The 144,179-nt window shown below is 49.6% G+C and overlaps 1 protein-coding gene across 1 annotated transcript; it reads left to right on the top strand.

Moving 5' to 3' along the window:
* Positions 1-22,281: 22,281 nt before the first annotated feature.
* On the top strand, positions 22,282-96,274 carry LOC140208056 (uncharacterized). The gene is made up of 4 exons (XM_072276583.1): positions 22,282-22,378; positions 24,538-24,985; positions 70,444-70,619; positions 95,451-96,274. Exons 1-4 carry the CDS (start codon positions 22,282-22,284, stop codon positions 95,906-95,908), a joined length of 1,179 nt encoding a protein of 392 aa, XP_072132684.1. The 3' UTR covers positions 95,909-96,274.
* Positions 96,275-144,179: the final 47,905 nt, after the last annotated feature.

Genomic DNA, 144,179 nt, shown 5'->3' on the forward strand with positions numbered 1-144,179 from the left:
ACCATACCCAATCCCCGACTGGGTATATTCCGACACCTGGAGTGCGCGAATCCGGTCCCTATCCTCCAGAATTTCGTCTGGTTCCCTTCCCGGATTAAGTACCTTGCCAATTCCATTGTGAGCGCGTCCGTTCCCAGTCCCGATAACTTAGTCCCTACCTAACCCCGGAAAGAAACTGTTCCCAGTCCCAGAGTGAGTGAATCTGTTCCCAATCCCAAATGAATGAATCCATTCCCAATCCTGGAGTGAGTGAATGCGTCCTTATTCCTGCAAGGAATGAATGCAGTCCAGGATCCGGGAATGAGTATTTCTGTCGCCATTCCGGATACGAGTAAATTCCCATTCCCAGATTCAGCGAGTCCATTCTCAGTTCTGGGCTGACTGGGTCTGCCCATATCTGTGAATAAGCCTGGGGTGAGTTTCCATTCCCAAGATGAGAGCATTCCCGATCCCAGACTGAGCGAGTCCATTCCCAGTCCTGCAGTGAGTCAGTACTCTCCCCATTCTGGGACTGAACCGAACCCTTTCTTTCTCTCTCTCAGGTGTTAACCCATTCCTAACCCTGAACCAGCTAATCCTTTCCCTATCCCAGGGTGAGTGAGTCTGTTTCAAGCTTCTTCGTGTCACAATGTGTGCCGGAAACATCGGAACCAAAGCATTTTTATAATTATCTGGGTAGACAGGGTCTGATTAGGAACAGTCAAAATGGATTTGTGCGTGGAAGGTCATGTTTGACAAACCTTATTGAATTTTTTGATGAGGTTACTAGGAAAGTTGATGAGGGTAAAGCGGTGGATGTTGTCTATATGGACTTCAGTAAGGCCTGTGACAAGGTTCCACACGGAAGGTTGGTTACGAAAGTTCAATCGTTAGGCATTAATATCGAAGTAGTAAAATGGATTCAGCAGTGGCTGGATGGGAGACGCCAGAGAGTAGTGGTGGACAACTGTTTGTCAGATTGGAGGCCGGTGACTAGTGGTGTGCCTCAGAGATCTGTACTGGGTCCAATGTTGTTTGTCACCTATATTAATGATCTGGATGATGGGGTGTTAAATTGGATTAGTAAGTATGCAGATGATACTAAGATAGGTGGCGTTGTGGATAATGAGGTAGGTTTTCAAAGCTTGCAGAGAGGTTTAGGCCAGTTAGAAGAGCGGGCTGAAAGATGGCAGAAGGAGTTTAATGCTGAAAAATGTGAGGTGCTACATTTTGGTAGGACTAATCAAAATAGGACATATCATAGTAAATGGTAGGGCAGTGAAGAATGCAATAGAACAGAGGGATCTAGGAATAATGATGCATAGTTCCCTGAAGGTGGAATCCCTGTGGATAGGGTGGTGAAGAAAGCTTTTGGTATGCTGGTCTTTACAAATCAGAGCATTGAGTATAGGGATGTCATGTTGAAATTGTATAAGGCATTGCTGAGGCCAAATTCGGAGTATTGTGTTCAGTTCCGGTCACTGAATTATATGACAGATGTCAATAAAATTGAGAGAGTACAGAGGAGATTTACTAAAATGTTGCCCGAGTTTCATCTCCTAAGTTACAGAGAAAGGTTGAACAAGTTAGGTCTTTATTCTTTGCAGCGTAGAAGGTTGAGGGGGGACTTGACAGAGGTGTTTAAAATTATGAGGGGTATAGATAGAGATGACGTGGATTGTTTTTTTCTATTGAGAGTGGGGGAGATTCAAACAAGAGGACATGAGTTGAGAGTTAAAGGGCAAAAGTTTAGGGGTAACATGAGGGGGAACTTCTTTACTCAGAGAGTGGTATCTGTGTGGAACAAACTTCCAGCAGAAGTGGTTGAGGCAGGTTCGATGTTGTCGTTTAAAGTTAAATTGGATAGTTATGTGGGCAGGAAAGGAATGGAGGGTTATGGGCTGAGTGCAGGTCCTTGGGACTAGGTGAGAGTAAGAGTTCGGCATGGACTAGAAAGGCGGAGATGACCTGTTTCCGTGCTGTAATTGCTATATATTTATATATGGTTATATGGAGGAAAGGCAGACTCCAATGGAGAGAGTTCATTTATATTAATTCCAGAAGAGCATCGTTGGTCCAGATGAGCGACACCATAAGAAGCAACATTCTCAAAACTAGGACCCCGCAATTACCTCTTACCAGGCCTGCAGTTAAATAATACGAGTAACAAGGAATTCCCGAGCCTATCAAAATAGATTTAATAAGTTTAAACAGAGAGGAGCATTACAGAGAGTGAATCGCTCGAGAGAAACACAAGAAACTCTGATCGATTAAAAGTGATCATTAAACAATAACGAACTAATTCAGGTGCTCAAAACACCTCGGGAGCCCAAGGCTCCCTGGCGCCCCGCAGAGGCCCAAAGAACTCATTACAGGACTCCCCTCGTGATGGTAGGCAACTGACGGCCCAGGGAGGCCAGAAAACTCGAGATCTAGGGATGACTCAGGTAACCGAGGGACCTCAAGAAGGAGAGCCAGGGAACTCAAGAGGGAGACATGGAGTACTCAAGAGGCAGAGAGATTTTGATTCCCCGAGAGGCAGAGAGACTTGCGACCTCTGAAGGCAAAGACACGGGAAGCCCGAGAGGCGGAGACTTGGGAACCTCAAGGAATTGAGAAACTAGGGAACCTCGAGGGTAACCTCAAATGAAACCCTGATTTGAGGCATGTAAGTCCTCGAGATGGGAAAAACATTGGAAAAGAATATTGCGAGTACTGGAAAAACCTTGGAAACCTTGTAAAAGAAACTTAGCAGCATTGCAAATGTCCATGGGAAGCCTTGAAGAGCCCCAGAGAGACCTTGAAGAGCCACTGGGAAACCTTCAAGAACTCCTGGGAAACTTTGAAGAGCCCCTGGGAAAACTTGGAGCCCCTGTGAGGCCTTGGAGAGCACCTGGGAAACCTTGAAGATCCCCTGGGAAGCCTTGAGGAGCCCCTGGGAAGCCTTGAGGAACCCCTGGAAAACTTTGAAGAGCCCTTGGGAAGCATTGAGGAGCCCCAGGGAAACCTTGAAGAGCCCCTGGGAAGCCTTGAAGATTCTCTGGCAAACTTTGAAGAGCCCCTGGGAAACTTTGAAGAGCCCTTAGGAAACCTTGAAGAGCCCCTGGGAAAACTTGGAGCCCCTGTGAGACCTTGAAGAGCCCCTGGGAAACATTGAAGAGCCCCTGGGAAGCTGTGAAGAGCCCCTGGGAAACTTTGCAGAGCCCCTGGGAAACCTTTGAGCCCCTGTGAGGCCTTGAAGAGCCCTTGGGAAAACTTGGAGCCCCTGTGAGGCCTTGAAGATTCCCTGGGAAACTTTGAAGAGCCCCTGGGAAGCCTTGAAGAGCCCCTGGGAAGCCTTGAAGATTCCCTGGGAAACCTTGGAGCCCCTGGGAAGCCTTGAAGATTCCCTGGGAAACTGTGAAGAGCCCTCAGGAAGCCTTGAAGAGCCCCTGAGAAAACTTGGACTCCCTGTGAGACCTTGAAGAGACCCTGGGAAACCTTAGAGTCCCTGGGAAACCTTAGAGGCCCTGGGAGGCCTTGAAAAGCCCCGAGAAACTTTGGAGCCCTTGGGAAACCTCAAAGTCCTTGAAAATCCCCAACATCCTTGAGAAAGTCTTTCTGAAACCTTGCGGGCCTTGGGAAACCTTGAAGTCTGTAGGAAATATTGAAGTCCTTGTTAATCTTTGAAGGCTGAGAAATCTTGAAGTTTGTAGGAAATATTGAAGTTCTTGTGGAACCTCGACATCCTTGAAAATCCTTGGAGTCCCTGGAATGCCTTGATGACGTTGAGAATCTTGAAAACATTAAGGACCTTGAACACTGAGTTTGGGAACTTGAGACCTTCAAAGCATTGAAACTCAAAACCTTGGGAATGATGCTGGAAGGATTTTGCTCGCAATGTTCTACCCTTCCAAAATTTACACTATTGACTTCCAAGTCGATTTGTTGAACCAAACACATTTTATCGATAACTTGCTTGAGGTGCTCAGTTGTTATGGAAACCTGAGTCACGGGAGCCCGAAGCTGGGACCTCGGGTGACTTATGACATGAAAAGTTCAGAATGGCGATCGAGGAATCTCTGATCGTAGTGTAGAGGCACTCAGAACCTGAACTTGAGAAACTCAGAACGTGAGCTTGAATATAGCTGACATTCTCAACTAAAGCTGACCGATTTCAAAAGGCCACTGTTCAGTCTCTGCTGGATTCATTGTTTGGTGGGGTTCTTCTCTCACGATGTCCACTGGGCAATATCTGAACTCAAGTGCAGAGAAAAGACAGACTCTGATGTAGAGACGGCGAAGAGAGTATATTCACAATAATTCTGAAAGAACATCGGTGTCTCGGCTGAGCGAGGTCGTGAGAAGTAACGTTCTCAAAACTAGGACCCTGCGATTAGTGCTAATCAGGCATCCGCTTAAGTAAGGCAAGTGACATATACCCGAGCCTATCAAAATAAACTTAACAAGCTTAATCAAAAGGCACCAGCAGACCTCATTACAAAGAAAGAGTGAGTTACTCGAGAGGAACACAACAAATGATAAACGATGCTGTTAAACAAAATCATAACCAATTCTGGTACTCTAAAATCCTCAGCGCCCAACGCTCTCTGGCGCCCCGCACAGGTCAGGAGAACTCATTACTCTTAGTGAGCTAACCTGTTTTCGGTCCTGCATACGGAATCCATACTTCCTCCAGGAGAGGACCCTTTTCCCAGTCCCGTAGTGAGTGAATCCTGGATGAGTGAATCTCTTCCTGAACCCGGAGTGAGGGACTCCATTCTCATTTCAGGGCGGAGTGAGTTTCTCCCTTGCCCTCGAATTTCTTTCTACCCCATCCTGGAGTGAGTGGGTCTGTTCCCAAATCCAGAGAGAGTGAGTCCGTTTTCCAGTCCGGGAGCGAGAGGGAGTTCTCTCCTGGTCCTGCAGTAACTGGCTCACCTACCAATTCTGGAATGACTCCGTTCCTGATCCTGGAGTGAGTCCATTCGCATTCCCGGAGTGAGCGAATCCATTCTCGGTTCTGGAACGAGTGACTCTGCTTCCAGTGCTGGGAGAGAGTTAGTCCATCCTGGGAAGCAGTCAGGTGAGTGAGCCGGTTTCAGGTGTGAACCCATTTTGTGTCCTGTACTGAATCTAAGTCCATTCCCGGAGTGAGTGAATCCATTCCTGGGGAGAGAGAGAGAGAGAGAGAGAGAGATTCATTCATAGATACGCTAAGGGTCAGAGAGAGAATCGCAGAAACACACAGGGACAGAGAGAGAGAGAGAGGGAACGGAGCGAGAGGGAGGGAGAGAGAAGGGGTGACGGAGAGAGAGAGGGAGGGAGAGAAGGGGAGAGAGGGAAAGAGAGGGGAGAGAAACAGAGAAAGAGAGGGGAGAGTGAGGAAGAGGGAGAGAGGGAGAGAGGGAGAGAGGGAGAGAGAGATAGAGAGAGAGAGAGACCCCGTTTCCGGACCTATAATAAGTGAATTCATTCCTGATCGGGGTTAGAAGGATCTGCTCCTCGTCCCAAAATGATCTGGGTTAAAAGAATTCCTGTACCTGGAGGGAGTGATTCCATAACAAATCCTCCAGGGGTCGAGTCTGTTCCCCTTTCACGGAATGAGTACCCTGCCATTCCCAGAGTGAGTGCGCCCATTCCCGTTCCGTACCTAACCCAGGAGAGGATCTGTTCCATTTCCCAGCGTGAGCGAGTCTGCTCCCGATCCCATAATGAGTGGGTGAGTCTGTTTCCAATCCGGATGAGTGAATCCATTCCCAATCCTTGGAGTGAGTGAGTTCGTCCCTGGCCCTGCATTGAATGAATCCGTTCCCGATCCGGGAATGAGCAAGTCTGTTGCCTTTCTGGATTAGAGTACATTCCCATTCCCAGAGTGAGAGAGTCCATTCTCATTCTTGGACTGGTTGAGACCCCCTCCCCACCCTCTCGCCGGTCTCGGGTGAGTAAATCCATTCCCATTCCCAGAATGAGTACATTCCCAATCCCACAGTGAGCGAGTCCATTCGCCATCTCTCAGGAACTGATCTATTCCGAACCCTGACTGGGCGAATCCTTTTCCGATCCCAGAGCGAACGAGTCCATTTCTTTTCCCTCATTACAGGACTCCCCTCCTTTTGCCCGGCACTGGATGGCCCAGGAAAATCTAAAAACCCGAGAGCTAGGGATGACTCCGGAGACCTGGGGGAACTGAAGGGACATCTCCAGAGGCTGAGAGACTTGGGAACTTGAGATTCAGAGAGACCCCGAGACGGAGGGACGGGGGTCCTCGACACAGGGAAAACGTTGAATAAACTTTGGAAAATTGAAAACAAACCTTAAGAACATTGAAAATATCCTTGGGAACATTAAAATCCCTGGGAAACCATGAAATCCGTGGGAAACCATGAAGTCTTTCTGAACCCTTGAGAGTCCTTGGGAAACAATGAGAGTCCTTGGGAAGTCTTGAGAGTTCCTGGGAAACCTTGAAGTCTTTCTGAAACCTTGAAGACTTTGGGAAACTTTGATGATGTTCAGAACCTTGAGAATATTAAAAACCTGTTGCGCCCCACACAGGCCCAAAGACCTCACTACAGAAATCTCCTCCTTATGGGCGGCACCTGATGGCCCAGGAAAACCTAAAACCCAAATCTATGGATGACTCAGGAGACCTGGGGGAACATAAGCGACACTTCAAGAGGCAGGGCGACTTGGGAATTCCGAGGGTCTGAGAGACTTGGGACCTTGAGATGCAGAGATGTTGTAACCCGAGCGACAGAAACTTGGGAAACCTGAGGGACTGAGAGACCAGGGAAGCTCGAGGTCGACCCCGAATGTGACCCCGAGAAGGAGGCAATGGAGTCCTTGTTACGGGAAGAACATTGAAAAAACTACGGAAAATTGAATTTTAAAAACCCCTAGAAACATTGAACACGTCCTTGAGAAACATTGAAGTAATTGGGAAACATTGAATTGTTTGAGAAACCTTAAAGTCCATGAGAAACCTTGGTTTTTGAGAAACCTTAAGGTACATTAGAAACGTTGGTCTTTGGGAAACCTTGAAGACCTTCTGGAATCTTGAAGCCTTTCTGGAAGCTTGAAGTCTTTCTGGAACCTTGAAGTCTTTCTGGAACATTGAAGCCTTTCTGGAACCTTGAAGCCTTTCTGAGACCTTGAAGTCTTTCAGGAACCTGAAGTCTTTCTGGAACTTTGAAGCCTTTCTGGAACCCTGAAGTCTTTCTGGAACCTTGAAACCTTTCTGGAATCTTGAAGTCTTTCTGGAACCTTGAAGTCTTTCTAGAACCTTGAAGCCTTTCTGGGACCTTGTGGTCTTTCTGGAACCTTGAAGTCTTTCTGGAACCTTGAAACCTTTCTGGAACATTGAAGCCTTTCTGGAACCTTGAAGACTTTCAGGGACCTTGAAGTCTTTCTGGAACCACGACTGAAACCGTGACGTCCTTGGGAAACCTTGACGACATTGAGGATCTTGAGAATATTTAGAACCTTAGTGCAGTTTATTTAGATTGTGGAAAAAGCCTTGAGACCCGGAATTCTGAGACCTTCAAAACATGAAACTCGAAACCTAGGGAAGGATGTAGGAAGGATTTTGCTCACATTGTTCTACTCTTCCAAAATTTACATGATCGACGTCAATGCCAATTTGTTGACTCACTCCCAGTCCCACAGTGAGTGAATCTGGTCCCAATCCTGGATGAGCAAATCCTTTCCTGATCCTGGAGTGAGTGAGTTCATTCTCAATTCAGGGCCGAATGAGTTTCTCCCTAGACTGTGTTCCCGATCCTGGAGTGATTCTGCTCCCATTCCCAGAATATGTTTGCAGTTCTAGAGCGAGTGAGTCCGTTTCCAGTCCGAGAGCGAGAGGGAGTTCCCTCCTAATCCTGCAGTAAGTGGGTTTTCTCCCAATTTTGGATCCTGGAGTATGCGTTCCCATTCCTAGATTGAGTGCTTTTCCAATCCGGCAGTGAGTGACTGTGTTCCCAGTCCCAAGGAGAGAGTCGTAGCCAATCCACGAGGGAACCATTCCCGGAGCGAGTGAGTTCTTTCCTGATCACGCTGTCCTCAACCTTGGAATGAGTGAAGCTGCACCTGATCCCGGAGTGAGTCCGCCCCCAAACCTGGAGCGATCGAGACCACTCCCGGTTCAGGGGTAATCCAATCCCAGTCCTGGAGACAGCGTGTGTGCATTTCCGGAGTGAATAAGTCCATTCCCCAATCCCGGTGGTGAGCCCATTCCCATTCCCAGGGTGATTGAACCCTTTTCTGGTCCCGGGATGAGTTGGGCTGTTTCCAGTGCTGGAGAGAATTATTCTACGTTGGGAATCAGTCTGCACCCAGTTGTAAGGCGAGTGAGCCCGTTCCAGGAGTGAATCCATTCCCAGTCCAAGGTGGGGGTGGGGGGTGGGGGGTGAGAAATCCATTTCCAGTCACGGAGAGAGCCCTAAGTCCTGGGCTGGATCCGTTCCTGATTCTGGAGTAAGTGAGCCAAAGGGGTCGAGTCCATTTCCAGTCGTGGAACGAGTGAATTCGCTCCTGATCCGGGTTGAGAGAATCCGTTCCCCGTCCCAGAGTGAGAGCCCGGTTCCGCAGTGCGTTCATCTACTCCTGGTCCCGGAGTGAGTGAATCCATTCCCCTTCTTGGATTGAGCGAGTCCAGTTCCATCTCGGGAGTGAGTCTGTGCCCATCTCTGAGTGATTTCCTCCCCGGCCGAGGAGCGAATCCCTTTCCCGATGACCGGAGTGAGTGAATATGGTCCCAGAAGGAGTGGGTTCCTCGCTGATCCCGAAATCTCAGGTCACTCTCGGTGCATTCCCATTCCTGGAGTGCCTGAGTCTACTACTGGTCCGGAGTGAGTGAGTCGGAACCAATTCCCGTGGCGTTTGAGTCCGTCCCGGTTCCAAGACCGCCCCGTCCCCGGTGGTGGGAGTGAGTCTATTGCTGGCCCATGAAGTAAATGAGTGAACTCTTGTTCCCGGATTCAATTCCACTCTTCCAGAGTGAGTGGGCCCAATCCCCAGTCCTCCAGAGGTGAGTCTGTTCCCCTTCCTGGATCGAGTCCACCGCCATCCCTAGAGCGAGAGCGTCCGTTCCCAGTCCCGACAAGTGAGTCCGTGCCTAACCCAGGAGAGAATCTGTTCCCGTTCCCAGAGTGAACGAGTCCGTTCCCGATCCTGCAGTGAGGGCGACTGTCTCCACTATGGATGGGTGAATTCGTTCCCAATCCTGGAGTGAGCCCCCTAGTCCCGCAGTCAATGAATCAGTTACCGCACCCGACGAGAGTCCATTCACATTTTCGGAGTAGGTACACCTTCAAATTCCTGGCCGACTCTGAGCCCTTCCCCGACCTAATCCAGGAGGTCCCCGGTCCTGGTCCCCGGTCCCAGAGCGAGCGTGTCCCCTCCCGATCCCGCCGCGAGTGAGCCCGTATTCCCAGACTTGGAGTGAGCGAGCCCCCTGCTGGTCCTAGAGACAGTGAATCCATGCCCGGTCTCGGACGGAACGAGTCTACCCCGAGTCCTGGAGCGAATCCATTCCCCATCCCGAGCCTGTTGCTAGTCCTGGGGTGAGAGGATCCGCTTCCTCTTCCGGGTTGTGTATCCCCCCCCCCATTCCCAGAATGAATGTGGACCATTCCAGTCTCTGACCGAGTGGGTCTCTCCCTCGTCCCCCGAGTGCGTGAATCCGAACCTAATCCAGGACGGAATCCGTTTCTGGTTCCACGGAATGTGAGTCGCATGCTGGAGGTCACTTCCCGATCCCGGAGGGATGGGTCTGTTCTCGAACGAGTCCGCCCCCCCTTCCCACTGCGCATAGCGTGAGCAAGTCTGTCCCTAGCCCCGGAGCTGAGTCCAGACTCGATCCCAGACGCAGTGACTCCGTTCTCAGTCAAGAAGTGAATCCCTTCCTGATCCTGGCGAAAGTGAGAGCACTCCCATTCGTGGAGAGCGCGACCCCGTTCCTGGAGTGAGAACATCCTCTCCTACTCCCGGAGTCGGTGGGTCGGTTCCCAGTCGTCGAGTGAGCGAGAGCGGCTCCAGTTCCCGGAGCGAGAGAGTTCATTTCTGGAAGAGCGAGTTTGTCCCAGTTCTCGGAGTGGCCGAGTCCGCTCCCACTCCAGGAGCGAGCGCGTCTGCTCCCGCTCCCCGCGGCAAGTGAGCCCGTTCACGGTTCCAGGGCGAGTGACTCCATTCTCGATCCCGACAGCGACCGAGGCTCCTCCAGGAGTTATTTCTCGGATTGAGGGATTCCGTCTCTGGTCCGCGAGTGAGCGGATTCACTCCGTGTTCCGGACTTAGTGAGTCCGGCCCAGTTTCTGGTTTCAGTCAGAATCGGGTTTAACGTCACCGACTTACGTCGTGATTTTTTAAAAAAACTTTATGGCAGCTGTACAATGAAATACACAATAGGTAGATCAATCGATACTTTATTAATCCCAAAGGAAATGACCGTGTCACATCTAGAGGAATCAGCTTTCGGCCCCGCCAGACAGGGCATTCACGTTTGGGTGGATGCTGTGTAACGTACCCCAGTACAACCACCCCGCAACGCAAAATATCAGAAAGTACACAATAGGCGATTAAATGATTACACTTTATTTCTTACTTTGCTATGTGGTTAGTAGAGAAACAACATATAAAAGAAAAAGGCGCCAGTTTTATTAAATAGTTCGTGCACAACAATCGTTGGCGCTCACGCCCTTAGGTATTCCTCCGTGAATGACCTCCGAACCCTCAGACTCCCGTGTTCGCCGTCCGGTGATCGCCGAGCGTCCTCCGCACTCGTCCTTCCTCTTCACTCGCCTCGACGGAAAAATCCGCGAGAAAAACCCGGCTCCCAGACATACAAGAAAAAATAACATTTCTCCCATTGGTTACTCACCCGTTTACTATAGTCATAACCCAAACATCGCTGTCACAGAAAAAAAAACATGACATCAGCAGTTAACGTTACAGAGAAGCCATTACATTAGCCTTAGCATTTAGCCTCACTGAGAGACCCTACATTCTCCCCCACCCATAGAATTTAGTCATGCCCTCATGACGTTGAGATAATTCGCCAACTCTTCCTGCAAAACACAGAGCCCAACCCAAGTGCAGAAAGCAGTGACAAAACTCCCCAGAACAGGTGAGATCAAGCCCTGTTCCCCAGGCCAACCTATCCGAGGGTTCCTAATTCTCTGAGACCTCCATACCTCCTCTTCTAAGTCTTTCGGCTCAGACGCTACCGGGGACACTTCCGGTCTGCCTGGCGAAACCTCCTGCGATCTGTCACTCAACACCCCCTGCAAATCAGAGCCTCCTGTCTCGTTTTCAAGCCCCGCCTCCTCTCCCTCAGCGTTCTACTGTACCCCAGGCTGCCCACCAATAGCCCCCGCCCCCTCACCTCATCTGACTCAGTGGGAGTAGGGCCAGGAGTCTCGCCCTCCATCAAAGGGGAGTTAGCGAAAGGCAGCATGTACCGCATATCCAGATCATCATCCTCCGCATCGGTATCCTCCTCAGGGGCGGGGCCCGGCCCGGCCCCTTCGGCTGTGAGCCCTGCAGTAGCCCCGTGTTTCCGCAGAGTCCTCTCACTTGGTGTAGGCTCCAAGTCGGTCTCTGGGTCTTCCTGCACCTCTTGTCCCAGGGGCAACAGGTGGTTCCGATGGAGAATCTTGACAGGCCCATTCCCATCCTCTGGTTTCACCCGGAAAACCAGTAGGTTTGGCATCTGACTCTCCACCAGATAGGGTGTGGCTGCCCAGCGGTCAGCCAACTTGTGCTTTCCAGGTAGCCCCAAAATCCTTACGAGGACTCTGTCTCCCGGCAGGAGTTGGGCTAACTTCACTTTCTGATTATACCTCCCCTTATTTCCTCGATTCTGTTTGGCGGCCGCCACCCCAGCCAAATCGTAAGCCCCTTCTCAACTATCTCCTCATATCAGACACAGATTTCAGATGAGGTTTCGGCGGCACCTCACCCGCGTCAGTCCCGAAACAGAGGTCACTGGGCGACTAAACATCAGATAACAGGGCGAGTAGCCAGTAGCTTCATTTTGTGTACAGTTGTAACAGTGAACCAGATGCCCGGTACGTTGACTCCACCTGCTCTTCTTGCTGATCTCTGAGCATAGCAGCGCTAATTTAAACAGGATGATCACACAGCATCCAACGGCATCAAATCCCGGACGTAGCCGCCACAAACGGGTGTAGAAGAATGAAAGCTGGTGAACGGGGTGGTGGCGTATTCTGACTGAAACACATCGGATGTTGAAAGGACAAGATAGAGCAGGTGTGGAGAGGTGTTTTCTTGGGTGGGTGAGGGGTGGCGGGCGGAAGGGCTTGGACCATTGGACACAGCTTCAGAGTGGAGAGCAGTCCATTTGGACAATAGACAACAGGTGCAGGAGTAGGCCACTCAGCCCTTCGAACCAGCACCGCCATTCACGGTGATCATGGCTGGTCATCCACAATCAGTACCCCGTTCCTGCCTTCTCCCCATATTCCTTCACTTCGCTATCTTTAAGAGCTCTATCTAACTCTCTCTTGAAAGAATCCAGGGAATTGGCCTCCACTGCCTTCTTAGGCAGAGCATTCCACAGATCCACAACCCTCTGTGTGAAAAAGTTTTTCCTGAACTCCGTTCTAAATGGCCTACCCCTTATTCGTAAACTGTGGCCTCTGGCTCTGGACTCACCCATCAGCAGGAACATGCTTCCTGCCTGCAGCGTGTCCAATCCCTTAATAATCTTATATGTTTCAATATGATCCCCTCTCATCCTTCTAAATTCCAGACTATACAAGCCCAGTCGCTCCAATCTTTCAACATATCACAGTCCCGCCATCCCGGGAATTAACCTTGTGAACCTACACTGCACTCCCTCAGTAGCAAGAATGTCCTTCCTCAAATTTGGAGACCAAAACTGCACACAATACTCCAGGTGTTGTCTCACCAGGGCCCTGTACAGCTGCAGAAGGACCTCTTTGCTCCTATACTCAACTCCCCTTGTTATGAAGGGCCAACATGCCATTAGCTTTCTTCACTGCCTGCTGTACCTGCATGCTTACTTTCAGTGACGAGAACGGAGGCGAGGAAGGATTTCTTTCGCTAGAGGGTGATGAATCTGTGGGATTCGTTGCCACAGGTGGCTGTGAAGGCCGAGTCACCAGGGTGCATTTAAGGTGGATTAAGGTTGCTAAATTCTTGATTAGCCGGGGCGTGAAAGATCACGGGGAGAAGAGAGGAGAATGCACTGGACCGACCATGATTGAATGGCAGATCAGACTCGGTGGGGCGAATGGCCTAATTCTGTCTCCTCTGTCTCATGGCCTTATGGGCTCTAGTTCTCATCTCAACCTCAGTGGGAGAATCCTGCTTCTGTGTACCCTGCCTGTACCACTTTGCTCAGCCTGCAAGTGTGGTCACACGTTCTGGCGTCAGCATCGCATGTCCATCCTGTTCAGCAGAAGAAGCTCCGGTTGGCGCTCGATGCCCAAGGAGAATCTGTAGAGTGCCTCTGAGATGGCTCTTCAGAACAGCTCGTGGCCCACTGGGGCGAGGGTAAACTGGATTGGGCACTCTGTAATGAGCTGGGCTTGATTTGGAAGCTGAAGGTAAAGGAACCCTCAGGAGGCAGTAAGTCATAATATGACGGAATCCACCCTCCGATTTGACAGGGATATATCAGCTTGTCAATGGAGTAAAGGGAATGACAGAGGCTTGAGAGAGGAGCTGGGCAAGGTTGATTGAGAGGGGGACACTAGCAGGGATGATGGCAGAACAGCAATGGGTGGAGTTTCCGGGAGCAGTTCGGAAGGTGAAGGATAGATCCAGCCCAAAGAAGAAGGCAGGATGATGCGAGTCGTGATCGAACAGCGGAGCAGACCCGACGGGCCAAGTTGCTTAATTCTGCTCCTATGTCTGAAAGGTCTTATGGAACTGTGGCTGACAATGGAAGTCAAATCCAACGTAAGAGCCAAAGAGAGGCACATAATAGAGCAAAAATTAGTTTGAGGTTTGGGAAAGTTTGAGGTTTGGGAAGGTTTTAAAAACCAACAGAAAGCGACTAAAAAGGCATTAAGAAGGCTTTTTCGCTCGTGTCGCACCAGACAGTCAGCCATTCTTGTCTGAATTCTTGGCGTGGTGTCGGGATTGGTCTCCTTTCGGATTAACCGGGTCACGATATGAACGTTCTCGACTCGACCTTCTTTTTTGACGAGGCCGATTGGCTAGCTCGACGCTCAACCCGGCACGGACGGAAAGCGTGCTCGGGTGGGTGGCCCGACTTCGATTCGAGCTCGGGAGCCTTCGCTCCGGAGTCCGGCGCTGAAGCCATTGCGCCACCTGCCGGCCATTAAGAAGCCAAAGATGGAATACGAAGGGAAGCTAGCGAATAATATGAAAGAAGATACCAAAAGTTCTTTTTTTTTCCCGATTCAGTATATAAAGAGTAAAACACAGAAAGCAACGTGCGGCAAGTACCAACATCAAAACGGTCCCATTTCATTTCTCCCGGCCTCCCTCCTATCTACACACACATGAACAGATCTCCAACGTCCACAATAAGCCTCCAGTCTTCGACTTCTGGTCTTCTGATTGACCTTCAGTGCTTTGATCGTTGGTATGGGCTTCCTGGAGAGCCAACAAAGGGATCCCGTGGCTTGGGCCATGAGCCTGCAAATTGACTAGCACTCGTGACCTGCCCCCGCCCCCCGGTGTGCCTCCTGTTAGTACGGGCATACGCCGACCCAGGGCGGCTTTGACAACCTTCGTCTCCGTATCCGTATTGTTGGCCTTCGGGCGTGGAGCGGAGGGCTAGACTGTGGATGTCGTTCATTTCAGCGCCGGACTTTCGAGCGCGGAGCGCAGGCTTCGATTCTGGATATTCTTCGCCATCTGTGCAAGCCTCTGGCTTTCGAAAGCGGAGAAGAGGTCTGACCTCCAACTCAACCACATCTCTGTCCCTAAACATTAATCTGACCTCTAATCCCCCACCTCCCTGTCCCTAAACCCAAACGTAACCCTAATCTGACCTCAAACTCCCCCATATCCCTGTCCCTAATCGCGAATCTGACCTCTAATTCCCCCACATTCCTGTCCCTAAACTCTAATCTGACCTCTAATTCCCTACATCCCTGCCCGTAAACGCGAATCTGACCATTAACTTCGCTATATCCCTGTCCCTAAACCGCAATCTGACCTGTAACTCCCACACATCCGTCCCTAAACCTTAATCTGACCTCTAATTCCCCCATATCCGTGTCCTTAAACCATAATCTGACCTCTAACTCCCCTACGTCACTGTCCCCAAATCGCAATCTAACCTGTAACTCGTACACATCCGTCCCTAAACCCTAATCTGACCTCTAATTCCCCCATATCCCTGCCCATAAACACTATCTGACCTCTAATTCTCCCACATCCATGTCCCTAAACCCTAATCTGACCTCTAACTCCCCTACATCCCTGTTCCTAAACCGCAATCTGACCTGTAACTCCCACACATCCGTCCCTAAACCCTAATCTTACCACTAATTTCCCACATCGGTGTTCTTAAACGCTAATCTGACCTCTAACTCCCCCACATCACTGTCCCTAAACCGCAATCTGACCTGTAACTCGCACACATTCGTCCCCAAACCCGAATCTGACCTCTAATTCCCCCACATTCCTGTCCCCAAACCCTAATCTGACCTCTAATTCCCCCACATCCCTGTCCCTAACCCGCAATCTGACCTCTAACTCCCCACATCCCTGTCCCTGAACCATAATCTGACCTCTAACTCCCCCTAATCCCTATCATTAAACACTAATCTGACCTCTAACCCCCCACATCCCTGTCCCTAAACCCTGTCCCTAAACACTAATCTGACCTCTAACTCCCCCACATCCCAATCTCTAAACCCTAATCTGACCTCTAACTCCCCTACATCCCTGTCCCTAAACCGCAATCTGACCTGTAACTCGCACACATCCGTCCCTAAACCCTAATCTGACCCCTAATTCCCCCACATTCCTGTCCCTAAACCCTAATATGACCTCTAATTCCCCCACATCCCTGTCCCTAAACCGCAATCTGACCTGTAATTCCCCCACATTTTTGTCCCTAAACCCTAATCTGATCTCTAATTCCCCCCACATCCCTGTCCCTAAACACTAATCTGACCTTCAAATCCCCCACATCCCTGCCTCTATACCCAACCCTGACCCTAATCTGACCTCTACCTCCCCCACATCCCTTCGCGGGAGTGACCTTCGCGAGGACATGCGAAGTTGGCTCCCGCCTCGGATTCTGACAGCCCTGTCCTCTCAGTCGGTCTGGGCCGGCGTTGAAGTTGACCCCACAGTGGATCGGCGAAAGGCTCCGGCGCACTAGGAGAGAGGAGCGGGCGGAACCGGGCCTCGCCTCCGATCCGGTCTGGCGACTGAATTGTCTAAGCGGCGTAGCGTACCCCTCGCACTAGGACCCGGCTACTGCCAAGGGCTTGGGGCCCAGACAACGCCGCCCCCGCGACTCGCTCCGGGCCCAGGTTCCGAAGCTGCTCTCCAGATCTTGAAATCATCCCGGTGCCCAAAGCGATCCGACCTCACACTCGGGTTAGCTGTACAGTCACTGAACCTCCTCTGCACTGATTTATCCTCTCCGAATTGCCCTCTCCATGTGCGTCGATTCTGCATTGTTATCTAAGTGGGGAGAAGGTTCAAACATCAGAGGTGCAGAGGGACTTAGGAGTCCTCGTGCAAGACTCCCAGAAGGTTAATTTACAAGGTTGAGTCTGTGGTACAAAAGGCAAATGCAATGTTGGCATTTACTTCCAGGGAAATAGAATATAAAAGCAAGGAGATAATGTTGAGCTCTTGTAAGACACTAGTCAGGCCGCACCTGGAGTGTTGTCAATAGTTTTGGGCCCCATATCTCAGCAAGAATGTGTTGTCATCGGAGAGAGTCCAGAGGGGGTTCATGAGGATGATTCCAGGATTGAAGCGGTTAACATATGAGGAGCGTTTGGCAGCTTTGGGCCTGGACTCACTGGAGTTTAGAATGCGCAGGGAGGATCTCATTGAAACCTACCGAATGTTGAAAGGACTGGATAAGGTGGATGTGGAGAGGATGTTTCCTATGGTAAGGGTATCCAGAACTAAAGGGAACAGCCTCAGAATTGAGGGGCGACCCTTTAGAACGGCGGTCAGGATGAATTTTTTAGCCAGAGAGTAGTGAATCTGTGGAATGCTCTGCCACAGACTGCGGTGGAGGCCAAGACCACGAGTATATTTAAAGCGGACGTTGATGGTTTCCCGATGGGCCAGGGCATCAAAGGAAATGGCGAGAAGGCTGTGAAGATGTATTGGGGTTGAGTGGGATTTGGGATCCGCCATGATGGAATGCCGGATCAGACTCGATGGGCTGAATGGCCCAATTCTGCTTCTAAATTCTATGGTCTAACACACACTGTCTCGGCTCATCCCCTGTACTCGCTTTGCCTTCACTTGCCCCCTGTTTGTGGCGATAATTTAACACAATTGACCCCAGTGAAGGTGCGTTTAGCCGAATTTCCTGCTTTTATAACGACCAGCGAGCTATCGCCCGCCTTCAGTAGTGCCATCTTGATCGGAAGACTACACTCTTGCTCTGAATGAGGGGCAAGCTGAAAGAAGTGCAGGGCAAGTTGTTTTTTTTATTTACTGTACACGGAGCGTGGGGATTCCCTGGAATGTAGTGCCAGGGATAACGGTGGAGGCCGAGGCCGAGGCCGAGGCCCGCGGGCCTCTGCGACTTGCCGTGGAGCGACGGGCCTCCAAGTTTTCTCAGGCACCTGCCTTTGCTAATTGCCACCTGAATGACAGTCATACACCCCAAATCCTCGGTCCGAAGCGTCAACTCTTTCCGCAATTTAATCGCCGGCCCGGATCGGAGGCGAGGCCCGATTCTGCCCGCTCCTCTCTCCTAGTGCGCCGGAGCCTTTCGCCGATCCGCTGTTAGGTTAACTTCAGCGCCGGCCCCAGACCGACTGAGTAGGCAGGGGTGTCAGAATCCGAAACGAGGGCCGATTTTGCTTGTCCTCGCGATGGCCGCTGCTCCTCCCGTGGTGCTGAGGCAATGAAGACGACCCCGGCACGTATGATAAGCTGACAATCGAGACCTTGGGCCTACTTTGGCCGATTCTGGGGTTCGGATCGGAGGATTCAATTTGGTTCAAAATGTTGCCCGCTCCGGTTGTTTGCATGATTTGTGCTTTTTTTCCTACCTCTTGCGCATCAGATGTTGGTCTTTTTATTTGATTTTTGTTCTTCCCTTTAACTGAGTTCTTACTTAACAGTACGTTGACTGTACTGTTTTCCAGCACCCGTGTATTGCTCGGATTTCCAGCATCTGCAGATCTCCCCCAGTCAGTCCTTAATCTGTTTAATGTGGTCAGGTCAGTTGTGACTGGCGCGGGGTTGCCACTTCCCCCATTATCTGAAGGTTTACAGGTGGTGTCCTTGCCCGAGCAGAGTCCTCGCGGTGCCACTCGGCGGTGCCTCCGATGCCCTGTTGGCGTTCATAAGACCATAAGGTTTAGGAGCAGGGGTAGGCCATTCAGCCCATCGAGTCTGCTCCGCCATACAATCATGGGCGGATCCAATTCATCCAGTCTTCCCCACTCCCCGCTCCCCTGCTTTCACCACTTACCCATTGATGCCCTGGCTAATCAAAAACCTACCTATCTCCGCCTTAAATGCACCCAATGACTTGGACCTCCACAGCCGGCTCTTGGCAACAAATTCCACAGATTTACCACCTTCTGACTAAAGTAATTTTCTGTATCTCAGTTCTAAAAGGACGTCCTTCGATCCTGAAGTCGTGCCCTCTTGTCCTAGACTCCCCTACCATGGGAAATAACTTTGCCATATCTAGTCTGTTCAGGCCTTTTAACATTCAGAATGTTTCTGTGAGATCCACCCTCATTCTCCTGAACTCCAGGGAATACAGCCCAAGAGCTGCCAGACGTTCCTCATCCGGTAACCCTTTCATTCCTGGAATCATTCTTGTGAACCTTCTCTGAACTCTCTCCAATGTCCCGTGGTATCTTCATGGTGAGTCTGCCCTTTCTCCGCTCCCCAGGGTCCAGTCCTGCCAGCGACTCCCCCCCCCCCCACCCGGGCTGCACTGTTCTGTCTTCCCAAGGGAAGACAGGGGATTACCTGGAACCCTCCCCTCCGATGATATTTCGTCCCCACTTTAACCCCACCCCCCTCCTTTCTCGTTCGAGCCTGGCGGCAAGGCGGCGCGAATCTATGACAGCGCCAGTGAAACGCCGATCGGGTTTGAACTACCGCGGCCGGCTGGAAGGAATCTGTGCCTTCACTCCGTCACGGCGTCGGGTCCTCCCGGACCCCCTTCGGTTTCCACCCACATTCCGAAAAAGAGGATGCAAATGGGTTAGGGGTACCGATCGGCGGGAGCGCCGTGCTGGCGCTGGAAGCGCAAAGGCACTTGCGGGCTGCCCGGCCCAATCCTCGCTGATTTGATTTGATGTTGCCGTCTGCTTCGAGATACGTGCGACAAGTAAAGCCAAACTTCTTTTTTTTTAACCCCTCCCCTTCCCCCCCGGCAGCCTCTCCACTTCACAGGGGTCACGGCGCCCTCACAGCACAGAAACAGGCCCTTCAGCCCGTCGCCTTTCATTTGCCGTTCCTATCAGGATGCACAATTGACACGTCTTTGCCCGCCATCATCATCATCATTATGATATCATCTATGTCCTATGACGTGGGCGATCGTGGCCTTGGCAAATTTTTCTGCAGAAGTAGTTTTGCCGTTGACCTCTTCTTGGCGGTGACTTTATAAGATATTATCAATAAATACTCTTCGGAGGTTGTCTGCCTGGCCTCAGCGGTCGCATCACCGGGACTTGTGATCTGCACCGGCTGCTCAGCCGACCATCCACCACTGCGCCCACTGCTTCATGTAACCCTGATCCCGGGCTAAGCAGAGGCTACACCTTGCCCGAGGGTGACCTGCGGGCTAGCAGAGGGAAGGACCGCCTCACACTTCCTCTGGTAGAGACGCATCTCCCTCCACCCCGCCCGTATCTTGTCTACTTAAAGTGTCGGCGGCGACTTCTATACTGAACATCGATTTCTCCTCATTTCCAGAAATTTCTGCTCCCTCCCCACCTCTCTTTCTCCATTTCCCGTTCTGACTCCCCCCTGACCCCTTCTCCTCTGCTCACCTGCCTCCGGTGCCCCCCTCGCCCTTCCCTTTCACCCGCGGTCCACTCCCCTCTCCTGTCAGATTCCACTTTCTTCAGCCCTTCACCTCTCCCACTTGCCCACTCCGAGCTTCTCACTTCATCACACCCCCCCCCACTCCTCTGCTCACCCCCTTTCCTCCTCGCCTGGCCTCATCCATCCACCTGCCAGCTTGTAACTCCTCCCCTGCCACCCTGCCTCTCCCCCCTTCCTTTCCACTCCCGGCGACGAAGGGTCTCGGCCTGCAACTTTCATTTCCGTCGACGCGGCCCGACCCGCTGCGTTCCCCCAGCAGTTTGTGTGCGTGTGCTGAGTTGGACGGCCGGCCATTTCACCCCTTCCTCTGGCAGCGTTGCTCCGGACACCAGCCCCTCTCCAGGCGAGAAACAGCACCCGGCAGGCTCCCTGTGAAACTTCAGCTTAAACCCAGGTCTTCTCGCTTTTTTGTTTAACCCTTACATACTCTTCGGATCAAATTTGACCCGTTCTGACATTCGACAGCAGTAAAAAACACCCGAAATACCGAAATTCGATGACTTTTCCTAAAGTGACCCAAAATGCGCAAAAATGAAAATATTTAAAAATTGTATACTTTTGTACAGGTGCTACAAATTTTTTGTACATGGAGGCTGTTCCGGGTCAAATTTGACCTGTATCTATGGAAAAGGATTTTAGATCTCTGAAACATTAATTAAGGATTAATCACCCATTTATTAATGTCAGATAAGCTATTTATACATTCTAAATAGATGTGTGGTTTAAAATTTGGTATGGACACTTGTTATGAGGGGATTCTTGGGCCGGGTCAAAATTGACCTGGACCGTACTGTGAAGGTATAGAATATGAACTGCATGTAAGGGTAAAGTGAAAGGATGAGTATCTTCGCGTACGTGGGCCCCAGCACCTCGGGGGAACTAAACTAGAACATAAGAAATCGGAGCAGGAGTCGGCCATCCGGCCCGTCGAGCCTGCTCCACCATTCAATAAGATCACGGCTGATCTGACCATGGACTCATCGCCACCTACCCGCCTTTCCCCCATAACCCTTCCTGTGCAAAAATCTATCCAGACTCGTCTGAAATATATTTACTGAGGCAGCCTCCACTGCTTCATTGGGCAGAGAATTCCACAGATTCACCACTCTCTGGGAAAAGCAGCTCCTCCTCATCTCCTTCCTAAATCTACTCAATGAAATTTTGTGGCTGTGTCCCCCAGTTTAGACTCACCTACCAGTGGAAACGACTTTCCTGCCTCTATCTTATCTATCCCTTTTGTAATTGTATATGTTTCTATAAGATCCCCTCTCATCTACCCTGGGCCCCAGCATCTTGGAGAATCTATCCTAGGCCAAAGCATCTCTGGGATCGATCCTGGGCACCAGTGTCTCGGGAGATCATTCCTAGGTCCCAGTGTCTTGGAAGATCTATCCTGGGCCCCAGCGACTCGGGGATCTATCCTGGGCCCCAGTGTCTCGGGGGATCTATCCTGGGCCCCAGCGACTTGGGGATCTATCCTGGGCCCCAGTGTCTCGGGGGATCTATCCTGGGCCCCAGCGTCTCGGGGATCTATCCTGGCCCTAGTGCCTCAGACGAACTGTCGTGGGCCCCAGCGTCTCCGGGATCTATCCTGGGTCCCAGCGTCTCGGGTGATCTATCTTTGGCCCTAGCGTCTCCGACATTGATCTGGCGTCTCAGGGGATCTATCGTGGGCCCAGTGTCTCGGGGGACCTATCCTGGGCCCCAGCGTCTCCGGGATTGATCCTTGGCCCCGGCGTCTCGGGGAATCTATCCTAGGCCCCGGCGTCTCGGGGATTTATCCCGTGCGCCGGTGTCTCGGGGATCTATCCTGGGCCCCGGTGTCTCGGGGATCTATCCTGGGACCCACTGTCTCCGGGATCGATCCTGGGCCGCTGCGTCTCTGGGATCGATCTCAGGCCCCAGCGTCTCCGGGATCGATCCTGGGCTCCTCACGTGGATGCAGCCGTGAAAAAGAGCACCGCGGTGGCTCTGGCCCCTCGGGATTTGAAGAGATGTGGTACGTCACCGAAGACCCTTGCACATCTCTGCAGAGGCGCAGCGGCAGAGCATTCTGACCGGTCGCGATCACCGCCCGGGATGGAGGCTCCAGCGCGCAGGTTCGCCAGGGGCCACGAAGCGGGGAGGCACGGCAGCCGAGCGGTCAGCGCGACGCCTTACCGTTCCACCGACCCAGGTTCAATTCCCACAGCTGCCTGCAGGGAGTTTTCACTTTCTTCCCCCACGACCGCGTGGGTTTCCTCCGGGTGCTCCGGTGTCCTCCCGCAGTTGGCAGCTTAATTGGTCGTTCTAAATTGTCCGGTGATTAGACCAGGGTTAAATCCGAGGGGTTGCTGAATGGTGCAGCTCGAATGATCAGAAGGGACTGCTCCGCCCTGTGTCTCAACCAATCAATCAATCAATCAATCAATAATTAATAATTATGTCACGGGGACCCTGATCGCCCACGTCAATACGACTCGGCACATAATGATGCCGTCGCTTCGGTGTAGAGACAGGTAAAAGACAAGCAGCCTTTCTCCACGGAGGCGGGGTGAGGCGAGGCCGTGGGTGAAGGGTGAAAGGTGAAATATTTCAAACCAACTCCTTCATTCAGGGGGCGGCAGGAGTGCGGGGCAAGGTGCCAGCGGAAGTGGCGGACGCAGTTTACATTTCAAACACTTGGGAGAGATTCGGATAGGTGCTGGTCGGTGGTCCAGGTGCGGCTCGGTGGGGCGAGGCCAAGTGGTAGTTTAGCATGGACTGGACGGGCCGAAGGGCCTATTTCTGTGTTACAGTGTTCTGTGATCTCAGCCGTTCCTGTCGGCACTGTGTTTTGCACCTTGGCCCCGGACTAACGTCATTTCGTTTGTCTGCATTCATGGGTATTCACGTTATCAATCATCCATACATGAATACAGCCAAACGCAACAGCGTTAGGGCCAATTTATACTCAAATCGACGGCATAGCCGCGAACCCCACACCGTAGCCTGATGTACACCTCCCCAAAAATGTAACTACGCGTCGTCGCGATGCAGACCGCAACAACTGTGATTGATCCGCTCGGTAGCATCGCATTTCCTCCTACGCTGCAAATAGCTTCCCACTGGGCGACTGAAGGAACTCTGGCTGCAATACTTTCCGTAAAGCTTTACAGGCCCCCGAAATTATGGAGTACCCCGTGCTTGACGCCGGTTTTCTAGCTAGTTGCTACAGCCTGTTGACTTCTACCCGAAGCTAAAGCTCGAATGGTGATTGCTAGTCTCCGAGTATACAATGATGCAAAATAATTTGTTGGAGACGGTGAACCAGATCGTCAAATCTACCTGCCGACGCCCGAAAATATCTGAAGTGCAGTTCCTCGTCCATGTCTCTCAGTGGCCGGACGAGCACGGAAAATTTACCCTCCTTCAGTTTCAGTCGCCATTGTTTGAAGTTTGAGTTTCTTCGTGTTAACTTTCTTAGAACATAGAATAATACAGCACGGTACAGGCCCTTCGACCCACAATGTTGTGCCGACCCTCAAACGCTGCCTCCCATATAACCCCCCACCTTAAATTCCTCCATATACCTGTCGAGTAGTCTCTTAAATTTCACTAGAGTATCTGCCTCCACCACTGACTCAGACAGTGCATTCCACGCACCAACCACTCTCTGAGTAAAAAACCTTCCTCTAATATCCCCCTTGAACTTCGCACCCCTTACCTTAAAGCCATGTCCTCTTGTATTGAGCAGTGGTGCCCTGGGGAAGAGCCGCTGGCTATCCACTCTATCTATTCCTCTTATTATCTTGTATACCTCTATCATGTCTCCTCTCATCCTCCTTCTCTCCAAAGAGTAAAGCCCTAGCTCCCTTAATCTCTGATCATAATGCATACTTTCTAAACCAGCCAGCATCCTGGTAAATCTCCTCTGTACCCTTTCCAATGCTTCCACATCCTTCCTATAGTGAGGCGACCAGAAATGGACACGAAGAAACTCAACACAGTGGCATCGAAACCCTACCGCCAACTAGCATTTCGGCGGTGAATTGCAGCGCGACGCAGACACACCAACGCACAAGTATAAATGCCTACAACAGCGTAGCCCACACTGCGTAGGCTACGGTGCACGATGGTACGCACAAGTGTAAACCTGCCTTTACTCTGGGGCCAAAGTGCGAAACACGGTGCCAGTAGTCGTGCACAGCACAGGACACATGTAGCACATATCAGTAAAATGCAAAAAAATATATAGTCCAAGACTCTGTGTCCATGACTGTTGAAGCAGTCTGCAGTCGAACATACAGTACAGCTTGTCTTCTGTCGAGCGAGCACTAGGGGGCAGCATTGACCCCGGTTTGGACGCCGCTTCAGTGGAGCGCCCGTACGCGGCGGATCGAAACCCTCGCCCTCGCTCTGACCGGGGCTACCGCCTCCTCCGACGCAGGTGGCAGCCCAGCCCGTGCCATGGGGGGGGGGGGGGGGAGGGGAGTCGGGCTCCTCCAGTCTCCCCGCCGGCTGATGGGGGCGTGCGCCAGGATTTCAATGAACTCTCTTTCACCTCTCACATTCATAGCGGGATTAAGGGCTTGGTAACCGGAGAGGCAGCGAGGTTGTTGGGGTGGGCCAGTGAAATCCGAGAATCTGTCGGCCAAGGGAAAGGAGGCGGTGTCGGCCGTCCAAATAAGCTTCCCGGGGGTGGGGAGTCGCAGAGATTCCGCGGGTGCTGGAAACCCAGAGCAACGCCGCCCAGAATGCTTGCGCAACCCGGCGGGCCGTGGCGGCGTCTACGGAGAGGAAAGGAGAGTCGATGCGGCAGGCCGTGAGTCTCCGTCAGCTCGGGAAAGGAAGGGGGAAGTTGCATTGCGGGTTAAAAATAAAACAGGTAGGGGAGAGGGGAGCGCAGGCCGCGAGGTGGTAAGTGAAGCCAGGAGAGGGGAAGCGGGGGGTGGGTGGGGAAGGGTTGGAGCGAGAAGCTGGGAGGAGAGAGGTGGGGGGGGGGAGGGAACGAGTTGATGAAGGAGGAATCTGATGGGAGAGGACAGTTGACCTTGGCGGAGGCCCGAATAATCGGAATCGGGTTGAATCGTGCCGGCTGACGGCGTGAAATTGGTTGCTCTGCGGCAGCGGAACGCTGCAATACGAAATGATAAAAATATCAGTAAGTTACAGTAGGTATATATTTTGGTGTATGGTTAAAAAGTTAAATCGGTAGTGGGAAAGGAGAGGGGAAAAAAGGTAGTGAGGTGGCGTTGACGGGGTTGAGTGTCCGTTCGGGAATGGGTTGGCAGAGGGGAAGAAGCTGTTCCTGAATCGCTGAGTGTGTGCCTTCTGGCTTCTGTACCCCCTTCCTGATGGTAACAGTGAGAAAAGGACATGCCCTGGGTGCTGGAGGTCCTTAATAATGGATGCTGCCTTTCTGAGACACCGCTCCCTGAAGATGTCCCTGGTTCTGGGGAGGCCGGTGCCCGTGGTGGAGCTGGCTGAGTTTTCAGCTTTCTGCAACTTCTGTCGATTCCGCACCCACCACTCCCTGCGAAAAAAAAACTGACCCCTGACATCTCCTCTGTACCTGCCTCCAAGCACCTTAAAACTGTGCCCTCTTGTGCTAGCCATTTCAGCCCTGGGAAAAAGCCTCTGACTATCCACCCGATCAATGCCTCTCATCATCTTGTACACCTCTATCAGGTCACCTCTCATCCTCTGTCGCTCCAAGGAGAAAAGGCCGAGTTCACTCAACCTATTCTCACAAGGCATGCTCCCCAATCCAGGCAACATCTTTGTAAATCTCCTTTGCACCTTTTCTATGGTTCCCACATCCTTCCTGTAGTGAGGCGACCAGAACTGAGCACAGTAGTCCAAGTTTGATCCCCAGCCGAGGCAGCGTGTTGTGTCCTTGAGCAAGGCACTTAACCACACAGTGCTCTGCGACGACACCGGTGCCAAGCTGTATGGGTCCTAGTGCCCTTCCCTTGGACAACATCGGTGTCATGGAGAGAGGAGACTTGCAGCATGGGCAACTGCCGGTCTTCCATACAACCTTGCCCAGGCCTGTGCCCTGGAGAGTGAAGACTTCCCAGGCGCAGATCCATGGTCTCGCAAGACTAATGGATGCCTTTTTTTATGCCATCATATTTGACCTACCAAAATGAACCACCTCACACCTATCTGGGTTGAACTCCATCTGCCACTTTTCAGCCCAGTTTTGCCTCCCATCGATGTCCCGCTGTAACCTCTGACAGCCCTGTAAGAAGGTCGGAGGGGAGGGAGGGAGAGAGGGTGGTGTACAAATCAGTAGGTGATAGGTGAGACCGGGGGGAGGGGGCAGGGGGAAGGTGAGTGGGGACGAAATAAGGACGTGGGAGGGGAAGTCAGGAGAGGTAAAGGGTCGAGGAAGAAGGAATCTGATTGGACAGCACGTTGGGCTGTGGGAAGCCTGTAACTAGTAATGTGCCGCAGGGGTCAGTGCTGGGTCCTTTGTTGCCTGTCACCCATATCAAAGATCTGGGTGATAATGGGGTCAAGTGGACCAGCAAACCTGCGGATGACTGCACAGTTGGCGGTGGAGTGGACAGCAGGAAATGTTGTCACAGGTTGCAGCGGGATTTGGAGAAGCTGGAAAAATGGGCTGAAAAATGGCAGATGGAACTTAACGCAGACAAGTGTGAGCTATTGCACGTTGATAGGCCTTTTACTAATAGGCATCCGTTAGTCTCGTGAGACCACGGATGGATTTCCGCCTTGGAAGGTTTCCAGGGCGCAGGCCAGGCAAGGTTGTATGGAAGACCGGCAGTTGCCCATGCTGCAAGTCTCCCCTCCCCACACCACTGATGTTGTCCAAGGGAAGGGTACCATACAGTTTGGCACTGGTGCAATGTATGGTTAAGTGCCTTGCTCAAGGACACAACATGCTGCCTCAGCCGAGGCTCGAACTAGCAACCTTCGGATCGCTAGACCGACGCCTTAACCACTTGGCCTTGCGCCAAGTGATAGGCCTTAAGCATGATTTATACTTCTGTGTATGGGCTATGCCGTAGGCCTGATTTATACTTCGGCGTAGCTCTACGCCATAGCGAGCATGCGTAGTTGTGTCCGCGTCGCTCTGCAATTCATGACCAAAACACACAAACACACACTCTTTACTTTACTTTATTGTCACCAAACAATTGATACCAGAACATACAATCATCACAGCAATATTTGATTCTGCTCTGGTTTCCTCCCACAGTCCAAAGATGTACCGGTTGGTAGGTTAATCTGTCATTGTAAATTGTCATGTGATTAGGCGAGGGTGATATCGGGAGATTGCTCCGAGGTGCAGCTCGAAGGCCCGAGGGGCCTATTCCGCGCTGTGTCTCCATGAATAAACAGGATAAATAAATAAATACATAAACTGATGGATAACCCAATAGATAGACAGACAGATTGATAGATCGATAGACAGATAGACAAATACTTTATACTTTGTACTTTATTGTCGCCAAACAATTGCTACTAGAGCGTACAATCATCACAGTGATATTTGATTATGCGCTTCGCGCTCCCTGGAGTACAAATCAATAGTAAATATTAAAAGACGCTGGAGGAACTCAGACGGTCAGGCAGCATCTGCGGAAAAGAGTGCACAGTCGACGTCTGTGGCCGAAACGGTGACCGTGCTTTCTTTCCAGTCAATTCTGCCTGGCCTGCTGAGCTCTTCCAGCGTTGCCCGCAGAACCGTTCCTCACGGCGCTGCCTCTCTCATCACCGGTCACCAGTAGAACTTCCCCGTCTTGGACTCCTTCAACTCGCCAAGCACACCTTCCCGTCCGCTCGATTCCTGTGGCCGTCTCTCCCGGTCTTCCCCTCTCTCCGTCTCCCACCGAAAGGACCGCGCGGACCCCACCGGTGCCCGTCTCAAATCTCTCCCCAAGCAGCTTTCTCTAGAATGTTCTCCCAGTTCCTCCATCCCGGTCAGCTGGCATAGCCCCTTATCTTCAGCTGAAACCAAAATATCATCGGCAGGACTCATCGCTTCTGCAGAAAGCTACTCATCGAAGTACCCTGTTGCATTAGCAGTAAATATCTTAACCAGGGCATCACATTGGTTTACAGAGAATAGAGGGATCTGGACATTGTGTTGGCAGAAGGGATTAACTTAGAATTATGGGTTCAATTACCTCAGTAGAACATCGCAGACAGAGGGGCCAGTTCTCTCTGTTCCCTGTTCCCACTCTCTCAGACTCTCCCTCAATCCCTCCCTCCCTCCATAACCCAATCCTCCAGACTATACACCCTCACTCTCCCTCAGAACCTCCTTCACTCTCACACCCCATCCATCACTCAGACTCTTCCCCCATCCCGCACACCTGGAATATCCCTCCTTCTCTCAGATCTCCCTCACTCTCTCAAACACCCATTCCCCTCTTTTGGAATCCCCCTCCTTAACTCTGACCCTTCCCTAATCACTCTCTCCTTCCATTTCTTATGTCCTCAGACTCTCCCTCCCACACTCTTGCACTCTCTCCCTCACTTCCTCCCCCTCACTCTTTCCCTCACCCTCCCTCTCACTCTCTCTCAGACTCCCTCACTAGCTCTCCCTCTCCCACTCTCTCTTTCGTTCACTCCCTCCCTCTCCCTCATCCTAACCCTCAACCTCTCCCTCACTCTCAGACATCCCCACTCTCTCTCTCTCTGACTCTCTTTCCCACTCTCTCTATCCGACCCTTTCTCACTCTCTCTCAGACTCTCTTTCCTGCTGGTGGTTTGATGTTTATCTTTAGAAGCTTTCTGTATGACGCATGGCTCCGGGGTTGAACACCTAATGGGTTTTTTTTCCTCTTTTTTTTTTGTCACCAGAATGTTTTCAATCTTTAAAATAACGTTTATTTTTCTTGAGACATTGTAAGTGTTGCCTACTTCGATGTACTCTTGTTAATTTTGGATGATAATAGTAAAAAGGATTTGGAAAGAGAGTTTTCGTGCCTCACTTTGTAATAGTGGGCAGCCATCGATCCTGGGGGATCATGGGTTTGCGCCTCAGGTGGACTGTGTCATCTCCTAGGCCCAAGCCTGGGCCGGGAAGATTTGAAGGACCGACTGTTGCCCGTGTAGCGGGCTGCCCCTCTCCACGTCACCGATGTAGCCCAAGGGAAGGGCAAGTGCTGATCCAGAGTCGTCGCAGAGATTGCCAGAGTGAAGTTGTAAACAGCATCAATACGCCTCAGGCTCCGGATGTCCTCCTCGGGATTTCCTCCCGAAGCCGTCCCCGCGGGTGGGTAAGGCCGCCAGGTTTCAGATCAGAGTTCTCCCTCTCCCAGGCGGGCCGACGTCCACGGCCAACGGGCCCTGCCTGCCCGAAGTGACTGGTTCTGAGGAGCCGGTGGTCCGCATTTGCCCCCGCTCTTGTCAGTAGAAACAGTTCCACCGGGGCCAGTAGCTAAGCTCACACGTGGAGGCCGGGAGCTGGACTTGGTTGTCAGAGGCTGCGAGAGACGCACGCCATTTGGAACATTTTATAGGTAGTGGGAGGTTATCCTCACTACCTCCTCCCGGCTATGACAACCTTAGAAAGCCCCCACTTTATAGAGCACACAATTTACACACACACTCTCGCTCACTTACACAAACATTTACACTCTCACTGGCTTACACATGTTTAACACACAAACACACTCACTGACACTCCCTCCCTCTCACACGTTTTCACTCACACACTCTCTCACACGCACACCTTCACTCCCTGTCTTCCTCTCTCTCACATTCACGTTTTCAATCCGTCTCCAACACACATGCGCGCACACACATATCACACACTCTTTACTATTTCTCTCCCTCTCTCTCACAAACACATACATTTGCACACACGTTTTCAATTCCTCGTCCACGCACACACTCACATGCACAAATTTCCTCTTCTTCGCGCAGATGTAAATTTTCACACTCTCTTTCTCTCACACACACACACTATCATATCCTCTGTCACACACACACAGACACTCATTTATATGAACACCCTGCTCCATACGCACACTTTCTCACACTCCTGTCAAACACACACATTTTCACTATCACGGTCTCGCATACATCTGCTACACACATTCACACTCACACGTTTCCCTCCCTCTCTGCCTCACACTTTCATTCCCCCTTTCACACACTCAGTCACACATGGGTTTTCACTCTCTCGAACAAACATACACACACACACGATTCCCTCCTTCTCTGCTTCGCACACACACATTCATTCCCTCTCTCTGTCACACACATACATTTTCACTTCCCCCTCTCTCTATCAAACACACAAACACGTTTTGACCCTCTCACACATAAGTTTATCTTGCACACATCGACACACGCAACTTACCCTCCCTCTCTATCGCAGACACATGCATACGTGTACCCTTCCCCTCTCACTCATATAAACACATTTTACTCCCTCTCTCTTCCTCTCGAACACGTGTATTTTCACACCCTATTCATCTCTCACACATATTTTTTCACTTCCACTCTGATACACACACAAACACACACGCACACTCTTTACTTTATTGTCACCAAACAATTGATACCTGAGCGTACAATCATCACAGCGATATTTGATTCTGCTGTGGTTTCCTCCCACAGTCCAAAGATGTACCGGTTGGTAGGTTAATCTGTCATTGTAAATTGTCGTGTGATTAGGCGAGGGTGATATCAGGGGATTGCTCCGAGGTGCAGCTCGAAGGCCCGAGGGGCCTATTCCGCGCTGTGTCTCCATGAATAAACAGGATAAATAAATAAATACATAAACTGATGGATAACCCAATTGATAGACAGACAGATTGATAGATCGATAGATAGACAAATACTTTGTACTTTATTGTTACCAAACAATTCATACTAGAGCGTACAATCATCACAATGATATTTGATTCTGGGCTTCGCGCTCCCTGGAGTACAAATCAATAGTAAATATTTAAAAATTAAATTATAAATCATAAATAGAAAACAGAGAAGTTGAAAGTAAGGTAGTGCAAAAAAAAAAACCGAGAGGCAGGTCCGGATATTTGGAGGTAACGGCCCAGATCCGGGTCAGGATCCGTTTACCAGTCTTACCACATTTGGAAAAAAGCTGTTCCCAAATCTGGCCGTACGAGTCTTCAAACTCCTGAGCCGCACCCGATTTTTCACTCCCTCTTGCTGTCAGACACAGCATTCTCTCTGCCTCTCTCTCACACATGATTTTTCACTCCTGCTCTGTCGCACAACATCGTGACTCCTGTTTCTGTCTCCCTCTCTCACACACCGACGGACACATACATGTGTCAGTCAGGGTTTCTACGCCACAGTGTGGAGTTTCTTCGTGAGAGACACGGATGAGGAAATGCATCTCAAATATTTTAGGATGTCGGCAGGTAGATTTGACGATTTGGTTCATCGTCTCCAACTATTTATTTCGCATCAGTGTACACACATGGCAGAGAAAAGCAACCGGAAATGCGTAGGAGGAAATGCGATACTACCAAGCGGGCTAATCACAGTTGTTGCGGTCTGTGTCGCCGCGACACGTGAGTTACATTTTTGGAGAAGGTACATCACCCTCCGGCGTAGATTTGACGCAGAAGTATAAATCGGGCTTTACACAGTGCACGGTGGGGCACTGAGGAGTGCAGTAGAACAAAGGGATCTGGGAACACAGGTCCACAAAATTCGTTGAAAGTGACGTCACAGGCAGATAGGGTCACAAAGAGAGCTCTTGGCGCACTGGCCTTCATAAATGAAAGTATTGAGCACCGGAGATGGGTTATGTTGAAGTTGTATAAGACATTGGTGAGGCCTATTTTGGAGCACTACCTGCAGGAAAAATGTAAATGCAGTTGAAAGAATACACAGAAAATTTACAAGGATGTTGCCGGGACTTGAGGACCTAAGTTTGAGAGAACGATTTGAATAGGCTGGGACTTTATTTCCTGGAACGTAAAAAGATTGAGGGGAGAATTTAAAGAGGTATACAGAATGATAAGGGTGTAGATATGGTAAATGAGTGAGAGACAGGTAAATAGTGTGTTCTGTGTGTTGTGTGTGTTTGTCCGTCGTTGTCGATGATGGTGTCGAGACTAGCGCGTGATTTGGATTTAAGTGAGGGAGAGCTACGCAGCGTCAGCCTCACTCTCTCTTCCCAATTCCCATCTGGATCCAGTGGCAAGACAAGAGTCCAGACGGCTGGAGATGGGACTAGACGCAGTGGATGACCAGGACGTCTTCTGTGTCTTGTCCTGCTTGCAGAGACCGCTGGACCTTCCGTTGGTCTCGTCCGCTCAATCCGCCGGAGTCTGTCTTCACATGCTGGGATAGACAACTCCCTATCACACCGAGGGTTTGAGACCCGTCGGCTACCCTCACCTGGTTTAGCCGGCTTGTCGAAGCCGTTGCCCGGGGTGTGGCCGCTGTCGCATGCAAACAGCTGCGGGGAGCCACCGGTGAGAGCTGAGTACCAGGTGGGGACCAAAGGTGGGCTAACCGCCCTGAAAAGGACGCGACGTGTTCCCCCACCAGAGGTGTGCTCCTTCCCTAACATCCTATACACCCCTCTGTGTGTTCTACAGAGGGAAAGGGAATCGTGTGTGTGTGTAACGGTATGGAAACGTGTGTGTGTATGTTTGTTCGAGAGAGTGAAAATCCATGTGTGACTGGGTGTGTGAAAGGGGGATTGAAAGTGTGTGTCCGTGTGAGGCAGAGAGGGAGGGAAACGTGTGAGTGTGAATGTGTGTAGCAGATGTATGCGAGAACGTGATAGTGAAAATGTGTGTGTTTGACAGGAGTGTGAGAAAGTGTGCGTATGGAGCAGGGTGTTCATATAAATGAGTGTCTGTGTGTGTGTGACAGAGGATATGATAGTGTGTGTGTGTGAGAGAAAGAGAGTGTGAAAATTTACATCTGTGCGAAGAAGAGGAAATTTGTGCATGTGAGTGTGTGCGTGGACGAGGAATTGAAAACGTGTGTGCGAATGTATGTGTTTGTGAGAGAGAGGGAGAGAAATAGTAAAGAGTGTGTGATATGTGTGTGCGCGCATGTGTGTTGGAGACAGGGATTGAAAACGTGAATGTGAGAGAGAGGAAGACGGAGTGAAGGTGTGCGTGTGAGAGAGTGTGTGAGTGAAAACGTGTGAGAGGGAGGGAGTGTCAGTGAGTGTGTTTGTGTGTTAAACATGTGTAAGCCAGTGAGAGTGTAAATGTTTGTGTAAGTGAGCGAGAGTGTGTGTGTAAATTGTGTGCTCTATAAAGTGGGGGCTTTCTAAGGTTGTCATAGCCAGGGGGTGGTAGTGAGGATAACCTCCCACTACCTATAAAATGCTCCAAATGGCGTGCGTCTCTCACAGCCTCTGACAACCAAGTCCAGCTCCTGGCCTCCACGTGTGAGCTTAGCTACTGGCCCCGGTGGAACTGTTTCTACTGACAAGAGAGGGGGCAAATGCGGACCACCGGCTCCTCAGAACCAGTCACTTCGGGCAGGCAGGGCCCGTTGGCCGTGGACGTCGGCCCGCCTGGGAGAGGGAGAACTCTGATCTGAAACCTGGCGGCCTTACCCACCCGCGGGGACGGCTTCAGGAGGAAATCCCGAGGAGGACATCCGGAGCCTGAGGCGTATTGATGCTGTTTACAACTTCACTCTGGCAATCTCTGCGACGACTCTGGATCAGCACTTGCCCTTCCCTTGGGCTACATCGGTGACGTGGAGAGGGGCAGCCCGCTACATGGGCAACAGTCGGTCCTTCAAATCTTCCCGGCCCAGGCTTGGGCCTAGGAGATGACACAGTCCACCAGAGGCGCAAACCCATGATCCCCCAGGATCGACGGCTGCCCACTATTACAAAGTGAGGCACGAAAACTCTCTTTCCAAATCTTTTTTACTATTATCATCCAAAATTAACAAGAGTACATCGAAGTAGGCAACACTTACAATGTCTCAAGAAAAATAAACGTTATTTTAAAGATTGAAAACATTCTGGTGACAAAAAAAAAAGAGGAAAAAAAACCCATTAGGTGTTCAACCCCGGAGCCATGCGTCATACAGAAAGCTTCTAAAGATAAACATCAAACCACCAGCAGGAAAGAGAGTCTGAGAGAGAGTGAGAAAGGGTCTGATAGAGAGAGTGGGAAAGAGAGTCAGAGAGAGAGAGAGTGGGGATGTCTGAGAGTGAGGGAGAGGTTGAGGGTTAGGATGAGGGAGAGGGAGGGAGTGAACGAAAGAGAGAGTGGGAGAGGGAGAGCTAGTGAGGGAGTCTGAGAGAGAGTGAGAGGGAGGGTGAGGGAAAGAGTGAGGGGGAGGAAGTGAGGGAGAGAGTGTAAGAGTGTGGGAGGGAGAGTCTGAGGACATAAGAAATGGAAGGAGAGAGTGATTGAGGAAGGGTCAGAGTTAAGGAGGGGGATTCCAAAAGAGGGGAATGAGTGTTTGAGAGAGTGAGGGAGATCTGAGAGAAGGAGGGATATTCCAGGTGTGCGGGATGGGGGAAGAGTCTGAGTGATGGATGGGGTGTGAGAGTGAAGGAGGTTCTGAGGGAGAGTGAGGGTGTATAGTCTGGAGGATTGGGTTATGGAGGGAGGGAGGGATTGAGGGAGAGTCTGAGAGAGTGGGAACAGGGAACAGAGAGAACTGGCCCCTCTGTCTGCGATGTTCTACTGAGGTAATTGAACCCATAATTCTAAGTTAATCCCTTCTGCCAACACAATGTCCAGATCCCTCTATTCTCTGTAAACCAATGTGATGCCCTGGTTAAGATATTTACTGCTAATGCAACAGGGTACTTCGATGAGTAGCTTTCTGCAGAAGCGATGAGTCCTGCCGATGATATTTTGGTTTCAGCTGAAGATAAGGGGCTATGCCAGCTGACCGGGATGGAGGAACTGGGAGAACATTCTAGAGAAAGCTGCTTGGGGAGAGATTTGAGACGGGCACCGGTGGGGTCCGCGCGGTCCTTTCGGTGGGAGACGGAGAGAGGGGAAGACCGGGAGGGACGGCAACAGGAATTGAGCGGACGGGAAGGCGCGATTGCAAGGGGTGCTTGGCGAGTTGAAGGAGTCCAAGACGGGGAAGTTCTACCGGTGACCGGTGATGAGAGAGGCAGCGCCGTGAGGAACGGTTCTGCGGGCAACGCTGGAAGAGCTCAGCAGGCCAGGCAGAATTGACTGGAAAAAAAGCACGGTCACCGTTTCGGCCACAGACGTCGACTGTGCACTCTTTTCCGCAGATGCTGCCTGACCCTCTGAGTTCCTCCAGCGTTTTGTGCTCAGATTTCCAGTGCCTGCAGAGTTTCTCTTGTTTGTGGTGGTGATACCCGGCTTTCCAAGGTAGAACATACAGGGTAAATGTTCGGGCACTGATGTGTGCAGTAGAACAGAGGGATCTGGGAAAACAAATACAAAATTCCCTAAAAGTGGCATCACAGGTCGTAAAGAGGGCTTTTGGTACATTGGCCTTTATTAATCGAAGTATTGAGTATAAGAGCTGGAATGTTATGATGAGGTTGTATAAGGCATTGGTGAGGTTGAATCTGGAGTATTGTGTTCAGTTTTGGTCACCAAATTACAGGAAGGATATTATTAAGTTTGAAAGAGTGCAGAGAAGGTTTACAAGGATGTTGCCGGGACTTGAGAAACTCAGTTACAGAGGAAGGTTGAATAGGTTAGGACTTTATTCCCTGGAGCGTAGAAGAATGAGGGGAGGTTTGATAGAGGTATGTAAAATTATGATGGGTATAGATAGAGTGAATGCAAGCAGGCTTTTTCCACTGAGGCAAGGTGAGAAAAAAAACCAGAAGACATGGGTTAAGGGTGAGGGGGGCAAAGATTAAAGGGAACATTGGGGGGGCTTCTTCACACAGAGAGTGGTGGGAGTATGGAATGAGCTGCCAGACGAGGCGGTAAATGGGGGTTCTTTTTTAACATTTAAGAATAAATTGGACAGATACATGGATGGGAGGTGTATGGAGGGATATGGTCCGTGTGCAGGTCAGTGGGACTAGGCAGAAAATGGTTCAGCACAGCCAAGAAGGGCCAAAAGGACTGTTTCTGTGCTGTAGATTTTTAATGGTTTCTATGCTTTCATATGAAGCACCCACTCCACGTCCACTCTGTCGAAGCCTTTCACCATCTGGTAGGTTTCAATAAGATCCCCAACACACCCCCCCTCCCCGGCCCCCACAGTACAGGCCCAAGGCCATCAATTGCCCCTTTCCCGTTAACCCTTTCAATCCCGGGATCAATCCTTGCGACCCTCCCTCCGGATACCCCCCTCTCCCATGCCAACCCGCCCTTTCTTGCCCCACGGGGGCCCCCCAAAGCGGCTCGCAGGCAACACAGCGCCCAACCCGCATTGAAAGCTGGGCGGGCTCCCCGTAAAACTCACGACACACGCTGGAGGAACTCAGCAGGTCGGGCAGCACCTGTGGGAATGGTCGGTCAACGTTTCAGGCCGGAATCCTTTGTCAGGACTGAAACAGGCAACCTCCCACACCAGTGCCCCCCCCCCGCCCTTCAGAAGCAGGAGAGGTTTAGAGGCCAATGTGCTGGGGGTGGTAGAGTTGACCCAAAGGGCCGGCTTTCTGTCCGTATGGATCCCTGAGACCGTTGAAAGCACAAGCCCTCCTGCGGCAACACAGTAAAGCCCTCTGTACATTTGCAAACCCTCCCTGTTCGGACCAGGGCAACTCTTCTCCCCCCGCCCCCCACCGACCCTCCCACACACCGAGAAACAGGGCACGCAGGTGGAAAAGGGCAGGTGTGCCTTATCGGACAGGACCCCCACACCGTCAAACAGGGCACCCTCCTCCCAGAAAAATAGAACACCGCCCTTTAAAGCAGCGGGCTTTCCCTGCAAACCAGGACTCCCCCCCCAACACTAAAATACAGGAGACCACCCTGTTGAACAGGACACCCACTGTAAAGGAGGACAACCTCCCTGCAAGAAACACAGGACACCCCATCCCCCCCCCCGTAAAATTGGACACCCTCCTGTTTAAGGATCACCCTCCTCCCGTAACACCAGATACCCCAGCACTAAAATTGGACCCCCCCCCCCGATACAACAGAGCCCACTTCTTGTAACACAGGAGAGACCTACCCCCGAAATACCGGACACCCTCCCCTGTACAACAGCACCCTCTACTCCAGCAACACAGGAAATGCCCCTGTAATATTGGACCCCCCCCCGCCAGTAAAACAGAACCCTCCTCCTGTAACATAGGAGACACCTCCTGTATAACTGTGGACACCCTCTCTGTATTACAACACCTTCCTCCTGTAAGAGTAGTGACACTCCCCCATGTAAAATTGGACACCCCCCCCCCCAGCCGGTAAAACAGCAATCTCATCCTGTAACACTGGGGACTCCAGAGTAAAATTGGAAACCCACCCATCAAGGACACGACCCACCCAGCCAACACACTTTTCGTCCCTCTTCCCTCCGGGAGAAGGCTCAGGAGCTTGAAGACTCATACGGCCAGATTTGGGAACAGCTTCTTTCTGAGTGTGATATGACTGCTGAACGGATCCTGACCCAGATCTGGGCCGTACCCTCCAAATATCCGGACCTGCCTCTCGGTTTTTTTGCACTACCTTACTTCACATTTTCTATTTTCTATTTATGATTTATAACTTAAATTTTTACAATTTACAATCAATTTGTACTCCAGGGAGTGTGAAGCGCAGAATCAAATATCGCTGTGATGATTGTACGCTCTAGTATCAGTTGTTTGGTGACGATAAAGTATAAAGCATAAAGTGTAAAGTATAACAAAATTCTCCTCCTGTAAAATTGGATACCCTCTCCGCAGACAGCACCCTCTTCTCCTGTGCCAGATGTGCTTCAACCCTATAACCCCATTTACTACAAAGTTAATGGCAGGATACTTGGTAGTGTGGAGGAGCAGAGGGATCTCGGTCCACAGATCCCTGAAAGTTGCCTCACAGGTAGAAAGGGTAGTTAAGAAAGCTTATGGGGTGTTAGCTTTCATAAGACAAGTTTAAGAGTCACGGGGCAATGTTGCAGCTCTATAAAACTCTGGTTAGGCCACACTTGGAGTACTGTGTCCAGTTCTGGTCTCCTCACTATAGGAAGGATGTGGAAGCATTGGAAAGGGTACAGAGGAGATTTACCAGGATGCTGCCCGGTTTAGAGAATATGCATTATGATCAGAGATTAAGGGAGCTAGGGCTTTACTCTTTGGAGAGAAGGAGGATGAGAGGAGACATGATAGAGGTATACAAGATATTAAGAAGAATAGATAGAGTGGATAGCCAGCGCCTCTTCCCCAGAGCACCACTGCTCAATACAAGAGGAACAATCTATGTTCCAAGCCTGTACTCGTATCTGTCCCCCTCTCTTCCTTCGCTACATCGACAACTGCATTGGCGCTGCTTCCTGCATGAATGCTGAGCTCGTTGACTTCATTAACTTTGCCTCCAACTTTCACCCTGCCCTCAAGTTTACCTGGTCCATTTCCAACACCTCCCTCCTCTTTCTGGATCTTTCTCTCTATCTCTGGAGACAGCTTATCCACTGATGTCTACTATAAGCCTACCGACTCTCACACCTATCTGGACTATTCCTCTTCTCACCCTGTCTCTTGCAAAAATGCCATCCCCTTCTTGCAATTCCTCCATCTCCGCTGCATCTGCTCTCAGGATGAGGCTTTTCATTCCAGGACGAGGGACATGTCCTCCTTTTTTAAAGAAAGGGGCTTCTCTTCCTCCACCATCAACTCTGCTCTCAAACGCGTCTCCCCCATTTCAAGCACATCTGCTCTCACTCCATCCTCCCGCCACCCCACTAGGAATAGGGTTCCCCTTGTCCTCTCCTACCACCCCACCAGCCTCTGGGTCCAACATATAATTCTCCATAACTTCCGCCACCTCCAACGGGATCCCACCACGAAGCACATCTTTCTCTCTCCACCTCTCTCTGCTTTACACAGGAATCGCTCCCTACGCGACTCCCTTGTCCATTCATCCCCCCCATCCTTCCTCACCAATCTCCCTCCTAGCACTTATCCTTGTAAGCGGAACAAGTGCTACACATGCCCTTACACTTCCTCCCTTACCACCATTCAGGGCCCCAGACAGTCCTTCCAGGTGAGGCGACACTTCACCTGTGAGTCGGCTGGCGTGATATACTGCGTCCGGTGCTCCTGATGTGGCCTTTTATATATTGGCGAGACCCGACGCAGACTGGGAGACCGCTTTGCTGAACATCTACGCTCTGTCCGCCAGAGAAAGCAGGATCTCCCAGTGGCCACACATTTTAATTCCATGTCCCATTTCCATTCTGACATGTCTATCCATGGCCTCCTCTACTGTAAAGATGAAGCCACAATCAGGTTGGAGGAACAACACCTTATATTCCGTCTGGGTAGCCTCCAACCTGATGGCATGAACATTGACTTCTCTAACTTCCGCTAATGCCCCACCTCCCCCTCGCACCCCATCCGTTATTTATTTTTATACACACATTCTTTCTCTCACTCTCCTTTTTCTCCCTCTGTCCCTCTGGCTATACCCCTTGCCCATCCTCTGGGCTTCCCTCCTCCCCCTTATCTTTCTCCCTAGGCCTCCTGTCCCCTGATTCTCTCATATCCCTTTTGCCAATCACCAGTCTAGCTCTTGGCTCCATCCCTCCCCCTCCTGTCTTCCCCTATCATTTTGGATCTCCCCCTCCCCCTCCCACTTTCCAATCTCTTACTGTCTCTTCTATCAGTTAGTCCTGATGAAGGGTCTTGGCCCGAAACGTCGACTGTACCTCTTCCTATAGAATCTGCAGACACTGGAAATCCAGAGCAACACACACACACACACACACACACACACACACACAAAATGCTGGAGGAACTCAGTAGGCCAGGCAGCTTCTATGGAAAACAGTAAACAGTCGATGTTTCGGGCCGAGACCCTTCATCGGGACGCACTCCTGGCAAAACAGCACCCTCCTTCTGTAAAACAGAGACCCCCCCCCCCCCGTAATATTGGACAGCAACGTAATCGGGTAACACAGGTGACCACGGTGTAGTATTGGGCACCCCCCCACCCCCTGTAAAACAGCACCCTCCTCCTGTAACACAGGAGACATCCTCCTGTGATATCGGACACCCTCCAGCAAGAACAGCACCCTTCTGTGACTCAGGAGACCCCCCCCCCCGGAAAACTGGACGCCCTCCCTGTACAACAGCACCCTCTACTCCAGCAACTCCGGAGATGCCCCTGTAATATTGGAAACCCCCCCCCCCAGTAAAACAGCACCCTCCTCCTGTAACAGATGTGCCCCCCCAACCGTATAAAATTGGACATTCACCCAGTAAAAGAGCAGCCTCCTCCTGTGACACCCTCCCCCTGTAACATTGGACGCCCACCCAGAAGAAAACAGCAGCCCAGCACTGTAAACGAGGGGACCCCCCCTGTAAAGCTGGACACCACCCTCTCTTTAAAACGGTTCCCAACCTCTGTAACAGCGGCAACCCCCCCGCCCCCCCCCCAGTAAAACAGGACACTCTCCCGATAAATCGGTACTCTTCTACTGTAAAAGAGGACCCCCCGTAAAATTGGACACACTCCTGTTAAAACAGCTCCCGGGGAGCCCCCACCCTGTAAAATAGGACCCCCTCCAAGTAAAACAGCACCCTCCTCCCGTACAAACAAGAGTGAATCTGCAGACACTGGAAATCCAAAGCGACACACACACACACACACACACACACACACACACACACACACACAAAATGCTGGAGGAACTCAGCAGGCCAGGCAGCATCGATGGAAAAGAGTAAACAGTCGACGTTTCGGGCCGGGACCCTTCATCGGGACGCGCTCCCGGTAAAACAGCACCCTCCTCCTGTGAAACAGAGAACCCCCCCCCCCGTAAAATTGGACAGCAATGTAATCGGGTAACACAGGTGACCACAGTGTAATATTGGGCACCCCCCCCCCGTAAAACATCACCCTCCTCCTGTAAAACAGGAGACACCCTTCAGACACCCTGCAGCAAGAACAGCACCCTTCTGTGACACAGAAGACCGCCACCCCCTTAAAACTGGACACCCTCCCTGTACAACAGCACCCCCTGCTCCAGCAACATAGGAGACCCCCTGTAATTTTGGACCACCCCTGGTAAACCAGCACCCTAGTCCTGTAACGCGGTGACACCCAGCACCCAGGTAAAATTAGAGGCCCACCCAGTACAACAGCACCCTGCTCCATTAACGCAGGAGATGCCCTCCCCCCCCCTTTAATATTGGACACCTTCTCTCTAAATCAGCACCTTCCCCCTGTAACAGTGACCCTCAACACCACCCCCATGTAAAATCGGACACCTCCCCAGTAAAACAACAACCTACTCCTAGAAACAGAGGAGACACCCCCCCCCCCCCGAAAAATTCGACACCATCCTGGGGAAACAGCATCCTCCTCCTGTAACACAGGAGAAGCCCCACCCCGCCCGGTGTAACATTTCTGAAGCCAAACCAAGTTATCAGACGATTGATGCTAATGAGAGAGATAAGACAGACAATGGAGAAACATTCAAAATGCTAATAAGAGAGAAGAGAGGGATTAACGGAAAAGAAACACAATTCAGAATATTGGCAGATCGGTGACTTTGAACCTGAACTGTTTGAAGTTTGATGAACAGGTGATACCCCAGCAGGGGGATAAAAAGAGCAGGTTCGCTAAGGCACGGGACACACCATGACACCACGAGACAACGAGACCCTGGAAAGAGCGGTGTGCCCCCACATGTGGTGGGAGTTTGGATGTCTGGTTCAGAGGCTCACAGGGTGAAAAGGGTACGATCGGTGGGAACCTGGTGTGTGTGTCCGCCCTTGCCTGGGTGCCGGGTTCACCGCGGAAGAACGATCGTATCTGGAATGGAGGGGACACAGTCGGTGACCACAGCGGGATGGAAGACATAAAATGGTCAACCCGAAACCAACTGCGAAGACATCAAAGGTCTGCCTGATCCAAATTGCATGCATCTCTCTCTCTCTCTCTCTCTCTCTCTCTCTCCCTCCCTCCAGTGGTACCACAACAGCGATTACTGTGAACTGCACTAAACTGAACTGAACTCTGTGTCACTTAAGAATGATCATTTTACCCCTAGATTGCGATAGAGCTTGGTTGATTCCTATTATCCTAGTTCTGTGTATATGTGTGTATTATCATTGCTAACCTGTCACATTTATATCCTTACGATTGGAGTACTGTGTTACTTATTTCTTTAATAAAACTTTCTCAGTTCCAGTAATCCAGATTCCAACGAGTGTTCCATTTCTGCTGGTTTGGCAACCCAGTTACAGGGTACGTAACACATTGGATACCCTCCCCCGTAAAACAGCACCTTCCTCTTGTGACAGATGTGCCCCCCACCATAGAAAATTGGCCACCCCTCCCACCCCCAGGTAAAACAGCACCCTCCTCCTGTCATATTGACCACCTTGCAGAAAAAAACAGGAGACCCGCCGTGTAAAATTGGACACTCTCCCCCCAATCTCTCTCTCTCTCACACACACACACACCCTAAAACAGCACCCTACGCCTTTTATACAGGAGACCCCCCCCCATGTAAAATTGGCCACCCTCCTTGTAAAAGCAGACCCTGCTCTAACACAGGAGACAAACCAGTTAAAATTGGGCACCCTCCCTTAAAAAAACAGCACTCTCCCCCTGTAACATAGGAGACCACCCCACCCCCCGTCATATTGGACGTCCTTCCCTGTACAACAGCACCCCACTCCTGTAACACAGGAGACCCCTCCCCTGTGAAACTGGGCACCCCCCCACTTCACATCACAGTGACATCTTCCTGTAACGCAGGAGGCACCCCCCCCCCCCGTAAAATTGGACACTCTCCTGGTAAAACTGGACCCTTCCTCTTCTTCTTGTTTTACGGCGGTTGGCACCCAGCTACCGCCACCTTCTGCTCCGGAGTGTGCAATACACTTGCATTCTAAACCCCTTCATCCAACCACACCCACACACACACGCACACGTCCCCTAACCTACACTTTATCCTCCCATCTTTGGCCATCCTGGTACCCTATTCCTGCTTATCCGTCATATCCTTATATAAAAAAAAACCTGTACCCTTTAAGAAAGCCAAAAATACCCTGACCTGTGCCCTCTCACCCATGCCTAGCAACCCTTTTAATGTGAATTCCTGCACCCCCAGTTCTCTTAGTTTAATTCTCATCATCTCTCTCTGTATCCCATACTTGCTGCAACTCAAAACACATGTTCTACTGACTCCTCTTCCTGACATTCCTCACACAATCCTGTCTGGTGTTTCCCGATCATTTTCAATGTTTTGTTTTAATGCACAGTGTCACAGCCTTAACCTAGTCCTCTCTTCTGTTTCCATTACCTACCCTAGTACCTGCAAAACTTGTTTGTATTTGATATAAATGCCCCCCTGTCCCCTCCCTGTCCCATCTTTCTTGCCACATTTGGTTGATTTTTTCCCCCCCAGATTACACACTTAACCTCTGCTTTACTGATACTAATGTGCATTTCTATATTTTCTTTCTTTAACTCCCTCTTTGCCAACTCATCCACCCTCTCGTTCCCCTTCACGCCTACACGTGCTGGGACCCCTAGAAATTTCACCTGGCCCCCCTGATTTGCAATTCTTGTGACGGACTGTAAGGACTTGGTAAAGTGCAGCTTGCTGGCTGTTGTACATCCTACCCTCTTCCTGTAACCCGAGAGAGCCCCTCGGTCATATTGGAGCCCCTCCTGTTCAAACAGCACCCTCCTCCTGTAACGCAGGAGACCCCACTCCTGTGAAACTGGACACCATCCTGGGAAAACAGCACCCTCCTCCTGTAACAGGAGACCCTACTCCCCTGTGAAACTGGACGTCCCCTCTGTACAACAGCAACCCTCCTCCTTTAATGCAGGGGACACCCCTCCCCGCCCCCGCCCGGTGAAAGAGCACCCTCCTGGTGTAACACCGGGAAAGTAGCCCCTCCACACCCCCACCCATAAAACTGTCAGGCTGGCCTCTGCCAGTCCGGGCTCTGAGTCGCAGAGTCGAGAGGTTGTGCTGCTGTCGTATGAGACGTTGGCGGGGCCTCCCTTGGGCGCTGTCTTTGTCACCCTGTCCACGGGGAAAATATGGGCTGAAACTGGAAAGGGTGCCTTTCAAGGAGGTAAGGTTAAACTGCGGGCCTGAGCTACGGGCTACAGGTCGACCGGGGGGTGGGGGGGCTTTATTTTCTGGAACGTAGGAGATGGAGGGGTCTGCAGGGGACAATGAGAGTCAGAGAGAGTGGGAGGGCGAAAGAGCCTCTTCTCAGGGACGTGGGCTGGGGCTAAAATCGAGAGGGCGCAGGTCTAAGGTCAGAGGCGGGACCTTTGACCTCAGCAGGCACACCAGGGGACAGCCTCTTCAGGCACGGCGTGCTGCGCTGTTGGAAGGAGCTGCTGGGAAGAGTGGCTGAGGCAGGCACGTGGGTAACGTTGAGGCGTTGTCTAGATGGAAAGGACGGGGTTCAGAATCAGAATCAGGTTTATTATCACCGGCAACATGACGTGAAATTTGTTCATTTAGCAGCAGCAGTTCAATAGATTAGATTCAACTTTATTGTCATTGTGCCAAGTACAGACACAAAGCCAATGAAACGCAGTTAGCATCTGACCAGAAATGCAAAGAGTAGTGTTATTCACAAAATAACTGTGAGTAAAAAGTAAGTGCTACGGCACACAAATCTAAAAGTACTGAGACAGTACAATACGGATGCAATACTGCTTAGTGCTGTGATGTGAGGTTCAGCAGGGTCACAGCCTCAGGGAAGAAGCTCTTCCTGTGCCTGCTGGTGCGGGAGCGGAGGCTCCTGTAGCACCTACCGGATGGGAGGAGAGTAAAAAGTCCATGGTTAGGGTTAGAAGGAAAATAAATAAATAAATAAGAAAATCAATTACAGGATACGTATATTGAATAGATTAAAAATTGTGCAAAAAACAGAGGATGAGAGGTGACCTGATAGAGCTGTATAAGAGGCATTGATCGTGTGAATAGTCAGAGGCTTTTTCCCAGGGCTGGAGTGGCTAGCACGAGAGGGCATAGCTTTAAGGTGCTTGGAAGTAGGTACAGAGGAGATGTCAGGGATAAGTTTTTTACGCAGAGCGTGGTGAGTGCGTGGAATGGGCTGCCGGCGGCGGTGGTGGAGGCGGAAACGACAGGGTCTTTTAAGAGACTCGTGGATGTGTACATGGAGATTAGAAAAATGGAGGGCTGTGCGTCAGGTAGATCTAAGCTAGGGACATGTTCGGCACAGCATTGTGGGCCGAAGGGCCTGTATTGTGCTGTAGGTTTTCCATGTTTCTATGTTTAAAAAATGGAAATAATATATACTGAAAAAAAGTGAGGCAGTGTCCAAGAATTCAGTGTCCATTTCGAGGACTATGGGTCAGACGTGTGCAGGTTGGCCTACCCCACTGGACTGATCAGACCACAAGGCACAGGAGCAGAATCAGGCTGTTTGGCCCATCGAGTCTGCTCCGCCATTCCATCAGTGCTGGCCCTTTCTCCCCCCTCTACTCCCTCCACAGCCCCAATCCCCGGCATTCCCTCCCCCCCGCCGGAAGGCCTCCTGCCTTAAATGCGCTCAAGGACGTGGCCTCCACGGCTGCCTGTGGTGACGAAATAAGGCCTTAAAATGGAGGAGCAGAATTAGGCCATTGGGTCGAGAGATGGGAGCAGAATTAGGCCATTTGGCCCGTCGAGTTCAGCAGGGATTAGCAGGGCAGAAGGGCCTGCTTCTGTGCTGTATGACATGGGGGACTCTGTCCAAACCACCCTGTCTGAACTGGACTCCTCGCTGTAAAAACCAACAGACCCCAGTCCTAAAACAGGAGAACCCCCCAGTAAAATTGGATATTGGGCCTCCTGTTTGCTGTAAAACAGGACGGCAGTCAGGACGGGGTTAATCCTCGGTTCCCACGCTCCGGCCCTGACGTCAGATCGTCCCGGGGGATCCCGGCCCGGACCGGGATTGGCTGATCCGCCTCCCTCCGTGGGACCTGCTCCCCGGCTCCCACTGGGAGCACCTCGGCTCTGACAAACATGTTTTTGACAGGAGAGAGAGAAAGAAAACAGCAGATGGGGCCTTCGAAGGAGCTGCTGAAAGCCCAGGTTTAAAAACCTGTGGCAACGTGGTCAGGGGAGGGGTGGGGTTTGAGGGGCAAGTCACTGGTGGTGATCTATCTACCCCGACCCCTGTGGTCGTGCTAGAGACGTCCCCGGCCCTCACACCCCAGGGTCGAGGACAGGGACACGGTCTCTGGGTGAGAACAGACACACACACATTGATCAGGCAGACAGGGCCCAGCATGTTGTCAAATGCAGTGAAGGTCAGGGAGACAGCATTACTGGGCAGCTGACCCTGTTCTGCCAAACAGCGCCTACGCAGGCCGAGGGCTCAGGGAAGGGGCTCAGCACGGGGTGAAATAAGAGAGAGAGGGGTCCACAGCACCAGGCAGAAGTGAACTACCAGCCCGAGCTGTTCCTGCGGTGGGAGCTGTACCCCTCTCTCCCCACAGAACAGAGTCTGAACCCACACTGATCCCATTGTCCCACACAAGACGGCGTCAGACCACACACTAATGGTAACACACAACCTCGGTTCTCAACCAGGTGACTGGCCCCAAACTAATCCCACTGTCCCACTATCTCCTCACCGCACTGTGTCAGACCTCATACTAATCCCACACACCACTCTCTCCCCACAGTCCTGTATCAATCCCCAAACTCATCCCACTGTCCCACTCTCTCCCCACAGTCCTGTATCAGTCTCCAAACTAATCCCACTGTCCCACTCTCTCTCCACAGTCCTGTATCGGTCCCCAAACTAATCCCACTGTCCCACTCTCTCTCCACAGTCCTGTATCGGTCCCCAAACTAATCCCACTGTCCCACTCTCTCCCCACAGTCCTGTATCAGTCCCCAAACGAATCCCACTGTCCCACTCTCTCCCACAGTCCTGTATCAGTCTCCAAACTAATCCCACTGTCCCACTCTCTCTCCACAGTCCTGTATCGGTCCCCAAACTAATCCCACTGTCCCACTCTCTCTCCACAGTCCTGTATCGGTCCCCAAACTAATCCCACTGTCCCACTCTCTCCCCACAGTCCTGTATCAGTCTCAAACTAATCCCACTGTCCCACTCTCTCCCCACAGTCCTGTATCAGTCTCCAAACTAATCCCACTGTCCCACTCTCTCCCCACAGTCCTGTATCAGTCTCAAACTAATCCCACTGTCCCACTCTCTCTCCACAGTCCTGTATCGGTTCCCAAACTAATCCCACTGTCCCACTCTCTCCCCACAGTCCTGTATCAGTCTCAAACTAATCCCACTGTCCCACTCTCTCTCCACAGTCCTGTATCAATTTCCATTCTAATCCCACTGTCCCATCCTCTCCCCACAGTCCTGTATCAATTTCCATTTAAATCCCACTGTCCCACCCTCTCCCCACAGTCCTGTATCAATTTCCATTCTAATCCCACTGTCCCACTCTCTACCCACAGTCCTGTATCAGTCTCCAAACTAATCCCACTGTCTCACTCTCTCCCCCAGTCCTGTATCAGTCTCCAAACTAATCCCACTGTCCCACTCTCTCCCCACAGTCCTGTATCAGTCTCCAAACTAATCCCACTGTCCCACTCTCTCCCCACAGTCCTGTATCATTCCCCAACCTAATCCCACTCTCTCCCCACAGAGCTGTATCATTTCCCAAGCTAATCTCACTGTGCCAGTCTTTCCCCACGTCCTTCACAGTTCTTCATCATTCTCCAAACTAATCCCTCTGTCCCGCTTTCTCCCCACAGTCTTGTATCAATCCTCAAAAATGACGGATTGCACTTTGTATCATCAGTGGGTATGGGAGAGGTTCTGGAGGATTAGAAGATTGCAGATGTTGTCCCTTCTTCAAGAAAAGGAGTAGAGATAGCCCAGGAAATTACAGAACAGAGAGTCTTACTTCAGTGGTTGGTAAGTTGATGGAGAAGATCCTGAGAGGCAGGATTTATGAACATTTGGAGAGGCATAATATGATGAGGAATAGTCAGCATGGCTTTGTCAAAGGTAGGTCATGCCTTACGAGTCTGATTGATTTTTTTTGAAGATGCGACTAAACACATTGATGAAGGTAGAGCAGTAGATGTAGTGTATATGGATTTCAGCAGGACATTTGATAAGGTACCCCATGCCAGACTTACTGAGAAAGGACGGAGGCATGGGATCCAAGGGGACATTGCTTTGTGGATCCAGAAATGATTTGCTCACAGAAGGTAAAGAGTTGTAGACGAGTCATATTCTGCATGCAGGTTGGTGACCAGTGGTGTGCCTGAGGGATTTATTCTGGTACCACTTACCTTCATGACCTGGATGAGGAAGTGGAGGGATGGGTTAGTAAATTTGCTGATGACACAAAGGTTGGGGGGTATTGTGGATAGTGTGGAGGCTTGTCAGAGGTTACAGTGGGATGTTGATAGGAGGCAAAACTGGGCTGAGAAGTGGCAGATGGAGTTCAAACCAGATAAGTGTGAGGTGGTTCATTCTGGTAGGTCAAATATGATGGCAGAATATAGCATTAATGGTAAGACTCTTGGCAGTGTGGAGGATCAGAAAGATCTTGGGGTCCGAGTCCATAGGATGCTCAAAGCTGCTGTGCAGGTTGACTCTGTGGTTAAGAAGGCATTCGGTTCATTGGCCTTCATCAACCGTGGGATTGAGTTTAGGAGCCGAGAGGTAATGTTACAGCTATATAGGACTCTGGTCAGACCCCAGTTGGAGTACTGTGCTCAGTTCTGGTCGCCTCTCTACAGGAAGGATGTGGAAACCATAGAAAGGGTGCAGAGGAGATTTACAAGGATGTTACCTGGATTGGGGAGCATGCCTTATGAGAATAGGTTGCGTGAACTCGGCCTTTTCTCCTTGGAGCGACGGAGGATGAGAGGTGACCTGATAGAGGTGTACAAGATGACGAGGGGCATTGATCACATGGATAGCCACATGGACCCCAGGGCTGAAATGGGCAACACAAGGGGGCAGAGTTTTAAGATGCTTGGAAGCGGGTACAGAGGAGATGTCAGGGGTAAGTTTCTTACGCAGAGAGTGGTGAGTGCGTGGAATGGGCTGCCAGCAACGGTGGTGGAGATGGATACGATGGGTCTTTTAAGGGACTCCTGGATAGGTACATGGAGCTTCGAAAAATGGAGGTCCATGGGTAACCCTAGGTAATTTCTGAAGAAAGTACATGTTCGGCACAGCATTGTGGGCCGATGGGTCTGTATTGTGCTGTAGGTTTTCTATGTTCTAAACTAATCCCACTGAACCACTCTCTCCCCACAGTCCTGTATCAGTCCCCAAACTAATCCCACTGTCCCACACTCTCCCCACAATCATGCATCTTTCCCCAAACTAATCCCACTGTCCCACTCTCTCTCCCCACAATCTTGTATCAATCCCCAAACTAGTTCCACTGTCCACTCTCTCCCAATAGACCTCTATCAATCCTCTAAATTATTTTCCCGGTCACACTCTGTCCCCACAGTTCGGGATCAATCCCCAAACTAATCCCATACTCTCCCCACTGTCCTGTATCAATCCCGAAACTAAACCCTCTGCCTCACTCTCTCCCCACAGTCCTGTAGCAATTCCCAAACTAATTCCATTGTCCCACTCTCTCCCCACAGTCCTGTATCATTCCCCAAACTAATCTCACTGCACCTGTCTCTCCCCACAGTCCTGCACAGTTCTGCACCACTCTCCAAAATACACCCACTGTCCCACTCTCTCCTCACAGTCCTGTATCAATTGTTCAAAAGGATGGGTTGCACTTGAATCCCAGGGGGACCAATATCCTGGCAGAGAGTTTTGCCAGGTCTACTGGGGAGAGTTTAAACTAGAATTGCTGGGGGGGAGGGGTGGGAACTGAACTGAAGAGACGGAGGAAAGGGTGGTTGGCACACAAATAGAAAAAGCTTGTAGATAGTGTGAGAGGGAGAATAGGCAAGTGATATAGAAGGAATGTGCTCAGATTGATGGATTGAGATGTGTCTATTTTAATGCAAGAGGTATCATAAACAGAGTGTGGATCAGCACTTGGAGCTATGATGTCTTGGCCATTACAGAGACTTGAATGGCTCAGGGGCAGGAATGGTTACTTAGAGTGCCAGGCTTTAGATGTTTCAGAAAGGATAGGGAGGGAGGCAAAAGAGGTGGGGCGTGGCACTGTTGATCAGAGATAGTGTCACGGTTGCAGAAAAGGAAGAATTCATTGAAGGGTTGTCTACGGAGTCTCTGTGGGTGGACGTTAGGAACAGGAAGGGGTAATAAATCTACTGGGTGTTTTTTTATAGACCACCCAATAGTAACAGGGATATCGAGAAGCAGATAGGGAGACAGATTCTGGAAAGGAGTAATAATAACAGGGTCATCATGGTGGGAGATTTTAATTTCCCAAATATTGATTGGCATCTTCCTAGATTAAGGAGTTTAGATGGGGTGGAGTTTTTTAGGTGTGTTCAGGAAGGTTCCTGACACAATATGTAGATAAGCCTACAAGAGAAGAGGCTGTACTTGATCTGGTATTGGGAAATGAACCTGGTCAGATGTCAGGTCTCTCAGTGGGAGAGCATTTTGGAGATAGTAATCACAACTCTATCTCCTTTACCATAGCGTTGGAAAGGGACAGAAACAGACAAGTTAGGAAAGCCTTTAATTGGAGTAAGGGGAATCATGAAGCTATCAGGCAGGAACATGGAAGCATAAATTGGGGAGAGGTGTCCTCAGGGAAATGTATGGAAGAAATGTGGCAAATGTTCAGGGGAACATTTTGGAGTGTTCAGGGGAGCGTTTTGCTTAGGTACGTTCTAATGAGACAGGGAAAGGATGGTAGACTGCAGGAACTGTGGTGTACAAAGGCTGTTGAAAATCTAGTCATAAAGAGAAGAAAAGCTTATGAAAGGTTCAAAAAACTAGGTAATGATAGAGATCTGGAAATTTTTAAGGCTAGCAGGAAGGAACTAAATAATGAAATTAGGAGAGCCAGAAGGGGCCATGAGGAAGCCTTGGCGGGCAGGATTAAAGGAAACCCCAAGGCATTCTACAAGTATGTGAAGAGCAAAAGGATAAGATGTGAGGGAATAGGACCAATCAAGTGTGACAGTGGAAAAGCATGTATGAAACCGGAGGAGATAGTAGAGATACTTAATGAATATTTTGCTTTAGTATTCACTACAGAAAAGGACCTTGGCGATTGTAAGGATTACTTACAGCAGGAAGTATCAGGTTGGATAAGTCACCAGGACCAGACGGGACGTACCCCAGGCTACTGTGGGAGGCGAGGGAGGAGATTGCTGAGCCTCTGGCAATGATCTTTGTATCATCAATGGGGACAGGAGACTTTCTTGAGGATTAGAAGGTTGCAGATGTTGTTCCCTTATTCAACAAAAGGAGCAGAGATAGCCCAGGAAATTATAGACCAGACAGTCTTACTTCAGTCAGCATCTCTAGGAAGAGGTACAGTCAACGTTTCAGGCCGAGACTCTTCGTCAGGACTAACTGAAGGAAGAGTTAGTAAGAGATTTGAAAGTGGGAGGGGGAGGGGGAGATCCAAAATGATAGGAGAAGACAGGAGGGGGAGGGATGGAGCCAAGAGCTGGACAGGTGATAGGCAAAAGGGGATATGAGAGGATCATGGGACAGGAGGCCCAGGGAGAAAGACAAAAGGGGGGGAGAACCCAAAGGATGGGCAAGGGGTATAGTCAGAGGGACAGAGGGAGAAAAAGGAGAGTGAGAGAAAGAATGTGTGTATAAAAATAAATAACGGATGGGGTACGAGGGGGAGGTGGGTCATTGGCGGAAGTTAGAGAAGTCGATGTTCATGTCATCAGGTTGGAGGCTACCCAGACGGAATATAAAGTGTTGTTCCTCCAACCTGAGTGTGGCTTCATCTTTACAGTAGAGGAGGCTGTGGATAGACATGTCAGAATGGGAATGGGATGTGGAATTAAAATGTGTGGCCACTGGGAGATCCTGCTTTCTCTGGCGGACCGAGCGTAGATGTTCAGCAAAGCGGTCTCCCAGTCTGCGTCGGGTCTCGCCAATATATAGAAGGTCAAATCCGGAGCACCGGACGCAGTATAGCAACCCAGCCGACTCACAGGTGAAGTGTCGCCTCACCTGGAAGGACTGTCTGGGGCCTTGAATGGTGGTAAGGGAGGAAGTGTAAGGGCATGTGTAGCACTTGTTCCGCTTACAAGGATAAGTGCCAGGAGGGAGATCAGTGGGGAGGGATGGGGGGTACGAATGGACAAGGGAGTCGCATAGGGAGCGATCCCTGTGGAAAGCAGAGAGAGGGGGGTAGGGAAAGATGTGCTTAGTGGTGGGATCTCATTGGAGGTGTGGCGGACAGAGCTTAGGTGTTCAGTAAAGCAGTCTCCCAGTCTGCGTTGGGTCTTGTCAATATATAGAAGGCCACATCGAGAGAACAACATTGGAGGAACAACACCTTATATTCCATTTAGGTAGCCTCCAACCTGATGGCATGAACATCGACTTCTCTAACTTCCGCTAATGCCCCACCTCCCCCTCGTACCCCATCCGTTATTTATTTTTATACACACATTCTTTCTCTTACTCTCCTTTTTCTCCCTTTGCCCCTCTGACCATACCCCTTGCCCATCCTCTGGGTTCCCCCCCCACTTGTCTTTCTCCCTGGGCCTCCTGTCCCATGATCCTCTCATATCCCCTTTGCCTATCACCTGTCCAGCTCTTGGCTCCATCCCTCCTCCTCCTGTCTTCTCCTATCGTTTTGGATCTCCCCCTCCCCCTCCCGCTTTCAAATCTCTTACTAACTCGTCCTTCAGTTAGTCCTGACGAAGTGTCTCGGCCTCAGACGTCGAATGTTCCTCTTCCTAGAGATGCTGCCTGGCCTGCTGCGTTCACCAGCAACTTTGACGTGTGTTGCTTGGATTTCCAGCATCTGCAGAATTCCTGTTGTTTGAGTCTTACTTCAGTGGTTGGTAAGTTGACGGAGAAGATTCTGAGAGACAGGATTTATGGACATTTGGAGAGGCATAATATGATTATAAATAGCCAGCATGGCTTTGTGAAAGGCAGGTCATTCTTTACAAGCCTGATTGAATTTTATGAGGTTGAGACTAAACACATCGATGATGGTAGAGCGGTAGATATAGTGTATATGGATTTCAGCAAGGCATTTGAAATGGTACCCCATGCAAGGTCTATTGAGAAAGTAAGGAGGCATGGGATCCAAGGGGACAGTACTTTGTGGATTGAGAATTGCCTTGCCCACAGAAGGCAAAGAGTGGTTGTAGATGGGTCATATTCTGCATGGAGGTTGGTGACCAGTGGTGTGTGCCTCAGGGATCTGTTCTGGGACCCCTTATCTTCATGATTTCTATAAGTGACCTGGCTGAGGAAGTGGAGGGATGGGTTAGTAAGTTTGCTGATGACACAAAGGTTGGAGGTAGTTTGGATAGTGTGGAGGGCTGTCAGAGGTTACAGCGGGGCATCAATAGGGTGCAAAAATGGGTTGGGAAGTGGCAGATGGAGTTCAACCCAGTTAAATGTGAGGTGGTTCATTTTGTTAGGTCAAATATGATGGCAGAATATAGTATTAATGGTAAGACATTTGACAGTGTGGATGATCAGAGCGATCTTGGGGTCCAAATCCATAGGACACTCAAAGCTGCCGCGCAGGTTGGCTCTATGGTTAAGAAGGCGTACAGTGCATTGGCCTTCATCAATCATGGGAACTATATAGGACCCTGGTCAGACCTTACTTGGAGTACTGTGCTCAGTTCTGGTCACCTCACCACAGGAAGGATGTGGAAACCATAGAAAGTGCAGAGGGGAGATTTACAAGGATGTTGCCTGGATTGGGGGAGCATGCCTTATGACAATAGGTTGAGTGAACTTGACCTCTTCTTCTTGGAGCGACGGAGGATGAGAGGTGACCTGATAGAGGTGTATAAGATGATGAGAGGCATTGATCCTGTGGATAGTGTTACGTACCCCATAACTGGGTTGCCAAACCAGCAGAAATGGACCACTTAGTTGGAGTCTGGATTACTGGAAACTAAGAAAGTTTTATTAAAGAAATAAGCAACACAGTACTCTAATCAAAAGGATATAAATGCAACAGTTTACCAAAGATAAAACACACATGTACACAGAACTAGGATAACAGGATCAATCAAGCTCTATCGCAGTCTAGGGGTAAATGACCAGTTTCAAGTGACGCAAAGTTCAGTTCAATTGAGTTCAGTTCAGTTCACAGTAATCGCTGTTGTGCCGTTGGGGTGGGGAAAAGAGAGAGAGTGAAAGCGAATGAATATTCAAAACGGATTCCACACAGACCTTCGATATTCCTCGCAGTTAGCTTTCGGGCGAGCCCTTTGTAATGTCTTCTGAGGTCACCGACGGTGACCCCTCCGTGCCAGATATGATCGTACTTCTGCAGTGAACCCGGAACCCAGGCAAGGGCGGAGACACACACCGGGTTCCCATCTGACCATATCTTTCTACCCTGTCCGTCTATGGCTGGTCCCGCAACCAGACCTCAAAAAAACTCCACCAACTTGTGGGGGTGCACCGCTTCCAGGGTCTCGTTACCTCGTGGAGTCGTGTGTCTGTTGCCTTAGCGAACCTGTCCCTTTTTATCCCTCTGCTGGGGTATCACCTGTCCATCAAACTTCAAACAGTTCAGGGTTTAAAGCCACCGGTCTCTGACAATACTCGGAACCGTGTCTCCTTTCGGTAATCTCTCTCGTCTCTCTCTTATTAGCACCTTGCATGTTCCCCCATTGTCCTCTTATCGGCATCAATCTTCTGATAACTGGTTCTTTTGTCACATCCCTACCCTTCAAAGGATTTTTACCAGGGTAAAATTTATAGGCATGAATACATTATTAGATACACACAAATATACATGTTTATCAGCTATTTGACTAATACGGAGACTTTTAAGTTGTCAACACCTGGACAGACAGTCAGCAATCACATTTTCCGTTCCTCTTATATGTGTTATTTTAATAATCCTCTAAAACCAGGCTCCAATTTAGCAAACTTCATAGTGGCCGAAAACACTAATGAATTGTGATCAGTGTAACTTCTCAGTGGTTTTCGCCCCGGACACAGATAACAAGGGTCGTCCCGTACCAACTTAGCATTCTTTGGCAAGGGCTTAGTAAGAGGGTGGGTACTATCCGCAAAGTTGTTGTTTTTTTTTTTTGCAAAACTTCCGATAGTACCCCACCATCTCCAAGAACCTTCTCAGGGCTCTCTTGTCTGTCGGGGTGGGGACTTCAGAGATAGCCCGCACCTTAGCCTGCATCAGAGCCAGCTGCCCCGTCCTACCACATACCCCAGATAAGTGACCTTCGCGCAGCCGAACTCACTTTTTGCGAGGTTTACCGTCAGGCTGGCTTCAGACAGCCATTTAAACAGTGCCACAATGTGCTTTTCCCACGTATCACTCCAGACCACTATATCGCCAATATACACTTCTGTGCTCTTTAGCCTGGTTGTCACTGAATTAATCATTCTATAGGGGTGTTGCTCACTCGGCTGGTCTGAGGTGACCACAACATCATGCACCGTCCCTCTGCATCGCCTCGGGACATCCGGATGTACATCTGCATGCCGGTTAATTAGCTCGCTTAGCGGGTCGCTTTGTTCGGGGGTTAAGGGAGAGAACTCATCAGCAAAGTCGGTCAACACAATAGAGTTCTCCCATCTGGTCAGCACCACACTTATCTTTTCAAAATGGGTTTTCCCCTTATCAGGTGGCACCCTAGCCTCATTAATTTTCATGATATCACCAGTTAGATCTGTTTTCTGATCGTGGTGAGTTTTTAACATGTTAATAGCCTCTAACTGTGTTAACTCACGTCTGCAATAGTCAATAACATCCTTCCTCCCGCGCAGCCAGTAAAACTCTTTCATGATTCCGCCGACTGTTTTCCTCCCCCCAAAATGTCCACCGAGGGGTATCTTGTGGGCCAGGTTAAGAATCTCATCCCCATAAATTTTTGGCACCATACCCCATTCCTCATCTGCGGGTACGGTACTTGGTCTCCCTTTCTTCCTTAGCACTCCCTCCTCCACAGAATAGCCTACTGGCTCCCTTTTTAATTCTGCGTCAGAGAGAGCTGACCCCACCGAAACCATCAGCTCCTCGTCTCGCTCCTGTGCCTGTACAAATTCCTTCCTTTCTAATGATAAATCTACATTAATTTCCTCACTTCCCCCTGTTTCACTTTCTACCCCCTCCTGGTACAAGGCTGGTAGAAACGTCTCAGCCAGAGCTATTTTGGCAGCCTTTCTGGACACACGCCGAGTCACTGCGCAAACGGGATAACCCTGTGAGCCCATGGACGGGGCCTCAATGCTGGCAGGCGGTCCTGTCAACTTTACTGCTGGATACACTTCCCCGCCGGCGAGGTCATTACCGAGCAAGATCTCCATGCCTTTCATCGGTAGTTCGGGCCTCACCCCTATTGTGACTAGTCCAGAGACCAAGTTGCTTTGTAGGTGTATCTGGTGCAAGGGTACTGCTTCAGTCCCTTTCCCAATGCCTTTGACCCTGACCTCCCCAGTCTCGGTCTCTGAACTAAACTCTAACACACTCTTCAATATCAATGACTGACATGCTCCCGTGTCTCTCCAGATCCCTCCTTCACCGACACCAATCTGGTCGAGATAAACCTTTTGCGCCCTTCCTGAACTTTGTTAGCCCTCTCCTCTCCTAGTGGTTGGTTTACCAGCTCAATACAGCCAGTTGGAAATGCCGCCTTTCCTTTTCCCGTCTCCTTCTTTGGGGCAAAGCACCTGGACGCAAAGTGTCCGACTTTCCCACAATTATGACATATGACCCCAGGAGACTTCCTACCATACTGCTCCCGGTCTACCTTATCCTTTTCACTAGTCCCCGGCTTACTTTCCGACTTTTCTGGCGGACTCTCCCCACCGTCCCGACTACCCTTCTGGTAGCCTTTACTCGGGGCAAACTTCGTTTTATGTGTCAACGCGTACCCATCCGCTAACTTAGCAGTTGCGGCTAAAGTGCCTGCCTCTTTCTCATCTAGGTAGGGTCTCATACCGTCAGGGACACAACCTTTAAACTGCTCAATCAGGATTAGCTGTAGCAGTCTGTCATAATCCCCATTTACCCCCTTCAAGGTGCACCAACGCTCACAATATGTCTGTATCTCACGGGCAAACTCTAAATACGTGCGGTCCCACTGCTTCCTCGCATTCCGGAACCTCTGCCGGTATGCCTCCGGGACCAACTCATAAATCCTGAGGATGGCCTCTTTCACCACCTCATACCTCTGGGCATCTTCCGCGGACAAAGCCGGGTAAGCTTGCTGGGCTTTCCCTTTAAGTACACTCTGATGCAAAATAGCCCACTTATCCCTTGGCCAGTCCTGACTTGCAGCAACTTTTTCGAAATGGAGAAAGTACCGATCCACATCGGTATCGTCAAATGGGGGAACCAGCCTAACCTCCTGGGTCACCCTGAACCCTCCACCTTGGTTTGGCATGGGCCCCCTGCTCTGCCCTTATCTGTAACCTCTCCAGCTCGAATTCCCTTTCCCTCCGTTTCTCTTCTCGTTCCAACTGCCTCTCTCTCTCGCCGTTCTAACTGTCTCTCTCTCTCTTCTCATTGTCGTTCTAACTGTTTCTCTTCGTGTTCTAGCTGCCATACCCGGAACTCGTGCTCCAGTCTCAATTTTTCAAGCTGCACCTGTACTGCGTCTCCACCAGGTTTTCCAATAGATATCACCTCCAGCTCCCCTTGGGGAAACACACCTTTCGACACATAGTGCTCTACGATAGCTCTGTGTATCTCCTCTCTCCTCATTGTTGACTTCCCCTTAACAAGGTTCAACCGTTTGGCCACAGCTGCCAATTCCGATTTCCTGGCATCCTCTAGTGCCTCCAAGGTCGACGCCTTTAGAAATTCCTCAATCTCCATTTCTGCTGTTTGTCTTTTCTTTCTTTCGGGAATTTTAACCCAATCAATTTACCCCATCCCAAATTTAGCATTCAAAATCGCGGACGAGAACCCCACTTATGTTACGTACCCCGTAACTGGGTTGCCAAACCAGCAGAAATGGACCACTTTTGGAGTCTGGATTACTAGAAACTAAGAAAGTTTTATTAAAGAAATAAGCAACACAGTACTCTAATCAAAAGGATATAAATGCAACAGTTCAGCAATGATAAACACACATGTACACAGAATTAAGATAATAGGATCAATCAAGCTCTATCGTTGTCTAGGGGTAAATGACCAGTTTCAAAGTGACGCAAAGTTCAGTTCAGTTCACAGTAATCGCTGTTGTGCCGTTGGGGTGCGGAAAAGAGAGAGAGCGAAAGCGAATGAATATTCAAAATGGATTCCACACAGACCTTCGATATTCCTCGCAGTTAGCTTTCGGGCGAGCCCTTTGTAATGTCTTCTGATGTCACCGACTGTGACCCCTCCGTTCCAGATATGATCATTCTTCTGCGGTGAACCCGGCACCCAGGCAAGGGCGGACACACACGCCAGGTTCCCGCTGACTGTATCTTTCCACCCTGTGCGTCCATGGCTGGTCCCGCGAGCAGACCTCAGAAAAACTCCCACCAACTTGTGGGGGTGCACCGCTTCCAGGGTCTCGTTACCTTGTGGTGTCGTGTCTCTGCTGCCTTAGTGAATCTGTCCCTTTTATCCCCCTGCTGAGGTATCGCCTGTCCATCAAACTTCAAACAGTTCAGGGTTCAAAGCCACCGGTCTCTGACAATACTCGGAACCGTGTCTCCTTTCGGTAATCTCTCTCGTCTCTCTCTTATTAGCATCTTGCATGTTCCCCCATTGTCCTCTTATCGGCATCAATCTTCTGATAACTGGTTCTTTTGTCACAATAGTCAGAGGCTTTTTCCCAGGGCTGAAATGGCTAACCCGAGAGGAATAATTTTAAGGTGCTTGGAAGCAGGGACAGAGGAGATGTCAATGGTAAGTTTTTTTATGCAGGGGGTGTTGAGCACATGGAATGGGCTGCGGGTAATGATGGAGGAGATGGGTACAATAGGGTCTTTTAAGAGACTCCTGCATTGGTAAACGGAGCTTAGAAAAATAGAAGGTTGTGGGTAAACCTAGGTAATTTCTAAAGTAAGCACGCATTCGACACAGCATTGGGGTCCGTAGAGCCTGTATTGTGCTGTAGGTTTTCCATGTTCTGTGTTCTAAACTAATCCAACTATCCTACTCTCCCCACAGTCCTGTATCAAGCCCCAAACTAGTCCCACTGTCCCAATCTCTCCCCACAGTCCTGTATCAGTGCCTAATCTAATCCCACTGTCCCACTCTCTTCCCACAGTCCTGTATCAGTGCCCAATCAAATCCCACTGTCCCACTCTCTCTCCACAGTCCTGTATCAGTGCCCAATCTAATCCCACTGTCCCACTCTCTCCCCACAGTCCTGTATCAGTGCCTAATCTAATCCCACTGTCCCACTCTCTTCCCACAGTCCTGTATCAGTGCCTAATCTAATCCCACTGTCCCACTCTCTTCCCACAGTCCTGTATCAGTGCCCAATCAAATCCCACTGTCCCACTCTCTCTCCACAGTCCTGTATCAGTGCCTAATCTAATCCCACTGTCCCACTCTCTTCCCACAGTCCTGTATCAGTGCCCAATCAAATCCCACTGTCCCACTCTCTCCCCACAGTCCTGTATCAGTGCCTAATCTAATCCCACTGTCCCACTCTCTTCCCACAGTCCTGTATCAGTGCCCAATCAAATCCCACTGTCCCACTCTCTCCCCACAGTCCTGTATCAGTGCCTAATCTAATCCCACTGTCCCACTCTCTTCCCACAGTCCTGTATCAGTGCCCAATCAAATCCCACTGTCCCACTCTCTCTCCACAGTCCTGTATCAGTGCCCAATCTAATCCCACTGTCCCACTCTCTCCCCACAGTCCTGTATCAGTGCCTAATCTAATCCCACTTTCTCACTCTCTCCTCACCAGCCTGTATTAATTTCAAACTAATTCCACAGTCCTGTTTCAGTAGGCTCACTAGTCTGGAGATGTACAAGGGCGGGATATATCAGCTGGTGCAGTGGTGCAGCAACAACCTGGCACTCAGCGTCAGGAAGACCAATGAGCTGATTGTGGACTTCAGGAAGGGTAAGACAAGGGAACACATACCAATCCTCACAGAGGGCTCAGAAGTGGAGAGTGTGAGCAGCTTCAAGTTGCCGGGTGTCAACAATGCAACCGTTGTTGGCCGAATTTTAGTTGGTGACGAAAAGACATAGAGCAATGAGATTTACCAGCTCGTGGAGTGGGGTCACGGCATCAACCTTGCACTCCACGTCAGGAGCACCAAAGAGCAGGTTGTGGACTTCGGGAGGGTAAGATGAGGTGCACGAACCAGTCCTTTACTAATTTTGCATGTTTCTGCAACCCATTTCAAACTTGTGCAGAGCACCCCTCCCCCCACAGCACTTAGCCATACCGGACGGTGATGCAGCCAGTCAGAATGCTCTCCACGGTACATTTGTCGATGTTTTTGAGTGTTTCCGTTGACAAACCATATCTCCTCAAGCTCCTAATGAAATATAGCCGCTGTCTTGCCTTCTTTACTGCTGCGTCGATATGTTGGCACCAGGTTAGGTCCTCAGAGATCTTGACACACAGGAACTTGAAACTGCTCACCCTCTCCACTTCTGATCCCTCTGTGAGGATTAGCACGTGTTCTTTCGTCTTACCCTTCCTGAAATCCACAATCAGCTCTTTCGTCTTACTAACGTTCAGTGCGAGGTTTTTCTGTGACACTACTCAACTAGTTGGTATATCTTGTTCCTGTACGCCCTCTTGTCTCCATCTGAAATTCTGCCAACCATCAGGGAGAGGGAGAGGAAGAGAAAGAGAGAGAATGAGAGAGAATGCCCAAGACTTTTGCACAGTCCTGTATTTGCGGGGAACAAGTTTGCGAATCTGCCGGGAGCAGAGAATGTTGGGACTGGTGAGGGTGGAGCGCCGCGGGAGGGGTGTGGGACAGGTGGCAGAGAAGGAGTGCCAGGGGCGGGGTGGGCAAGGTCACTTGATCATTACAAAACATCTTCCCGCTCCTTCCCCTCTCCTTTCCCCTTTACCCACCCACGAACCTTAAATCTTTGCAAAATCCAATAAAAGTTCTCTGTAAATTAAAATTAATTTACAACCTAACAAATTAACTGGGTTTTTTGGAATAGTTCCTCAAAATATCCATGGTATCTCTGTGTCTGACCAACATGTTATTGCATTTGTTACATTGATAGCTAGGAGGGCCATTTTGTTGAAGTGGAAGGATACATCGGCTCCCACTTTGTCACAATGGTTCTCTCAAGTGATGCTATGTCTCAGTTTGGAGAAAATTAGAAGTCGAACCTTTATTTGATTTTGAGAAAAGATAGTGTTCATTTGCTCGTTATTATTATTTGAGTTCATTGATAGATTTCCTCCACGATGTAACTGTAAACTTCTGGTATTTCTTTTTCTTGCCGGCAGTTTGATGTTTATCTTTAGAAGCTTTTTGTCTGATGCATGGCTCCAGGTTGTACACCTAATGGGTTATTTCCCCCCACTTTTTCCGCTCAGTAGGTTTTTCTTTTATTATCACCAAAATTTTTCAGTCCTTAAAATAATGTTTTTTTTTTCTTGAGACATTGTAAGTGTTGTTTACTTCGATGTACTCGTGTTATTTTTGGATAATACAATAATAAAAAGATTTGAAAGACAAAAGTTCTCCGCACAGTTTCCAGTTTATAAAAGCAATAATAATATTAATAATACTTTATTGGTCCTGAGTGGGCAATTATTTCGTTACAGCAGCAACATTTAAAAATGCACTTAGTGGTGTGCAGAATACAGAATAACTGATAAAATACAGATTAATAATCTACACAATAATAATTTACCAATGTGCAATAATAACGTGCAATGTGAATAGGCGAGAGGAGAAGATGGTAGCGTGCCGCACGTGCTCAGCTCTCCGGTGAAAAGTGACGTCGTATCTGTTAAATAGGGGCCGTGGACAATTCTGATTTGATGGAGATTGGACGTGAAAGCACAGAGGAACATCTGGAGAATTTTCTGAAACGCCCGTCCGCTGCTGTCGTTACTGCGGGGTCGGGAATCTTTCGGAGGGTAGGCCTCAAAGTCCCCGGCCTTGCCTGCTTTTGGCGACCGAGAAGGAGGTCGAATCGGTCGGGCAGAGATGGCGCCCAGTACTCGGTGTCGGAGAGCTGATCAGAGCTCGAAGTTTTCGGATGACTCAGAGTCGGATTGTGGTCGGCATGGCAGGGACAGTTTTTCTTCCTTCTCCCGTCTGCGTGAGATGTGGGACATTTGAGAAACTTTGAACTTTACTGTGCTCATGGACTTCTTCATCAAGTTATGGTATTGTTACACTGTTTGTAATTATATGTTATAATTATGTGGTTTTGTCAGTTTTTTCAGTCTTGGTTTGTCCTGTGTTTTGTGATATCACACAGGAGGAAATAATGTATCATTTCTTAATGCATGCATTACTAAATGACAATAAAAGGGGACTGCGTGTCTTCATAACATTGAATTAATGTGTGAAACGATAAAGCAGAGACTATTGTACTGTGATGCATGTTCTCCTGTCTCACAGAGATGAACCATTGTACATGCTGATTGCATTTGGTAGGGATCCTCGTGATGGTGGAGCTGAATGAGCCGGTTCGGAACAGTTCCTAAACATGAACGCGATTCTCCACGAATGGCCTCAACAGCATCCTGCACAACCACAGTCTGACCCCCGAGCTTCTCCTCTCAGTGCCCTGGCTGAGGACGGATATCACACCAACTACCTTCTCCACTACGCCCGACTGGAATTCCTTGGCGTCGCCACAGTGGAGGATTCGACCTTTGCGGCAGCCCGAAGTTCAAAGAGCAGTTTATTATCGGAGTACATCCGTGCCACTACGTACCACCCTGAGATTCTTTCTTCAGTGGGCATACCTGGCAAATCTGTGCAACAGCAACTGTAAACTGAAATGCCCACTTCGCTGCCGCAGCTGCTGTGTAATCGAGAATCTCCAAAGGGGAAGGCCCCAAATCCTCGGCTTTTCCTATTGCCTGTTGCCAGGGCCAGGGTTGAAGCGCTCGACAGAGATGGTGCCCGGTGTCGGAGGGCTGGTCAGAAGCTCGAAGTTTTCGGATGGACTCAGAGTCGGACTGTGGTCGGGTGCTTCCAGGCTGCTGCACCGGCAAGTTTGCGGCGCTGGAAGCTCATGGCAGGGAGAGATTTCCTTCCTTCTACCGTCTGCGTGAGATGATGGGACTTTCGAGAGACTTCGAGACTTTTTTTTACCGTGCTCATGGTCTGTCCTTCATCAAATTACAGTATTGCTTTGCACTGTTGTAGCTATATGTTATAATTATGTGGTTTTTGTCAGTTTTTTTAGTTTTGGTTTGTCTTGTGTTTCTGTGATATCATTCTGGAGGAACATTGTATCATTCCTTAACGCAAGTATTAATAAATGACAATAAACGAGGACTGCTTCGACCCCGGCCCCGGCAACAGGCAATAGGCAAAGCCGAGGATTTGGGGCCTTCCCCTCCGGAGATTCTCGATCGCACAGTAGCAGCGGCAGCGAAGCGGGCATTTCAGAAGTTTCTCCAAGTGTTCCTCTGTGCTTCTCACGTCTGTCTCCATCAAATCAGGATTGTGCATGGCATCCTACTTACAGATACGATATCATTTCGGAGCGGCCGCGCGCACTGCATCGCGCCGCCATCTTCTGCTCCCCTCCTTTATATGATAAATATGTACTGTATCTGAAGTACATCTTATGGAAATGTTTGTTTGATGATGAAATTCAAAAAAAATAAATTACAAAAAAGAAAAAAAAGGCATTGGTGTTCCCGTACCAGGCCGTAATGCGGCCAGTCAGCGCACTTTCCACCACACATCTACAGAAACTTACCAAGGTATTCAATGACTTGCCCAACCTCCACAGACTCCTGAGGAAGTGGAGGCGCTGTCGTGTTCTCTTCGCTGTTATATTTACATGGTGGGTCCAGGACAGGTCCTCTGAGATGGTGACACCCAGGAATTGAAAGTGACTGACCCTCTCCACCTCTGACCGTCCAAAGTTTGCAAAGGTTTGACTGGTCATCTAAAACTTTGCCAAGCTTCGACAGATGTACAGAGGAGAGTGTCCCGACTGGAGGCATGATGCGGTGGTAGGGAAACACCAGTGCCCGGGAATGGGAAGTCTACACTCAAAGGTGGATATGGCCCAGTCCATCACGTGCAAAAACAATGCTGAGCCTTTATAAGACACTAGTCAGGCCGCACTTGGAAGTATTGTCAATGGTTTTGGGCCCCATATCTCAGAAAGGATGTCTTGTCAATGGAGAGAGTCCAGAGGGGGTTCACGAGGATGATTCCGGGCATGAAGGGGTTAACTTAGGAGCGTTTGGCAGCTTCGAGCCTGAACTCGCTGGAATTTGGAAGGATGGCGAGTGGGGGTGGGGGTGGGATTCTGATTGAAACCTACCGAATGTTGAAAGGGCTAGATAGCCTGGATTTGGGTTTTCTGTGGTGGGGGTATCCAGAACTAGAGGGCACAGCCTGAAAACTGAGGAGCGACCCTTTAGAGCAAAGGTAAGCGGGGATTTTTTTTTTTAGCCAGAGAGTAGCGAATCCGTGGAATACCGCGGCAGAAGCCGAGTCCGTGCGTACATTTAAGGTGGAAGTCGATCGTTTCCCATGTTGGTTCAGGAGTGTCAAAAAGACAGGGCGAGAAGGCAGGTGTATGGGGTTGAGTGGGATCCGGGATCAGCCACGGTGGAACGGCGGAGCAGACTCGATGGGCTGACTGGCCTCGCTCTACTCCCGTGTCTTAACATTGAGCCAGTCCTCCACTGTGGACTTGGCCAGGGTCTTTAATGTGGTCAGTCATAAGACCACCGCAGAGAGTTAGATTACCAAAGGTTCTATTGGCCCGGTGATAGATTTGTATAATAACCACAGGCCATCTCAGCCCTTCTAGCCAGTGCCGAGCTCTTACACTCACCTGGTCCCGCCGACCTGCACTCAGCCCATAACCCTCCATTCCTTTCCTGTCCATATATCTATCCAATTTAACTTTAAATAACAACATCGAACCTGCCTCAACCACTTCTGCTGGAAGCTCGTTCCACACAGCTACCACTCTCTGAGTAAAGAAGTTCCTTTATGAATAAGGGGTGGGCCATTTAGTCATAGTCATAGTCATACTTTATTGATCCCGGGGGAAATTGGTTTTCGTTACAGTTGCACCATAAATAGTAAATAGTAATAGAACCATAAATAGTTAAATAGTAATATGTAAATTATGCCAGTAAATTATGAAATAAGTCCAGGACCAGCCTATTGGCTCAGGGTGTCTGACCCTCCAAGGGAGGAGTTGTAAAGTTTGATGGCCACAGGCAGGAATGACTTCCTATGACGCTCAGTGTTGCATCTCGGTGGAATGAGTCTCTGGCTGAACGTACTCCTGTGCCCAACCAGTACATTATGTAGTGGATGGGAGACATTGTCCAAGATGGCATGCAACTTGGACAGCATCCTCTTTTCAGACACCACCATCAGAGAGTCCAGTTCCATCCCCACAACATCACTGGCCTTACGAATGAGTTTGTTGATTCTGTTGGTGTCTGCTACCCTCAGCCGGCTGCCCCAGCACACAACAGCAAACATGATGGCACTGGCCACCACAGACTCGTAGAACATCCTCAGCATCGTCCGGCAGATGTTAAAGGACCTCAGTCTCCTCAGGAAATAGAGACGGCTCTGACCCTTCTTGCAGACAGCCTCAGTGTTCTTTGACCAGTCCAGTTTATTGTCAATTCGTATCCCCAGGTATTGGTAATCCTCCACCATGTCCACACTGACCCACTGGATGGAAACAGGGGTCACCGGTACCTTAGCTCTCCTCAGGTCTACCACCAGCTCCTTAGTCTTTTTCACATTAAGCTGCAGATAATTCTGCTCACACCATGTGACAAAGTTTCCTACCGTAGCCCTGTACTCAGCCTCATCTCCCTTGCTGATGCATCCAACTATGGCAGAGTCATCCGAAAACTTCTGCAGATGACAAGACTCTGTGCAGTAGTTGAAGTCTGAGGTGTAAATGGTGAAGAGAAAGGGAGACAAGACAGTCCCCTGTGGAGCCCCAGTGCTGCTGATCACTCTGTCGACACACAGTGTTGCAAGCACACGTACTATGGTCTGCCAGTCAGGTAATCAAGAATCCATGACACCAGGGAAGCATCAACCTGCATCACAGTCAGCTTCTCCCCCAGCAGAGCAGGGAGGATGGTGTTGAACGCACTGGAGAAGTCAAAAAACATGACCCTCACAGTGCTCGCTGGCTTGTCCAGGTGGGCGTAGACACAGTTCAGCAGGTAGATGATGGCATCCTCAACTCCTGGTCGGGGCTGGTAGGCGAACTGGAGGGGATCTAAGTGTGGCCTGACCATAGGCCGGAGCAGCTCCAGAACAAGTCTCTCCAGGGTCTTCATGATGTGGGAGGTCAATGCCACCGGTCTGTAGTCATTGAGGCCGGTGGGGCGCAGCGTCTTCGGCACAGGGACGAGGCAGGACGTCTTCCACAGTACAGGAACCCTCCGGAGTCTCAGGCTCAGGTTGAAGACATGGCGAAGTACTCCACACAGCTGAGGGGCACAGGCTTTGAGCACCCTGGTACTGACACCATCCGGTCCTGCAGCCTTGCTTGGGTTGAGACGTTTCAGCTGTCTTCTCACCTGCTCAGCTGTGAAGCCCACCATGATGGTTTTGTGTGGGGAAGGGGTATAGTCATGAGAGCAGGGTGGGGGACTGTGAGGAGGGGTGGGAGGAATGGAGTTGAGGAAAAACTCTTTCACCCAGAGAGTTGTGGTTCTGTGGAATGCTCTGCCTCAGAAGGCAGTGGAGGCTAATTCTCTGGATGCTTTCAAGAAAGAGTTAGATAGAGCTCTTAAAGATAGCGGAGTCGAGGGACATGGGGAGAAGGCAGGAACGGGGTACTGATTGTGGATGATCAGCCATGATCACAGTGAATGGTGGTGCTAGCTCAAAGAGATGAATGGCCTACTCCTGCACCTATTGTCTATTGTCTAAAATGATCGAACCCCAAAGCTCCCCCCCGGCTCCCCTCCCTCCTGTGCATAAGCAGCAGCAAAGCAACGACCTCCCCCTCCCCCTACCGGCAAAAAACGTATCAGCACCCCCCACTGATGCAGGGACAATATGAGCTCTTATCTATAAATGTCTTATCGTCCTTGTGAATTGCTGCCTACTATTTTAATATTATTGACGCCTTTCTTCCAGTCGGAGACCAGGTCCGTTGCTGGGGTGCACGTGACTGTGGTCGGGAAAGGGTCTGAACAGTGACTTTAACAGTAACACAAGGAAATCTGCAGATGCTGGGATTTCAAGCAACACACATCAAAGTTGCTGGTGAATGCAGCAGGCCAGGCAGCATCTCAGGGAAGAGGTACAGTCGACGTTTCAGGCCGGGACCCTTCGTCAGGACTAACTGGAGGAAGAGATAGTAAGAGATTTGAAAGCGGGAGGGGGAAGGGGAGATCCAAAATGATAGGAGAAGACAGGAGGGGGAGGGATGGAGCCAAGAGCTGGACAGGTGATTGGCAAAAGGGATATGAAAGGATCATGGGATAGGAGGTCCAGGGAGAAAGAAAAGGGAGAGGGGGAAACCCAGAGGATGGGCAAGGGGTATAGTGAGAGGGACAGAGGGAGAAAAATGAGAAAGTGAAAAAGAATGTGTGCATATAAATAAATACCGGATGGGGTACGAGGGGGAGGTGGGACATTAGCAGAAGTCTGAGAAGTCAATGTTCATGCCATCAGGTTGGAGGCTACCCAGATGGAATATAACCATGATTTTAACCCTGCTTTCAATAGGTACATTTAATGTCAGAGAAATGTATGCAATATACATCCTGAAATTCTTCATCTTTGCAAGCATCCATGAAAACAGAGCAGTGCCCTGAAGAATGAATGACAGTTAAATGTTAGAACCCCAAAGCACCCCCCCCCACCAGCTCCCCTCTCCCCCGCACAGGAGCATCAAAGAGACACCCCACCCCGACACCATTTAAAAAAAAGAATCGTCGCTCCTCACCGATAACCCTTTCATTCACAGAATCATCCTTGTGAACCTCCTCTGGGCCCTCTCCACGAGATTCCTCCCCACCAACATTCTTCTAATCTCCAGCAAGTATTTGCCCCGAGCCACCAAACACTCCTCATGCGTTAACCCTTTCATTCCTGGGATCATTCTCGTGAACCTTCTCTGGACCCTCTCCAGCGCCAGCACAGCCTTTCTCAGATCGGGGACCCAAGACAGCTTATGGTACTCCAGGTGTGGTCTGACCAAGGCCTGATCAAGCATCACATCCTTGATTTTATATTGAAATGCAGTAAAACTGAAAAATGCAATTGAAATACAATGTTGGAAAATGCATGGTCATGCACTTTGGTAGTCAAAATGAAAGTGCGGGCTCTTTTCTAGATGGGGAGGAAATCCAGGAATCTGAGATGCAGAGGGACTTGGGAGTCTTTGTGCAGGACACCCTGAAGGTCAACTTGCAGGTTGAGTCGGTGGTGAGGAAGGCAAATGTCATGTTAGTATTCATTTCAAGAGGTCTAGAATACAGGAGCAGGGATGTGTTGCTGAGGCTTTATAAGGCACTGGTGAGGCCTCACCTTGAGTATTGTGAACAGTTTTGGGCCCCTCATCTTAGAAAAGATGTGCTGGCATTGGAGAGGGTCCAGAGGAGGTTCACAAGGATGATTCAACAAATGAAAGGGTTATCACATGAGGAATGTTTGATGGCTCTGGGTCTGTACTCGCTGGAATTCAGAAGGATGAGGGGGGATCTTATTGAAACCTTTTGAATGTTGAATAGCCGAGACAGACTAGATGTGGAAAGGAAGTTTCCCATGGTGGGAGAGTCTAGGACAAGAGGGCACAGCCTCAGGATAGAGGGGCGCCCTTTCAAAACAGAGATGAAGAGGAATTTCTATCGCCAAAGGGTGGTGAATTTGTGGAATTTATCACCACGTGCAGGTGTGGATGTATTCAAGGCACAGATCGATAGGTTCTTGATTGGACATGATGTAAGAAATAAATTCAATTCAATGGAAGTGAGACCATTGGTTGTGAGAACACCAGAAATTGAATGAGTGCAGTTATCCCCCATTATTCAAGAGCTGAATGGTTGAGACATGATATTGATATTAAGGATATGATCAGAACGAGCTATTCAAGTGCAAAAAGATTTGTTTGTTCATTTTATCAACTACAAAAAAGCATTTGATAAAGTGAAGCACAATAAGTTATTTGAAATATTGCAGGAAACTCTAGATCTAGATTTGAAAGAACTCCGTCTAATCAGAAATCTGTACTGGGAACAAACTGCCGCTGTAAGAATAGATGGAGAAGTCAGTCAGTTTATGAAAATCAAGAGAGGCGTTAGACAAGGGTGTGTTTTCTCCCCTGATTTAATGTGTGCAGTGAAATAATATTACAAAAAATAAGAGACATCTTGGAAATCAAAGTTGGCAGTGAAAACATCAATAATTTAAGATATGCAGATGACACTGTTTAATTGTTGTGGCAGAGAATTCCACAGATTCACCACTGTCTGTGTGAAGAAGTTTTTACCCATCTCGGTCCTAAAAGGCTTCCCCTTTATCCTCAAACTGTGACCCCTCGTTCTGGACTTGTCCAACATCGGGAACAATCTTCCTGCATCTAGCCTGTCCAATCCCTTTAGGATTTTATACGTTTCAATCAGATCCCCCCTCAATCCTCTAAATTCCAGCGAGTATAAGCCTAGTCGATCTAGTCTTTCATCATATGAAAGTCCTGCCATTCCAGGAATCAATCTGGTGAACCTTCTTTGTACTCCCTCTATGGCAAGAATGTCTTTCCTCAGATTAGGGGACCAAAACTGTAGTGTCTGAGTATGCTTGTTGATTGTATATATGTTTGCTAAATATTCGGCTTTTTAGTGTCAGTAACTTGGGGGGACATGAATGTTTGGTCAAGTTTTTACCGTCTGCAAATAAGTGATCAATATAGCTATTAGGTCAGTTGCGTTTCCTGCCTCCCTTGCCAGAGCCCTGAATTATATCACACGCCCCCACAGGTTACTAATTTTACCTCTTTACAGTTGCGCAGTTCAGATCCGTGGAGACGCCGGGCAGGATAGTGGAGTGCTCCTCTTGCCGGATGTGGGGAAGGCAGGGAGACCTCCCAGAGTCCCCCCGATGAACTACTGCAACTGCGGGAAGCGCGTCTGGCGGCGGCCTCTGGCGAACCGCGTTACGGAGACGGAGCTGGAACTAGGTGAGCCTCCATACAGTTATCCAGACCAGGCAGTGATGCAGCCAGTCGGGATTCTCTCAACCACCACACAGACCACGTGAAATTCTCTGTGACGTGGATGCCCAGGAACTTTAAGCTGCGGATTGGTTTGGTGATTTGCACAGGTCTGTGCAGAGGGAGTGGAGCTTTGGGTTGAGTTCAGGATTGGTTAAACACACTCTGAGTATTTGGCTACAGTTTAGAAAACATTTCGGTTTATTGAGGTTTTCTCTTTCCAGTCCTATTTTTTCTAATTTGTTTTTTAAACCATTTACGACCGATCTATTTTTTAGAGAATGGGATAGATTAGGCATTAAACGATTTCAGGATCTGTTTGTTGGAGGGTATCTTTCTTCTTCTAAGCAGCTCTCAGTGAAATATAACTTATCAAATACCCACTTTTTCGATATCTACAGATTAGAGATTTTTTAAGATCTAAATTACATATATTTCCTACCAGCCCGGAAAAGAACATAATAGATGTAATTTTAAATTTGAAATCTTTTGATAATGGCTCAATATCTTATATTTATGGTCTGTTGTTGGGACTGAGAATGGCTCCTTTAGACAAAAGTAAAAAAGATTGGGAAAGGGATTTACAGAATTCATTATCTGATGAGACCTGGTGGGCTATTTTCAAAATGGTTAATTTTTCATCATTATGTGCTCGTCATTCCTTCCTACAATTTAGAGTGGTACATAGGTGTATCAGAAGGATAGGAAGGTAGGCAGAGGGGGAGGCGTGGCTTTATTGGTAAGAAATGATATTAAATCATTAGAAAGAGGTGACAGAGGATCGGAAGGTGCAGAATCTTTATGGGTCGAACTAAGAAATAGCAGGGGTAAAAGGACCCTGATGGCCTCCAAACAGCTGCAGTGATGTGGACTACAAATTACAACAGGAAATAGAAAAGGCTTGTCAGAAGGGCAGTGTTCTGATAATTGTGGGGGATTTTAACATGTGAGTGGATTGGGAAAATCAGGTCGGCACTGGATCTCAAGAGAGAGAATTTGTAGAATGTCTGTGAGATGGCTTCTTAGAACAGCTTGTTGTTGAGCCCACTAGGGGATCGGCTGTACTGGATTGGGTATTGTGTAATGAACCAGAGGTGATTAGAGAGATTGAGGTGAAGGAACCCTTAGGAGGCAGAATCATAACATGATTGTGTTCACTGTGAAATTTGAGACAGAGAAGCTGAAATCCAATATGTCAGTATTTCAGTGGAGTAAAGGAAATTACAGTGGCATGAGAGAGGAACTGGCCAAAGTTGACTGGAAAGAGACACTGGCGGGAAAGACAGCAGAGCAGCAGTGGCTGGAGTTTATGCAAGAAATGAGGAAGGTGCAAGACAGATATATTCCAAAAAAGAAGAAATTTTCGAATGGAAAAAGGATGCAACCGTGGCTGACAAGAGAAGTCAAAGCCAAAGTTAAAGCAAAGGAGAGGGCAGACAAGGAAGCAAAAATTAGTGGGAAGATAGAGGATTGGGAAGTTATTAAAAGCTTACAAAAGGAAACTAAGAAGGTCATTAAGAAGGAAAAGATGAACTATGAAAGGAAGCTAGCACATAATATCAAAGAGGATACTAAAAGCTTTTTCAAGTATATAAAGAGTAAAAGACAGGTGAGAGTAGATATAGGACCAATAGAAAATGATGCTGGAGAAATTGCAATGGGAGATAAAGAGATGGCGGAGGAAATGAACGAGCATTTTGCATCAGTCTTCACTGAGGAAGACATCAGCAGTATACTGGACACTCAAGGGTGGCAGGGAAGAGAAGTGTGTGCAGTCACAATTACGACAGGGAAAGTACTCAGGAAGCTGAATAGGCTAAGGGTAGATAAATCTCCCAGACCAGATGGAATTCACCCTCGTGTTCTGAACTAAGTAGCTGTGGAGATTGCGGAGGCATTAGCGATGATCTTTCAAAAGTCGATACATTCTGGCATGGTTCCGGAGGACTGGAAGATTGCAAACGTCACTCCGCTATTTAAGAAGAGGGTAAGGAAGCAAAAAGGAAATTATAGACCTGTTAACTTGACATCAGTGGTTGGGATATTGTTGGAGTTGATTGTCAAGGATGAGGTTACGGAGTACCTGGAGGCATATGACAAGATAGGCAGAACTCAGCATGGATTCCTTAAAGGAAAATCCTGCCTGACAAACCTATTACAATTTTTTGAGGAAATTAAAAGTAGGCTAGACAAGGGAGATTCAGTGGATGTTGTATATTTGGATTTTCAGAAGGCCTTTGACAAGGTGCCACACATGAGGCTGCTTAACAAGATAAGAGCCCATGGAATTACAGGAAAGTTACATACGTGGATAGAGCGTTGGCTGATTGGCAGGAAACAGAGAGTGGGAATAAAGGGATCCTATTCTGGTTGGCTGCCAGTTACCAATGGTGTTCCACAGGGGTCCGTGTTGGGACCACTTTTTTTTACATTGTACATCAACGATTTGGATTATGGAATTAATGACTTTGTGGCTAAGTTTGCTGATGATACAAAGATAGGTGGAGGGGCCGGTAGTGCTGAGGAAACAGAGAGTCTGCAGAGAGACTTGGATAGATTGGGAGAATGGGCAAAGAAGTGGCAAATGAAATACAATGTTGGAAAGTGTATGGTTATGCACTTTGGCAGAAGAAATAAACGGGCAGACTATTATTTAAATGGGGAGAGAATTCAAAGTTCTGAGATGCAACGGGACTTGGGAGTCCTCATACAGGATACCCTAAAGGTTAACCTCCAGGTTGAGTTGGTGGTGGTGAAGGCAAATGCTATGTTGGCATTCATTTCTAGAGGAATAGAGTATAGGAGCAGGGATGTGATGTTGAGGCTCTATAAGGCGCTGGTGAGACCTCACTTGGAGTACTGTGGGCAGTTTTGGTCTCTTTATTTAAAAAAGGATGTGCTGACATTGGAGAGGGTACAGAGAAGATTCACTAGAATGATTCCGGGAATGAGAGGGCTAACATATAAGGAACATTTGTCCGCTCTTGGACTGTATTCCTTGGAGTTTAGAAGAATGAGAGGGGACCTCATAGAAACATTTTGAATGTTGAAAGGCATGGACAGAGTGGATGTGGCAAAGTTGTTTCCCATGATGAGGGAGTCTAGTACAAGAGGGCATGACTTAAGGATTGAAGGGTGCCCATTTGGAACAGAGATGCGAAGAAATTTTTTCAGCCAGAGGGTGGTGAATCTATGGAATTTGTTGCCATGGGTGGCAGTGAAGGCAGAGTATCTGAGTAGCCAGGGCATCAAAGGTTATGGTGAGAAGGCGGGGGAGTGGGACTAAATGGGAGAATGGATCAGCTCATGGTAAAATGGTGGAACAGACTCGATGGGCCGAATGGCCGACTTCTGCTTCTTTGTCTTATGGTCTGATGGTCTTATAAGGCTCATATGTCTAAAGACAAGCTCTCTCATTTTTTTGCAGATATGTCTCCTTATTGTGACAGATGTAATAATGGAGAGGCTTCATTAATTCATATGTTTTGGTCATGTTCGAGCCTTGAAAAAATATTGGAAAGATGTACTCCAAACTTTTTCTGTACTTTTTAAAGTTAATTTTAAGCCCAGTCCTTTGATAGCCTTATTTGGTATCGTTGAGGAAAGAGCTATAATTTTGGAGCCTTCTCATTTGCGGGTGCTGGCTTTTATTTCTCTTATGGCTGGGAGGGTGATCTTGCTTAAATGGAAGGAGGTTGCCCCCCCCCCCACACATGCTCAATGGTTATGCGATGTTATGTCATGTTTAAATTTAGAGAAGATTCATTTTTCGATTTCTGATTCTAATCAAACGTTATGGGGACCCTTTCTGAATTATTTTGAAAATTTTTGAATTGTTATTGTTATTAAAATATAGATCTGGGCTATTATTATAAAACACTATATGGTAAAGTACTCTTTTTTTACCAACCAGCTTTGTCTTGGTAGTGGTTGTAGATTTTTTTAATAATATAATTAACCATATTACTGTAGTTCATAATTCAATTTACTTTGTTTGATTGTTCATGAATATGGGATATCATCATTGTATGTCACAAACGGCGTGATGGGAATAAAGAACCAGCGGAGATGGAAAACACTTTGGAGTCCAGTATTGCTATAAACTAATAATATTTATTAGTAACTACACAATACAGTAATATAAATGTAGATAAATCAAACAGGTTAGCAATGATTTTATATATAAGTAAGTATATCAGTAAGTGTGGAATATATATGTATGAAAAACCAAGCTTCTTTAAGTCTAGGGATAAAAAGATACAGTCTTATGATGGTGAGTAAAGTTCAGTTCAGTTCAGTTCGTGGTATTGATTTGAATAGTAATGGAGAGAGAGAGAGGGAGAGATTTGAGTCTTCGAGTGAGCTGATGCCGTCGATCTTCTCGTTGTCCTTCGAAATTCTTTAAAAGTCACCGACTGTGACTTTAATAAAGGGGACCGGTTTTCTGTGGTGGAGCTATCCCCCAGGCGAGGGTGGACACATGGACAACTCCCCACCAGTCAACCCTTTTCCTCTTTCCACTGCAAGAGCGACTGATCGATCCATCCGATCGATCCTCCAAAACCCACTTTCTCTGCGGGCACAACAATGCTCATTCAGTGTCCAGAACATGTGTCTGAGGTCTATCGTCTGACCTCCTATTTTATCTTCTCGTGCTGAGCATCAACTGTCATTGAAATAACTCCTCCTTTCTCTTTCTGTGAAGAAATGCAGAAGCAGGCAAACTGTCCTTGAGAAGTGTCAACAACCTGTCTTCGGTTACCAGAGCAACTTCCGAGCCTCTCGGTGCCATCTCTCTCCAACTCAGCAGAAATCCAAAAGTTAACCAGTTCTTTCCCATGCCTTAAAGTGACAGTCCCACAGTTAGTCTTCGTCTCTCTCTCTCTCTCTTTCCAAAACAACATGTCAGTGTTACATAACTCTCTTTCTCTCTCTTTTCAAAAGCGCAGTTCATAGGGGTACTTCGAGATCCTATCACATGTATCAGTGTGATTTATATATAGTGCATTATGTGCTACGTTATTTTGATTTATAATAAGTATCCTTATGAATTCTGTATTTATGTATATGAAATTTAATAAATTCAATAGGAAATACTGGAAAAAGAAAGAAAGGATTGTTGCTGGGCTCTGGGAAGAGCAGGAGGCCGCGGCTTCAGTCTGTGGATTGACACAGGTCGGTGGAGAAGGAAGGTGACTGGTGGGACAGGGTTTCGGGATCGAAGCCCGGCTCGTCGGGAGGGAACAGGGAACGCCATTGCTTTGGGATCGCAATCGGGCTGCGGAGAGGGAGCCCAGGCAGTCGGACCTGCTTGTGGTTTCAGAAAGGGAGCTGCAGGAAGGGCGGAGCGGTGGGATCACTTGGTTTTTTTTTACTTTTAATTTCTACCTTTACCTCAGAGATGCGGGTGGCGGGGTGGATACCACATCGCGAAAGGGGTTGGAAGGTGTTCCTTCCCTCCGCTGGCCTGCGGGTCACCCTCGGGCAAGGTGTAGCACCCGCCCTCCTCACCCCCACCCCCCACCGATCGGGGTCAGGTGAAGCCGTGGGAGCAGGTCATACGAGCAACCGGTGCAGATCCCGAATCCTGGTGATGCCACCACGGACACCAGGCGGACCATCCCTGAAGAGCGCCGGTAATGGCCGGGGTAGGGGGTTGGGGTGTGGGGTTGGTCACCTGTCTTGCAAAGACGCTGCCCAGAAGAAGGCGGTGGCAAACCGCTTCTGCGGAAAAAATTTTGCCCAGCGCGATCATGGGCATGGACGGGGCAACGGTGGGGAGGGGGGGAGCTCCCCCTCACCACAGGGAACGACCCCCTTGCGGACAGACGAGAAAGGGCAGGTGGGAGACCATGACGGCCCATGTCCTTCGACACGGCACATTATGATGTCACAGGACAGGGGACAGAATGATGATGTCGTAGAACAGGGATTCCCAACCTTTTGTTTTACGCCGTGTTGCTGAGTGCCGGTAACCGAGGAGTCCTTGGAGCCCCCTGGCTGGGGAATCCCACTTCAGGGATGCAGGCCTCAAACGGCCCAGCGAGCACACGCCATGTGGACCCATGTGGCCAACTAACCAACTGAACTGTGCTTCCTTGACGCTGTGGGAGGAAACCAGAGCACCCGGAGGAAACCCACACAATCGGCGGTGGGCTGGGGCAGGGAAAGGAGGAGGAAGAACGCTCAAACTTCACCGAGGTTCTCACGTGGTCTGTACATGACGGCTGTGAGTGCACACAACACAACAGTACCCCTTTCACCTCAGACAGTTGAGGAAGTTTGGTCTGGGCCCCCAAATCCTGAGGACTTTCTACAGGGGCACAATTGAGAGCATCCTGACTGACTGCATCACTGCCTGGTATGGGAACTGTACTTCCCTCAATCACAGGACTCTGCAGAGAGTGGTGTGGACAGCCCAGCACATCTGTAGATGTGAACTTCCCCCTATCCAGGACATTTACAAAGACAGGTGTGTAAAAAGGGCCCGAAGGATCATTGGGGACCCGAGTCACCCCAACCACAAACTGTTCCAGCTGCTACCATCCGGGAAATGGTACCGCAGCATAAAAGCCAGGACCAACAGGCTTCTTCAACCAGGCCATCAGACTGATTAATACACGCTGATACTAATCAGCGGTGATACAGGGCTGTGGTGAGTGAGTGGGACAGTGGGATTAGTTTGGGGATTGATACAGGACTGTGGGGAGAGAGTGGGACAGTGGAATTAGTTTGGGGACTGATACAGGACTGTGGGGAGAGAGTGGGACAGTGGGATTAGTTTGGAGATTGATACAGGACTGTGGGGAGAGGATGGGACAGTGGGATTAGTTTGAGACTGACACAGGACTGTGAGGAGAGGATGGGACAGTGGGATTTGTTTGGGAAATGACACAGGACTGTGTGGAGATATTGGGACAGGGGGCTTAGGTTGGGGACTGATACAGGGCAGTGGGGAGAGAGTGGGAGAGTGGGATTAGTTTGGGATTGAAGCAGGACTGTGGGGGGAGAATGGGATGGTGGGATTAGTTTGAGATTGATACAGGTCTGTGGGGAGAGTGGGAGAATGTGATTAGTTTAGGGACTGTTACAGAACTGTCAGGAGAGAGTGGGACAGTCAGATTAGTTGGGGAAATGATATACGACTGTAGAGAGAGACTGTGGGGAGAGTGGAACAGTGGGATTAGCTTGAGGATTGATACGGGACTGTGGAGAGAGAGTGGGACAGTGAACTAGTTTGGAGACTGATACAGGACTGTGGGGAGAGAGTGGAACAGTGGGATAAATTTGGGGACTGTTACAGGACTGTGCGGAGAGAGTGGGACAGCTGAATTAGTTTGGGGAAAGATACAGGACTGTAGGGAGAGAGTGGGACAGTGGAATTAGTTTTGAGATTGACACAGGACTGTTGCGAGAGAGTTGGACTGCGGAATTAGTTTGAGGACTGTGGAGAGAGAGTGGGACAGTGGGATTAGTTCGAGATTGATGCAGGACTGTGGGGAGAGAGTGGGAGCTTGGGATTAGTTTGAGATTGACACAGGTCTATTGGGTGAGACTGGGACTGCGGAATTACTTTGGGCGCTGTGGAGAGAGAGTGGGACAGTGGGATTAGTTTAAGGATTGATACAGGACTGTGGGGAGAGATGTTGGGACAGTGGGTCTGGTTTGGGGATTGATACAGTATTATGCAGAGAGAGAGAGTTGGATAGTGGGATTAGTTTGAGACTGACACAGGATTATGGGGGGAGAGTGGGACAATCGCATTAGTTTGGGGAATGATACAGGACTGTGGGGAGAGTAATTGGGACATTGGGATTAGTTTGAAGATTGACACGGACTATTAGGAGAGAGTGGTTCTGTGGAATTAGTTTGAGATTGACACAGGATTTTTGGGAGAGATTGAGAACTGCGGAATTAGTTTGGGCACTGTGGAAAGAGAGTGGAACAGTGGGATTAGTTTGAGATTGACACAAGACTGTGGGGAGAGAGTGGGACTGTTGGATTAGTTTGGGGTCTGTGGAGAGAGAGTTGGTCAGTGAGATTAGTTTGAGGATTTATACAGGAGTGTGGGGAGAGAGTGGGACAGTGGGATTAGTTTGGGGGCTGATACAGGACTGTGGGGAGAGTGTGGGGCAGAGGGACTGGTTTCAGAGTGATACAGGACTGTGGGGACAGAGTGGGACAGTGAATTAGTTTGGAGATTGATACAGGACTGTGTGAGGAGAGAGTCGGACAGTGAGATTAGTTTAGGGACTGTTACAGGACTGTCAGGAGAGAGTGGGACAATCGGATTAGTTTGGGGAATGAGATTGGACTGTGGGGAGAGGTGTTGGGACAGTGGAATTGGTGTGGGGATTGATACAGGAATGTGCGGAGAAAGAGTGGGACAGTGGGATTAATTTGGGGAGTGACACAGGATGGTGGGTAGAGAGTGGGACAGTGGGATTAGTTTAAAATTGATACAGCACTGTGGGGAGAGAGTGGGACAGTGGGATTAGTTTAAAACTGATACAGCACTGTGGGGAGAGAGTGGGACAGTGGGATTAGTTCGATGATTGATACAGGACTGTGGGGAGAGAGTGGGACAATGGGATACTTTATACTTTATAGTCACCAAACAATTGATACCAGAGCAAACAATCATCACAGTGATATTTGATTCTCCTCTTCATACTCCCTGGAGTGCAAATGATAGTAAATATTAAAAATTTAAATTATAAATCATAAATAGAAAATAGAAAATGGAAAGTAAGGTAGTGCAAAAAAACCGAGAGGCAGGTCTGGATATTTGGAGGGTACGGCCCAGATCCAGGTCAGGATCCGTTCAGCAGTCTTATCACAGTCGGAAAGAAGCTGTTCCCAAATCTGGCCGTACGAGTCTTCAAGCTCCTGAGCCTTCTCCCGGAGGGAAGAGGGATGAAAAGTGTGTTGGCTGGGTGGGTCGTGTCCTTGATTATCCTGGCAGCGCTGCTCCGACAGCGTGCGGTGTAAAGTGAGTCCACGGACGGAAGATTGGTTTGTGTGATGTGCTGAGCCGTGTTCACGATCTTCTGCAGCTTCTTCCGGCCTTGGACAGGACAACTTCCATACCAGGTTGTGATGCACCCGAGAAGAATGCTTTCTACGGTGCAGCTATAAAAATTAGTGAGGGTTTTAGTGGACAGGTGAAATTTCTTTAGCTTTCTCAGGAAATAAAGGCGCTGGTGGGCCTTCTTGGCAGTGGACTCTGCTTGGTTGGGCCAAGTCAGGTCATTTGTGATATTAACCCCGAGGAACTTAAAGCTTCTGACCTGTCCCACTTGCGCACCACCGATATAAATGGGGTTGTGCAGTCCGCTACTCCTTCTGAAGACAACAACCAATTCTTTCGTCTTGCTGACATTGAGGGATAGGTTATTGTCTTCGCACCATGCCAACAGGTTCTTAATTTCCTCTCTGTACTCAAACTCATCATTACCTGAGATATGGCCTGGAAATTTGATACAGATTAGTTTGATACAGGACTGTGGGGAGAGAGCGCGACAGTGGGATTAGTTTGGGGATTGATACAGGATTGTTGGGAGAGAGTGCGACAGTGGGATTAGTTTGGGGATTGATACAGGACTGTTGGGAGAGAGTGTGACAGTGGGATTAGTTTGGGGACTGATACTGGACTGTGGGGAGAAAGTCGGACAGTGGGATTAGTTTGGGGACTGATACAGGACTGTGGGAAGGGAGTGGGACAGTGGGATTAGTTTGGGGACTGATACTGGACTGTGGGGAGAGAGTGGGACATTTGGATTAGTTTGAGACTGACACAGGGCAGTGGACAGAGAGTGGGAGAGTGGGATTATTTTAGTCACTGTTACAGGACTGTCGGGAGAGAGTGGGACAATTGTATTCGTCTGGAGATTGATACAGGACTGTGCGGAGAGAGAGTGGGACAGAGGGATTAGTTTGGATATTGATGCAGGACTGTGGGGAGAGAGTGGGACAGTGGAATTAGTTTGGGGACTGTTAGAGGACTGTGCAGAGATAGTGGGACAGTGGGATTAGTTTGGGGTCTGTTAGAGGACTGTGGGGAGAGAATGGGACAGTGGGATTAGTTTGGGGACTGTTAGAGGGCTGTGCAGAGATAGTGGGACAGTGGGATTAGTTTGGGGTCTGTTAGAGGACTGTTGGGAGAGAGTGGGACAGTGGGATTAGTTTGGGGACTGTTAGAAGGCTGTGCAGAGATAGTGGGACAGTGGGATTAGTTTGGGGATCGATACAGGACTGTGTTTTGAGAGTGAGAGAGTGGGATCAGTGTGGGGTCAGATTCTGGGCCGTGGGAAGAGAGTAACATTGATGGCTCTGGACCAGGACTCGAAGAATGAGGAGGGATCTCTTTGAAACCTTTGGCATGTGGAGGGGCCTCGATAAAGTATGAATGGATGGGATGTTTCCAGTAGTGGGGGTCTCAGAGCAGAGGGTACGACCTCAGATTAGAGGTCAGTCCATTTAGAAGAGAGATGAGGAGGAATTTTTTTACCCGGAGGGTGGTGAATGTGTGGAATTCATTGCCACAGCCGGCTGTGAAGGTCACCCCATTGGGTATATGTAAGGAGAAGGTTGACAGGTTCTTGTTTCGTCAATGTTGCCTGGAGAAGGCAGGAGAATGGGATCATGGGAATTCAGCCATGATGGCATGGTAGAATTGGACAAATTGCCTCACATTGTTCCTATGTCTTATGGTCTAAGGAGAGCAGGGGAAGGCTGAACAGGTATTTTTTGACACTAACAACAGGAATCCTGCAGATGCTGGAAATTCAAGCAACACACATCAAAGTTGCTGGTGAACGCAGCAGGCCAGGCAGCATATCTAGGAAGAGGTACAGTCGACGTTTCAGGCCGAGACCCTTCGTCAGGACTAACTGAAGGAAGATCTTGTTCGAGATTTCTTATTATTTCTTACTAGCTCTTACAAATCTCTTACTATCTCTTCCTTCAGTTAGTCCTGACGAAGGGTCTCGGCCCGAAACGTCGACTGTACATCTTCCTAGAGATGCTGCCTGGCCTGCTGCGTTCACCAGCAACTTTGATGTGTGTTGCTATTTTTTGACGCTGTTCTGTGGGGAGAGAGGGGTACAGCTCCCACCACAGGAACAGCTCGGGCTGGTAGTTCACTTCTGCCTGGTGCTGTGGACCCCTCTCTCTCCTGTTTCACCCCTTTGCCGAGCCCCTTCCCTGAGCCCTCGGCCTGCGTAGGCGCTGTTTGGCAGAACAGGGTCAGCTGTCCAGTAATGCTGTCTCCCTGACCTTCACTGCATCTGACAACATGCTGGGCCCTGTCTGCCTGATCAATGTGTGTGTGTCTGTTCTCACCCAGAGACCGTGTCCCTGTCCTCGACCCTGGGGTGTGAGGGCCGGGGACGTCTCTAGCACGACCACAGGGGTCGGGGTAGATAGATCACCACTAGTGACTTGCCCCTCAAACCCCACCCCTCCCCTGACCACGTTGCCACAGGTTTTTAAACCTGGGCTTTCAGCAGCTCCTTCGAAGGCCCCATCTGCTGTTTTCTTTCTCTCTCTCCTGTCGAAAACATGTTTGTCAGAGCCGAGGTGCTCCCAGTGGGAGCCGGGGAGCAGGTCCCGCGGAGGGAGGCGGATCAGCCAATCCCGGTCCGGGCCGGGATCCCCCGGGACGATCTGACGTCAGGGCCGGAGCGTGGGAACCGAGGATTAACCCCGTCCCTGCCTGTGCGCAGCAAGATGCAGGGATCCCAGGGACGGAGGGATGGGATCGGGGGGGGGGGGGGGGGGAGGTGTTGGGGCAGACGTGCACAGGGTCGTGCACCAGTGTGCTAGGGGTGTGTGGGGGACAAGCAGGACGCAGGGTCCGGTCAGTGTGGGGACCACGCTGCTGAAGGAAGCAACTGCCGTCCTGTTTTACAGAGGGGCGGGGAGGGGGTGGGGTTCCTGTTTTACAGGGTGTATCTCCCGTCCTGTTTGGCACCCACCTAACCTGCCATACAGAGGGCATCTTCTACAGGGTCCGGCTGCCTCACAGAGCACAAGCAGGCCCTTCGGCCCGGACTGTCCATGCTGTCCCACCCACCCACCTCCGGACCGTCACCCTATAAACCTCTCCAGGTGGCTTTTGAATGGTGTTAAGGTGACCCCCCCCCCCACTTCTCCTCACCCCGCCCCCCCCCGGGCAGCTCATTCCAACCATGCACCCCCCACCCCCTGGCGTGAAGAAGCCAGCTCGATATTAGACCATAAGACAAAGGAGCAGAGGTAGGCCATTTGGCCCATCGACTCTGCTCCGCCATTTTAACATTTGCTGATCCATTCTCCTATTTAGTCCCACTCCCCCGCTTTCTCACCATAACCTTTGATGCCCCGGCTACTCAGATACCTATCAATCTCTGCCTTAAATACACCCAATGACTTGGCCTCCACTGCTGCCCGTGGCAACAAATTCCATAGATTCATCACCTCTGCTAAAAAAATTTCTTCGCATTTCTGTTCTGAATGGGCGCCCTTCAATCCTTAAGCCATGCCCTCTCGTACTAGACTCCCCCATCATGGGAAACAACTTTGCCACATCCACTCTGTCCATGCCTTTCAACATTCAAAATGTTTCTATGAGGTCTCCCCTCATTCTTCTAAACTCCAAGGAATACAGTCCAAGAGCGGACAAACGTTCCTCATATGTTAACCCTCTCATTCCCGGAATCATTCTAGTAAATCTTCTCTGTACCCTCTCCAACGTCAGCACATCCTTTCTTAAATAAGGAGACCAAAACTGCCCACAGTACTCCAAGCGAGGTCTCACCAGCGCCTTATAGAGCCTCAACATCACATCCCTGCTCCTATACTCTATTCCTCTAGAAATGAATGCCAACATTGCATTTGCCTTCTTCACCACCGACTCAACCTGGAGGTTAACCTTAAGGGTATCCTGTACGAGGACTCTCAAGTCCCGTTGAATCTCAGAACTTTAAATTCTCTCCCCATTTAAATAATAGTCTGCCTGTTTATTACTCTTGAACCTCTGACCTCTGACCTTAGGCACGTGCTCTCTGAGTTTTCTTCGCGGCCCCTCCCGTCCCTCGGGAACTGGGCGACCGAGGTGGAGGTCCCTCTCTACCGAGGGAGGCATAAGGTGCCCCTCTCTTCCACAGGTCACGCTCGGGCCGGGTGTAGCTCCTGCCTAGCCCTCCCCCACCCCCAGCCCGGATCAGGGTCACGTGAAGCCGTGGGGACAGGCAGCGCACAGTCGTACGAGCAGCCGGTGCAGATCACACTGACGCCAGGCAGATGATCTCTGTGGATTATCGATAATGGCTGGAGTTGGGGTTGGGTGGTTGGCGGGGGCGGGGGGTGGAGGTCACCCGTCTTGTAAAGACACTGCCCAGAAGAAGCCGATGGCAAACCACTCCGGTAGAAAAATTTTTTCCAAGAACAGTCACGGTCGCAGATCCACGACCGCTCCTGTCGTCGGATACCCCCCAGAACGTTCTTTGTGCAGTGTTAAAGGGAGTAACCTGGATTAAAGTGGGTGGAGTGACCAGTTTAATATGGGGTTCCCTTTCACACAGGGGGTAGTTGCTGATTTATGGACAGGAGTGCCCTGTTATACAGCGGACTCCCCCTTTTACAGGGGAGGGTCCTGCTTTGTCAGGGAGCTGTCTGGTTTTATGGGGGAGGGGGGTGTCTGTCTGTTTTACAGGAAAAGTTGTCCAGTTGTACTAGGGGTGTGGGAGGGGATAGGTCGGTCTACAGAGGGGGTAGGGGTATACAGTCTCGCAGGGCGTTTTCCTGCTTTAAGGGGAGGGGTGGCTGTTTGATACAGAGGAGCTTCCTATTTTACAGGGGGTAGGGGTCTAAACTTACAGAAGGGGGCCTTCTGTTTTTCAGTGAGGGTGTCATGTTTTAGGGAAAATGGTTCCATTTTTCAGGGAGGGTGTCCTATTTTAGGGGGAATCATTCTGTTTTTCAGGGAGGGTGTCCTCTGTAGAGGGGATCCTGTTTTTCAGGAATGTCCTATTTTAGAGGGGATTGTTCTGTTTTTCAGGGATTCGCCCTGTTTCATAGGAAGTATTTTACAGAGAGTCATTGTAACTCATGGAAGCAGGGCCTCTCGGCCCAACCTGTCTGTGCAGACCATGCTGCCCCACGAGCTTGCCCCCTCCGCCCACGTTTGGCCCACTAACATGTGAAGCTCTCCTCCCCATTTCGGTACTTCCCTGGGTGGCTCATCAGATATCCACCACCCTCTGCGCGAAGAAGTGGCCCCTGGTGTTCCTTCTCGACCTCTCACCTCTGACCTTAAACCCGTGCTCTCTCGTTTTATTGCCTGCCACCCCACCTCCCTGCATCTCCTTCGCTGGGGAAATGTTGATGCGTTTCCACCTTGCCTGTGCCCCTCACAGTCTTGCCTCACTCTGCCGGGCCAACCCTCAATCGAGGTCCTCAGAATGGAGGGGCGTCCCCTCAGAGCAGGGATGAGGGGGGGATTTTCTTCATCCGGAGGGCGGTGGGCGGATCTGTGGGATGCATTTGCCTCAGACGGCTGCGGAGGCTGAGCTACCGGGTGCATCTTAAAGTGGAGGCTCTCGGTTGGCAAGGGCGCCAAAGGTCAAGGGTCAAAGTCAGGAGGCTGGGATTGAGGGGGACAATGACTGTATCTGTTTGGAGGCGAGGCGAGGGGACAGGACTTCTCGGCCCAACGAGCCGGCTTGCTCAGCGGCCAAACCGACTTGACCGTGGGAGGGGGATGCGTAACGGGCAGATTGGGGGGCGCAGCGGGCAGATTGGGGAGCCTTCTGGTAGGCTTGGTCCTAGGCAGGGTCTAGTTGGCCCTCCGTGGTCTGGGGCAGCGGGCAGATTGGGGAGCCGTCTGGTAGGCTTGGTCCCGGGCTGGGCCTAGCTGACCCTCCATGGTCTGGGGCAGTGGACAGATTGGGCAGCCTTCTGGTAGGCCTGCTCCCAGGCCGAGCCTAGCTGGCCCTCCATGGTCTGGGGCAGCAGGCAGCTGAGGGCTCTGCCCAAGCGAGCCGCCTTCCTCTCCTCCGCTGGGGCTGGTTACGCCCATGCCCGGGTGTGCTTGGAGAAGGAGCACGCGGTCTCCCTGGGCAGGTTCCGAGAACAGGGATTCAAAGTTCAAAGTGAATTTTATTATCAAAGTACATATATGGCACCGTGCACGTCCTGGGTTCCTTGCGGGCAGACTCAAAGGGTCTCGGCCCGAGACGTCGACTGTTTACTCTTTGCCCGAGATGCTCACTGACCTGCTGGGTTCCTCCGGCATCTTGTGTGTGTGTGAGTGTGAGTGTGTGTGTTGCTTGGATTTCCGGCATCTGCAGATTTTTCTCTTGTTTGTGATCGACCCAATAGCTGTAACAGAATGAATGGAAGGCCACATCAACTGGATGGACGACTGGTGTGCAAAGGACAGCAAACAGTGCAAAAATAAAAATAAATGATTAATAATAATAATAATAACAATCAATAAATAAGCAATAAATCTCGAGACGACATCGGTGCCAAGCTGTATGGGTCCTAGTGCCCTTCCCTCGGACAACATCGGTGGCGTGGAGAGGGGAGACTTGCAGCATGGGTAACTGCCGGTCTCCCATACAACCTTGCCCAGGCCTGCGCCCTGGAAACCTGCAAATCCGTGGTCTCGCGGGACTAACGGATGCCTACATATAAAATATCGAGAACATGAGATGAGGAGTCCTTGAAAGTGAGTCCGTGCAGTGACTGTGCTAGAGTCTTAGCACATACACGAGGGGTGATCGATAAGTTCGTGGCCTAAGGTAGAAGGAGTCAATTTTAGAAAACCTAGCACGTTTATTTTTCCTACATTTACACACTTGGTCCAGCGGTCGTGGAGCATACGAATCCCTTCTTTGTAGAAGTCGGCATCTTGGACCTCCAGCAAGTGGTCCACAGCAGGGGTGATTGATAAGTTCATGGTCTAAGTTAGATGTGATGAGTTATTAACTTCAAACTTTTCTGCATTTTCACTCAAAGAGTTGAACTGCTCGTGCCCTGCAACGAGAGAGGTATAACTCATCTCCTTCTACCTTAGGCCACAAGCTTATCAATCGCCCCGCTGTGGACCACCTGGAGGTCCAAGACGCTCTCGTTACACGGCACGTGCTGTTCAACTCTTTCAGTGATAATGCAGAAAGTTTGAAGTTGACAACTCATCTCCTTCTACCTTAGGCCACGAACTTATCGATCACCCCATGCTGTGGATCACTTCTACAAAGAAGGGATCCGTATGCTCCACGACCGCTGGACTAAGTGTGTACGTATAGGAGGGGACGATGTTGAAAAATAAATGTGCTAGGTTTTCTTTTTCAATATTATTATTAGTTTCTACACAGAAGAATACAGAGTACAAGAAAGTATATATAAAAGGTCAAAGACGGTAAGGGAAAAAGAACTACCAATTACATTGTATCTATTCATAATAACAATCTCATTACCCCATATTCATGTAGGTTAGTCAATAATTATATTGGAATAATTATATGGGGTGTATGGGGTGTCAGGGAGGGGTAGCACCTCTGGTGGGGGAACATGTCACGTCCTTTTCAGGGCGGTTAGCCCACCTTTGGTCCCCACCTGGCACTCAGCTCTCACCTATGGCTCCCCGTAGCTGTTTGCATGCGACAGCGGCCACACCCCGGGCAACGGCTTCGACAAGCCGGCTAAACCAGGTGAGGGTAGCCGACGGGTCTGAAACCCTCGGTGTGATAGGGAGTTGTCTATCCCAGCATGTGAAGACAGACTCTGGCGGATTGAGCGGATGAGACCAGTGGAAGGTCCGACGGTCAAGAAGGCGGTCTCCGCAAGCGTCGTGGAACGGGTAGAGCAGGACAAGACACAGAAGACGTCCTGGTCATCCACTGCGTCTAGTCCCATCTCCAGCCGTCTGGACTCTGTCTTGCCACTGGATCCAGATGGGAATTGGGAAGAGAGAGTGAGGCTGACGCTGCGCAACTCTCCATCACTTAAATCCAAATCACGCGCCAGTCTCGACACCATCTTAATGGTGTCGATGTCCTCATCGACGTCAACGATGGACGAACAACCAACCGTAGTGGAATATACTAATTCATTACAAAAAAAAAGAATCTAACCCCTACCAAGACCGAAGCTGTTTATTAAGGAGAAAAAAAAAGGTAAAAATCTTCTCGTATTATAAAAAATAATAATAGTCAACATCTAAATTTAAACAACAAATTGAGGGTTCGGAAAGTATTGAGAATAATTCCCAAAGGATCCCCACAATGTTTGAAGGTCTTTATGAGGTTCAGAAATTGAACAACGAATCTTCTCCAAACCTAAGCATGGCACGATGTCGCGTAACCATTGCGCATGAGTAGGAGAAAAAGCATCTTTCCACCTCAACAAAAGTGTCCTCCTAGCTCTAAGAGAGCCGAAGGCCAAAATATGCAAGTCAGATGTCTTCTGAAATTGACTCCTTCTACCTTAGGCCACGAACTTTTATCAATCACCCCTCATATTGAGGGCGTTTAAGACTTTTGCCCCGTACTGTATTTGTCAACGTGGAGCCGACAGCCAGTTTGTAAATCTGGCGGGAGCGAAGGGTGTTGGGATGTTGGGAGTGGGGAGAGTGGAGCGCCGTGGGAGGGGGTGTGAGACAGGCGGCAGAGAAGGAAGTGAGACTCACAGCACGCTGGAGGAATTCAGCAGGTCGTGCAGCATCAGCATCAGCATCGTTTTTCCTGCCTATGACGTCCCTCTGCTTCCCCTTCCCCCACCCCTTTGTCTTTCAAATTACTGGTCTTTCAACTGAACCTACAAGCATTCTTCAAATCCTTCCTTCTCCTTCTTTCTTCAGTCCTGACGAAGGGTTCCAACCCAAAACGTCGACTCATCGTTTCCACTGATGCTGCCCGACGTGCTGAGTTCCTCCAGCGTGCTGTGAGTGTTGCTTTGACCCTGGCACCTGCAGATTATTTTGTGCTTAGAGAAGGAAGTGAGAGGGCAGAGGGGCGCAGAAGATTTGGTCGTTATAAGAAACAAGGGAAGACCTGCAGGACGCTGGAAATCCAACCAGGACACACAAAATGCTGGAGGAACTCAGCAGGCCGGGTGGCATCTGTGGAAAAGAGTAAAACGGTCGATGTTTTGGGCCGAGACCCTTCGGGAGGACTGGAGGGAAAAAAAGCCGAGAAGTCGATTCAAAAGATGGCGGGGGGAGAGAAGAGGAGAGAGAAACACTGGGTGATGGGTGAAACCGGGAGGGGGAGGGGGTGAAGTAAAGAGCTGGGAAGTTGACGGGTGAAGGAGATATGGGACTGGAGAAGGGGGAGTGTGATTGGAGAGGACAGAAGGCCATGGAAGGAAGAAAAGTGGGGTGGGGAGGAACGCCAGAGGGAGGCGATTCACGGGCAAGGGGATGAGGTGAGAGAGGGAAAAGGGGTTGGGAAATGGTAAAGGAGGCCACACTCAGGTTGGAGGGACAACGCCCCAAATTCCGTCTGGGTGGCCTCCAGCCTGATGGCATGAACGTCGATTTCTCGACCTTCCAATAACGCCCCCCCCCACCCCTGTTCCCCATCCCCTTTTCCCTCTCTCACCTCATCTCCATGCCCGCCCATCGCCTCCCTCTGGTGATCCTCCCCCCCCCTTTTCTTTCTTCCACGGCCTTCTGTCCTCTCCTGTCAGGACCTCCCCCTCCTTCTCCAGCCCCGTATCTCTTTCACCCATCACCTACCCAGCTCTTTACTTCACCCCTCCTCCCCTCTCTCCCGGTTCCACCCATCACCTACCACCATGCTCTTCTTCCTCCCCTCCCCCCACCTTCTTACTCTGACCCCTCACCTTTCTTTCCCCAGTCCCTGACGAAGGGTCTCAGCCCGAAACGTCAACTGTTTACTCTTTTCCGTAGATGCTGCCTGGCCTGCCGAGTTCCTCCAGCATTTCGTGTGTGCGTTGCTCCGGATTTCCAGCGCCTGCAGGTTTTCTCTTGTTTTGTTACGGGGGGTCTAGTTTTGTGGGGGGCAGGGGGTGTCCGGTTTACTGGGGAAGGGACGTACAATTTTAGAAGGCCATATTTATAGCGAGGCCTCCTGTTTAACGGGGCTGGTGGGGGTGTGGTTTGTCCGCTTTCAAGGAGGGAGTCCTTTTACAGTTCTGCACAGTCACGGGTTCGTTTAGAATGGAGCAGGCCATTCGACCCAACCCCTTCCTGCTGACCCGCTCACCCAGTGACCTCGCCCCCTCAGGCCTTGACAGGCCGACAGCACCCCCGGACATGTCCTGTTTCGCGGGGAGGTTTGCTGTTTCACAAGGTGGGTGCCCAGTTTTATAGGGGAGGGCCTTCTGTCTTACAAGTGGGGGGTGGGACGCGGTCGTACGTTGTGTTTTAAAGGGGGGGCTGCTTTACAGCGAGGGTCCTGATTTACGGGGCTCCCTTTCACTGGGCGGGTCCGGTTTTATGCAGGGTCGGGGGGGAGGCGTCCTCCCTCACAGAGCGCGCTTCATGCAGAGTCACGGGTTCACATTGGCCACCCGCGCTGGCTCCACGGCCGTCTAGGCAGTCCCCAGACGGTCCCTCCAGGCGAGGCGACGCCTCACCTGTGAGTCGGCTGGGGCAATACACTGTGTCCGGTGCTCCCGGTGTAGCCTTCTATATATTGGTGAGACCTGACGCAGACTGGGAGACCGTTTCGCTGAACACCTCATGCTCTGTCCGCCAGAGAAAGCAGGATCTCCCAATGGCCACACATTTTAATTCCATGTCCCATTTCCCATTCTGACATCTCTATCCACGACCTCCTCCACTGTAAAGATGAAGCCACACTCAGGTTGGAGGAACAACACCTTATATTCCGTCTGGGTAGCCTCCAACCTGATGGCATGAACATCGACTTCTCTAACTTCCGCTAAGGCCCCACCTCCCCCTCGTACCCCATCCGTTATTTATTTATTTATTTACTGCTCCTTTTTTCTCTCTCTCTCTCTTTTTCTCCCTCTGTCTCTCTCACTATAACTCTTTGCCTGCTCTCCCTCCTCTGGGCTTTTCCCCTCTCCCCGTTTCTTTCTCCCTTGGCCTCCCGTCCCATGACCCTGTCCCTTCTGCAGCCTCGTATCCCTTTTGCCAATCACCTGTCCAGCTCTTGGCTCCATCCCTCCCCCTCCTGTCTTCTCCTATCATTTTGGATCTCCCCCTCCTGTCTCATAAGGTTGAGGGGTCTGGTTTTACATGGGTGGGGGGTGGCATATTGTTCATAGAACATAGAACATAGAACATAGAATAGTACAGCACAGTACAGGCCCTTCGGCCCACAATGTTGTGCCGACCCTCAAACCTGCCTCCCATACAACCCACCACCTTAAATTCCTGCATATACCTGTCTAGTAGTCTCTTAAATTTCACTAGTGTATCTGCCTCCACCACTGACTCAGGCAGTGCATTCCACGCACCAACCACTCTCTGAGTGAAAAACCTTCCTCTAATATCCCCCTTGAACTTCCCACCCCTTACCTTAAAGCCATGTCCTCTTGTATTGAGCAGTGGTGCCCTGGGGAAGAGGCGCTGGCTATCCACTCTATCTATTCCTCTTATTATCTTGTACACCTCTATCATGTCTCCTCTCATCCTCCTTCTCTCCGAGCAGTAAAGCCCTAGCTCCCTTAATCTCTGATTATAATGCATACTTTCTAAACCAGGCAGCATCCTGGTAAATCTCCTCTGTACCCTTTCCAATGCTTCCACATCCTTCCTATAGTGAGGAGACCAGAACTGGACACAGTACTCCAAGTGTGGCCTAACCAGACTTTTATAGAGCTGCATCATTACATCGCGACTCTTAAACTCTATCCCTCGACTTATGAGTTTGATAGTAGGGGATGTCAACCGGGGGTGGGGTGGGAGTGCGTATTTTACAGGGGGGGTTGTTGTGATGTTTCAGAAGGACGTCCATTAAAAGTAGTTTATTTTGATTGATACAGAGGATATGTCTATTACGAGGTAAATTTTATCGGGTAATTTCCTGTTTGCCGTGGGGGTGTCCGGTTTTATTGGGGAGGGGGCAGGACGCTGTTTTACAGGTGGGCGCGTCCTATTTTACGGGGGGTATTGTGTTCAATCTGACAGAGGTGCGGCTCCGGTTTTACGGTGGGAGGGGCCCAGGGGACGTCTCTTCAATTTCACTGGGTTGTGTTGTGTCGAGTGTGACAGACGGCCTCCTTTTTAACAGGGGGGGGGGTAGGGGAGAGTGCATGTTTGACAGGGAAGTTTATCGGGGGGGTGGGTTACATGGGCTGTTTTTCCATGAGACGCTGGAGCAGAATGCGGCCTTTCAGCCCATCGAGTCTGCTCCGCCATTCCATCGCGGCTGATCCCGGGTCCCGCTCAACCCCGATGCACCTGCCTTCTCGCCCTGCCCTTTGATGCCCTGACCGAACGGGAAGCAATTAACTTCCGCCTTAAATATCCCCACGGACCTGGCCTCCACTGCAATCTGTGGCAGAGCATTCCACAGATTCACTACTATAGACAGTAGACAATAGGTGCAGGAGTAGGCCATTCGACCCTTCGAGCCAGCACCGCCATTCACTGTGATCATGGCTGATCATCCACAATCAGTACCCTTGGCCTCCACCGCCTTCTGAGGCAGAGCATTCCACAGAACCACAACCCTCTGTGTGAAAAAGTTTTCCCTCAACTCCGTTCAAAATGGTCTACCCCTTATTCTTATATCACTCCCTCATCCCTTCGTCCGTACCCCACCGATCTCCTGCCTGGCACTTTTCCTTGCAAGCGGAACAAGTGCTACGCCTGCCCCTGCACATCCTCCCTCACCACCATTCAGGGCCCCAGACAGTCCCTCCAGGTGAGGCGACACTTCACCTGTGAGTCGGCTGGGGTGATGTACTGCGTCCGGTGCTCCCGATGTGGCCTTCTATATTATCGGTGAGACCCGACGCAGATTGGGAGACCGCTGCGCCGAGCACCTGCCAGTGAAAAACAGGATCTCCCAGCGGCCACCCATTTTAATTCCACTTCCCATTCGCATTCCGATATGTCCATCCACGGCCTCCTCTACTTTCGCAATGAGGCCATGCTCAGGGTGGAGGAACAACACCTTATATTCCGTCTGGGTAGCCTCCAACCTGATGGCATGAACATTGATTTCACTAACTTATAGACAATAGACAATAGGTGCAGGAGTAGGCCATTCGGCCCTTCGAGTCAGCACTGCCATTCACTGTGATCATGGCTGATCATCCACAATCAGTACCCTTTTCCTGCCTTCTCCCCATATCCCTCGACTCTGCTATCTTTAAGAGCTCTGTCTAACTCTTTCTTGAAAACATCCAGAGAATTGGCCTCCACCGCCTTCTGAGGCAGAGCATTCCACAGAACCACAACTCTCTGGGTGAAAAAGTTCTTCATTCTGAATGGCCTACCCCTTATTCTTAATCTGTGGCCTCTGGTTCTGGACTCCCCCAACACCAGGAACATGTTTCCTGCCTCTAGCGTGTCCAATCCCTTAATAATCTTATATGTTTCAATCAGATCCCCTCTCATCCTTCTAAATTCCAGAGTATACAAGCCCAGTCACTCCAATCTTTCAACATATGACAGTCCCGCCATCCCGGGAATTAACCTCGTGAAACTCCGCTGCACTCCCTTAATAGCAAGAATGTTCTTCCTCAAATTTGGAGACCAAATCTGCACACAATACTCCAGGTGGGGTCTCACCAGGGCCCTGTACAACTGCAGAAGGACTTCTTTGCTCCTATGCTCAACTCTCCTTGTTATGAAGGCCAGCATGCCATTACTCTCTGGCTAAAAAACAATCCCTCCTTACCTTGTTCTACAAGGTTGCCCCCTCCATTTTGAGGCTGTGCCCCCTAGCCCTGGGATACCCCACCGTCCGAAACCATCCACTCCACATCCGCCCTATCTAGTCCTTTCAACATTTGGCCCCAACTTGTCCCTGCTGTCCCTGCTTTACAAGGGAGGCTGTTTTGGTTAACCGGCGGTGGGGGTGGGGGTGGTTGCTGTTCATTCTGTTTTACAGGGCTGTTCCCTGTCTTAAGGGGGTGTGTGTCCGGTTTCAGGGAGGGAGTCCTTTTACTGGGGGGTGGGGGGGAGGTGGGTGTGGCCAGGTTTACCGCTGTTCTTCTCTTTGACGAGGATGTTGCAGTGTTTTTACAGGGGAAAGGCTCCTGAATTTAGAAAAGGTGAGAAAAGAACTTTACTGTCATTACACAAGACGAGGAGATCGTGGGGGCTTCTCCAGTCCGTGCAGAGCAGATATTTGCAATGCGTGCCGTACGACTTAATCACAGAGAGTCTGCAGAGGGATGTAGATAGGTTAAGTGAGTGGGCAAGGGTCTGGCAGATGGAGCGCAACGTCGGTAAATGCGAGGTCATCCGCTTTGGAAGGCAAAAATGGAAGGTCAGGTTATTATTTAAGTGGTAAAAAAGATTGCAGCCTGCTGCTGTGCAGAGGGACTTGGGAGTGCTCGTGCATGAATTGCAAAAGGTTGGCTTGCAGGTGCAACAGGGAAAGGGGATGTTGTCCTTCATTGCTACAGGGATTGAATTGAAGAGCAGGGAGGTGATGCTGCAACTGTACAGGGTACTGGTGAGGCCGCACCTGGAGAATTGTGTGCAGTTCTGGTCTGCTCACTTGAGGAAGGATAGACTGGCTTTGGAGGCGGTGCAGAGGAGGTTCACCAGGTTAATTCCAGAGATGAGGAGGTTAGACTATGGGGAGAGATTGAGTCGCCTGGGACTGTACTCACTGGAATTCAGAATAATGAGAGTAGATCTTATAGAAACATGTAAAATTGTGAAAGAGATAGATAAGATAGAGGCAGGAAAGTCGTTTCCACTGGTAGGTGAGACTAAACTGGGGGGGACAGCCTCAAAATTTCATTGAGTAGATTTAGGACGGAGATGAGGAGGAACTGCTTTTCCCAGAGGGTGGTGAATCTGTGGAATTCTCTGCCCAATGAAGCAGTGGAGGCTGCCTCAGTAGATATATTTAAGACAAGGTTGGATAGATTTTTGCACAGTAGAGGAATTAAGGGTTATGGGGGAAAGGCAGGTAGGTGGAGATGAGTCCGTGGTCAGATCAGCCATGATCTTATTGAATGGTGGAGCAGGCTCGATGGGCTGGATGGCTGACTCCTGCTCCTAGTTCTTATCAAATTCTTAAGCCGCGGTGAAGCATTACTCAGCTCCTCGGTGAGAAGCTATTTTTCAGTCTCACCGCCTCGGCTAGGATGTTCCTGCATCTGCCATCAGGAGACTGAACAGGCAGCGGAATGGGCCCCTGATGACGCTCTGAGTGTGAGTTACAGGGTCTGCGTCCCGTTTTGCTGAGCGTGGGTGGGGGGGGGGCGGTGCGTTTTCCGCAGGGCGGGACTGTGAACTGCTGTGTGGGGACGTGGTTTCCTGTTTTATAGTCAGGGGGGAGGTGTCGTGTCTTACAGGGGCTGCCTTTTCCTCGGGCACTTTCGCGGGGAGGGTACAGTTTGAGAGGGGCCTGACTCTGTCTTATAGGGAGTGCAGCGTGTCCTGTTTGGCAAGGCGCCATGGCCAATCTGACGCGTAGGGTGCCCTGATTTACAGGGGTTTGCCCTGTTTTTACGCAGGTATGGGATCTGTGTAACAGCTAGGATCACCCCTTTTTTTCCATCGTTGCCGTGCTACTGCTTGTGTGTGGGAGGGGGCACCTCAGGAGGGGCTGGTTTTGGGGTTCTAACGTTTAATTATCATTCGTTCTTTGGGGTACTCCTCTGTCTGCGTGGATGTTTGCAAAGAAGAAGAACTCCAGGACGAGAGGGCCTACAGGGGCAAGGTCCAGCACCTGGCCGTGTGGTGTGCCGACAACAACCTGGCCCTTAGCACCCAGAAGACCAAGGAGATCATTGTGGACTTCAGGCATGCCAGGAGCCACACTCACGTCCCCATCCACATCAACGGAGCTGTAGTGGAGCATGTATCAAGCTTCAAATTCCTTGGTGTCCACATTTCCGAGGATCTCACCTGGTCCCTGAACTCCTCCATCCTGGTCAGAAAGGCGCAACGGCACCTTTATTTCCTGCGGAGCATGAAGAAAGCTCACCTCTGTCCCAGGATACTGACGGACTTTTACTGCTGTACCACTGAGAGCATACTCACCAACTGCATCTCAGTGTGGTATGGCAATTGTCCCGTATCAGACTGCAAAGCACTCCAGCGTGTGGTGGAAACTGCCCAGCGGATTATCGGCACCTAATTGTCCACCATTGAGAACACCCACCATAAACGCTGCCTGGGCAGGGCAAAAAGCATTATCAGGGATGCATCTCACCCTAACCATGGACTTTTTACTCTCCTCCCATCCGGTAGGCGCTACAGGAGCCTCCGTTCCCGCACCAGCAGACACAGGAAGAGCTTCTTCCCTGAGGCTGTGACCCTGCTGAACCTCACATCACAGCACTAAGCAGTATTGCATCTGTATTGTACTGTCTCAGTATTTTTATATTTGTGTGCTGTAGCACTTACTTTTTGTTCGCAGTTATTTTGTAAATAACACTACTCTTTGCATTTCTGGTCAGATGCTAACTGCATTTTATTGGCTTTGTATCTGTACTTGGCACAATGAGAATAAAGTTGAATCTCATCTAATCTAGTATACATTTCTCTGAAATGAAATGTACCTCCTCAAAACCTATTGATTCTTTACTGGTGGGGTGGCCCATTTTACATGAGGGTGTCTCACTTGGCCTGGGGGTGGGGGTGCCCAGGGTGGGGTGTCTGACCTGTTTATGAGGGAAGGGATGTGCAATCTTACAAGAGGCTGCGGCCAGTTTCAATTGGGAGGCCTCCTGGTTTACGCGGGTCCTGTTCCACAGAGGGGCGGCGTCCCGATTTCACAGGGGTCCCGGTGTCAGGGAGGGAGCCCACTTGCACCCGGCATCCTCCAGCCGTCGCAAGTTCAGTTAGAACGGACCCCGGCCTTTCGGCCCAACTCTCTCTGCTGGCCCTTTACCCTACCCGCTCTATATGGGCTCACAGCCCTCTGAACCTCTCCGGTTCTACAGGGAAGTTCGCTCTTTCATAAGATGGAGAGGGGTCCAGATTTAGAGAGGGGAGGTATCCAGAGAGGGGCCGGTTTTATAGGGAGGGCCTCCTGCTTTACAAGGGTTGGTGGGGGGGGGCGAATGAATGTTGAGTTTTACAGGGGAGGAGGTGCGGTTTTACAGGGAGAGTCCTGATTTAGAGGGTGTGGGGCCTGTTTCGCTGACTGGGTCCAGTTTTATGTTGGGGGGGTGGCGGGAGGAAGTTTCCTCTCTTACAGGGGGTGTATAGAAATGTAGAAACATAGAAAGTAGGTGCAGAAATAGGCCATTTGGCCTTTCGAGCCTGCACTGCCATTCAGTATGATCGTGGCTGATCATCCAACTCAGAACCCTGTACCTGCCTTCCCGCCATACCCCCCCGATCCCCCTAGCCACAAAGGCCATATCTAACTCCCTCTTAAATATAGCCAATGAACTGGCCTCAACTGTTCCCTGTGGCAGAGAATTCCACAGATTCACCACTCTCTGTGTGAAGAAGTTTTTCCTCATCTTGGTCCTAAAAGGCTTCCCCTTTATCCTCAAACTGTGACTCCTCCTTCTGGACTTCCCCAACATCGGGAACAATCTTCCTGCATCTAGCCTGTCCAATCCCTTTAGGATCTTATACGTTTCAATCAGATCCCCCCTCAATCTTCTAAATTCCAACGAGTACAAGCCCAGTTCATCCAGTCTTTCTTCATATGAAAGTCCTGCCATCCCAAGAATCAATCTGGTGAACCTTCTTTGTACTCCCTCTATGGCAAGGATGTCTTTCCTCAGATTAGGGGACCAAAACTGCACACAATACTCCAGGTGTGGTCTCACCAAGGCCTTGTACAACTGCAGGAGAACCTCCCTGCTAGAGTGACAGATCCATATCGAATAGGAACAGACCCTTCGGCCCAACCCTGCCCTGCTGAGAGGGCGTTTTTTTGTCTTTCGGGGGCGTCATGTGTTCAGCCTCACAGTCGTCCAAACCTCCCGTGTTTTGCAGGGATGGTCTGTTTTACAAGAGGCAGTTGTAAGTTTTGACTTTACAGGTGAGGATGTACTGCCTTACTGGACATAGTCATAGTCATAGTCATACTTTATTGATCCCGGGGGAAATTGGTTTTCTTTACAGTTGCACCATAAGTAATAAATAGTAATAAAACCATAAATAGTTAAATAGTAATATGTAAATTATGCCAGGAAATAAGTCCAGGGCCAGCCTATTGGCTCAGGGTGTCTGACGCTCCAAGGGAGGAATTGTAAAGTTTGCTGGCCACAGGCAGAAATGACTTCCTATGACGGTCTGTGTTGCATCTCGGTGGAATGAGTCTCTGGCTGAACGTACTCCTGTGCCCAACCAGTACATTATGTAGTGGATGGGAGACATTGTCCAAGATGGCATGCAACTTGGACAGCATCCTCTTTTCAGACACCACCATCAGAGAGTCCAGTTCCATCCCCACAACATCACTGGCCTTACGAATGAGTTTGTTGATCCTGTTGGTGTCTGCTACCCTCAGCCTGCTGCCCCAGCACACAACAGCAAACATGATAGCACTGGCCACCACAGACTCCTAGAACATCCTCAGCATCGTCCGGCAGATGTTAAAGACCTCAGTCTCCTCAGGAAATAGAGACGGCTTTGACCCTTCTTGTAGACAGCCTCAGTGTTCTTTGACCAGTCCACTTTATTGTCAATTCGTATCCCCAAGGCTTTGTAATCCTCCGCCATGTCCACCCTGACCCCTTGGATGGAAACCGGGGTCACCGGTACCTTAGCTCTCCTCAGGTCTACCACCAGCTCCTTAGTCTTTTTCACATTAAGCTGCAGATAATTCTGCTCACACCATGTGACAAAGTTTCCTACCGTAGCCCTGTACTCAGCCTCATCTCCCTTGCTGATGCATCCAACTATGGCAGAGTCATCCGAAAACTTCATGGAGTGAAGGTAGGACCGATTAGAGATAAAGGTAGGAAGATGTGCCTGGAGGCTGTGGAAGTGAGCGAGGTCCTCAATGAATACTTCTCTTCGGTATACACCAATGAGAGGGAACTTGATAATGGTGAGGACAATACGAGTGAGGTTGATGCTCTGGAGCATGTTGATATTAAGGGTGAGGAGGTGTTGGAGTTGTTAAAATACATTAGGACAGATAAGTCCCCGGGGCCTGACGGAATATTCCCCAGGCTGCTCCACGAAGCGAGAGAAGAGATTGCTGAGCCTCTGGCTAGGATCTTTATGTCCTCGTTGTCCACGGGAATGGTACCGGAGGATTGGAGGGAGGCGGATGTTGTCCCCTTGTTCAAAAAAGGTAGTAGGGATAGTCCGGGTAATTATAGACCAGTGAGCCTTACGTCTGTGGTGGGAAAGCTGTTGGAAAAAATTCTTAGAGATAGGATCTCTGGGCATTTAGAGAATCATGGTCTGATCAGGGACAGTCAGCATGGCTTTGTGAAGGGCAGATCGTGTCTAACAAGCCTGATAGAGTTCTTTGAGGAGGTGACCAGGCATATAGATGAAGGTAGTGCAGTGGATGTGATCTATATGGATTGTAGTAAGGCATTTGACAAGGTTCCACACGGTAGGCTTATTCAGAAAGTTAGAAGGCATGGGATCCAGGGAGGTTTGGCCAGGTGGATTCAGAATTGGCTTGCCTGCAGAAGGCAGAGGGTGGTGGTGGAGGGAGTACATTCAGATTGGAGGATTGTGACTAGTGGTGTCCCACAAGGATCTGTTCTGGGACCTCTACTTTTTGTGATTTTTATTAACGACCTGGATGTGGGGGTAGAAGGGTGGGTTGGCAAGTTTGCAGACGACACAAAGGTTGCTGGTGTTGTAGATAGTGTAGCGGATTGTCAAAGATTCCAGAGAGACATTGATAGGATGCAGAAGTGGGCTGAGAAGTGGCAGATGGAGTTCAACCCAGAGAAGTGTGAGGTGGTACATTTTGGAAGGACAAACTCTAAGGCAGAGTACAAAGTAAATGGCAGGATACTTGGTAGTGTGGAGGAGCAGAGGGATCTGGGGGTACATGTCCACAGATGCCTGAAAGTTGCATCACAGGTCGATAGGGTAGTTAAGAAAGCTTATGGGGTGTTAGCTTTCATAAGTCGAGGGATAGATTTTAAGAGTCGCGATGTAATGATGCAGCTCTATAAACCTCTGGTTAGGCCACACTTGGAGTATTGTTTCCAGTTCTGGTCACCTCACTATAGGAAGGATGTGGAAGCATTGGAAAGGGTACAGAGGAGATTTACCAGGATGCTGCCTTGTTTAGAGAGTATGGATTATGATCAGAGATTAAGGGAGCTAGGGCTTTACTCTTTGGAGAGAAGGAGGATGAGAGGAGACATGATAGAGGTGTACAAGATAATAAGAGGAATAGATAGAGTGGATAGCCCGCGTCTCTTCCCCAGGGCACCACTGCTAAATACAAGAGGACATGGCTTTAAGGTAAGGGGTGGGAAGTTCAAGGGGGATATTAGAGGAAGGTTTTTTACTCAGAGAGTGGTTGGTGCGTGGAATGCACTGCCTGAGTCAGTGGTGGAGGCAGATACACTAGTGAAGTTTAAGAGACTACTAGACAGGTATATGGAGGAATTTAAGGTGGGGGCTTATTTGGGAGGCAGGGTTTGAGGGTCGGCACAACATTGTGGGCCGAAGGGCCTGTACTGTGCTGTACTATTCTATGTCCTATGTTCTATGACAAGACTCTGTGCAGTAGTTGAAGTCCGAGGTGTAAATGGTGAAGAGAAAGGGAGACAAGACAATCCCCTGTGGAGCCCCAGTGCTGCTGATCACTCTGTCGGACACACAGTGTTGCAAGCACACATACTGTGGTCTGCCAGTCAGGTAATCAAGAATCCATACTAGGGAAGCATCCACCTGCATCGCTGTCAGCTTCTCCCCCAGCAGAGCAGGGCGGATGGTGTTGAACGCACTGGAGAAGTCAAAAAACATGACCCTCACAGTGCTCGCTGGCTTGTCCAGGTGGGCGTAGACACAGTTCAGCAGGTAGACAATGGCATTCTCAACTCCTAGTCGGGGCTGGTAGGCGAACTGGAGGGGATCTAAGTGTGGTCTGACCATAGGCCGGAGCAGCTCCAGAACAAGTCTCTCCAGGGTCTTCATGATGTGGGAGGTCAATGCCACTGGTCTGTAGTCATTGAGGCCGCTGGGTCTTCGGCACAGGGACGAGACAGGACGTTTTCCACAGTACAGGAACCCTCCGGAGCCTCAGGCTCAGGTTGAAGACATGGCGAAGTACTCCACATAGCTGAGGGGCACAGGCTTTGAGCACCGTGGTACTGACACCATCCGGTCCTGCAGCCTTGCTTGGGTTGAGACGTTTTAGCTGTCTTCTCACCTGTTCAGCTGTGAAGCCCACCATGGTGGTTTCGTGTGGGGAAGGGGTATAGTCATGAGAGCAGGGTGGGCGACTGTGAGGAGGGGTAGGAGGGGAGAGTGGAATATGTGTTGGTTGGGCGCCGACAGCAGATGGCTCATGTGGGGGATGGGCAGGGGTCACAATGTCAAATCTGTTAAAGAACAGGTTAAGTTCGTTGGCCCCGTCCACACTGCCTTCAGCTCCTCTGTTGCTAGTTTGCCGGAACCCAGTGATGGTCCTCATCCCCCTCCAGACCTCTTTCATGTTGTTCTGCTGGAGTTTCCACTCAAGCTTCCTCCTGTACCTGTCTTTAGCCTCCCTGATCCTGGCTTTCAGGTCCCTCTGTATTGCCCTCAGCTCCTCCCTATTTCCATCTATAAACGCCTCTGTTTAGCGTTCAGGATGACCTTAATGTCCTTTGTCACCCATGGCTTGTTATTTGAATAAGAAAGGACAGTTCTTGTCGGAACATTGCAGTCCACACAGATGTTAATGTAATCAGTGATGCACTCTGTGAGCCCATCAATATCCTCTCCATGTGGCTCACAGAGTGCCTGCCAGTCTGTCCCATCAAAACAACCCTCCTCCGCAAGCCTCCTCCGACTATTTCCTCACTGAGGTTATTACTACGAGGCTGTTGTTCTGTTTTACTGAGGGAGTGGTGGTTGTGGATGAGGAGGGGTGCGGGGTGATGGCCCCCCTGTTTTATAAAGGGGGTGTGTTCGGTTTTATAGTTGGGGGGGGAGGGGGAGTGGAGTCCACTTTCACGGATGGTTTCCTGGGTGGATCACGTTTTATGTGTGGGGGGGCGATGTTTGATGTGGAAGCGGTGCCCCGTTTTACGGGGGGGGGTGGCTTGCTTTGCACGGCAGTGGTGGGGGTGGGAGGGGGCGCTGGAGGTTTAAAAGGTGGGGTGAGCCCTCTCTTACAGAGGGCGTCCTGCGCAGAGTCACGAAGCCGTACAGGACGCAAGGAAGCCCTTCGGCCTACCTGGTCAATGCCGGCCCTGTTGCCCAGAGATCCTGTCCCGTCCGTCTGCATTGGGCTGATAGTCCTGTAAACAGCCCCCCTGCTTTATGGGGGGGGTCTCCTGTTTTACAAGGGGGGTGTGTGAGGACAGGTGACGATGTACTATTTGACTGGGAGGACCCTGGTTTGCAGGGTGTGTGTCCTCTTTTACGGAGCGGGCCCTGTTTTATGTCGGGGGTGGGGTGGCGGTCATCCCCTTTTTACGGGGGGGGACAGGGCCCTTGCCCGGCTTTCCAGGCATGCCGGACTCCCCTTTCGGAGGGCTCTTCCGGCAGAGTCGCAGATTCACATCGGGGAGGGGGCGGCTCCCCCCTCCCCCCCACCTGCCTGCGTTTGCTTTGCGGCCCTGTAAACCCCTCCTGTTTCACAGGGGGAAGGGCTCCCCTCCTTTACAGCGTGGCTGTCCAGTTTTACAGGGGGAGGAGAAAGTGTCATGTTTTACCGGGCGGGGTGGGGGGGTGACCTGTTTTAAAGGGAGGTGTGTCCTGTTTTACAGGTACCTGTGTTGTACAAGGAGGCTACTGGTTTTGCAGGGAGGGGGGCATTGTTTTACGGGGGGGGTTGTTTCCTGTCTTATTGGGGGGGGCGTGCATGTGCCCACATTTAATGGTTGGGGGGAGAGGGTGTGCTTTACAAAGAGGGTGTCGCGCCCTACCGGAAGGATGACCAGATACAAGGGTCTCTTCTGTTTTACAGAGAAGCGTATCTGCGTAATGGGGAAGGTAGCTTGTATCAGAGGGAGGGGTGTCCTGTTTTACGGGGGTGGGGGGTAAAGGGAGTGGTGGAGGTGGTTACGACGGGGTCCTTCAAGAGAAGATGGCCTAATTTTGCTCCCGTTCTGCAGGTTGAAAGAGTCGTTAAGAAGTCGTACGGTGTGTTGGCCTTCATCAACCGCGGGACTGAGTTGAGCAGGCGTGAGGTAATGTTACGGCTAGACGAGAGGCCTTGGTCAGACCCCACTTGGAGCACTGTGCTCAGTTCTGGTCACCTCACTACAGGAAGGATGTGGAAACTATAGAGAGAGTGCGGAGGAGATCTACAAGGATGCTGCCTGGATTGGGGAGTATGCCTTATGAGAATAGACTGAGTGAACTCGACCTTTTCTCCTTGGAGCAACGGAGGATGAGAGGTGACCTGATAGAGGTGTATAAGATGATGAGAGGCGTTGATTGTGCGGATAGTCAGAGGCTTTTTCCCAGGGCTGGAATGGCCAAAATGAGGGGCACAGTTTTAAGATGTTTGGAAATAGGAGCTGGCAGGGGTAAGTCTTTTACACAGACAGTAGTGAGTGTGTGGAATGCACTGCCGGAGATGGTGGTGGAAGTGGATAAGATAGGGTCTTTTAAGAGACTCTTAGATAGGTACATGGAGCTTAGAAAAATAGAGGGCTATGCGGTAGGGAAATTCTAGGCAGTTTCTAGAGTAGCTTACATGGTCGGCAGAACATTGTGGGCCGAAGGGCCTGTGATGTCTTGTCTTGTCCACACTGCACCAACCACCACCGCAGGGCGGTAAACGGTGCATGAGCAAGGTGTGGTTAAGTGCCTCGCTCAAGGACACAACACGCTGCCTCGGCCGAGGCTCGAACCCGCGACATTCAGACCACGAGTCCGATGCCTTAACCAGGCGCCAACAGCTACCTGCAACGTGCTGTAGATTTCTGTGTAACTCTAGGGGTGGCGGGGGGGTGGGGAATGGATTGGCCGTGGGGACTGGGACCTCGTCGCCAGAGCAGAGACGTGGCTGGGTGTCGGCGGGGGGGGGGGGGGGGGTTGCAGGGCTGGCAGCTCCTGGGAGAGGCAGGAGGGAGACTGGGAATCCGCTCGGGTGGTATTGCAGCAGTGACCTTGTACCCTGCGTCAGCAGGACCGAGCCGCCGATTGTCGACTGAAGCAGGAAGGCGCTTCCATAAGCCGGTCCTCATTAGGGGGTCGGAGCTGGAGAGGGAGAGGGTCGGTAAGACCCAGGACATCTTCAGGGAGCGGTGTCTCAGAAAGGCAGCGTCCATTGTTAAGGACATCCAGCGCCCAGGGCATGCCCTGTTCTCTCTGTTACCATCAGGTAGGAGGTACAGAAGCCTGAAGGCACACACTCAGTGACTCAGGAACAGCTTCTTCCCCTCTGCCGTCCGATTCCTGAATGGACATTGAATCTTTGGACACTACCTCACCTCACTTTTTTTTAATATACAGTATTTCTGTTGTTGCACATTTTTAAAACAATCTATTCAATATACGTAATTGATTTACTTGTTTATTCATTGTTATGTTTTATTTTATTTATTATTGTTATTTTGTTTCCTCTCTCTGCTGGATTATGTATTGCATTGAACTGCTGCTGCTAAGTTAACAAATGTCATGTCACATGCCGGTGTTAATAAACCTGATTCTGACTCTGATTCTGATTCCGATTCCGGTTCCGATTCCGATTTTGATTCCGATTCTGATTTTGATTCCGATTCCGATTTTGATTCCGATTCCGATTTTGATTCTGATTCTGATTCCAATTCTGATTCCGATGTCATCAGGAGGTGCCCGAACGTCACAGAGTGCTCCATCAAGGCCCAGCGCAGACTGCAGTCTCCGTGCCCACCTGGCTGGGAGACCTCTGCAGCCGATCCACTTGGAGGGTCGAAGCCTTTTGCCTTCAGAGATGCCCTTCTGCGTGCTGCTGTCAGATCCATCTCAGTGATAAAATGTTAATGGGGGGAGAGTGGAAGGTGGATGAATTTTGGGAGGACAGCACGCAGCGACCGTCGAACTCTTGTGACGAGATCAGAGCGCAGGTGTCATCTGAGTCACTGTCGCCTTCCTGTCAGATTGAATTAGTCTGGCCATTGTCCTCAGACTTTTCCCAATTAACAAGACATTTTAGCAGACAAAACTGCTTCAAAATGAATGGATGGTGCCTGGATTTTTGCACCAGTCCCTGCAAACAAGGATGATTACAAGGATATTCAAGGGTGTTGTCTGGAATGGGGAGCATGCCGTATGAGAATAGGTTGAGTGAGCTCAGCCTTTTCAACTTGGAGCGACGGAGGATGAGAGGTGACCTGATAGAAGTGTATAAGATGATGAGAGGCATTGGTCGTGTGGATAGTCACAGGCTTTTTCCCAGGGCTGAAATGGCTAGCGCAAGAGGGCATAGCTTTAAGGTGCTTGGGAGTAGGTCAGGAGTAAGTTTTTTTACGCAGAGAGTGGTGAGTGTGTGGAATGGGCCGCCGGTGATGGTGGTGGAGGTGGAAATGTTCGGGTCTTTTAAGAGACTTCTGGACAGGTACATGGAGCTTAGAGAAATAGAGAGCTATGTATAAAGCCCAGATAGTTCTAAGGTTAAGGACATGGTCAGCACAGTTTTTTGGACCGAAGGGCCTGTATTGTGCTGTAGGTTTTCTATGTTCTATTTTCAAACACTAGAGAATTAAAATCCTGGGATACCAGCAGTTTCTGACAGGCTCAAACGATCTCGACAGGCACCGACAATCATTCCACTGTCAAGGCTCCTTCGATCACAGTTCTAACCCCGTTCCCGATGTTCAGTTTTGACAGACAGCTGACTCTCTTGACCGTGTCTCTGCCTTGAGTTGCGGCCACATGATTGGTTGATTCCGATACTTGCATCCGCGAATGGGTGGACGCTTGCATCGTACACCGGGGTGCTCCCTACAGTTCTCTGATAAGGTAACGGTAGCCTTTGGCAAAGAGCAGCTGTCGTCGGGCAGTGCCCAACCTTCACAGAGTGTTTTGACCCCCTATCCCCTACGGTCGGCGGGTCTGCAGTGTTGACCGAGTCACTGCCCGTCTGCTCCTGACTTCCAGCTCTACTCCCCTTGTCTGTTCCGTATCCAGCAGAAAGCTCTTTCTGCTTCCTCCCCACCCCCATCCTGCTGGCTGCTTGGTTCTGCTCTTTTCATCAAGGCCCAGCGCAGACAGCAATATAGTATGGAATAAGACCGTAAGACGCAGGAGCAGAATTTGGCCATCTGACCCATCCAGTCTGCTCCGCCATTCAATCATGGCTGATCCTTTATCTCAATCTCCTCCTCAAACCCCAGTTCCCAGCCTTTTCCCCGTAACCTTTGATGCCACGTCCAATTAAGAACCTATCAATCTCTGCCCTATATACACCCAATGACCCGGTCTCCACAGCTGCCTGTGGCAACAAATTCCACAAATCCACCATCCTTTGATTGAAGAAATTTCTCGGCATCTCTGTGTTTTGAAAGGGCGCCCCTCTAGCCTGACGCTGCGCCCTCTTGTCCTAGATTCCCCCACCAGGGGAAACTTCCTTTCCACACCGACTCAATAGACAATAGTAGGTCATTCGGCCCTTCGAGCCAGCACCACCATTCACTGTGATCATGGCTGATCATCCACAATCAGTACCCCGTTCCTGTCTTCTCCCCATATGCCTTCACTCCGCTGTCTTTAAGAGCTCTATCCAACTCTTTCTTGAAAGCATCCAGAGAATTGGCCTCCACTGCCTTCTGAGGCAGAACATTCCACAGATCCACAACCCTCCGTGTGAAAAAGCAGCACCAGCCCCAGCAGCACCACTCAATAGACAATAGACAATAGGTGCAGTAGGCCATTCGGCCCTTCGAGCCAGCACCACCATTCACTGTGATCATGGCTGATCATCCACAATCAGTACCCGGTTCCTGCCTTCTCCCCATACCCCTTCAGTCCACTATCTTTAAGAGCTCTATCTAACTCTTTGAAAGAATCCAGAGAATTGGTCTTCTCCATCCAGGCCTTTCAGCATTCGAAATGTTTCAATGAACTCCCACCCCTCCCAATCCTTCTGAATTCCAGTGAGTACAGACCCAGAGCCATCAAACGTTCCTCGTGTGATCGCCCTTTCACTCCCACAATCATCCTTCTGATGGAGTGTCACGCTGCGCGCTGACAGACGACCGAAGCCAGGTGTGCGGAGGAACGACAGGCTTCCACAAGGAGACAGAAACCTCGGGTTTACTGGAAGGAATTCCAACGGGTCGGCCGGACGACACGGCGGGACGAATCATCCTCAAGGCACCAGGACCCCGCCGTCAGCGCTGGTCGGGAGTCCCCTGCAGTACACTGAAAACCCGTCCCAGTCACAATAAACTCGACGAGGTGGACCATCAGCGCAAGGGCTTCATGACTGTGGATAAGGTGGCCGTTGACAAGCACAGGTGCACGGGCCCGCAGGTCTTGCGGCGGTAGAAGGAGAGGAATTTATGAAACACCTGCAAAAAAAATCATCCTCCATCAAGCTATAGAGGGACCTACTAGAGAGAACGGAAGAGGACCCCTTCCGTGGCAGGGTACGTGGTGGAAGTGTCTGTGAGCGAACACTTTAGCGTCCATTGATCATAATTCTACTGGTTTATTTTTTAATTTTTATTTTATTTTATTTTTTGGCGTGCGCCTGCGTGCGTGCGAGCCCTGTGCTTGTGCGTCCATGATGATGGATCTTTCATGGCTTTTTTTTTAATGAGAGAGAGAGAGAGACTGACTCACTCGCCACTCCTCACGCAGACATTTTTCGCAGTATTTTTCCCTTTATTTTACGAGGTCGAGTTGCGATCTCGACAGTCAGCCCGGCACGGATGGAAAGCGTGCTCGGGGGTGACGGACCCGACTGGTTTCGAACCCGGGAACCTCCACTCCCGGGTCCGGCGCCGCTGTCGTTGCGCCACCAGCTGGCCCCGTTCTGCTGGTTTAAAATAGTTCTGCAATTGCTGCAAAACTAGTGGCCTGTTCATAGGTTAATAGGGATTGTATTGGCCCCCTTCCTGTTCGCCTCAGACTTGAGATACAAACACTGAGTCTTGACGTCTGCAGAAATTCTCTGATGACTCGAGCAATAGTTGGGTGTTTACTGGGACGAATACAGGCCCCTGGTGGAGGACTTTGTCAAACGGTGCAGGCTGAATCATCTGCAGCTCAACATCAGTCAGACAGAGGAGGTGGTGATGGACTTTAGGAAGACTAAGCCTGCACTGCTCCCTGTTACTATTGATGGTGAGGACGTGGATGCGGTGAGGACCTGCAAGTGCCTGGGGGTTCACCTGGCTGACAGTCTTGAGTGGAGCACCAACTCTTTTATTTGTCAAGTAGGGTGCCGGGCGCAATTCTGATTTGATGGAGGCAGACGCAAGAGCAGGGAGGAACATCTGCTGAAACTTCTGAAATGCCCGCTTCGCTGCCGCTGCTACTGTGCGATCCAGAATCTCCGGAGGGGAAGGCCCCAGATCCTCTTCCTTCAGTTAGTCCTGACGAAGGGTCCCGGCCTGAAACGTCGACTGTACCTCTTCCTAGAGATGCTGCCTGGCCTGCTGTGTTCACCAGCAACTTTGATGTGTGTTAACAGTTAGAACGTTTTGTTTTTTCTTATAATTATTGGTATACTGTTTAGCTTGGTTAATCAGATATTTGATAGTTTAACTCTGATAGAACATATTGGTATGTTGACTTGATGACTTTAATGTATTTTTTTTTGTTGATTTTCAATAATAATTAATCAAAAGATTTTAAAATGGAAAGGCAGTGTCCCAGGTGCCTGGAATGAAGCCGGTGAATATTTTTCCTACCCACTTTTTTGTCCCGGACACGTCTGAGTCTGCGGCGATGGCGGACTGCAGCCAGGGACTTCTCCTGCTGACCTGACAGTTGGCTGTGGCTTTTGTGTGTCGTGAGGCATCGCACCAAACCAGACAGTCATCTCTTGGCCTCAGGGGGTGGGCGGAGGATGGAAAAACGCACCCAGCCTCATTGAAGGGTCGGCGGTGGAAAAGTTGGCCAGCGTCAAGGGCTTGGGGGATCCGTCCCCGGTCCCAACACGCTGATGCGATGGTCCGCGGTCACGTGAACACTGCCTTGTCCACAAACAAGAGAAAACCTGTAGACACTGGAAATCCAGAGCTACACACACGCACACACACACACACACACACACACACACACACACACAATGCTGGAGGAACTCAGCAGGCCAAGCAGCATCTGCGGAAAAGGCCAAACAGTTGATGTCTCGGGCCGGACTGGAGAGAGAAAAAAAAAAGTTGGGGAGTAGATTTATGATTATGAGGACACACAGTCCCCTTTTATTGTCATTTAGTAATGCATACATTAAGAAATGATAAAAATATTTTTCCAGAATGATATCACGAAAACACATGACAAACTGACTTAAAAACTAACAAAAACCACATAATTATAACATATAGTTACAACAGTGCAAAGCAATACCGTAATTTGATAAGAACAGACCATGGGCACGGTAAAAGTCTCAAAGTCTCTCAAAAGTCCCATCATCTCACGCAGACGGTGAACCTCCAGCGCCGCCAACTTGCCGGTGCAGCATCCGGGAAGCATTCGACCACAGTCCGACTCCGAATCTGTCCGAAAACTCCGAGCCTCCGACCAGCTCTCCGACACCGAGCACCATCTCTGCCCAGCGTTTCGACCCCCGGCCCCGGCAACAGGCGATACGCAAAGCGGAGGATTTGGGGCCTTCGTCTCCGGAGATTCTCAATCGCACAGTAGCAGCGGCAGCGAAACAGGCATTTCAGAAGTTCCTCCAGATGTCCCTCCGTGCTTCTCACGTCTGTCCCCATCAAATCCAGATTGTGCACGGCCCCCTAGTTACACACATCGATATTCATTCGGAACGGCCGCGCATTACCGCTTGCTGCTCTGGGGTTAATATGCCTATGCGCGTCCTCAGTCATTCAGGTAATTGTGTACCAAACATTAATAAAGCAAGGCGACTGGACTTGCTGTGTTGTCTGTGGGGGCGGGGGGAGCGGAAGGGGAGGGAGAACCACAGGGTGGGTAATTGAAATCTATGAGAGGGAGGGGGTGAAGTAAAGAGCTGGGAAATTGACGGGTGAAAGAGATACGGGGCTGGAGAAGTTGGGAGTCCGATAGGAGAGGACAGAAGGCCACAGAAAAAGAAAACAGTGGAGGAACACCAGAGGGAGGTGATGGGCGGACGTGGGGATGAGGTGAGAGAGGGGAAAGGAGATGGGGAATGGGGAAGGGGTGGTGGGAGGGGGCCATTACCGGAAGTTTGAGAAATCGATGTTCGTGCCGTCAGGTCAGAGGCTACCCAGATGGGATATAAGGTGTTGCTCCTCCAGCCTGAGTGTGTGGCCTTGTCCCGACAGCGGGGGAGGCCGTGGATGGACACGTCGGAATGGGAATGGGAAGTGGAATTAAAATGGGTGGCCACCGGGAGATCCCGCTTCTTCCAGCCAACGGAGCGTGGGCGCCAGTCCAGGGACACCGGATGTGCGAGATAGAACCATAAAAAACCTACAGCACAATACAGGCCCTTCGGCCCACAACGCTGTGCCGAACATGTCCTTACTTTAGAAATTACCCGGGGTTACCTGTAGCCCTGTATTTTACTAAGCTCCATATACCTGCCCAGGAGACTCTTGGAAGACCCTGTCGTATCCACCTCCACCACTGTTGCCGGCAGTCCATTCCACGCACCCATCACTCTCTGTGTGAAAAACTTACCCCTGACATCTCCTCTGTACCTGCTTCCAAGAACCTTAAAACTGTGCCCGCTTGTGCTAGCCAATTCAGCCCCGGGGAAAAAGCCTCTGACTATCCACACAATCAATGCCCCTTGTCATCTTATACACCTCGATCAGACCAGCGACGGAGGACGAGATGTGAGGGTGACCCCCAGCATACTCACAGGTGAAGTGTCGCCTCACCTGGAAGGAGTGTGTGGGGCCCTGAATGGTGGTGAGGGAGGACACGTAGCACTTGTTCCACTCGCAAGGATAAGTGCCAGGAGAGGAACTCAGACAGGAGGGACGAACGGACAAGGGAGTTGCGTAGGGAGCGATCCCTGCGGGAAAAAACTGCCTTGTTATTCTTCACTCAGCGACGAAGAGGTGTGGCCTGTGGGCCAGTGGTTCTGCGACACAAGCCAGGGCCCGATCAACGCTGGGCTGGGTCGTCTGGGTGAGAGTGGTCCGACGTTGAAATCAACCCGCAGCCGCCGCGGCGACCCCAGGCTGCGTCACCCGATGGCGTCTGCCGGTGTGTCCGAGCGCGCCGGGATCGTTACGGAGTCTGTAGGTGCTGTTGCCGTTCGCTGATCCGAGGTTCGTGCGTCCCTCCGCGCTCTCGGTCATCCGGGCCCCAGGGTGCTGAAACATAGAAACATAGAAAATAGGTGCAGGAGTAGGCCATTCGGCCCTTCGAGCCTGCACCACCATTTATTATGATCATGGCTGATCATCCAACTCAGAACCCCGCCCCAGCCTTCCCTCCATACCCCCTGATCCCCGTAGACACAAGGGCCATATCTAACTCCCTCTTAAATATAGCCAATGAACTGGCCTCAACTGTTTCCTGTGGCAGAGAATTCCACAGATTCACCACTCTCTGTGTGAAGAAGTTTTTCCTAATCTCAGTCCTATCCTCAAACTGTGGCCCCTTGTTCTGGACTTCCCCAACATCAGGAACAATCTTCCTGCATCTAGCCTGTCCAATCCCTTTAGGATCTTATACGTTTCAATCAGATCCCCCTTCAATCTTCTAAATTCCAACGAGTACAAGCCCAGTTCATCCAGTCTTTCTTCATATGAAAGTCCTGCCATCCCAGGAATCAATCTGGTGAACCTTCTTTGTACTCCCTCTATGGCAAGGATGTCTTTCCTCAGATTAGGGGACCAAAACTGCACAAAACGTTAATGAAACCAAGGCAACTGTTGTCCAGGAGACGTTTCACCGCTCCTCCGAGAGGCTTCTTCAGCCCTGATCCACGGTGGGTAGGTTCCCAGCCTGTAAGCTGTGAGTTGGATTTTGGGGAGGTGTTAAGAGTCGTAGGGCATAAGAACATAAGAGATAGGAGCAGGAGTCCGCCATCTGGCCCGTCGAGCCTGCTCTGCCATTCATTAAGATCATGGCTGATCTGACCATGGACTCATCTCCATCTACCTGCCCTTTCCTCCATTACCCTTAATTCCCCTACTGTGCAAAAATCTATCCAGCCTTGTCTTAAAGGGAGGAAGAGAAGATGGCAGCGCGACACAGCTTGCAGCGGCCACTCAAGGTGATGTCCGTTATCTGTCAAGTAGGGTTCCGTGCACAATCCTATTTTGATGGAGACGGACGTGACAGCACGGAGGAAAATCTGGTGAAAGTTCTGAAATGCCTGCTTCACTGCCGCTGCTACTGTGCGGTCCACAATCTCCGAGGGGAAGGGCCTGAGTCCTCAGCTTTGCCTGTTGCTCAGCGGCCGGGGTGGGGTCAAAGCGCTCGGCAGAGGATGGTGCTTGGAGAGGCTGTATCAGAGGGGCTGGTCGGAGGCTTGAAGTTTTCGGACGGACTCAGAGTCCGCTGCGGTCGGATGCTTCCAATTCATTGGCAAGTTTACGGCGCTTGGAGGTTCGTGGCAGGGAGAGTTTCTCCCTTCTGCCGTCTGCGTGACATGATGGGGCTATTTGGACTTGAGACTTTTTTTTTACCGTGCCCATGGTCCGCTCTTTATCAAATTACGGTATTTTTTTTTGCACTGTTGTAACTATATGTTATAATTATGTGGCTTGGTCAGTTTTAGTCTTGGTTTGTCCTGTGTTTCTGTGATATCTTTCTGGAGGAACATTGTATCATTTTTTGAATAATGTGGATAAATGTGAGGTTATCCACTTTGGTGGCAAGAACAGGAAAACAGATTTTTATCTGAATGGTAGCCGATTAGGAAAAGGGGAGGTGCAACGAGACCTGGGTGTCATTATACACCAGTCATTGAAAGTGGGCATGCAGGTACAGCAGGCGGTGAAAAAGGCGAATGGTATGCTGGCATTCATAGCAAGAACATTCGAGTACAGGAGCAGGGAGGTACTACTGCAGTTGTGCAAGGCCTTGGTGAGACCACACCTGGAGCATCGTGTGCAGTTTTGGTCCCCTAATCTGAGGAAAGACATTCTTGCCATAGAGGGAGTACAAAGAAGGTTCACCAGATTGGTTCCTGGGATGGCAGGACTTTCATATGAAGAAAGACTAGGCTTAAACTCGCTGGAATTTAGAAGATTGAGGGGGGATCCGATTGAAATGTATAAAATTCTAAAGGGATTGGAACAGGCTCAATGCAGGAAGATTGTTCCCGATGTCGAGGAAGTCCAGAACGAGGGGTCACAGTTTGAGGATAAAGGGGAAGCCTTTTAGGACCGAGATGAGGAAAAACTTCTTCACACAGAGAGTGGTGAATCTGTGGAATTCTCTGCCAGGAAACAGTTGAGGCCAGTTCATTGGCTATATTTAAGAGGGAGTTAGATATGGCCCTTGTGGCTAAAGGGATCAGGGGGTATGGAGGGAAGGCAGGTACAGGGTTCTGAGTTGGATGATCAGCCATGATCATACTGAATAGCGGTGCAGGCTCGAAGGGCCGAATAGCCTACTCCTGCACCTGTTTTCTATGTTTCTATGTTTAATGCATGCATTTATAAATGACATTAAATGAGGACTGAGTGTTCTCATAATCTAATCTAAACTAAAAAAATACTGAGGCAGCCTCCACTGCTTCACTCAGCAGAGAATTCCAGAGATTCATCACCTTCTGCGGAAAAGTAGTTCCTCCTCATCCCTATCCTAAATCTACTCCCCCCACCGAATCTTGGGGCTGTGTCCCCCAGTTTAGTCACACCTACCAGTGAGAGTACAAAGCTCGTATGTGCCCATCAGAATAAAAGGTAAAGATAAAAGTTGTGGGTAATCCCTGGTTTTCAAGAGACTGTGAGGCCCTGGTTAAGAAATAGTGTGTTCGTCCATCGTCGACGTCGATGAGGACCTTGACACCATTATGATGGTGTCGAGACTAGCGCGTGATTTGGATTTAAGTGAGGGAGAGTCAGCCTCACTCTCTCTTCCCACTTCCCATCTGGATCCAGTGGCAAGACAGAGTCTAGACGGCTGGTGATGGGACAAGGCGCAATGGATGACCAGGATGTCTTCTGTGTCTTGTCCCGCTCTACACGTTCCACGACGCTTGCAGAGACCGCCTTCTTGGCCGTCGGACCTTGCGTTCGTCTCGTCCGCTCAGTCCGCCGGAGTCTGTCTTCACATGCTGGGATAGACAACTCCCTATCTCACCGAGGGTTTCAGACCCGTCGGCTACCCTCACCTGGTTTAACCGGCTTGTCCAAGCTGTTGCCTTAGGTTAAGAAATAACAGGGGGTGCATAGCAGGTGTCGGCGGGTAGGAAAAAATGAGGTGCTCATGGAGTACAAGAAATGCAAGAGAACACTTGAGAAAGAACAAACAGGAGATAAATCTGCAGACGCTGGAGATCCAGAGCAACACACACACACAATGCTGGAGGAACTCCGCAGGCCAGGCAGCATCCGTGGAAAAGAGTGGACAGTCGGAGTTTCAGGCTGTGACCCTTCAGCAGGGCTGGAGAAAAAGATGTCAAATCAGAGTTAGGAGGTTAGGGAAGGAGAGGGAGAAACACAAGGTGATAGGTGAAACTGGGAGGGGGAGGGATGAAGTAAAGAGCTGGGAAGTTCATTGATAAGGGGGAGTGCGATAGAAGACCGTGGAAGAAAGAAAAGGGGGAGAAGGGCACCAGAGGGTGGTGATAGGCAGGCAAGGAGATGAGGTGAGGGAGGGAAAAGGGGATGGGGAATGATGAACGAAAGGGCCATTACCAGAAGTGGGAGGCAGGAAGCATGTTCCTGCTGATGGGGGAGTCCAGAACCAGAGGCCACAGTTTAAGAATAAGGGGTAGGCCATTTAGAACAGAGTTGAGGAAAAACTTTTTCACCCAGAGAGTTGTGGATATATGGAATGCTCTGCCCCAGAAGGCAGCGGAGGCCAAGTCTCTGGATGCTTTCAAAAAAGAGTGAAATTTAGAGCTCTTAAAGATAGCAGAGTGAAGGGATATGGGGAGAAGGCAGGAACTGGATACTGATTGTGGATGATCAGCCATGATCACAGTGAATGGCGGTGCTGGCTCGAAGGGTCGAATGGCCTACTCCTGCACCTATTGTCTATTGTCTATAAGTTAGTGGAATCGATGTTCATGCCATCAGGTTGGAGGCTACCCAGACGGAATATAAGGTGTTGTTCCTCCAACCTGAGTGTGGCCTCATTGCGAAAGTAGAGGAGGCCGTGGTGGACATATTGGAATGGGAAGTGGAATTAAAATGGGTGGCCGCTGGGTGATCCTGCTTTTTTTTTTTACTGGCAGATGGAGTACGGGTGCTCAGCGAAGCGGTCTCCCAGTCTGCGTCGGGTCTCACCGATATATGGGGGGGGTGGGGTGCCACACCAGGAGCACCGGACACAGCGCATGACCCCAGCAGACTCGCAGGTGAAGTGCCGTCTCACCTGGAAGGGCTGTTTAGGGCCCTGGGTGGTGGTGAGGGAGGAGGTGTCGGGGCAGGTGTAGCACTCGTTCTGCTTGCAAGGGTCAGTGCCAGGAGGGAGATCAGTGGGGAGGGACGCGTGGACAAGGGAGTGATCCCTATGGAATGCAGAAAGTGGTGGGTGGGGTGGGGGGGAAGAAAATATATGCTTGGGGGTGGGATCCTGTTGGAGCGGAGGTGGGGTGTCCTGATTTACAAGAACGGGTGTCCGTTTTACCAGGAGGGGAGTCCTGTTTTATAAGGAGGGGTGTCCTGTTTTGCAGGGACAAGTGCCCTATCTTAATAAGGAGGGTTGGTCTGCTGGGGGGTGCAGGGCTGGTGTTCCCGTTTTACAGGGGGAGGGTGTCCTGTTTTATGGGGAGGGCTGTCCTGATTTATAAGGAGCTGTGTCCTGTTTTATGGGGAGGGGTGTCCTGTTTTATGGGGAGGGGTGTCCTGTTTTATAAGGAGGGGTGCCCTGTTTTATGGGGAGGGGTGTCCACTCTTCCACCGGGGTGTCCAGTCTTATGGTCAATGATGTCGAGTTTGAGAGGACGGTGCCCACGGTGATGTGACTGCTGTCCAGTATTCTGTTTTACAGAGAGCGTGTCCTGTTTTACAGGGAGAGTGTACTGTTTCACGGGGGAGGGGGGGTGTTCTATTTTATTGGGACCGTTTTCCTGATTTACAAGGACACCCCGCCCTCCCCTCCGCCGTTCCCCATCCACTTTTCCCTCTCTCACCTCATCTCCATACCCACCCATCATCTCCCTCCAGTGCTCTTCCCCCACTTCCATTTCTCTGTGGCCTTCTGTCCTCTCCGATCAGACTCCCCCCTCGACTTCTCCGGCCCCGTATCTCCTTCACCCATCAACTTCCAAGCTGTTAACTTCATCCCTCCCCCTTCCCAGGTTCACCTGTCACTGAGTGGTTCTTCCTCGCCTCCCCCTCTTTCTTTATTAATCTTTTTATTGATTTAAAAGGAACATAAATACGAACAAGAGGAGAATTATCTTAAATGTATATATATATATATATATATATATATATATATATATCTCAATAACAATACAAACAGAGATTGAAATAGACATTATCAAAATCGTACATCATGTTAAGCTAGTATGTAATGTATGATAAAAAGGAAAACAGCAATTCTCCTCTTATCAGTTCATGAAGAGGAAAGAAAAAACTTTGAATTTTAAATGAAGAGAAAAGAAAACCCACTACACTTTACAAAAAAAAGAGAGAAAAAATGACTGGGCAGTCCTTTCTGAGGATACGACCTAAAAAAAAAAGAAAGACTTTCTGATCAAATCTAAAACTTCAAAAAAAAATTGGAAGAGTAATCCCTCCCCCCATCTTCTTACTCTGACTCCATCTTGTTTCGCCCAGTCCTGCCGAGGGATCTTGGCCCTGAAACCTCGACTGTTCACTCTTTTCCGTAGATGCTGCCTGGCCGGCTGAGTTCCTTTGACGTTTTGTGTGTGTTGCTCTGGATTTCCAGCGTCTGCAGATTTTCTCCTGTTCGTTCCAGCCTTATGGGGAAAATGTCCTACTTTACAAGGAGGCTTGTCCAGTCTCAAGGTGCGGCTGCCCGTCTTACGGGGAGGGTGTTCAGTCTTACAGGGAGGGTGTCCTATTTTACAGGGAGGGGTGCCCAGTCTAACGGGGACTGGGCCGAGCCTTACGTGCAGGGTGCCCAGACTTAATGGGGGTGTTCCGCTTTACGGTGGGGGTGGGGGAGTCCTGCCTTTGCGGTCTTGTCGCGGTTCAGTGGCCCCGGGGGTGGGGGGAGTGTGGGGGCTCTGTCGGCTGGAGCCGGGGCCTTGTGCTTGGGCTCTTGGTAGGGTCAGCCATGCCAAACAGGTCAGAGGGTGGAGGACAGTGGTCCACCCTCAGGAGGCTTGTGTAGGCTAGGACTTTGTTCCCTGGAGCCGTAGGAAAATGAGGGGAAATTTGATGGGGAGGGGGCGGTGGATAGACAGAGTAAGTACTATCAGCCTTTTTCCACTCAGGTTGGGTGAGACGAGAACCAGAGGTCACGGGTTAAGGGTGAAAGGTGAAAGGTTCAGTGGGGCCTACTTCACTCAGAGCGTGTGGACCCGGAAGCCTTGGTGGTGACCGTCGACTCTGCCTACCCTTCCCTCCACCCCCCCCCTCAGATGGGTGCATGTTTGGGCATTTGTGTCGGGAGGACGACAATAGGAAAGCAAAGGTGTAAACTTGAGGCTTTGATCAGGCCGCGCTGGCCGCACTGCGAGCAGCTTTGGGCCCCTCTACCCAAGGTGGGATGCGCCGGCAGGAGGAGGCCGGTGGGAATGACCCCGGTCGTGGAAGGGTTAATACATGAGGCGTGCTGAGACCCGCACTCGCTGGAGTTTAGGAGAATGAATGGCGGTTTGGGGTGGGGAATGTCACTGATGCCTATTGAATGCTGAAAGAGGCCTTGATAGAGCGGGCGTGGATGGGATGGTTCCTGTAGCGGGGGGAGTCTGGGACCCAAAGGGGCACAGCCTCAGAACAGAGGGGATGGTGGGGGCGTCACTTTCGAACAAGGACGAGGAGGAATTTCTTTAGCCAGAGGCCGGCGTATCTGTGGAATTCATTTTGCCGCTCTGGGGGCCGGGACTTCAACACAGAATCGAACGGGCGCCTGGTCGGCCGGGACATCGAATGTGACAGGGGGGAAGGGGGTTGAGAGGGATAATAAATCAGCCCACCTCCTGTTATGGAAAGGCCGAGCAGATTTCGAGCGGCCTGATACTGCTCCTATCTCTAGCCCAGGAGGCTCCAGCGGGCAGGGCTGTGCGTGCCTTGGATGGGGGATTTGACGCAGGGTGCCCGGCGCACGGACTGTCCGAGGCGGCCCCGGGGACGGGACAAAAGTGGGTCTGTTTGCGGGCAGAGGGAGCTCAGATCCTGGACGTGAGTGTGTGGGACCTGGCAATTTCGAGGTTAACAGGGCTTCACGCCTGAGAGCCACCGCACAATAACTTGGCGCTTGACTGCTCTTCAGCTGGGTTACGTCACTCCGCGGCTCCGGGTCGCATCTGGCAGGCGGAGAAAGTTGTTTTTGCAGAGAGCGCTGAAACTAACCCCCGGGGAACTTGCACCGCCGGGAAGGTTTAGGAAAGACAAACACCTCAAGAAAGGCCTAAAGATTTCAGCCCAGTAAAGTACAAAGAAAACTGCTTTTTCTGCCTAAAATATATGCCTTTTCGGGGCGGAATCCGGGGCTCGGGGTGTGAGGGGAGCGGGAGACGTTCTCCCGAGGGTGGCTGACAAGGCGAAGCCGGCCGAGTTCCCTTCCGCAGGGTCCGGCGATCCCGGTCCAATGCCGGCTCCTTCCCGGGCCAGGAGCGGAGGGAGCCTGGACTACCCCAGCATATAAGAGGGGGCCTGGGTGCAGAGGAGGGACCGGAGGGGAGCGCCAGGGTTCGCTCAGACCCGGCGCGCGTCTGAGGGCCCAGGTTGGAGACCCCGACCGTTCCACCAGCGGTTCTCCCCCTCAGGAGGACATGAGGTGGGTGGATCGGCCAGGCCGCTGATGGGGGGCAGGTGGCAGCGGCTGAGGGGTCGGTATCTGAGTGGATGGGTGGCTGGGGAGTGAGAAATGGGATGGTTTTTGACGAGCATGGACTCAGTGAGCATGGCAGACAGCTGTGAGTGCGTGTGACCTGTTTTTAGGGTAGGGAATCAAAAACGAGACACCTCCCCCTTTAAAGCAAGATGCAGCCTCGCTGTAAAAGAGTAGAGCCCACCCCACACAGGAGGACACACACCCCTCTCTGCAAAACAGGACACACACTTCCCTGCACCCCCTGTAAATAAAGACATTTCCCTCCACAGACGCTGCTTGACTGGCGAAGTGCCTCCAGATCTTTCAGCGCCTGCAGCTCTCTTTTGTCACATTCCCCACAAAGGAGAACCACTTGCCACAGCAAGGCGAGGCACCCTCTGCCTCGCTAGAAATCAAGACAACCTCCCCTCTATGTCAGGACACCCCCTCCCCCCCGTAAAACAGGACACTTACCCTGTAAACAGGACACTTCTACTGAAAAACAAGACGCTTTCACTGAAAACAGGACATTTCCCCCGAAAAACAGGACACTTCCCCTGAAAAGCAGGACATTTTCCCTGAAAGACAGGACAATACAAGTGACAGGGTGGTAAGAGGTATAGTCGAGATAACTGTGAGTGCAGTTAGGATTGATATAGATCTCAGTGGAGAGTCTGTCTAGAAAAATAGAAACATAGAAAACCTACAGAACAATACAGGCCCTTTGGCCCACAAAGTTGTGCCAAACATGTCCCTACCTTAGAAATTACTAGGCTTACCTATAGCTCTCTATTTTTCTAAGCTCCATGTACCTATCCCAAAGTCTCTTAAAAGACCCTATCGTATCCACCTCCACCACCATTGCCGGCAGCCCATTCCACGCACTCACCACTCTCTGAGTAAAAAACTTACCCCTGACATCTCCTCTGTACCTACTCCCCAGCTCCTTAAACCTGTGTCCTCTTCTGGCAGCCATTTCAGCCCTGGGAAAAAGCCTCTGACTATTCACATGATCAGTGTCTCTCATCATCTTATACACCTCTATCAGAGTGTTTCTTCTCACACTCCTTCAATCCAAGGACAAATGGCTGAGTTCACTCAACCTCTTCTCATAAGGCATGTTCCCCAATCCAGGCAACAGCCTTGTAAATGTCCTCTGCACCCTTTCTATGGCTTCCACATCCTTCCTGTAGTGAGATGACCAGAACTGAGTACAGTACTCCAAGTGGGGTCTGACTGGGGTCCTACATAGCTGCAACATTACCTCTCAGACCCTAAATTCAATTCCACAATTGATGAAGGCCAATACAACGTATACCTTCTTAACCACAGAGTCAACCTGTGCAGCTGCTTTGAGCATCCTATGGACTCAGACCCCAAGATCCCTCTGACCCTCCACACTGCCAAGAGTCTTACCATTAATACTATATTTTGCAATCATATTTGACCTACCGAAATGAGCCAGTTCACACTTATCTGGGTTGAAGTCCATCTGCCACTTCTCAGCCCAGTTTTGCATCCTATCAATGTCCCACTGTAATCTCTGACAGCCCTCCACACTATCCACAACACCTCCAACCTTTGTGTCATCAGCAAACTTACTAACCCATCCCTCCACTTCCTCACCCAGGTCATTTATAAAAGTCACAAAGAGAAGGGGTCCCAGAACAGATCCCTGAGGCACACCACTGGTGACTGACCTCCATGCAGAATATGACCCGTCTACAGTCCCTGGAAATGCTATCCCTTTCTCCCAGTCCCTCCTCCTCGCCCCATCAGGATTGGACTTGCTGGTCTAGGCCATCCCAGAAGTCCTCTTTGTTTTTTCAAAGAGCGGAGCTTCCCTTTCCACGAACTCTGGTGCGGCCTCTCTGACATTTCCTGCGCATCAGCCCATACCCCATTCCGCACACCCTCCTTCCTTAACAGGGGTAGGTTTCCAACCCAGATAAGTGTGAAGTGGTTCATTTTGGTAGATCAAATATGATAATATCATGGCAGAAAATAGTATTAATGGTAAGACTCTTGGCAGTGTGGAGGATCAGAGGGATCTTGGGATCCGAGTCCATCGGACACTCAAAGCAGCTGTGCAGGTTGACTCTGTGGTTAAGAGGGCATACGGTGTACTGGCCTTCAGTAATCTTGGAATTGAAGTTGGGAGCCGAGAGGTAATGTTGCAGCTATGTAGGATCCTGGTCAGACCCCACTTGGAGTACTGTCCTCATTTCTGGTTGCCTCATTAGAGGAAGGATGTGGAAGCCATAGAAGAGGTGCAGAGGAGATTTACAAGGATGTTGCCTGGATCGGGGAGCATGCCTTATGAGAATAGGTTGAGTGAACTCGGCCTTTTCTCCTTGGAGCGACAGAAGATGAGAGGTGACCTGATAGAGGTGTATAAGATGATGAGAGGCATTGATCGTGGGGATAGTCAGAGGCTTTTTCCCAGGACTGAAATGGTTGCTACAAGAGGACACAGGCTTAAGGTGCTTGGAAGTAGGTACAGAGGAGATGTCAGGGGTAAGTTTTTTACTCAGAGAGTGGTGAGTGCGTGGAATGGGCTGCTGGCAACGGTGGTGGAGGCGGGCACGATAGGGTCTTTTAAGATACTTTTGGATAGGTATATGGAGCTTCGAAAAATAGAGGGCTATAGGTAAGCCTAGTAATTTCTGAGGTAGGGACATGTCTGGCACAACTGTGGACCAAAGGGCCTGTATTGTGCTGTAGGTTTTCTATGTTTCCTCCTTGTCCTGGCCGACCACACCATAAGCCTTGGTATCTGTCCTCAGTAACTTCCATCACCTCCACCGGGACTCGCGGGTCCTATCACTGAACATCCACTTTCACTTCCCTCTCTCCACTCTCCCACTGTCTGCAGGGATCACGATCTGCGTGACTCCCTTGTCCACTCATCTCCCCACCCCCTCCCCCACTGATCTCCCTCCTGGCTCTTATCCCTGCAGATGAGACAAGTTCCCAATCCTGCCACCCCCCCAACACACCTTCTCCGTCATTGCCGCTCAGGGTACCCAACAGTCGTTCCAGGTGAGGTGACCCTTCTGTTGGGATACTCTTTCTGGTGCTCCCGGTGTGGCCGCTTTTATGTCGGTGAGGAAACAGTGCCGATTGAGGGGGTGGGGAGCACTTTACCAGGCGCCTTCGCTCTGTTGGCCGCGGGGGCAGGTGTCTCACGGTGACTGACCCGTTTCAACTTGACCGGCCGTCCCCATTCCGACACGCCAGTCCACGACCCCTTTGCCCACCGCGGCTCGGCTCACGAGTTCCGGCACCTGCTGGATCCCGTGGGGGGTTCGAACTTCACGTCACGAGGGGGTCAGAGGCGACAAAGCCGATCTGATTCGGGGTTAAAGAGGAGAGGTTGAGCCAAAGAGGACTTTACTCCCCGGAGCGCAGGGCATTAACTAGCGACCTGAGAGAGCCGCTGTCAGTAAACATCAGGAGGGGCACTGACAGGCCGGAGGTTTCACCGACAGCAGCGTCTCTCAGGTGGACAGGGCAGTCAGAGAGGCAGAAAAGCACGAAGGTGAGGATCGCAAAGTTACATAAGACATTGGTGTGCTGAGGAGAGTGCTGGTCACATCATCATTAATCTGCAGTGAGAGAAGAACAGATTTACCAGGACATTGTCCGGACTTGGGCTTGAGTAACAGGGACAGGTTGTGTGAGCCGCACTTCACTCCTTGCATTGTCTTTCCCTAGAGGGAGTGCGGAGAGGGAGAAACACAGAAGGAGTGACACCGTGGGGTAGTGCTGATGGAATGACACACTGTGGGGTAGTCCTGATGGAATGACACACTGTGGGTAGTAATATATTGTGGGGTAGTACTGACGGAATGACACACTGTGTGGTAGTAATATATTGTGGGGTAGTACTGATGGAATGACACACTGTGGGGTAGTACTGATGAAATGACACTGTGGGGTAGTAATGATGGAGTGATATATTGTGGGGTACTACGGATGTGGCAGAATGTGGGGTAGTAATGATGGAGTTACACATAATGGAGTAGAAGAGATGCAGAGACATTCAGTGGGGTGGCATGTGTGCAGTGAAGCACTGTCGGGTAGGTCTGATGGAGTGGCGCATTCTGGAGTAGTTGTGATAGGTTTGAAAAGTGGGGTAGTGCTACTGGAGAGACGATCAATCACCTCTACCTCACAGTGGGTCACCAAATTACTACTACCCCACTGACTGTCATCACATCAGTCCTACGATACCGCAATGTGTCACTCCATCAGTATGAACCCACAGGATGACACTCCATCAATACGACCCCACAGTGTCTCACTCCATCAGTGCTCCCTCACAGATTGACACTACATCAGTACAACCCCAGAGATTATTACTGCATCAGTACTAACCCACAGTGTGTCACTACATCAGTGCTACTACAGAGTGTTACTCCACCATTACTCCCCCACAGTGTATCACTCCATCTGTACTACTCCACAGATTGTCGCTCTATCCGTACTACCCCACAGTGTGTTAGTATATTAGTACTACCCTACAGTGTGTCACTGTACCAGTTACTATTCCACAGCATCTCACTACATCATTACTACCCCACAGTGTGTCACTACATTGGTACAACTCCAGAGTGTGACACTCCATCAGCACTACCCATAGAGTGTCACTCCATCAGTACTACCCCACAGTGTGTTACTGCATGAGTACTACTCAGTGTCTCACTCTATCAGCACTATCCATAGAATGACACTCATCAGTACTACGCCACAGTGTGTCACTACATCAGTACTACCCCACAGCATCTCACTACATCAGTACAACCCCACAGTATCTCACTACATCAGTACTAACCAACAGTGTGTCAGTACATCAGTACTTCTCCACAGTGTTACTCCATGATTACTCCCCCACAGTGTATCACTCCATCAGTACTACCCCACAGATCATCAGTACATCAGTACTACCCCACAGTGTGTCACTACATCAGATCTATCCCACAGTGTGTCACTACATTGGTACAACTACAGAGTGTCTCACTCCACTAGTACTACAATGGAGTGTCACTCCATCAGTACTAACCCACAGAGTATCACTACATCAATACTAGCCCATAGTGGGTCACTATATCTATACTACCCCTCAGAGTATCACTAAATCAATACTACCCCACAGAGTGTCACTATATCAGTACTAGCCCACTATTTCTCACTCCATTGGCACTGCCAATAGAATGTCACTGCATCAGAACTACACCACCGTGTCTCACTACATCAGTACTACCCCACAGTGTGTTACTGCATGAGTACAACTCCACAGTGTCTCACTCCATCAGCTCTACCCATAGAGTGTCATTCCATCAGTACTAGCCTACAAAGTATCACTACATCAGTACTAGCCCCACAGTGTGACACTATGTCAGTACTACCCCACAGTGTGTCACTACATCAGTACTACCTCTCAGTATGTCAATACATTGATACAACTTCACAGTGTCTCACTTTATCTGCACTATCATGGAATGTCACTCCAACAGTACCACCCCACAGAGATTCACTACATCAATACTAGCCCATAGTGTGTCACTACATCAGTACAACCCTACAGTGTGTCACGACATTGGTACAACTCCAGAGTGTCTCACTCCATCAGCACTACCCATAGTGTGTGAGTACTCCAGTACTACCCCGCAGAGTATTACGACATCAGTATAACCACACAGTGTGTCACTCCATCAGTTCTACCCCACAAAGTATCACTACATCGGTATAACCCCACAGTGTGTTAATACATCATTTCTCCCCCACAGTGTATCACTCCATCATTACTACTCCACAGATTGTCACTACATCAGTACTACCCCACAGTGAGTCACTATATCAGTACTACCCCACAACATCTCACCACATCAGTACAACCTCACCGTGTATCACTACATTGGTACAACTCCAGAGTGTCTCACTCCAGCAGCACTACCCATAGAATGTCACTGCATCAGGACTACACCACGGTCTCACTACATCAGTACTACCCCACAGCGTGTTACTGCATGAGTAGAACTCAACAGTGTCTCACTCCATCAGCACTACCCATAGAATATCACTCCATCAGTACTACCGCACAGATTGTCACTACATCAGTACTACCCCACAGTGTGTCACTACATCAGCACTACCCATAGAATATCACTCCATCAGTACTCCCCCACAGATTGTCACTAAATCAGTAGTACCCCACAGTGTGTTACTACATCAGTACAACCCTATATTGTGTCACGACATGGGTACAACTCTAGAGTGTCTCACTCCATCAGCACTACCCATAGAGTGTCACTACTCCAGTACTACCCGACAGAGTATCATTACATCAGTATAACCCCACAGAGTGTCACTACATCAGTACTACTCCAGAGTGTTACTCCATCATTACTCCCCCACAGTGTATCACTCCATCATTACTACCCCACAGATTGTCACTACATCAGTACTACCCCACAGTGAGTCACTATATCAGTACTACCCCACAGTCTGTCACTACATCAGTACTACCTCACAGCATCTCACCACATCAGTACTACCCCACAGTGTCTGACTACATCAGTACGATCCCATAGTGTGTTACTCCATCATTATTGGTGACGAGGGGGCGAACAGGAGTGAGATATGCCAACTAGTGGAATGGTGCCGCAGCAACAGCCTGGCACTGAACGTCAGTAAGACGAAAGACATGATTGTGGACTTCAGGAAGGGCAAGACGAAGGAACACATACGAATCCTCATAGAGGGATCAGAAGTGGAGAGAGTGAGCACCTTCAAGTTCCTGGGCATCAAGATCTCTGAGGATCTAACCTGTTCCCAACATACCGATGCAGTTATAAAGAAGGCAAGACAGCGGTTATACTTTATTAGGAGTTCGAAGATATTTGACATGTCAACAAATACACTCAAAAACTTCTATAGTTGTACCGTAGAGGGCATTGTGACAGGCTGCATCACTGTCTCGTATGGAGGGGCTACTGCACAGGACCGAAAGAAGATGCAGAAGGTTGTAAATCTAGTTAGCTCCATCTTAGGTACTCGCCTACTAAATACCCGGGACGTCTTTAGGGAGCGGTGTCTCAGAAAGGCAGCGTCCATTATTAGGGACCTCCAGCACCCAGGACATGCCATTTTCTCACTGTTACCATCGGGTAGGAAGTCCGATTCCTAAATGGAAATTGAAACTTTGGACACTACCTCACTTTTTTTAAACAGTATTTCTGTTCTTACACATTTTTAGAAAATGTTTTCAATATACGTATTAGATTTTCTTGTTTGTTTATTATTATTATTATTATCTTTCTCTCTCTGCTAGATTATGTATTGCTTTGAACTGCTGCTGCTAAGTTAACAAATTTCACGTCACATGCCGGTGATAATAAACCCGATTCTGATTCTGATTCTGACTCACAGTATATCACGACATCAGTACTACCCCACAGATGATCACTCTATCGGTACTACCCCACAGTGTGTCACGACATCGGTACAACCCCACAGTATCTCACTACATCAGTACTACCCAACAGTGCGTCATTACATCAGTACTACCCAACAGTGTGTCACTATATCAGAACTACCCACAGTATGTCACTACAATAGTACTATCTCACAGTGTCTCAGTACATCAGTACTACCACACAGTGTGTCATCCGGTCAGTATTACCCCGCAGTGTGTCACAACATCAGCACTACCTCACAATGTGTCACTCCATCAGTACTACCCCAAAGCATCTCACTACATCAAACTACCCCATAGTGTATCATTCCATCATTACGCCCACAGTGCTCACTACATCATTACAGTTCCACAGATTGTCACTCTATCAGTACTAACTCTCAGTGTATTACTACATCATTACTTACCCACAGTGTGAGACCAACTCAGTACTACAGCGCAGTGCGTCACCACATCAGTACTACGCTACAGTATGTCACATCCTCAGTACTAACTCACACTGTCTCACTACATCAGTACTACACCACAGTATGCCACAACATCAGTGCTAACCAACAGTGTGTCACTAAACCAGTACTACGCCCACTGTGCACTACTACCCCAAAGTATGTCACCTCATCAGTACTACCCACAGGTTGTAACATCAGTACTAACCCACAGTATGTCAAAAATTCAGTGCTACCCCATAATGCATAACTCCATCAGTACTACCCACAGTCTCTCACTACATCAGTACTACCCAACAGTGTGTCAGTAATTCAGTACTACCCTACAGACTGTGACTACATCATTACTACTGCACAGTGTCACTAAATCAGTGTCACTAATTATGTCAGTACTACACCAGAGTATATCACAACATGAGTAAAATCCCACAGTGTCTCAATACATCAATACTAAACCACAGTATGTCACTAAATCAGTACTACCACACTGTGAGTTACTACATCTGAACTACCCCACAGTGTGTCTCTCCATCAGTATTATCCCACAGTGCATTACTACATCAGTACTACCCCACAGTGTGTCACTACACCAGCACTACCCCACAATGACTCACTACATCAGTACAACTTCACAGTGCTTCACTCCATCAGCACTACCCACAGAGTGTCACTCCATGAAATCTACCGCACAGTAAACCGCAACATCAGTACTACGTCACAGTATCTTACCACATCAGTACTACCCCATGTGTCACTACATCAGTACTACCCCACCGTGTATCACTAAATCAGTACTACCCCACTGTGTGTCACTAAATCAGTACTGATCCACAGTGCCTCACTACATCAGTACTACCCCACAGTGTGTTACTGCATGAGTAGAACTCAATAGTGTCTCACTTCATCAGCACTACCCGTAGAATGTCACTCAGTCAGTACTACCCCACAGAGTATCACTACATCAATACTACCACCCAGTCTGTCATTCCATCAGTACTACCCTACAGAGTATCACTACATCAGTACTACCCCACAGTGTATAACTCCATCAGTACTACCCCACAGATTGTCACTAAATCAGTACTACCCCATAGTGTGTCACTACATCAGTACAACCCTATATTGTGTCACGACATTGGTACAACTCTAGAGTGTCTCACTCCATCAGCACTACCCATAGAGTGTCACTACTCCAGTACTACCCGACAGAGTATCATTACATCAGTATAACCCCACAGAGTGTCACTACATCAGTACTACTCCAGAGTGTTACTCCATCATTACTCCCCCACAGTGTATCACTCCATCATTACTACCCCACAGATTGTCACTACATCAGTACTACCCCACAGTGAGTCACTATATCAGTACTACCCCACAGTCTGTCACTACATCAGTACTACCTCACAGCATCTCACCACATCAGTACAACCCCACTGTGTCTCACTACATTGGTACAACTCCAGAGTGTCTCACTCCATCAGCACTACCCATAGAATGTCACTGCATCAGGACTACACCACGGTCTCACTACATCAGTACTACCCCACAGCGTGTTACTGCATGAGTAGAACTCAACTGTGTCTCACTCCATCAGCACTACCCATAGAATGTCACTCAATCGGTACTACCCGACAGAGTATCATTACAGCAATACTACCCCACAGTCTGTCACTCCATCAGTACTACCCCACAGATTGTCAATACATCAGTACTACCCCACAGTGTGTCACTACATCAGTACTACCCCACAGTATCTCATCACATCAGTACAACCCCACAGTTTCTCATTACATTGGTACAACTCCTGAGTGTCGCCCTCCATCAGCATTACTCATAGAATGTCACTCCAACAGTACTATCCCACAGAGTATCACTACATCAATACTATCCCACAGTGTGTCACTACATCAGCACTACCCACAGCATGTCACTATGTCAATACTACCCCACAGCATTTCACTACATCAGTACAACCCCACAGTGTCTCACTACATCTGTACAACCCCACAGTGTGTCATTCCATCAGCATTACCCACAGAGTATCACTCCATCAGCACTACCACAGAGTGTCACTCCATCACTACTACTCCACAGAGAATCACTACATCAGTACTAGTCCACAGTGTGTTACCATATCAGTACGACCCACAGTGTGTTACTACATCAGTACTACCCCACAGTGTGTCATTACATCAGTACTACCCCACAGTGTGTTACTACATCAGTACTACCCCACAGTGTGTCACTACATCAATACTACCCCACAGTGTGTCATTACATCAGTACTACCCCAAAGTGTGTTACTATATCAGCACTACCCCACAGTATCTCACTACATCACTATAACCCTACAGTGTGTCACTACATCAGTACTACCCCACAGATTGTCACTACATCAGTACTATCCCACAGTGCGTCATCCAATAAGTACTGCTTCACAACATCTGTCTGCATCAGTACTACCCCACAGTGTCTCACTACATCAGTAGGATCCCATAGTGTGTTACTACATCATTATTGGTGACGAGGTGGCGAACAAGAGTGAGATATGCCAACTAGTGGAATGGTAAGGGTAAGGGTCCCAGAACAGAACCCTGAGGCACACCACTGGTGACTGACCTCCATGCAGAATATGACCCGTCTACTGTCCCTGCAAATGCTATCCCCTTCTCCCAGTCCCTCCTCCTCGTCCCATCAGGATCGGACTTGCTGTTCTAGGCCATCCCAGATGTTCTCTTTGTGTTTCCAAAAAGCGGAGTTTCCCTTCCACCAACTCTGATGCAGCCTTTCCAACATTTCCCGCGCTTCAGCCCATACCCCATTCTGCACACCATCCTTCCTTAACAGGGGTAGCTTTCCAACCCAGATAAGTGTGAAGTGGTTCATTTTGGTAGATCAAATATGATGGCAGAATATAGAATTAATGGTAAGACTCGTGGCAGTGTGGAGGATCAGAGGGATCTTGGGGTCCGAGTCCATCGGACACTCAAAGCAGCTGTGCAAGTTGACTCTGTGGTTAAGAGGGCATACGGTGTACTGGCCTTCATCAATTGTGGAATTGAATTTGGGAGCCGAGAGGTAATGTTGCAGCTATATAGACCCTGCTCAGACCCCACTTGGAGTACTGTCCTCATTTCTGGTCGCCTCACTACAGGAAGGACGTGGAAACCATAGAGGGAGAAACACAGAAGGAGTGACACCATGGGGTAGTGCCGATGGAGTGACACACTGTGGGGTAGTACTGATGGAATGACACACTGTGGAGTAGTAATATATTGTGGGGTAGTACGGATGAAATGACACACTGTGGGGTAGTAATGATGGAGTGATATATTGTGGGGTATTACGGATGTGGCAGAATGTGGGGTAGTAATGATGGAGTTACACATAATGGAGTAGAACAGATGCAGAGACATTCAGTGGGGTGGCATGTGTGCAGTGAAGCACTGTCGGGTAGGTCTGATGGAGTGGCGCATTCTGGAGTAGTTGTGATAGGTTTGAACAGTGGGGTAGTACTACTGGAGAGACGATCAATCATCTCTACCTCACAGTGGGTCACCAAACTACTACTACCCTACTGACTGTCATCACATACAGTACTACGATACAGCAATGTGCCACTCCATCAGTTTGAACCCACAGGATGACACTCCATCAATACGACCCACAGTGTCTCACTCCATCAGTGCTACCTCACAGATTGACACTACATCAGTACAACCCCAGAGATTATCACTACATAAATACTAACCAACAGTGTGTCACTACATCAGTACTACTCCAGAGTGTTACTCCACCATTACTCCCTGACAGTGTATCACTCTATCCGTGCTACCCCACAGTGTGTTAGTATATTAGTACTACCCTACAGTGTTTCATTACACCAGTTACTATTCCACAGCATCTCACTACATCAGTACTACCCCACAGTGTGTCACTACATTGGTACAACTCCAGAGTGTGGCACTCCATCAACATTACCCATAGAGTGTCAATCCATCAGTACCCCATAGTGTCTCATTACATCAGTACTACTCCACAGAGTATCACTACTTCAGTATAACCCCACAGTGTGTCACTACATCATCAGTACTACCCCACAGTGTGTTACTGCATAAGAACAACTCAGTGTCTCACTCCATCAGCACTACCCATAGAATGTCACTCATCAGTACTACCCCACAGTGTGTCACTACATCAGTACTGCCCCACAGTATCTCACACATCAGTACTACCCAACAGTGTGTCAGTACATCAGCACTTCTCCACAGCGTTACTCCATCATTACTCCCACATAGTGTATCACTCCATCAGTACTACCCCACAGATCGTCAGTACGTCAGTACTACCCCACAGTGTGTCACTACATCAGATCTACCCACCAGTGTGTCACTACATTGGTACAACTACAGAGTGTTTCACTCCACTAGCACTACAATGGAGTGTCACTCCATCAGTACTAACCCACAGAGTATCACTACATCAATACTAGCCCACAGTGTGTCACTATATCAGTACTAGTCCACTATTTCTCACTCCATTGGCACTGCCAATAGAATGTCACTGCATCAGGACTACACCACCGTGTCTCACTACATCAGTACTACCCCACAGTGTGTTACTGCATGAGTACAACTCCACAGTGTCTCACTCCATCAGCTCTACCCATAGTCACTCCATCAGTACTAACCTACAAAGTATCACTATATCAGTATAACCCCACGGTGTCAATACATCATTACTCCCCCACAGTGTATCACTCCATCATTACTAGTCCACAGATTGTCACTACATTAGTACTACCTCACAGTGAGTCACTATATCAGTACTACCCCACAGTCTGGCACTACATCAGTACAACCCCACAGCATCTCACCACATCAGTACAACCTCACAGTGTCTCACTACAGTGGTACAACTCCAGAGTGTCTCAGTCCATCAGCACTACCCATAGAATGTCACTGCATCTGGAGTACACCACGGTCTCACTACATCAGTACTACACCACAGCGTATTACTGCATGTGTAGAACCCAACTGTGTCTCACTCCATCAGCACTACCCATAGAATATCACTCCATCAGTACTACCCCACAGAGTATCACTACATCAATACTACCACCCAGTGTGTAATTCCATCAGTACTACCCTACAGAGTATCACTACATCAGTACTACCCACAGCGTATAACTCCATCAGTACTACCTCACAGATTGTCACTACATCAATACTACACCACAGTGTGTCACTACATCAGTACAACCCTATAGTGTGTCACGACATTGGTACAACTCTAGAGTGTCTCACTCCATCAGCACTACCCATAGAGTGTCACTACTCCAGTACTACCAGACAGAGTATCATTACATCAGTATAACCCCACAGTGTGTCACTACATCAGTATAACCCCACAGTGTGTCACTACATCAGTGCTCCCCCGCAGTGTCACTACATCAGTACTACTCCATAGTGTTACTCCATTATTTATCCCCCACAGTATATCACTCCATCATTACTACCCCACAGATTGTCACTACACCAGTACTACCCCACAGTGTGTCACAACATCAGTACTTCTCCACAGTGTTACTCCATCATTACTCCCCCCAGTGTATCACTCCGTCATTACTACCCCACAGATTGCCACTACATCAGTACCACCCCACAGTCTGTCACTACATCAGTACTACCCCACAGTGTGTTACTGCATGAGTAGAACTGAACAGTGTCTCACTCCATCAGCACTACCCATAGAATGTCACTCAATCGGTACTACCCCACAGATTGTCACTACATCAGTACTACCCCACAGTGTGTCACTACAACAGTACTACCCCACAGATGGTCACTACATCAGTACTACCCCACAGTGCGTCATCCAATCACTACTGCCCCACAGCCTCTCTCTGCATCAGTACTACCCCACAGTGTCTGACTACATCAGTACGATCCCATAGTGTGTTACTCCATCATTATTGGTGACGAGGGGGCGAACAGGAGTGAGATATGCCAACTAGTGGAATGGTGCCGCAGCAACAGCCTGGCACTGAACGTCAGTAAGACGGAAGAGCTGATTGTGGACTTCAGGAAGGGCAAGACGAAGGAACACATACCAATCCTCATAGTGGGATCAGTAATGGAGAGAGTGAGCAGCTTCAAGTTCCTGGGCGTCAAGATCTCTGAGGATCTAACCTGGTTCCAACACACCGATGCAGTTATAAAGAAGGCAAGACAGCGGTTATACTTCATTAGGAGGTCAAAGATATTTGGCATGTCAACAAATACACTCAAAAACTTCTATAATTGTACCGTAGAGGGCATTGTGACAGGCTGCATCACTGTCTCGTATGGAGGGGCTACTGCACAGGACTGAAAGAAGATGCAGAAGGTTGTAAATCTAGTCAGCTCCATCTTAGGTACTAGCCTACTAAATACCCGGGACGTCTTTAGGGAGCGGTGTCTCAGAAAGGCAGCGTCCATTACCAAGGACCTCCAGCACCCAGGACGTGCCCCTTTCTCACTGTTACCATCGGGTAGGAAGTCCGATTCCTAAATGGACATTGAAACTTTGGACACTACCTCACTTTTTTTAAACAGTATTTCTGTTTTTACACATTTTTAGAAAATGTTTTCAATATACGTATTAGATTTTCTTGTTTATTTATTATTATTATTATTATTAATATCTTTCTCTCTCTGCTAGATTATGTATTGCATTGAACTGCTGCTGCTAAGTTAACAAATTTCACGTCACATGCCGGTGATAATAAACCCGATTCTGATTCTGATTCTGACTCACAGTATATCACGACATCAGTACTACCCCACAGATGATCACTCTATCGGTACTACCCCACAGTGTGTCACGACATCGGTACAACCCCACAGTATCTCACTACATCAGTACTACCCAACAGCGTGTCACTACATCAGAACTAACTCTCAGTGTGTCACTATATCAGAACTACCCACAGTATGTCACTACAATAGTACTATCTCACAGTGTCTCAGTACATCAGTACTACCACACAGTGTGTCATCCGGTCAGTATTACCCCGCAGTGTGTCACAACATCAGCACTACCTCACAATGTGTCACTCCATCAGTACTACCCCAAAGCATCTCACTACATCAAACTACCCCATAGTGTATCATTCCATCATTACGCCCACAGTGCTCACTACATCATTACAGTTCCACAGATTGTCACTCTATCAGTACTAACTCTCAGTGTATTACTACATCATTACTTACCCACAGTGTGAGACCAACTCAGTACTACAGCGCAGTGCGTCACCACATCAGTACTACGCTACAGTATGTCACATCCTCAGTACTAACTAACACTGTCTCACTACATCAGTACTACACCACAGTATGTCAATAAATCAGTACTAAACCACAGTATGTCACTAAATCAGTACTACCCCACTGTGAGTTACTACATCTGAACTACCCCACAGTGTGTCTCTCCATCAGTATTATCCCACAGTGCATTACTACATCAGTACTACCCCACAGTGTGTCACTACACCAGCACTACCCCACAATGACTCACTACATCAGTACAACTTACATAGAATAGTACAGCACAGTAGAGGCCCTTCGGCCCATAATGTTGTGCCGACCCTCAAACCCTGCCTCCCATATAAGCCCCCACCTTAGATTCCTCCATATACCTGTCTAGTAGTCTCTTAAACTTCACTAGTGTATCTGCCTCCACCACTGACTCAGGCAGTGCATTCCACGCACCAACCACTCTCTGAGTGAAAAACCTTCCTCTAATATCCCCCTTGAACTTCCCACCCCTTACCTTAAAGCCATGTCCTCTTGTATTTAGCAGTGGTGTCCTGGGGAAGAGGCGCTGGCTATCCACTCTATCTATTCCTCTTATTATCTTGTACACCTCTATCATGTCTCCTCTCATCCTCCTTCTCTCCAAAGAGTAAAGCCCTAGCTCCCTTAATCTCTGATCATAATGCATACTTTCTAAACCAGGCAGCATCCTGGTAAATCTCCTCTGTACCCTTTCCAATGCTTCCACATCCTTCCTATAGTGAGGTGACCAGAACTGGACACAGTACTCCAAGTGTGGCCTAACCAGAGTTTTATAGAGCTGCATCATTACATCGCGACTCTTAAACTCTATCCCTCGACTTATGAAAGCTAACACCCCATAAGCTTTCTTAACTACCCTATCCATCTGTGAGGCAACTTTCAGGCATCTGTGGACATGTACCCCGAGATCCCTCTGCTCCTCCACACTACCAAGTATCCTGCCATTTACTTTGTACTCTGCCTTAGAGTTTGTCCTTCTAAAGTGTACCACCTCACACTTCTCCGGGTTGAACTCCATCTGCCACTTCTCAGCCCACTTCTGCATCCTATCAATGTCTCTCTGCAATCTTTGACAATCTGCTACACTATCTAGAACACCACCAACCTTTGTGTTGTCTGCAAACTTGCCAACCCACCCTTCTACCCCCACATCCAGGTCGTTAATAAAAATCACGAAAAGTAGAGGTCCCAGCACAGATCCTTGTGGGACACCACTAGTCACAATCCTCCAATCTGAATGTACTCCCTCCACCACCACTCTCTGCCTTCTGCAGGCAAACCAGTTTTGAATTCACCTGGTCAAGCTTCCCGGGATTCCATACCTTCTAACTTTCTGAATAAACCTACCATGTGGAATCTTGTCAAATGCCTTACTAAAATCCATATAGATCACATCCACTGCACTACCCTCATCTATATGCCTCGTCACCTCCTCAAAGAACTCTATCAGGCTTGTCAGACACGATCTGCCCTTCACAAAGCCATGCTGACTGTCCCTGATCAGACCATGATTCTCTAAATGCCTATAGATCCTATCTCTAAGAATCTTTTCCAACAGCTTTCCCACCACAGACGTAAGGCTCACTGGTCTATAATTACCCGGACTATCCCTACTACCTTTTTTGAACAAGGGAACAACATTCGCCTCCCTCCAATCCTCCGGTACAATTCCCGTGGACAACGAGGACATAAAGATCCTAGCCAGAGGCTCAGCAATCTCTTCTCTCGCCTCGTGGAGCAGCCTGGGGAATATTCCCTCAGGCCCTGGGGACTTATCTGTCCTAATGTATTTTACCAACTCCAACCCCTCCTCTCCCTTAATATCAACATGCTCCAGAGCATCAACCTCACTCATATTGTCCTCACCATCATCAAGTTCCCTCTCATTGGTGAATACCGAAGAGAAGTATTCATTGAGGACCTCGCTCACTTCCACAGCCTCCAGGCACATCTTCCCACCTTTATCTCTAATCGGTCCTAACTCCACTCCTGTCATCCTTTTGTTCTTCACATAATTGAAGAATGCCTTGGGGTTTTCCTTTACCCTACTCGCCAAGGCCTTCTCATGCCCCCTTCTTGTTCTTCTCAGCCCCTTCTTAAGCTCCTTTCTTGCTTCCCTATATTCCTCAATGCACCCATCTGATCCTTGCTTCCTGAACCTCATGTATGCTGCCTTCTTCCACCTGACTAGATTTTCCACCTCACTTGTCACCCGTGGTTCCTTCACCCTACCATCCTTTATCTTCCTCACCGGGACAAATTTATCCCTTACATCCCGCAAGAGATCTCTAAACATCGACCACATGTCCATAGTACATTTCCCTGCAAAAACATCATCCCAATTCACACCCGCAAGTTCTAACCTTATAGCCTCATAATTTGCCTTTCCCCAATTAAAAATTTTCCTGTCCTCTTTTATTCTATCCTTTTCCCTGATCATTATAAAGGCCAGAGAGCGGTGGTCACTGTCGCCCAGATGCTCGCCCACTGAGAGATCTGTGACCTGACCCGGTTCATTACCTAGTACTAGATATAGTATGGCATTCCCCCGGTCGGCCTGTCCAGATACTGTGACAGGAATCCATCCTGTCAAATTCTGCCCCATCTAAACCCATGGAACTAATCAGGTGCCAATCAATATTAGGGAAGTTAAAGTCACCCATGATAACAACCCTGTTATTTTTGCACCTTTCCAAAATCTGCCTCCCAATCTGTATCTCTGCTACTACCAGGGGGCCTATAGAATATCCCCAATAGAGTAACTGCTCCCTTCCTGTTCCTGACTTCCACCCATATTGACTCAAAAGAGGATCCTGCTACATTTCGCACCCTTTCTGTAGCTGTAATAGTATCCCTGAGCAGTAATGCCACCCCTCCTCCCCCATTTCTGCCCTCTCTATCCCTTTTAAAGCACTGAAATCCAGAAATATTGAGAATCCATTCCTGCCCTGGTGCCAGCCAAGTCTCTGTAATGGCCACCACATCATAATTCCATATATGTATCCAAGCTCTCAGTTCATCACCTTTGTTCCTGATGCTTCTTGCATTGAGGTACACACATTTCAGCCCTTTTACCTTACTGTCTTTACACCGTTTATTCTGCTACTCTTTTCTCAAAGCCTCTCTGTATGTTAGATCTGGCTTTACTCCATGCACTTCTTTCACTGCTCTATCGCTCTGGGTCCCTTCCCCCTCGCAAATTATTTTAAACCCTCCCGAACCATGCTAGCAAACCTACCTGCAAGGATATTGCTCCCCCTCGAGTTCAGGTGCAACCCATCCAATCTGTACAGGTCCCACCTTCCCCAGAAGAGATCCCAATGATCTAAAAATCTAAAACCCTGCTCCCTGCACCAACTCCTCAGCCACGCATTCAACTGCCATTTCCTCCAATTCTTACCATCACTGTCACAGTGCTTCACTCCATCAGCACTACCCATAGAGTGTCACTCCATCAATTCTACCCCACAGTATGCCGCAACATCAGTACTACCTCACAGTATCTCACCACATCTGTACTACCCCATAGCATCTCAGCACATCAGTACAACCCCACTGTGTCTCACTACATTGGTACAACTCCAGAGTGTCTCACTCCATCAGCACTATCCATAGAATTTTACTGCATCAGGACTACACCACAATGTCTCACTACATCAGTACTACCCGTAGAATGTCAGTCAGTCAGTACTACCCCACAGAGTATCACTACATCAATACTACCCCACAGTGTGTCACTCCATCAGTACTACCCCACAGATTGTCACTACATCTGTACTACCCCACAGTGTGTCACTACATCAGTACTACACCACAGATTGTCACTACATCAGTACTACCCCACAGTGTGTCACTACATCAGCACTACCCCACAGTGAGTCACTTTATCAGTACCACCCCACAGTCTGTCACTACATCAGTACAACCCCACAGCATCTCACCACATCAGTACAACCCCACAATGTCTCACTACATTGGTAAAACTCCAGAGTGTCACACTCTATCAGCATTACCCATAGAATGTCATTCCATCAGTACTACACCGCAGAGTATCGCTGCATCAATACTATCGCACATTGTGTCACTACGTCAGTACTACCCCACAGCATGTCACTATATCAGTATGACCCCACAGCATCTCACTACATCTGTACAACCCCAGTGTGTCATTCCATCAGCAGTACCCCACAGAGTATCACTTCATCAGCACTACAACAGTGTGTCACTCCATCAGTACTACCTCACAGAGAATCAGTACATCAGTACTAGTCCACTGTGTGTTACCATATGAGTACGACCCCACAGTGTGTCACTACATCAGTACTACCCCACAGTGTGTCACTACATAAGTACGATCCCATAGTGTGTTACTCCATCATTATTGGTGACGAGGGGGCGTACAGGAGTGAGATATGCCAACTAGTGGAATGGTGCCGCAGCAACAACCTGGCACTGAACGTCAGTAAGACGAAAGACATGATTGTGGATCAGGAAGGATAAGTCGAAGGAACACATACGAATCCTCATAGAGGGATCAGAAGTGGAGAGAGTGAGCACCTTCAAGTTCCTGGGCATCAAGATCTCTGAGGACCTAACCTGGTCCCAACATACCGATGCAGTTATAAAGAAGGCAAGACAGCGGTTATACTTTATTAGGAGTTTGAAGATATTTGGCATGTCAACAAATACACTCAAAAACTTCTATAGTTGTACCGTGGAGAGCATTGTGACAGGCTGCATCACTGTCTCGTATGGAGGGGCTACTGCACAGGACTGAAAGAAGATGCAGAAGGTTGTAAATCTAGTCAGCTCCATCTTAGGTACTAGCCTACTAAATACCCGGGACGTCTTTAGGGAGCGGTGTCTCAGAAAGGCAGCGTCCATTACCAAGGACATCCAGCACCCAGGACGTGCCCCTTTCTCACTGTTACCATCGGGCAGGAAGTCCGATACCTAAATGGACATTGCAGTTTTGGACACTACCTCACTTTTTTTTAAACGGCATTTCTGTTTTTACACATTTTTAGAAAATCTTTTCAATATACATATTAGATTTTCTTGTTTATTTATTATGTTTTATTTTATTATTTTTATTATCTTTCTCTCTCTGCTAGATTATGTATTGCTTTGAACTGCTGCTGCTAAGTTAACAAATTTCACGTCACATGCCGGTGATAATAAACCTGATTCTGATTCCGATTCTGACTCAAAGTATATCACGGCATCAGTACTACACCACAGATTATCACCATATCCGTACTACCCCACTGTGTGTCACGACATCAGTACAATCTCACAGTATCTCACTACATCAGTACTACCCAACAGCGCGTCATCCAGTCAGTATTACCCCACAGTGTGTCACAACATCAGCATTACCTCACAATGTGTCACTGCAGCAGTACTACCCCACAGCATCTCACTATATCAGTACTATCCCATAGTGTATCACTCCATCATTACGCCCACAGTGCGTCACTACATCATTACAACTCCACAGATCGTCACTCTATCAGTACTAACTCTCAGTGTATTACTACGTCAGTACTACCCCACAGTGTGTCTCTATATCATTACTTACCCACAGTGTGAGACCAACTCAGTACTACAACACAGTGCGTCACCACATCAGTACTACGCTACAGTCTGTCACATCCTCAGTACTAACTCACACAGTCTCAATACATCATTACTACACCACAGTATGCTAGAACATCAGTGCTAACCAACAGTATGTCACTAAACCAGTACTACACCCACTGTGCGTTACTATCCCAAAGTATGTCACCTCATCAGTACTACGCACGGTTTGTAACATCAGTACTAACCCACAGAGTGTCACAATATCAGTGCTACCCCATAGTTATCACTCCATCAGTACTACCCACAGTCTCTCACTACATCAGTACTACCTAACAGTGTGTCAATAAATCAGTACTACCCCATAGTGTATCACTTCATCAGTACTACCCCATTGTGTGCCACTAAATCAGTACTGCCCTACATACTGTGACTACATCAGTACTACCATACAGTGTCACTAACTCAGTACTACTACACAGTGTGCCAATTTGTCAGCACTACACCAGCGTATGTCACAACATGAGTACTATCTCACGGTGTCTCAACACATCAATACTAAACCACAGTATGTCAAAAATCAGTACTACCCCACTGTGAGTTACTACATCATTACTACCCCACAGTGTGTCAATACATAAGTACTGCCTCGCAGAATGTTACCCTTATCAGTACAACAGAGCAGTTGTCACATCTGCATTAACTCACAGTGTGTCAATCCATCAGTACTACCCCACAGTATGTCACTGTATTGGTACTCTCAACACCGTGTGTCAGTCCTTCAGTACTACCCATTGTGTCTCACTACAACAGTACAACCCCACAATGTGTCACTCCATCAGTATTACCCCACAGTGCATTCCTACATCAGTACTACCAAACAGATTGTCACATCAGTATTATCCCAATGTGTCACTCCTTCAGTACTAGCCACAGTGCCTCACTACAATAGTACAACTCCGCAGTGTCTTACTACATCAGTACAACCCCACAATGTCTCACCACATCACCATATCAGTACTACCCCATAGGGTATCACTCCATCATTACTTTTCCACAGTCCATCACTACATTACTACTACTCCACAGATTGTCACTCTATCAGTAAAACCCCACAGTGTCTCACTACATCAGTACTGCCACACAGTGTGTCACTACGTCAGTACCACTCTACAGTGTGTCACTATACCAGGACTACCCACTGTGTCTCATTACAACAGTACTACCCAAGTGTGAAACTACATCGGTACTACCCCATAGTGTGTCATTACATCAGTACTACCCGCAGTATGTCACTCCATCACTCTGTCATTACTACCCTTTTGGTATGTCACTCAAGCAGTAGTACCCCACAGTATGTTACTACATCAGTACTACCTTACAGAGTGCCACTACATCAGTACTACTCGACAGTTTGTCACCACATCATTACTAGCCTGCAGTGTGTCAGTAAATCAGTATTACTATGCAGCGTGGCACTACGTCAGTAATACACCACAGTATGACACAACATGAGTACTGCACCACAGTGTCTCACTACATCAATACTAACCCTCAGTATGTCACTAAATCAGTACTACCACAGCGTGAGTCACTACATTAGTACTACTCCACTATGTCACAACCTCAGAACTAGCTAACACCGTGTCACTACATCTGTACAAGGTACAGTATGTCACTAAATCAGTACTACCCCACAGTGTGTCACTGCATCAGTGCCAACCCACTGCATTCACTAAATCAGTACTAACCAACCATCAGCTACAGCAGTAGTACACTACAGAATGTCACCCAATCAGAACTACACAACACTTTGTCACATCAGTACTATCTAAGTGTGTCACTCCTTCAGTACTAGCCGCAGTGCCTCACTACATCAGTACAACCCCAAAGGGGTATCAGTACAACTCCACAATGTCTCACTACATCACCACATCAGTACTACCTATAGAGTATCACTCCATCACTACATTACTACTACTCCACAGATTGTCACTCTATCAGTAAAACCCCACAGTGTCTCACTACATCAATACTGCCACACAGTGCGTCACGACATCAGTACTACCCTACAGTATGTCTCATACTCAGTACTAACCCACTCTGTCTCACTATATCAGTACTACACTAAAGTAAGGGCATCCATTAGTCTTGCGAGTCCATGGATCTGTGCCTGGAAAGTCTTCACTCTACAGTGCGCAGGCCTAGGCAAGGTTGTACGGAACACCGGCAGTTGCCCATGCTGCAAGTCTCCCCTCTCCACGACGCCGATGTTGTCCAAGGGAAGAGCATTAGGACCCATACAGCGTAGCACCGGTGTTGCCGCAGAACACTGTGTGATTAAGTGCCTTGTTCAAGGACACAACACGCTGCCTCGGCTGGGGCTCGAACTCACGACCTTCAGATCGCTAGTCGAATGCCTTAACCACTTGGCCACGTGCCCACCAGTATTTCACTGCAGTATGCCATAATATCAGAAACACCTCGCATTGTGTCACTACATTAGTACTGCCCCGCAGTGTGTCACCAGATCTGTTGAACCCACAGTGTGTCACTACAACAGTACTAGTGCACAGTATGTCACTAAATCAGTACTACATTACAGTGAGCTACTACATCGCTACTACTCCACAGTGTGTCACTGCATCTGTACTACCTCACAGTATGTCACTGCTTCGGTACTATCCACAGTATCTCACTACAACCGTATAACCCCACAGAGTGTCACTACATCAGTGCAAACCCACAGAATCTTTCAGCATCAGTACGACCCCACAGTGTGTTACTCAATCAGTGCTACCCCAGAGTGTATCACTAGACCAGAACTATCCCACGGTGCCTCACTAAAACAGTACCACCTACAATGTGTCACTACATCAGTACAACTCCAGAGGGTCTCACTGCATCAGCAATACCCACGGTTTGTCACTCCATCAGTACTAACCCATTATGTAGCACTCATCAGTACCACTCCACAGTGTGTCACTACATCAGTTCAACCCCATAGAGTGTCAATCAATCATTACTCCCCAATAGAGTTCTACTACATCAGTACTACTCCACAGATTGTCACACTAAAGTGCTACCCCAGAGTGTCTCACTACACCAGACTATGCAACAGTGTCTGAATACATGAGTACTACCCAACTGTGTTGTATGTGTGTGTATGTGTGTGTGTGTGTGTGCGTGTGTGTGTGTGTGTGTGTGTGTGTGTGTGTATGTGTGTGTGTGTGTGTGTGTGTGTGCTCTTAACTCCTGATGGAGTCGTCAGGGCGCTGTCATGACAAGCTCTTTTGGTATGCTTATCGTACGGCGTGTCTTTGGCATCTGAAACCTGGCGGAACCCATCCTTCTCCAGGTTTCTTTTTACGAGGTCAAATTGTTAGCTCGGCACTCAACCCAGGCACGGGTGGAGAACTCGGGACCTCTCGCCCCGAAGTCCAGCGCTGATGCCACTACGCTACCAGCCGGCCATACCCAACAGGGTCACAACATTAGTACAACTCCACGTTGTCTCACTCTATCAACGCCATCCATAGAGTGTCACTCCATCAGTACTACTCCACAGAGTGTTACTACATCAATATTATCCCATAATGTGTCAGTGCATCTGCATCACCCCACAGTGTGACACCACTTTGGTACAATCACACAGCGTCTCACTCCATCAGAACTAACCCGTGGTGTGTCACTACATCAGTACCCCACAGTGTGTCACAACACGAGTATAACTCCAGTTTCTTATGTATCTCCACTACCCACAGACTTTCTCTCAATTAGTAATACCCCACAGAGAGTCACTACATCAGTACTACCCTAAAATGTTTTACTGTATCCTTACTATCCCACAGAGTAACACCAATTTGTTACTACCACACAGTGCGTCACTACATCAGTACTGCACTACGGTATGTCACAACCTCAGTACTAACCCACACAGTCTCACAACATAGTGTGTCACTGTATCAGTAAAACCCATGGTCTATCACTCCATCATTCTTATCCACAGTCTGTCACTGTATCAGTATCTACCGCACAGAGCGTCAATACATCAGCACTACCCCACAGTCTGTTATTACATTATTACTATCCCAGAGTGTGTCACTAAATCAGTACAACTACACAGTGTGCCCCTACGTCAGTACTACACCACAGAATGTCACATCTGTACACGCCTACTGTGTCTCACTACATCAGTACTGTCCTTTAGTATGCCGCAACATCAATACGACACCACAGTGTGCCAGTACATCAGTGCTAACCCGCAGC

The sequence above is a fragment of the Mobula birostris genome, chromosome 13, assembly GCF_030028105.1.
Source record: "Mobula birostris isolate sMobBir1 chromosome 13, sMobBir1.hap1, whole genome shotgun sequence".
NCBI lineage: Eukaryota > Metazoa > Chordata > Chondrichthyes > Myliobatiformes > Myliobatidae > Mobula > Mobula birostris.

Bases quoted from the DNA above. Each gene is read 5' to 3' on its own strand.
- LOC140208056 (XM_072276583.1), top strand. From the start codon at position 22,282: ATGGAGGCTCCAGCGCGCAGGTTCGCCAGGGGCCACGAAGCGGGGAGG. The intron at 22,379-24,537 runs GTTCAATTCCCA...ACGCCGCTTCAG, and splicing joins TTACCGTTCCACCGACCCAG to TGGAGCGCCCGTACGCGGCG. The intron at 70,620-95,450 runs GTGAGCCTCCAT...ATGTTTGCAAAG, and splicing joins GGAGACGGAGCTGGAACTAG to AAGAAGAACTCCAGGACGAG.